Source organism: Carex rostrata, chromosome 6, assembly GCF_964058835.1.
Source record: "Carex rostrata chromosome 6, lpCarRost1.2, whole genome shotgun sequence".
In the NCBI taxonomy this organism is placed as follows: Eukaryota; Viridiplantae; Streptophyta; class Magnoliopsida; order Poales; family Cyperaceae; genus Carex; species Carex rostrata.
This window is the reverse complement of record NC_135923.1, coordinates 10817987-10962165: the sequence shown is the minus strand read 5'-3', so window position 1 is coordinate 10962165 and position 144179 is coordinate 10817987. Positions and strand designations below refer to the sequence as shown.

Genomic DNA, 144179 nt, shown 5'->3' with positions numbered 1-144179 from the left:
TTTAAAACTCCACTATATTGACCGTGCATTTCGAGTAATTAGCATAATTTAAATTAAAGGCTTTGAATTAATTTTAGGGCATGCAAAAATGATTTAAACTCAAAACATTATATTAATAAAAAATGTAGTTTATAATAGGAAAAGTAAAAGAGAGGGAGGAGGGTTGGGGAGAGGAGAAAGAAAACGAGGTTATATATTTAAGGTCGACAAGAATAGTTTGCTAAAAAATTTTAGAAGGACAAAATTGTTGACTTAAATTTTAAAACTAAAGAGTATTTTGTAAAATTGCCTGCTCTATCAATAATACAGTACGAACTTTTATGCAAAAATAGGAGAAAATATAAATTATTGTGTGACTGGAAAAAAGTCATAAAGAAGTACCTTATTTTCAGGATAAACCTCCTTGTACCATGACGGCCGATCTCGTAGATCAATGGCAACTAATTTGATCTTTTCTTGCAGCCCCTGTTTCAAATTTAGAAAGAAGAAAAGTTAAAACATAGAAAATGATGTAATACAATTAAAATTTGAAGTTTAATTGAGACATAATTTTTTCCATTAAAGTTTCTCTTTATAGAATGTCAATGATGGAGAACCGCGAATTTAGTACGGTGACACAAGACATTATCTATCTACGGAGAAACACATGTTAAATTTTCGAAAATAGCATCTAAAAAATGCTGAACATATCAGAACTAAATTAGAAGTACCTTGTAGTTCCTGGTGATCCAGATGCGTTGCGCGTATGGGCATACGTATGCTAAATACAACCTTCATATCATATCAAGCATCCAAAAATAAAGTCAACGGGAAAGACCCAATGAAAGAAAGATACGAACAAGAGAGCATGAATATTAAACCAATTCTCAAGTATTACTAATCTATTACAGGGTAATAAATAAGTCCATGCAACGGAGACTAATCATAGAATTGACAAGATTGAATGAATTTGAGGAAATAAATTACCTAGTGGTGCCATCAAAGAAAGAAGGCGGCGGAGATGTAGCGTTAAGAGAGGGAGGAAGTATTTCCTTCATAAAGCTATATAAAACAGAGTTCAACTTTTAAGAGGAATTGACTTCTTTTTCTTAAAGTGGAACGAGGTCTTTTTATGAAGAATAAGAAGAAATGTGAGATTCTACCTAGCAGGAAAGACAAATGGCACGAGAGAAATGTGCGAACCAAAACAGAGGACGACACCTTAACATACTACAATTTGGAGTAGAACTAGGGTATTATTAAGTTCACTAAGTTTCTCAGTGAACTAAATCATAAAACTTGTCAAATCAGATTCAAATAACAAATTCAAACCGTTAAAACCTGTCCACCTTACAAATAATGCATCTACATGTGAAAATTTTAAACATTTGAATTAATTTACTGTAAAATCAAGCGGTCAAAATTAGAATTAATAAATTAATTTTAATGCATTTATTTTTTGAACATTTTTTAACCACTTGACTTTATGCAAAATTAATTTATTTTACATATAGATGCATCACTCATAAAATAGACGGATTTCAACGGTTCTAATTCATCGTTTAAAACTGATTCGATCAATTGGTGAACTTAAGAACACCCTAGTTCTACTCCTACAATTTGAATTCCTTTTTATATTGTCATTATCAAAACATATATTGATTGTACCTCTTTTGAAAGTGTCATCCGTGAACTGACAACGACGCGACACAGTAATTGTCGTCCAACATGGACCCATCTCTCCCGATCATTCGGAATGAAGATCTCTATATTCAATCAAAATGCACGCAGCGCACGGAGCTAAGATAAACTGAGGCCGTCTTTGCCTCATTTTTTTTTATTGTGGTTAGTAGCTAGCTAACTCTATGCAGCGAATGAACCTCGTTCTGCTATTTATAGTATTGACTCGCTACATAGTTTCACGCGCGTCACTGGAGTGCAAAATGTGGCTCCGATTCCAGAATCCAAGTAAAACCAAATACAAATAATAGAGCCGCTACATGCCGGGTCCGGATCCCCTAGAGTAACTTCGTTTTTGAGTTCACACGTGTCCAGTATCTATGGGGTCAGTATTATTTGAAGGGTCCGGATCCTTTAAAAATTCATGTTAGAGCATCTTGGACGATCTTGATCAAAACTCAAAAATTGAGTTACTTCATGACATCCGAATTCCTACACGCCTACTGGCCTACCGGAAGGTAGGAGGGTTCCATCATTCTTGGTGATAGCATAAATTGTTGGAACCGAATCTCCTGCCCCGGGTGCAGGAAATTTCTGCTCCCAGAGTCACTGTGAGATGGGACCAGTTACTGTTAAAGAGTTTAATTACTGTTACTGTTTTTCAATTTGGGCCCACCCACAGTGACTCTGGGGGCAGACGATTCGATCCCTAAATTGTTTTGATTTATACTATGATTCCATTCAATTATTCATCTGCATCAATTATAAAATCATAGGTCCCCCCAATCATATATAACATCATTTTCAATAGTTAAGTATGTGCAATATTGTAAATAATATTATATATGATCTTTCTATTTTCCAATGTTTGGTTGGTACTGTTGGTAACACAGCGGGTGGACATTGATTAGAAAACGAAAAGAAAAAGAAAGGCAGAAAGAATATGAAAATGAAGATTTTCATAGTAGGTTGGATGTCTATTAAACTTACTTTATGTTTGATAGGCTTCAGGACCATTCGATCCTCTTTAAGATATGTATCTTCAGTTTTAATATTTGTGCATGCTCGCATTAATTATTGTGCACACAGATTTTGAAGTGAATCAGACATTTATAGAGTCCATTGAATCCAAAAGTAAATCTAATAGACATTGGACCTACTCCTTTCTCGAAAATGAAAGAACATCGAAAGCACGCATGAATGCATTTGGCAGGTAAAATGGAGCCGCATTGTTGCTACATTTTTAACTCGTTTACATAAAATATTGTATTATTATATTGAAATGTTAATAAATATTGTAAGGATCCTGATAACAATCCCTGCAAAAAACCCCGCACAAACTGTCAAAAATATCATGGGGGGACCGCTCAGTCATTAATAAGCGTTTTGTAAACTGTTAGTATTTAACTTGAAACATCAAAATATTTATCTTGAATTTGTAAAGTATTAATCCATATGCAATGATCTGTATTTATGAAAGAATAAATCAATCCATCAATTGTCCCCGCACAAAATTTCATTTTTTTTTAATCATCCTCGCATAACTGGGGACCATTAAATAAAACAATTCCCTCATAAATACTTGTCAGTTATCCCAGCACAAAATTATGTTAAATACTTCTCAAGCATAATGATAAATACTTTATGTTACATGGATAAATAATTCTCAGACATAATTGCAATTTTCAGTAAAGCATATGTACGCCAAAGACAATGATAAATACTTCTCAGATATAATGATAAATACTTGTCAGAACAATAATAAATACTTTCTTGAACTTGTCAATAAGTAATGTTTAATCAAATCAAAGTATTATCATGTCAGGGACAATGATAAATAATTTCTTGAACATCAATAAATAGATAAATAATTATTAGTGGGGATTGTTATTAGAGGACATCATAATTAATGTGGGGACTGTTATTAGAGGACAATATAATTAATGCGGGGACTGTTATTAAAGGATAGTAATTAATGCGGGGATAAATGAAAATTCTTAGCGGAATTAATGGGGGGATAAAAGACAGTTAAGGAAGTTAATTTGGAGAAAGAGAGTGGGGGGATAGGGGTGAGGGGAATGATATAATTATTCATATTGTAATACATTATTCGCTGTATTTATTAACATTACAATATAATTTAATAACTCTTATCAAATAGTAATTTAAAATATCAAAATCTTAATTAAAAGACGTAATTTTATTTAACTTCATCAGGGCATAAATTACCACCCATTTTATACATAAAAATTATCTCAAAATTAAATGTTAAATATTTGATAATTAGATTTTGTTTTGTAGTTCTAAGAGTTTGAGAGAAAAATGAATGGTTTGTATTTCACTGAATTGTACCTTTACAAGTATATATGTTTCTATCTCCTTTTATGGAGAATTACAATGTAATAAAACTGCAGCCTAACATGGTCATTTTCAGAGAAGAATACATTGATGCTAAATTTGTTGCAGCAAAGGCAGTACAGGAGATGTCTCTTTGGAAAAAATGCTGTTAATTAAGTCTGAGGTGTTTCTACGTGCATGGCACTGTAGCTCTGTGGCCATTAGCTTTTTGGAATCGGCTTGTATATTTTATGTTTTTTTTTTAGGCGGTATTTAATCATGTTTTGTTGTAACAAACTTTTTCAAGATCGCCCAAAATACGAAATCCTAGAAGTTAGGAAGAGTGATGGAACAGAGCATGCACCACTACTACAAAAATGGTCATTGTACACTACACATTGTACACGAATTTGATAATTTTACCTAAAAATCGTGGATAAATTGTAATTGTTTGGAAGCCTGAAATATCTGTGGGATCTCTACACGGATGTTTATTAAAGAATAAGTGTAGAAAGCCTTGAGAGAGCTACACGGACGTTTATTAGGAACTGTACACGGATTATTATTTAAATAACAGTGTAGAAAGCCTTGAGAGAGCTACACGGATATTTATTAAAGAACCGTGTAGAAAGGTAAGAATTGTACACGGATGTTTGTTTAAATAGCAGTGTAGAAAGCTTGAGAGAGCAACACGGACGTTTAATAAAGAGCCGTGTAGAAAGGTGAAAATTGTTCACGGTTTTTTGTTTAAATAACATTATAGAAAGCCTTGAGAGAGCTACACGGATTTTTTACTTAAAAATCCGTGTAGAAAGGTTATTTTAGGGTTTTTGTTATATAAAAGACCTTCTCCTTCCAGCAGCGCCGTTTTGATCAATTAATACTCTCTCTCTCTCTCCTTCCAGCAGTGTCATTTTGATTTCTGTGCACAAGGAGCTAGGATCTGAGATCTTTGAAGTTAATTTGTATTTCTCCTCTCTATCTTGCTAAGCTTAGTCATGTGTGTGTATATATATATATATATATATATATATATATATATATATATATATATATATAGAGAGAGAGAGAGAGAGAGAGAGAGAGATGGGCTATGGTGCATTGCAATGCATAGGCCATGGTGTGCATTGCAATGCATAGGCCATGGTGTGCATTGGACCATAAATCACCGATTCAAAGTCCAAATGACCGATCCAAACCGTTCATCTTGTTCTCCATATTAATATGTACTTGGAGATCAAATTTTACATTTTTTGGAATTTTTTTACTATTTATTAAGCCACTTTGAAAATCGCTGATCCAACGGTGGCTTCTGATTTTACTGTTCCAAACAGTCACCGTTGGATCAGCGATTTTCAAAGTGGCTTAATAAATAGTAAAACAATTCCAAAAAATGTAAAATTTGGTCTCCAAGCACATATTAATATGGAGAACAAGATGAACGGTTTGGATCGGTCATTTGGACTGATCATCACGTGATTTATGGTCCAATGCACACCATGGCCTATGCATTGCAATGCACCATAGCCCATCTCTTATATATATATATATATATTTCTCTTTTCTGTTACTGGCTTATTATTGCTTATTTAGGTCAATTATTAATTAATGCATGCATGCTTGATTTGTTAAGATAATGTAAATAATTAGTGTAATGTGGACCATTTTTTGAAAGTGAGAAGTAAAGAGAACGCCTAAGGTCTCCATCATCAGATCTGAGGAAAACCGTTGAAGATCAGTACTAACGCTTCCGCCTAAAGATGTCTGCACTTCAGAACTGTAAGATTTAAATTACTTTGCTATTTTATTTTGAATTTACGGATTCTGGATTGCTTGTGTTTTTTTAATTGCAAAACACGTCATGAATTATTAAGACTATCATTTGGTATCAGAGCCATCGTAAATTCATATAAGATGCAATAATTTTTTTTTTTACAAAATTGATTTTCAATGGTTCGTATAAAAGCTAGAAAGATTCAACTAATTTTATATATAAATATTTTCTTATAATTTTGGATGAAAATTTTAAAGGAGAATTTTTATTCCCTATTATGTATGCACATATATGTTAATCAATGGATTCTTATTGGAGATGCAATATGTTGGAGACCTTTAACCAAGAGGCATCATGTCATGGATCACATGGGAGCTCCTTTTTTGGTATGTTGGATCTAATACGCCTTAGTTTGTATGAAATTTCGGTCCAAACTAGATCATAACCAAGAGTTTTGGCAATTTGAGCCCAACTTGCCGAATTTTGGGCCAAAGCTTGATCATGTGGTTACTAAGTGGTAAGGATATAACTTTTATACAAACATTGTATTGGATCCTAAGGAGTATATGTTATGTTTTATCACATGAGATTGCATGTACAAAAGGCTTTGTGTATATATATGCTGCATGAATTGTAATCTTCTACCTTTTCTTGTTACTAACTAATACCAAATTATAATTGTAGTATGGACCAAAGCAAAAGTGTTACACCAAGGAGCAGATCGACGATGTCAGATGTATGTGGACAAGACGGTTTCAATTTAAATTTTGTAATGCTCAATATGGATTTGTATAATTTTGTATATTTTAGTGTACATAAATTATTTATACTGTTGTATAGTTTTGGAATTATGAGTTTAAAAGACCTCTGTTTAATGTTTCTCTGTTTTGGAATTCTAATTTTAAATGGCTAACAAAATTGGAAGCTAGCCGCCAAAAAAAAAAATGGGAAAAAAATGACAATTCTACACGGACATTTAACTAAAGTCCGTGTAGAAAGGTATTTAAACATTAAAAAAAATTAGAAAAAAAAAAATAATTCTACACGGACATTTAACTAAAGTCCGTGTAGAAAGGTATTTAAACATAAAAAAAAAAATAAGAGAGCTACACGGACATTTAGCTAAATATCCGTGTAGAAAGAGTAATCGTACACGGACATTTAGCTAAATGTCCGTGTAGAAAGAGTAATCATACACGGCTGTTTATGTAATAATCCGTGTAGCTCGGTTATTTTGAGAGCGACGCTGGCAAGCGTTTGTACACGGTTGTTTATGTAATAATCCGTGTAGCTCTCGATAATCGCACACGGGTAAATATCCGTGTGTAAATATTCAAAGATTTCTACACCCTCACAGTCCACACGGCAGGAAATCCGTGTAGCTCTCCTGTTTATGTCCGTGTACAATCACTTATTCTGTAGTAGTGCACCAAATGTCTTTCTAATACTTCTCTTTTCTTATTAAGGGTCTGTTCGGCAGCAAGCGTTCCTATGTTATTCTAGGGAAAAATGAATTTATCCATATTTGTTCCCTTCAACTGTTCGGAGGCCCCAATTTCAATTCCTATTCCCTCAATCATATGGATTATCTTCCTATTTTCTAACACATCAGAGCTAGGAAAAAAACATCTACTCGGACCTCTGTTATTCTTCCCAAATGACGAGTTTGTGAAAAATTGAGAAACAAACTACACAGCGTGAAAAAAATATTATTTGTATTTCTTAAATAAAAAAAAAATATACTCGGACCTAAATTAAACTAATTTCATATAGCCATTTTTGTTTAAACAAGCACAATTTAATATTAATTAATTAAAAGAGGTATTATACTAATTAATACTTGTATAATTAATTAAACTGAATTAACTTGTACAATCAAGCACTCAATTAAACAAATACAATTTAATAATACAAAGATTTAAAATTAATTAAACAAGCACAATTTAATAATACAAGAAATTATTAAACATGCATAATTAAACTACCAACACTTAATTTTAATAGTACAAGAAATTATTGCAAGCATAATTAAACAAGCATAATTTAATAATACAAGAAGTTATTACAAGCATAATTAAACAAGCATAATTAAACTAGCAACACTTAATGTCACACCCCAAATCCACTGGGTCTGACAGCCTGCCGCGTGTATAAATCAAACGTCGCATATACACGCAAGGCAGTGGATCTTTTATATGCATTACCAATATCCTCACTCGCTGCGTCCGTAAAATAAACCTGAAAATAATCGGGAGGGTGGGGGTGAGAATAAATTCTCAGTGCGAATTTGCCACATTTGAATTATTGGACTTGCAATCAAACTCTATATTCAATAATGAAACCCAAACAACAACAATGCAAACAGTTATATAAGAAAACATAAATAACAGAATGCCACTACTCGACAACAGTTAATCAACCTGAAACACAGTTTACGGAATTTCCAAGATGAATCTCAAACACAACATATATTTTGGCTTAACTCGATTCATAACTCAGTTCATTAGGGCTTGTAGCAATTACAGATGTTCTTTCGAGCTGAACCATTATCAAACCCACATCTGTAGGGTTACTGACACCTACAGATGGCCAACCGCTGGACCCTTTATCTGACACCCATCTGTAATCACTTGGCTTAACCGTTTATTAAGGTCTGGTTCGAATCACATAAAGAAAATCCACTTTAGAATCGTTTTCAATATTCGTCATATTCAATCGACCGTTCAAATGCATTAACACGTAGGAAAATGCCACCGAGCCATAGACGTTACACATGTCACCCACGACCTCAAATCACATCTCATAACATATCTCATATCATCACATAATCACCCTCCCTCGTCCCAACCGGTACTGGGAATATCGAGGGCCGTTCACCTAAGGCCATTTAGGATCCTGGGAATCCAAGTCAGCATACCCGACTTGGCAAATTAATTGGATCCAAGTGCTTAACTTCGTAAATCCATTCACACACATATCAATTCCACTCGTGGTGACTTTAAATCAAAATCAGATCACAATAGATCGACATAACCTATAACCATACCAGTATGCAAATCATTCAATTCAGATCAATTCGAGTTTAATTTGATTGGGCTATGCAAATGCTCTACGCAATTCAGTGATGCAATCAATGATATTCAACATGACAAACGAAAACACAGTTTAATTCCTGAAAATAAAGTATCAAACAAGTCCAAGAATCCCGCACCTTATTATGACGAGCGTACCGCTTAATTTAAAGATCAGGCGTCTCAAATTGCCTCGCGAAATCTGGCTCGACTGAGCCTACACCTATATTATACGATTACTTCGTTTAGTTCGGTTACATTCTCAAAACTTAAATTCCAAAAGCCGTCTTTCAATTCGTCAATCCTTTTATACCTTTCGGCTCATTTATAATTATTTCAATTCAAGTCCAATTTACTAAGGCCCAAAACAATCAATCCTTTCAATTCGATTCAAGTATATCCCAACCGCAAAGTCACGGCTATCATTCATATAAATTCACATCTTTTTCATATTGGTCCTCAATTAATATAATTTCACACATTGGTGTCTACTTTGCAATTATACCGCTTTACTTTAAACATTTGCAATTCGATCCTAGTAGTTTTTAAAATCATCACATCTACTTACTTTAATTAAAGGACCAAATTTTAGCAAAGGTTTAAGCCTCTAATTAAAAATTCACAATTTACTCCAATTCCATTATTTTAATTCTCAAAGCCGAAACCCAATTCTATTTACACATACACATCATGTCATATTCATTTCAATATTTTAGCCCCTTTAATTCATACAAATCACCATGGTCATACATTTACAATTCCGACCCTTAATAAAAATCATTTGCAACATAGTCCCTTATACTTAATTTATTCTAGAAATTCGATCGAGTCGGGAAAATCAACAACCCGTACTTCGATAATTAGTCAATTCACATCCTACGACATTAATCAATTCATCAATACATAATTCACGAATTTTAGAAATTAACCGAAGGAGAAAAATGTCGGAAGAAATTGATCGGGTCCGAGGGTTTCGTCTCGCCTTGCGGCCACCTCACTCGAGCACTATCAAGCATCATAATAGCACCAATCAAGCACCGAGACAGCACCAATCAAGCACCAGTGCAGCCCCAAACCACACCATCACGGCACCAAGCAAAAATCCACATTTCTAGGGTTTCCGAACTCGAAACTCAACGGCAATCGAACCCACGAGAGAGAGAGGTCAGTCGGGAGAGGGGTCCACGGTTTAGGGAGAGGAAGGGTTTTCTGGTGGGGCCGCGGGTCAGGGAGCATGGGCACGGGTTAGGGTTTTGACGGGTGGGGGAGAGAGGCGGGAAAAGAGAGAGAGAGGGGGCGGGTGGTGGTGGGGCTCACGGGTAGAGAAAGAGGAGAGAGCGGGGTGCGGGGCTGGTGGCGGGCTCGCCGGCGACGGGAGGGGAAGAGGGGGCGGAGCCCCTCTTGGTTTGGCGTAGAAGAGAAACAGAGAGGGGGGGGGGGGCTGTTTCTGTCACGGTTTGGGAAGGAGAGGAGAGAAAGAGAGAAGGGAGGGGTGGGGGTGTTAAATGGTATGCTTTAAGATTCGTGCTGGATGAGATGAAAGGTGGATATAATTCCAGCATTTAAATTACACTATTAAGATCCGTGTTAGATTAAATCCAAAGGTCCAAACAATTCAGAATTTAAACATTGTTTCTTTTAAATGGGTTTTAATTCTGTTTCTTTTATAAATTCGAGTCGAAGTTTCATAATATTTTGTAACTATATTTGTACATATAATTCGTATATTTATTTCTCAATTTAAGATTCGAATAATTTGATTTTCCTTTTATATAATTATATATATATTAAATTTTTGAATTCGAATAAATCGATATCGGATAGTATCTATGTCTATATATATATAATATCAAATCAAGTCCTCAACATTCTCAAATAAATGAAATTGGTAACTTTTATATAATTTATCTCGTACGAATTATTTCGTATAATTATACTCTTATTTTGGAATTTAATTTAATTATTTATTTACACGAATCTAATTAAATCAATTTCTTCTTTCCTAAAACTTAAAAAGAATTGTAACGAATTTTCTAAGTTTCTAATTTACCGAATAATTATAATTTTATTCCTAGTGCTATATTTTATTTTATTTCTAATCTCTAAATTTTATTATACATATTTTCATACATTATTAATATTACGAAATTTTAGTTTCGTTTTAGTCGGTCAGAAATTTTCTGAACGATCGTTAAGTTAATTAAACTTTTTATTTAAGCTAATTGATTGATTTATCAATTTAATCAAGTTTTAAAATTTCCGAATGTAACACTTAATTTTAATAGATTAAGCTAATTTTAGGTTAAGTTCCTATTTAGACGTCTAACATAATCATCCCATATAAGCCTAGCAATTTCATCTCTTTTTTCATTCCCTGCCTGACGTTGATTGTTAAGTCTTTCAACATCTTCGTCGTAAACTTCATCTCCATCTGGTACATCCACAATATCATCTAGATCAATTTCCAAATTAGCGTTCGCAGTCCAAGCAGCATCGCCATTATGATATACAATAAAATTGTGTATAATGCATACTGCTTGAACTATATCCGCTTGTTTATCAATTGCGTGATATGTTGCAACCTTTAAAATGGGAAACCGCATTTTTAAAATACCAATAAGTTTTTCAATATGATTTCTAAGTTGTGCATGACGGAGATTAAAGAGCTCTTTAAAATACCAATCAGTGATTAGTATTAATACACTTAATATAGTTTAATATTATTATTATATCTTCTATAAAAGAAAAACAAACAAACATCCTAACAAATTTTCCATGCTTTTGCTGAACACCTACATTTACAAATTTCCTATAGGTTAAATAACTTTGGTTTTGACAAATTGAAATTCTCATTCCCACAAAAGTTCCATGCTACCGAACAGGCCATACTTTATTAGATTCAAGCGTACAAATTTTATGGCGCATTGGACTACTCCAGTGTCCATCGGATCCAAAAATAATACGTTTGATAGGAATCAGATCTACAGTGCTTTGTTCTTATTGAGGTAGGTTGGAGTGTAGAACTAAGTCATTATTCTCTTTTTAAGATGGAATTTAAAGTTTCAAATGAAACTGGGGAGCAATAGAGAAGAATCTTCTTCACTTGTCGACCAGTCTGGTAGGTATTATGGATTATGGATTATATATATATATATATATAGAGAGAGAGAGATGGGCTACGGTGAGTTGCGAAGTAAAGCGACTATTTTACTTCACGCTCATATTTTGCGATTTTTAAGTTCAAAACGTCGATCCGAACCATTCATCTTGTTCTCCATATTGAAATGTGCTTGAAGACCAAATTTTACATTTTTTTGGAATTTTTTTACTATTTATTAAGCAATTTTGAAAATCGCTGATCTGATGGTCCAAATTTTTTTACTGTTCACAACAAAACAACAATTTTAAAAAATGCTTAATAAATAGTAAAAAAATTCCAAAAAATGTAAAATTTGGTCTCCAAGCACATTTCAATATGGATTAAACATCTAACGGTTCGGATCGGTCGTTTGGACTTTCAAAATAAAAATACGGCGTGAAATAGAAACGCGTTTTACTTCGCAACTCACCGTAGCCCACCTATATATATATATATATATATATATATATAAGAATATGCTAATATGCTATGCGTAGCATAGAGGGTCTCCATGCAACGGCTCAATATTCGACTTTCAAAATCCTAACGGTCGATCCGAACCGTTCATCTTGTTCTCCATATTAGTATGTGTTCGGAGATCAAATTTTATATTTTTTGGAATTTTTTTACTATTTTTTTAGATTTATTGAAAATCGCTATTTTCAGCAAATCTGGACCATAAAAAAAAAGCAATTTTCAATAAATCTAAAAAAATAGTAAAAATATTCCAAAAAATGTAAAATTTGGTCTCCAAACACATATTAATATGGAGAACAAGATGAACTGTTCGGATCGACCGTTAGAATTTTGAAAAGTCAAATATTAAGTCGTTGCACTGAGGCTCTCTATGGTACGCGTAGCATGCTAGCTAGCAGGTTCCCTATATATATATATATATATATATATATATATATATAGAGTTAGGCTGGGGTGCTATGGATAGCATAGTGGCCTCTATGCTATGGCTCAATATTTGAGTTTTTAAAATCCAAACGGTCGATCCGAACCGTTCATCTTATTGTCCATATTAATATCTGCTTGGAGACCAAATTTTATATTTTTCTGAATTTTTTTACTATTTATTAAGTATTTTACAAAATTGTTGATCCAACGGTGGCTGCACAAAACAGTAAAACTGTTGGATTAGCAATTTTCAAAGTGGCTTAATAAATAGTAAAAAAATTTAGAAAATTATAAAATTTGGTCTCCAAGTAGATATTAATATGGAGAATAAGATGAACGGTTCGGATCGACCGTTTGGATTTTGAAAACTCGAATATTGAGCCGTAGCATAGAGGCCACTATGCTATCCATAGCACCCCAGCCTAACTCTATATATATATATATATATATATATAGAGAGAGAGAGAGAGAGAGAGAGAGAGAGAGAGAGAGAGAAGAGAGGGGTTGGCTATTCTACTTCCATAAGCATATGTAGGCATATGATTATAACTTGTTTTTACGTTTTCAATGTCAAAATGGTCGATATGAAGCGCTCAACATGTTTTATATGTTAATATGTGCTTGGAGACCAAATTTTATATTTTTTGGAATTTTTTTACTATTTTTTCAGAATTTTTCAAAACAGTCATAAAAAATGTTAAAAAAAAATATATGAAAAACTCTGAAAAAATAGTAAAAAAAAATATCCAAAAAATGTAAAATTTGGTCTCCAAACACATATTAATATGGAGAACATGTTGAGCGCTTCTGATCAACCATTTGGACATTGAAAACGAAAAAATATGTTATAAGCATATGCTCTCATATGCTTGTGGAAGTAGAATAGCCAACTTCTTTCTCTCTCTCTATATATAATAATAATAATAATAATTACAAGAATGAGACAATATTTGCGAGGGTAAAAAGTGACTATCCGCAAGGGTATACCGACATAAATGTGTTTTTTTATTAGTAATAGTAGTATTCGCAACGGTATACAGACAATATCTCTTGCGGATATTGTTCTATTCTTGTAGTTGAGTTATTATGACACTTCAATGTGCAATATTTAAAAAAAAAAGTCATTTCGCGGTAATTTTATCGCATATGATTAAATATTATGAAATTCTTGAACTTAATTAAACTGGGGTTTTAGGATATGCAACATTTCATTGCGTATGACCATATATTTTTAAATTTTGAAACTCAAACTCAGGGCATGCTCGTAATGGTTGCAAATCCATGAGAATTAACTTCAGACTCTTTTTTTTTTTTTTTTGAAGTTAGAGATTCTAGACTCAATGGTAATAAATTTCATCGAATATTGTTCAGGTTTTCTTTTTTTTCTAGCATGAGATTTGAGTGTTTTTTTTCATTTTTATGATCATCTTTTAGAAACCTACGGAAAAAAAACAGATAAAGCCAAAAAAAAAAATTTCTCATGCCTCTCGCTTCATCTTTCTCATCAATATTTTCCAAATAAAAGAATGCTAAATGCATTAAAGTGTTCAACGTTGGATAAATTGTACTTGTTTATACTTATACTTGCATTTGAATCTCATAGAAATCACTATGATATCAAATTACTTGAATTAATTTTCTAATAAATAAAAGAATACTTTCAGTTATAAAAAATCATAATGATTTTCGCCATTATTTTAATATCATTTATAACAAGTATTTCAAAATGAAAAATACAGTTCTCATGTAATATTTTTCTAAAACTAAAATTCCTCATAACTATTTTAACTGTATAATCAAATATTTATTTTAATATATTATCATGACAATAATTTGCCTTTAATCTAGCGACAAAGGTACATGACTTCTATGTAAGAGGTCATGAGTTTAAAATCTATAAAGTGAAAAAATCTTTAATATTAATACATAGGAATTTGAATGTGTTGAGTGGCTTAACTCCAACTCATATTTCAAAAAAATATTCTCATGATTATTTTTGGAAATATTCAAGAGTATGGATTTTCATAAATTAATTTACCATATTTGAAAAATATCGTCTGGCACAATTCTGTAACAGTTGAACAAATATTTTTAAAATGTTCAGAAGGTTATTTCAATGTAATTCCATGGCGTGTGATTAAAAATCTTGAAATTCTGATACTAATACCTGGAGTCTTAAAATGTTTAATTAGATCGTCGTTTTGGCACGATCCAATATATTTTATTTGACCAAATATCATAAAATTTTATAACTTAAATATGGAGTCTTAATTACATATGATGCCCGCTCACTGATCACTCAGACGATCATTTTGATGGCATTCCATCCTGTATGGTTAAATATCTTGAAATTATGAAATTAGGAGATTCAAACGGTCATTTATCGCGATTTTTTTGTACAAATTAAACAGGAAGGTTTTTATTTATTTATTTTTTTATTTTTTATCTTGATAGTTGTGAAAAAAAAACTCTGTTAATTTGCTTTAATACTTTTAGTATGGTTGGTATGTTCAATCAAAGGATACGAGATCTCTTGAGCTTATCAGCGCGCCAAGATTGTTCATCCCATCATGGTGATGTGTCAGAGAATTTTGATCTATATTTATCATGAGGAGAGTTCAAATGCCTTCATTTTTTGCGTTTCCACTATACCTCTATTTTTAAAACTTTAATAACTCTAAATTTAAAACTTAAAAGTCAAAATAAAACCGTTAGATGTGATTTATGTTATTTTATCTAGGAGCTCATAAAAAATTATCACATTCTAATTTTGTTTTTATGTGAATCAATAAGTAGAAAAATTAACGTCTAGAAATTATCCACATTACTATGTTTTTTATAAGCTATTGATGATAACCAAAATAAAATTGAAATGTCATAATTTTTTACACGTGCATAGATAAAATGATGTAGATCACATCCAACGTTTTATTTTGAATTTTAAGTTTTAAATTTTGAATTATTAAAGTTTTTAAAAATGGAAGTATGATGAAGACACAAAAAAAAATATAGGTATTTGAACCATCCTCATTTATCATTTATCTATTTTACACCAAAATATTTCTTCAAATTTTGCAACAGCGTTCAAATGTGGCACAACCTGCTGTTTTGTTGTTATTCCTTACCAAAATGCCTCCAATTTATTATTACCCGTAAGGATTATAAAGAAATTAAGAATAAATAACTACATGCAAACTAAAGCTATTGAGAGAAAAATGGACATAGTGACGACTAGAGGTTGAATAAAACCCGTTAAGGGTATACCCGCCCGTACCCGCCAGCTAGGGTACCCGTGCCCGAGCCCGGGTATGGGTCGGGTACTCGGGTACGCGGGTACGGCCAAAAACCGGACCGGACCCGTTATTTTAGACCAATACCCGAGTTTACCCTACCCGAGTTAACCCGTACCCGACTACCCGAGTACCCATACCCGTATACCCGAGTACTGTTCATCACAGTTCAAAATTCAAAAAATTTAATTTTTCCCCCCCAAACCGGTGCCATCCCATCCGGACCCGACCGGCGGGACCCACCCGGACCGGACCGGACCGACCGGATGGGACGGTTTTTTTTTTTTTTTTTCTTTTTTGTTTCTGTTTCTGTTTACTGTTTTTTGTTTCTGTTACTGTTACTGTTATTCTTTAAAAATTAAAAATTTAAATTTTATCCCTCCAACCAAAATTTCTTTAAATACCCCTCTTCCTCCCTTCATTTTTACATCTCCATCTCAATTCTCATTCTCTCATTCTCTTATTCTCTTAATCTAAATTTCTATAATTCTCAAATTTTAAATTTATTGTTAAAAAAATATATAGTTGTACATTTAATTCCTTCTACAAATAAGCAAACGGAATTACGAAGGTATCGAAATTACGAAGTTCGGGACCTTCCGCAAGATTTTTCCGCGAGATTTAAAGGTTATATTTATTTCATGTTAGATTAATTTATTTTTGTAGAGTAAATTTAGTTTATGTAGATTTATTGGATGTTAAGTAATTAGATATTTAGATTTGTTAGATTTATTTTATGTTAGATTTGTTAAGTAATTAGATTTATTAGATTTATTGAATATGTTAGATTTATTTAGTTTATGTTAGATTTGTTAGATGTAAAGTAATTAAATTTGTTTCTGTTTTTTAATTTCTGTTTTTTTGTTTCTGTTTTTTAATTTCTGTTTTTTAATTTCTGTTTTTTAGATTTATTTTTGAAAATGTTAGATTTATTTTGAATAGGTTAGATTTATTTTCTGTTTTTTAATTTCTGTTTTTTTGTTTCTGTTTTTTCATTTCTGTTTTTTTGTTTCTGTTTTTCAATTTCTGTTTTTTAATTTCTGTTTTTTAGATTTCTGTTTTTTAGATTTATTTTTGTAAATGTTAGATTTATTTTGAATAGGTTAGATTTATTTTTGAAAATGTTACATTTATTTTGAATAGGTTAGATTTAATTTCTGTTTTTCAATTTCTGTTTTTTTGTTTCTGTTTTTTTATTTGTGTTTTTCATTTGTGTTTTTTAATTTCTGTTTTTTAGATTTATTCTTGTAAATGTTAGATTTATTTTGAATAGGTTAGATTTATTTTTGAAAATGTTAGATTTATTTTCAATAGGTTAGATTTATTTTTGTAAATGTTAGATTTATTTTGAATAGGTTAGATTTATTTTTGTAAATGTTAGATTTATTTTTGAAAATGTTAGATTTATTTTGAATAGGTTAGATTTATTTTATGTTTTTTAATTTCTGTTTTTTAATTTCTGTTTTTTTTGTTTCTGTTTTTTAATTTCTGTTTTTTTTTGTTTCTGTTTTTTAATTTCTGTTTTTTTAGTTCTGTTTTTTAATTTCTGTTTTTTAATTTCTGTTTTGTAGATTTATTTTTGTAAATGTTAGATTTATTTTGAATAGGTTAGATTTATTTTTGAAAATGTTAGATTTATTTTGAATAGGTTAGATTTATTTTTGTAAATGTTAGATTTATTTTGAATAGGTTAGATTTATTTTTGAAAATGTTAGATTTATTTTGAATAGGTTAGATTTATTTTTGTAAATGTTAGATTTATTTTGAATAGGTTAGATTTATTTTTGTAAATGTTAGATTTATTTTTGAAAATGTTAGATTTATTTTGAATAGGTTAGATTTATTTTCTGTTTTTTAATTTCTGTTTTTTAATTTCTGTTTTTTTGTTTTTGTTTTTAAATTTCTGTTTTTTTGTTTCTGTTTTTTAATTTCTGTTTTTTTAGTTCTGTTTTTTAATTTCTGTTTTTTAATTTCTGTTTTTTAGATTTCTGTTTTTTAATTTCTGTTTTTTTAGTTCTGTTTTTTTAGTTCTGTTTTTTTATTTCTGTTTTTTTAGTTCTGTTTTTTTAGTTCTGTTTTTTAATTTCTGTTTTTTTATTTCTGTTGTTTAGATTTCTGTTTTTTAGATTTCTGTTTTTTAATTTCTGTTTTTTTAGTTCTGTTTTTTTATTTCTGTTTTTGAATTTCTGTTTTTTTATTTCTGTTTTTTAATTTCTTTTTTTTAATTTCTGTTTTTTACTTTCTGTTTTTTTGTTTCTGTTTTTTAATTTCTGTTATTTTATTTCTATTATTTTATTTCTGTTTTTTAATTTCTGTTTTGTAGATTTATTTTTGAAAATGTTAGATTTATTTTGAATAGGTTAGATTTATTTTTGTAAATGTTAGATTTATTTTGAATAGGTTAGATTTATTTTTGTAAATGTTAGATTTATTTTTGAAAATTTTAGATTTATTTTGAATAGGTTAGATTTATTTTCTGTTTTTTAATTTCTGCTTTTTAATTTCTGTTTTTTTGTTTCTGTTTTTTAATTTCTGTTTTTTTGTTTCTGTTTTTTAATTTCTGTTTTTTTAGTTCTGTTTGTTAATTTCTGTTTTTTAATTTCTGTTTTTTAGATTTCTGTTTTTTAATTTCTGTTTTTTTAGTTCTGTTTTTTTAGTTCTGTTTTTTTATTTCTGTTTTTTTAGTTCTGTTTTTTAGTTCTGTTTTTTTATTTCTGTTTTTTTAGTTCTGTTTTTTAATTTCGGTTTTTTAATTTCTGTTTTTTAATTTCTGTTTTTTAGATTTCTGTTTTTTAATTTCTGTTTTTTTAGTTCTGTTTTTTTATTTCTGTTTTTTAATTTCTGTTTTTTTATTTCTGTTTTTGAATTTCTGTTTTTGAATTTCTGTTTTTTTGTTTCTATTTTTTGAATAGGTTTAAAATATGACAACTCCTCCTCGGGACGGGGAAGAAGATTTTGCCTCGAGATTGTCGGCCTCATTTTTTGGCCCCGATATGCCACGATCTCATTATCCACAAAATTATCCACCTAATTATCTTGATAGTTCTTCCTCCCAAATGCCACCACCTAATTATCCACAAAATTATGCACATAATTATCCACAAAATTATGCACATAATTATCCACAAAATTATCAAAGAAGGGACCAAATGCTAGATTTAAATTATCAACAACCCCCACAAATGAGTGCACCGCCACCGTATTATACTTCAAACGATCCAAACATATTCATTCCACAAAAATCACTTCAACCGACACCACCGTATACATATGGAGGCATGGGCTCTTCTGTAGCATCGAGTCAATTCACTGACACTGCCCCTTCGACAGCTGAACCTGAAATTCAAGAAGAAGTTGTCGCTCCTTCGACAAGTAGACCCCCAGAAGCACCAACAGAAAAGAAGACTAAAAGAGAAAGAGCTCCTCCCGAATACAATCAACCGTGGGCGAGATTTTATGAGATTACCAAAGATGAAAGAGGTATTATGAAATATCTAGATTGTCTGGTAAAAAATTGCAATAGACATTTTGAGTATAAAGGAGGTAGTGGTATGAGCAGCTTTAAAAGACATTCCGAAATGCATGAAAAAAAGCATGAGGAACCAAGTGCAGATGCTCAACCGAAAATAATCCAAACCCTTATTAACGCGGATGGTACCAGAACCAACCCAAAATTCGATGAATCAAAAATGCTTAGTGAATTGGCTCGGTACATTATCCACAAAGAACAACCAATAAGTATGGGTAGTTGCATGAGTTTTTTCCGGTTATGCATTCGGGGGTTAGGCCAACCAATGTACAAGAGGATGCATCATAAAAAGATGGTTGGTGAAATAAAAAAAACAGTTTCTCTCTAAGAAAGATGACCTCAAAGCTCTATTTGCATACCAAAATAATAAGGTCTCGATTACATCCGATATATGGACTGCCGGTAAACATGGACTTGGGTACTCTTGTGTTACCGGGCATTGGATCGATGATCATTGGTTATTACAAAAAAGGATATTAAGTTTTGGAGTGCTAGATTCCCCGCACACTGCAAATGTAATTTTCAAATACATTATTTCCGTTTTAGAAGAATATAACCTTAAGAGGGATATGACTAACAAGGTTTTTTCTATCTCATTCGATAATGCGAGCAACAACATAGCTTCCATTGAGATTTTTAAACGGTACTAAACCCGATCATGAATGGTGAAATGTTTCACCAAAAGCGCTGACTTTAGAAGACATGCTTCGGGCCTGTACTTTGAGCTTTCGAGGGTCTTGGTTCGATCATTTACATTTGGTTGAGTTTGCTTATAACAATAGTTACCATTCGAGCATTGGAATGCCACCGTTAGAAGCGCTGACCGGTGAGACTTGTCGTACACCATTGTGGTGGGGTCCGACGGGTATTCATCCGTCCACAGGACCAGAAATGATTCAAGAAGCAGCGGAGAAAACTCAGGTTATACTGAACCGACTTAAATCAGCTCAGGATCGACAGAAAAGATACGCGGATGTACATCGGAGACCGTTAGAATTTCAAGAAGGTGATCATGTGTGGCTTCGAGTATCTCCAGTTAGAGGAGTACATCGGTTTGGTGTATCCGGCAAGCTAAGTCCAAGGTATATCGGGCCATTTCAGATTCAAAATCGAGTGGGACTTGTAGCTTATGAACTTGCATTGCCTCCAGCTTTGGACCGGGTTCATCCGGTGTTTCATGTATCACAGCTCCGAAAATATATACGAGATCCATCTCACTGTATTGACCATTCTGACCTATATCTAGACGAGAACTTGGCTTATAAAGAAGAACCAATGCGAATTCTGGACAGAAAATAGCAAAAACTAAGAAACCGAACGATTGGACTTGTTTTAGTACAATGGGGACGACACTCAGAAAAAGAGGCAACGTGGGAACTTGAAACGAAAATTCGCGAACAATATCCTGAGTTATTCGACAGTTCAGGTACGTAGTTACGTTCAAAGGATTGAACATTGTTTTTAAGTGAGGGAGAAATGTAACATTGTGAATTTTATAAAAATAAACTTTCAAAATGTTAAACTAAATATAGGTTTAAAAATTCTAAATTTTCTGATGCTTTACAGGATTTTATTTTGATTGATTGGTTAAGCATAAAAATCATTTTTATTATAGAGTGAATATTATAATATGAATAATTAAATTAACTAAATTTCAAATTTAATTTTTGCAATTTTCCCGAATCATGCAAAACTGGGAAGTTATAAACTTTGAATATTTATTTTTAACACTATGTTATGGTATACATGCATTGATCAATTACAACTTTTAAGATTATATTCATTTATATGCTTACTGGGCCGTAGGCCTTATAGGAAATAAAATGTTAGCAGCTCAATTAAATAGAATAGAAAAATAAGCTTATACCTATCCTCTGAGATATTTCCTTTTTACTTCTACCACCGCTTTTTCACCGAATATCTCTGTCTCTCTCTCTCTCTAAAACCCTTGTTCTCATTTCTAAGCTCTTCTGTCGCTAGAGCTCAATTTCGCTAGGGTTTCTCTTTTGATTTCGTTTTTGCAATTGAAGCCGCTAGGTGTGGTAGTTCTGTTTCTTCCCCAATTGGTAATATAGCATAGTAAGTTTCATGCTCCTTGAGTTGATTCTCTAATTATTCTCTCAATTAATTAGAGTTTGGAAACCTTATTAATAGAAGAGCACAAGTGTTGAGTCACAGTTAGTTGAACCTATAAAGCTTGTTTCATGATTGTGTTGATTTGACTCAAATCTGAATTTGACAGTTAGTTTGGGTAATTATGCTATCTTTCTTTTATTTGTTACAATGCTAAATTGAAGTGTCAAATACCCTTTTCTTTGCTGTACCAATTTGGTACTGAAATGAAATTAGGGGAAAGTACGGTTTAAACCCTAGTATCGTACCAATATCTTATTGTACTAATTTTCTTACTAAAAATCTGGAGTTGGAAGTATTTAGTTATTAAATTTATACCTCTTGACACCGGTACCCTTCCGTACTAGTGTCTATACTAAGTTATAGTATATTTTAAAGTTTAAGGGTTGAACTTGCAAAATTACCTAATTTAGTGGATTGACCTTGTCAGAGGGACTGAAATGTTTAATGATGAAGTCACTAGCTGAATTGTGTATAAATAATTCAATAGACATGACTCGGGGGAAAAATTATAAGTGTGTTTAAAATGAAATGTACAAGGTCCAAATGAATTTTTGGAAAATCTAAATGCCACTGGATATAGGAAAATACTTATAGGAACTATATGTTAGGTTATAAAAAAAAATGATACCTGACAGCATACAAACTTTAATAAGAGAAAAGTTATATAGATTAGAAATGCAAATATGCATATGATTTATATATTGGAGCTTAGGGTTATATAATTAAGATTGTTTTTATTTTATTTTACTAACTCACCTATGCTATGTTAACATAGGCATAGATCCTATCGAGCACGACTTAGCGAGATCGTCTGAAGTTCTGAATCTAGTGATAGCTGATCCTCTACGCATCTTACGTGATAAGGTGCGGGGGTTCACGGGATTTGTCTTGAGGTTTATTTTACGAATTAAATTGGATCGTATAATCTGCATGTTGAATTTCTGATTGCATGCATCATTGATTTATTGCATACTTGATTGAATTAACTGCTTAAATGGATATGGTTTTGCATATTGGTATGGTTTATCGATTGATTGTTCCTTTGATTCTGATATGAACTGAAACCACAGTACTGAATTGATATTATTATATATATATATATATATATATATATATATATATATTGTTACTGCAAAGTCTAGAGTCGACGCTAGACTTTGACTCAGGAACCATATGCGCATTTGGGGAATGACCCCACTAACTCCAGTACCGGTTGGAAAGGGGATATTGTTATACTGTTATTACTGTGATCGTAGGAATACTGAACTGTGGTATACTGTACATTGTTAAACTGTTTTTGAACTGATAGGCTTTGCTTCTGATGGAATTACTGATTATTGGGAATTGTGATATCTTTAAATTGATATGGATGTCTTAATTGTGAACCAGAATTAATAGAGTTGTTAAGCCGAGGAAGATAGATTTAGATATCTGTTTTCTCTAACCTGACCCTATACTTATGCATTTAAGTCCAAATATCTTACATGATTCCGATTGGTGTTTTTTTTTTCAAAGGATGGTATTATTTAGAGATTCATTTGGAATTTCATTTCAAGTTACTGCATTTATGTTCGTAACTGATTATCGTATTTAATTCTGATATGGATTTCTTACAAATCCAGTAGCCCTGTATAAATTCTGCACCGAGAAACTGCGAATAAGTTTCTCACCCCTTTTCCCCTCGTGGGTTTTACAGGAAAGAAGGAGTAGACTACGGGATCGCGAGAGAGAGAGAGAGAAAGCAAGATAGGTATACTTATGCCTTGGTTAAATGATCATTTTTGTACTAGTTAAGTACTTGGATCATGTTTTTGTTGTATATAACCTTTTGGAAACCAGACTTGTGTAAATTATAATTATGTAGTACAACTTTAAATGTGTTAAGTAGGATGTGTAATAATTAAATTGTTCTTGTTTGCATGTTTTGGTTTATATAAAAAGGTGATCGAGTAAGGTTTTTGAGATGAAAAAAAAATCCATTCATTTCATCGTTCTTGCCTTGAGAATATATAGGAAATATATATTCTTGGCATAACTGCGCGCCCCTAGTTCCGGGGTGTGACAGATAATCTACGTTTAGACAGTACCAGGGTGGAGGCATACGTGGATTCGAAATTCGAAGAGATGTTTAACATATACAACTCAAGAATGAGTGCCAACCAAAACCCGTCTTCGTCCCATGCCACCCCTAGGTATGAATATAAATATACATGTATTTTTTAATCTTTATTATTTATAATATATACATTATTTGTCCACTAACTTTTTTAAATTTTTTAATAGTTTCACTTCCAGGAGCACTAGCAGTGGTGGTTTGTTAGCAGATTTTCAGTCGGAGATCGAACCACAAACAACAAGCAACAAGCGAGCTAGTGACCTATGTATCGATGATGAATGAAAGTGAACATGGACTTGACGTCATGGCATGGTGGAGGAGGCATCAAAGGGCCTTTCCAACACTGGCGATGATGGCCCGCAATGTATTTGCCGTGCCCGTGTCAACCGTCCCTTCCGAAAGTTGTTTCAGTTCGGCGAACAGGATCCTCTCCGATAAACGTAGTAAGTTGGGTCCACATGTCTTTGAAAGACTTGTGTGCTTGAAAGATTGGATTCAAGCTGAAGAGCGCAGGCAACATGTGCCTGAAGCATCATCATCCGAAGTCGACACTGAAGAAAGCGGTACCGAGGTGCAGCACCAGGCTAATTCGGATTCAGACGGTGCGGAAGAGAGCGAAGAATGGTATAGGAATGAGAACTTCTAGATAGGTAGTGTCGGTATAAATTTCTAACCTCTTTTAGTCTTTATTGTTATTTTTTAAATTATAAATTTCTAAATATTTCAATTAGTTTTTAAATTATTCATTTTAAAGAAGAATTACTAACAAAAAAAAAAGTTAGAACTCCGCCTATGTTATTTTACATAGCCGGTCCCAAGCCCGGAATAAAGGAGGAGGGTAACTTCTATTGTTTTAAAAATTTCGAGATATAAATAAATTATGAAACTATATAATTAGAACGAGAATTTAAAAATAAAATAAAATGACTCGTGTAAAGAAATAAATAAATACATTTGTACTTAGGCGACTAAATGTAACACCGTGAACTTTTAAAATTCAGATTGAATTAAAATAATAAGTGGTTAAATCGAATAATATATATATACGTATATATTAAATTAGTGACGTGGATGGTGAACAATAATTATACGATTAATTGTGTTAAGAAAGAGGAGCAATAGGTGTTATATAAATCATTTAATCAATATCGAATAAGTGGGGGGTTTATTTTGCAAAAAAATACCACTTACAAGTGGGGCCCCTTGTCATTCTTTTCTTCCCCTCCTTCCTTTCCTTTCCTGCGCCTCCACCCTTTCCTTTTCTTCTTCTTTTCCTTCGTTTCCGCCAAGAGAGAAAGAACGAGAGAGAGAGAGAGTGAGAGAGAGACACCCCGGTGACCGTTTTGCCCGAAAACCGAGATTTAAGAAGAGGAGCTCAAATCTCGCACATCCATCCGTTCCATTGGTAATTCCCGTTTCTATTTCTCTCTCATTTCTCGATTCCGTGTTTTTAGGGTTTCGGTGAAAACCCGTAGAATCGTACCAAATTGATTATTCCGTGCCTTTGTTGTTTATATAGTGTAAATTGACTGATTCCGTGTTCCAAAGTGCAACCAAATTCCAATTTACGGATTTTTTCCAAAAAAATTGATTTGAGGGTTTAAATTGTAAAAATGCCGGAATTTAATAAATTGACCTATGTATAGATCCTAACGAGCACGGCTAGCGGGATTGACGAGCTTACCGAGTCGCGAGATCGCGGACCCTCTACGTGCCCTACGTAACCAGGTGCGGGGGTTCACGGGATCTGTTTTGGGGTTTATTCGTAGAACTAAATAACGGTGCATATTATTATATTTATGTTGATTGCTTGATTTAAATAAACTGTGCATAGCATGTTGAATCTCTGATTGAAAGCATTTGTTGCCGCATTGCATTAATTGTGATATTAGTGTAATTGAATTGTATAACTGTTATGATTCTCATGTTGGTACGGTTTATCGATTGTTGATCTGTCGTTTTGAATAAGTGAGTGGAACCACAGTATGACTTGGATTGATTGTGTGAAGTGAACAGTGTATCATAGTGGAAAGTCTAGCTAGCTACTAGACTTTCATCCAGGACCCTTATGCGCATCTGGAGAATGGCCCTAGTGAACCCAGTATCGGTTGGGTAAGGGAAGTGCAGTGTAATTTTAGGTAGAGCTGTGGTTCAGTGGTTCAGTGATTCAGGGAAAGTGTCAGTGATTTCTTTTTGAGAAAAGTGATATTCTGTTGCATATTCGCGGAATATGCCCGTGTTTATTTTAAGTGATGAATTGATGAGATTGTATGACTTGAAACCAGAAAATAGAACTGTTAAGCCGGAGGTGATCGATAGTTGATATCTGTACCTCATAACCAGACTTATATATATTATATCTGTGAAACCAAATCTTTCTGGAAAATTCGTTGATTGATGTTGATGAGATGTGAATTGAAATCCGTTTGAATCTATTCCCGGTACATGTGCATTTATTATTACTGGTAAATGAATAAATAGATGCCCTATTGCTAGTGTATTTAGTTCTGGTGATGGATTTCGCACAAATCCAGTAGCCCTTTAAATTCCGCACTGAGAAAACGGATGACAGGTTTTCTCACCCCCTCCCCTCGGGGAATTTTTCCCTTTGAATTGATATGTGCAGGTAAACGCGAGTGAAGTGGGACTCGGGCTCGACACGTGAGTTTAGGCCGGGCTAATAGGTTATGCCAAACCCTTTTATGTCCATTTTGAATGTGTAGTTGAACCCGTAGTCGGTTATTTTGATGTATAGGTTATTATCGAACCGTATTATGTTATAAAACCCTAACGGTATGTTTTAAATAGTTGTTATGATTTAAATGTTGAAATTGCATTTTTAATGTCATTAAAAGGTCCAGTGAATGGGGAGTAATTGTTTAAGTATACGGGTGTCACACCCCGCGGCCACGGGCCGTAACAGTCCCCCGCCGTAAGCATACAACGCCGTGTATGCTTACAAGGCTACTCACATTTCAAACCAAACAACAAGCAATTCAAACAAGTTTCTAATATATATATCAGAGTACACAGTCTGGTCAGCATATAATACAACAAAAGTATCTCATCCGGATACCAACCACGAGGCCTACCCTAAATCTATACAACAAAAGATATCTAGGGTCATATACTGGTAAGCTACTAAGGCCTACTACTCTCGTGCCTCTCCGGAATCAGTCGCACCAATACCTGTAAAATAACGGGGAAGGTGGGGGTGAGAATAAATTCTCAGTGCGAATTTGCCACATTTGAATTATTGGACTTGCAATCAAACTCTATATTCAATAATGAAACCCAAACAACAACAATGCAAACAGTTATATAAGAAAACATAAATAACAGAATGCCACTACTCGACAACAGTTAATCAACCTGAAACACAGTTTACGGAATTTCCAAGATGAATCTCAAACACAACATATATTTTGGCTTAACTCGATTCCTAACTCAGTTCAGTAGGGCTTGTAGCAATTACAGATGTTCTTTCGAGCTGAACCTTTATCAAACCCACATCTGTAGGGTTACTGACACCTACAGATGGCCAACCGCTGGACCCTTTATCTGACACCCATCTGCAACCGCTTGGCTTAACAGTTTATTAAGGTCTGGTTCAAATCATGTAAAGAAAATCCACTTTAGAATCGTTTCCAATATTCGTCATATTCAATCGACCGTTCAAATGCATTAACACGTAGGAAAATGCTACCGAGCCATAGACGTTACACAAGTCACCCACGACCTCAAATCACATATCATAACATATCACATATCATCACATAATCACCCTCCCTCGTCCCAACCGGTACTGGGAATATCGAGGGCCGTTCACCTAAGGCCATTTAGGATCCTGGGAATCCAAGTCAGCATACAGCCCGACTTGGCAAATTCATTGGATCCAAGTGCTTAACTTCGTAAATCCATTCACATACATTCACATACACAGCTCGTGGTGACTTTCAATCAAAATCAGATCACAATAGATCAACATAACCTATAACCATACCAGCATGCAAATCATTCAATTCAGATCAATTCGAGTTTAATTTAATTGGGCTATGCAAATGCTCTACGCAATTCAGTGATGCAATCAATGATATTCAACATGACAAACGAAAACACAGTTTAATTCCTGAAAATAAAGTATCAAACAAGTCCAAGAATCCCGCACCTTAGTATGACGAGCGTACCGCTTAATTTAAGGATCGGACGTCTCGTATTGTCTCGCAAGTTCTTTCTCGACCGAGCCTACACCTATATTATACGTATACTTGGTTTAATTTGGATTCAGTGGTCCATACGTTTACTTAGGGTTTGTACAGTCCTAAATCAATTCTTATGTTTTGGTATCGATTCTTTTCGGTTCTTTCTTTCTTACCAAAATCTCACATAACGGTACACAATTCCATCTAGGCCCTCTAGCCTTATACTATTTCACTTTGGTAACCATCAATCACCGTTTCACTACTTTGGTTCTCGGATCAATTCGATTCACCGTTTGGTTAACCCTAATTTGGTCAAAACCTCAAATCAGCCGTTAAATGTTCTAAAAATTCACGATCAGGAGGCAACCCTACAGATTACAAGTCTAATTGGTCGGGTTAAACAAATCAAATCACGATTATGCCAACTTTCAATTTTGGCACGAAACCCTAGAAATCAGATTTCACAAATTGGAAGAAATCGGGAAAAAGATTGACAAACAAACTAGTAAGGAGTGTAGAGGAACTAGTCCTCGAGAAATTCGAACACAAATCTCGGGTTTAAAACGAGAATCTGAGAAATCGAGAAAATTCGAGGTTTCGAAAGCAAAAAGGAGAGAAAGAAATACCAAATAGAAGGGTTCGGAGAGATCCTCGGCTGCTTTCTCGGTTCCAGACTCGATTTCTCGCAACAATCGGGAGTCTGAAAGAAACGGAAACTCACGGGCTCTTTTCCTTCTCTCTTGGACGAAAATAACTTAAAAATGGGGAAATGATGAAGTGAGAGAGAGAGAGAAGGTTGGATTTGAGTTTTAGGGCAAAAATCACCCTGAGTGCGGATGCCCCCATCCGCACTGCGGGTGGCTTGACCCGCACTCGGGACTTAGAAAGTTTTCAGACCAAAATCAAGAAAATCCGAGCCTAGTGCGGATGAACCCCACCCGCACTGCGGATGGACTCTTACCCGCACTGCGGATGGACCCTTACCCGCACTGCGGATGGACCCCATCCGCACTCACTACTTAGCCGATTTTTGGACCAACACAGAATTTTAATGAGTGCGGATGCACCCCACCCGCACTGCGGATGGACCCTTACCCGCACTGCGGATGGACCCTTACCCGCACTGCGGATGGACCCCATCCGCACTGAGCCTATAATGTTCTGAAATCTCGAAATTTCGACGCGATTTCAATTCACAATTAACTTACTTATTTAGGGAAACCTTAATTAAGGTTTAAACTTCCATTTTATTAACACAATTAACTTGATTCTTTCTTTTAAATCATTTTAATTTAATTGTAAAAATTTCGTAACGTAACAACGGGGATTTGATCGGGTTTGAAAACGGGGTGAAATTCCACGAAAATGGGCAAAGGAATGAAAAACAGTACTCTTATTGCGGGCCGCAATGAGAGCCGACAGAGGGAAGTTCGCAGGCTGACTTCCAACCAGGTCATTGCGGGCCGCAATAACTTTATTGCGGGCCGCAATGAATGGAGGCAGAGGCTCCCTTCAGAGGCTGGGAAATTTGGAAATTGTTGCGGGCCGCAATAAATTCATTGCGGGCCGCAATGAATGGAGTCAGAGCCAGTTTGCAGAGGCTGGAAATTTTGGGAAGGATTGCGGGCCGCAACAGCCCTATTGCGGGCCGCAACAGCCCTATTGCGGGCCGCAATGGGTTCCCAAAAATACTGTTTTGGGTATAACTTAGCCAAATTAAATCGGTTTTGAACCAAACTTGTTTTAAATCAAATCATATGATAATTTGACTAATCTGGGCCGTCGGTTAAAGGATTTTTATGCCATTTGACTTCTTTGAAATCAAATTTTCCGGGCTCTATTGAGCGGTGCTTCGTAACCTCAGACAACGCTCGCAGGGGGCTGCCGCCCCCCTGCCACCCCCCGCATACTAATAGAATCAGGCCCACCCACATAAACATATATCAATATATATTTATATATCTGCATGAACAAAACCGCATTTTAAAACGAAACTGCACGACCCCCTGTCCCGGGGTGTGACACTAAACAAACAAATTTTGGCAAGAATAATTTATATATATAAGTTACAAATTTTAATTATTTAGGAATTATAAAGATGTGACTTGATAATTTTATGTATATATACACACACTATTTGATATTGAATTATTCATATTTTAAAAGTCGAATTATAAACACGTAATAACATTTAAACGACATTGTTAAAAAAAAAACAGCAAAAAAAAAAAACAAAAAAAAAACCAACAAAAAAACCGGCAAAAAAAAAAAAAGCAAAAAAACAAAAAAAAACATCAACAAAAAACCAACAAAAAAACCCAAAAAAAAACAGCAAAAAAAAAAAAAAAAAAACAAAAAACAAAAAAAAACCGGCAAAAAAAACAACAAAAAAAAACAACAAAAAAAAAAAAAAAAAAAAAAAAACCCGTACCCGCCTTACCCGTCAAGGGTACACGGGTAAGGGTATAGGGCGGGTAGGGTATGGTTTTTGAAAACTATACCCACCATACCCGTACCCGAATACCCTTCTACCCGAGTATACCCGTACCCGAGTCGGGTATACCCGGGGTACCCGTACCCGCCCGAGTATAAATACTCTACTAACGACACATCAACTCCACCAAAACAATTATTATGTTTTAACGGACTATTAATTAAAATAGATTATACGAAATTTTAGGAAAATTAGGAGAATACTAGCATCGTACTCGTGCGTTGCAACGGAAACAGATTATTTCATTATAAAATATAATAAAATGAAGAAGATCAAGCGTTTCATTATTTCATTATTTGCGTGACCTTTTTGAAAATCAACCGTTCAAATATGTGCTGCACAAATCTCAAAGCAATAATAATACTGATACGATACGGATACGGCGATACGGCAATTTTCAAAAATGAAGGATACGATACGACTATTAATATATATATATATATAGAGAGAGAGAGAGATAGGCTAATGTGCATTCGAATGTATATGGTCTGAAGTGCTTACGGTCCAAATTTGATTTTTCAAAATCCAAACGGTCGATCTGAACCGTTCATCTTGTTCTCCATATTAATATGTGCTTGGAGACCAAATTTTACATTTTTCTGAATTTTTTTACTATTTATTAAGCCACTTTGAAAATTGCTGATCCAACGGTGGCTGCACAAAACAGTAAAACCGTTGGATCAACGATTTTCAAAGTGGCTTAATAAATAGTAAAAAAATTCAGAAAAATGTAAAATTTGGTCTCCAAGCACATATTAATATGGAGAACAAGATGAACGGTTCAGATCGACCGTTTGGATTTTGAAAAATCAAATTTGGACCGTAAGCACTTCGGACCATATACATTCGAATGCACATTAGCCTATCTCTCTCTATATATATATATATATATAGAGAGAGAGAGAGAGAGAGAGAGAATGGCTAATATGAAAACGTTTGCACCAACCCTCCCAAGCAACCGATTCAGTTTCCGATTTTTAAAGTCCAAATGATAAATCTAAACCGTTAGATGTGTTCTACATATTAAAATCTGCTTGGAGACCAAATTTTATATTTTCTAGAATTTTTTTTACTATTTATTAAGCCACTTTGAAAATTGCTGATCCAACGGTGGCTTCTGATTTTACTGTTCCAAACAGCCACTGTTGGATCAGCGATTTTCAAAGTAGCTTAATAAATAGTAAAAAATTCCAAAAAATGTAAAATTTGGTCTCCAAGCAGATTTTAATATGTAGAACACATCTAACGGTTTAGATTTATCATTTGAACTTTAAAAATCGGAAACTGAATCGGTTGCACGGGAGGGTTGGTACAAACGTTTTGATATTAGCCATACTCTATATATATATAGAGAGAGAGAGATAGGCTAATATCAAAACGTTTGAACCACGCCTCCCGTGCAACCAAGTCATTTTCCGATTTTTAAAGTCCAAATGATAAATCTAAACCGTTAGATGTGTTCTCCATATTAAAATGTTCTTGGAGACCAAATTTTACATTTTTTGGAATTTTTTTACTATTTATCAAGCCACTTTGAAAATCGCTGATCCAACGGTGGCTTCTGATTTTACTGTTCCAAACAGCCACCGTTGGATCAGCGATTTTCAAAGTGGCTTAATAAATAGTAAAAAAATTTCAAAAAATATAAAATTTGGTCTCCAAGCACATTTTAATATGGAGAACACATCTAACGGTTTAGATTTATCATTTGGACTTTAAAAATCAGAAAATAACTTGGTTGCACGGGAGGCGTGGTGCAAACGTTTTGATATTAGCCTAATATGCTTTCGGTAGCACTTCGGCCGAAGTGCTACCGGTCCAAATTTGAAATTTTAAAATCCAAAAAGTCGATCTGAACCGTTCATCTTGTTCTCCATATTAATATGTGCTTGGAGACCAAATTTTATATTTTTCTGATTTTTTTTACTATATATTAAGTCACTTTGAAAATCGCTGATCCAACGGTGGCTTAACAAAACAGTGCTACTATTGGATCAGCGATTTTCAAAGTGGCTTAATAAATAGTAAAAAAATTCAGAAAAATGTAAAATTTGGTCTCCAAGCACATATTAATATGGAGAACAAGATGAACGGTTCAGATCGACTTTTTGGATTTTGAAATTTCAAATTTGGACCGGTAGCACTTCGGCCCAGTTGGGTTCTGTTGGTGCCAAAATTCTTACCACTGCACTAGAGTTCACATGTGTTATCTTGTAGATAAATATAGTGTTTAACTATTTTTCTCTATAAATTTGATTTAAATTATAATTATATAAATGAGGAGGGTTCAAATGCACCAAAATTTCTTGCTCCAAATTTTATCCAAATTATGAACCGTATATCTCAGTTTAGATCAACGCTTCAGATTCTAATCTCCTCCAACTCTTCATTTCCAAAAATATACGCTCATTCCTCTCCAGTAACCGAAACACTCCTAATCCCCTCCCTCTCTCCGTTTCCCACTTTCTCCCCCACAACCCCACCTGTCTCGACCCCGACGTCGAGCTTTCACCCCGTTTTTTCTCAAGATCTCTCTCTCTCTCTCTCTCACCCCTGTAGATCTAGCGCTCATTTTGGAGCCTCTGTGCCCCTCTCCTCTCTTCATTTCTGCAGCGATCCAGTGCTCAATTTGGAGCCTCCATGCCCCTCTTCTCGTTTTCTTTGCTTGGCCTCGAAGGACAAAATAGACATCTGTTTCCCTCTCCTCTCTCTGTCTCTCCGGCGACCCGATCACACTCCATCGATTTTGTGGTGAAATATATTTTTTCTAAATGCAAACATTTTTTGACTTATCATCTAGATGTGTTTCCTTTCTTTCTTGATAGAATTCGGTATACCCACTCTTCCTGTACCAGTAGCAGTTGTATCGACACCCTGTAGCAGAAACTGTACCAGCCAATATCGTACCAGTAGCAAGTGCATCTATACGCCCGTACCAGAACAATCTCAGTCGTGATGTATTAACAAGCCATATGTTTTCCATTAAAATTTTTCCATTCGAAACAGGTAATCGTGTAAAGAGCATCTCCTTCTGAGTTAGAAGAGACTAAGCCCGGCCAATAGATCGCGAGTAGAGTAATAGGAGAGGCGACGGAGGGGAGAACTATAGCTCCTATTAGATTGGATGCAGAAGTTCAGGCTCATATTGAAAAAACTGAAGAAAGTTAATAGTTTTTCAATTTTTTTGATGTAAACTCAGGATTTGTATTTTTTTTAGTTGAATAGAGCGTATCAAAGCACTGACAAATATAGGTCATACAAGCAATTTGTATTTTTTTTTAATTGTAAATTTTATTTTTAGTTATGTTGAGATTCATATAATTATCTTTTATAAGCATGATGATTGAATAAAGATTTTGGAAATGAAACCATCACTGTGCATCGATTGTGTCCTTATTGCAACTAATTAGTCTATTAGTTGCAATAAGTCGTTGCAACGAATAGAGGCAAAAGCGGTGTATGCACAGTGATGCAACTAAATATAAGTTGTGAAATGAAACCATCACTGTGCATCCAAATTTGATCTTTTGCAACGACTTATTGCAACTAATAGACTAATTAGTTGCATTAGATTAATTATATTGCTACTAAAATAATTAGTTGCGATAGAATATATTTATTGCAACGAAATAATACCAATTGCAACAAGTAAATTTGGTTGCCCGTCAAAAGATTATTGCAACCAATTTATCTTATTGCAACCACATGGGCTGGTAGCTAAGTCAAATACTTTGGATCACTTGGTCATATTTTAACTTTCATTGGGGGTAAAGATGCAAAAAGTCCTTTCGTCTTCCTCGCAAGTCGTGACTTTGTTCGTTCCAGACTATTTCTCTTCCATCACCTCCCTTCTCCTCCCTCCGCTCCACCTCCTTCCCACCGTACACACCCTCTCCTTCTCCTACTTCTCATTCGCTCATCTCCCAAAACTCTTCGCTCATCTCCCAAAACTCTGCTCTCATCCACACCATTTTTAACCAAATGAAACTCTACACATTCACGTGGTTTAAAGGCTACATTTCTACACACGGCCTGAACCGGCTACATTTCTATAGGGACAACGAATTGTGCTGCAAACCCGGCCGATTCAGGCCGGAACTGGCCCAGTCGGACCAGAATCGACTTTACCGATCCTATTTTGGACCTATCAATCCCCCCGCCTTCTTTGTCGACATCCAATATCGCCTTCAGGTAGCTGTTCACCCAATCGTTACCCGCCATATCTCGACTGAGAGAGTCTCGCCTGATCGATCAAGAAGAGTGAGATGAGAGATAAAAGAGGAAGGTGTTGCTGTGTGAGCTGTCCAGGAAAATCGAGCTGCTTCTTTTTCTCTCCTGCTCAACATAAACAAAACAGACTTCAGTTACAATGACAATTTTGTCTCACCGCCAGATCGGACTAATTCTTAATTTCAAGTATTTTTCCTTCATGCTTGTCCGTCCGATTAATTTTTAATTTACTTCTAATTTTTTTTTTAAACTAGTTATAGATTTATTCCTCCAATTTCACAAAACAATACTCCTGCGTGGTGACAATTAACAAACGAGTAAATAAATAATATTTATCATAATAGAAAGATTCTCATTATAAATTCAGAATGGCATAACATGGAAAAAACTTGAAGTTTTCCTTAAAATAATCATAGGTTTCTCGGAATAGATAAATATAGTACTAACTATAACAGATAAATTTTGCAAATAATATTATTGACAATAATTCCACTTTCAATATAAAAAATATCAAATTTAATTATTACTGTCTTTTTTTGGTTTTACCACTTGAACTTGACATATATCAAATTAAAAATTTTGAATTATTTATAAAAAAAATTTATACCACCGATCTATATTTTAATTTTTTAATGCTATGAATAAAAACGCAGAACAAACTTCTATATAGTTTCATGAAATTTAGACACACATAATACGTACTTATTAATAAATCAATGTTTTTGCTTAGAATTGACCGAGTTTAATCAAAATTTCAAGACCAAAAACCGCAAATTATTACCATATTACCCCAAAATATTTAAAACCAAGCATAATCAATTTTGTAAAGATAATACTTAATATATTTCACATCCTACTTAAAGGAAACCCAATATTTATCTTGATTTGTTCACATCCTACTTAATATATTTCTCAATTATCTAGAACCAAGCATAATTTGTTCACATCCTACTTAATATATTTAACATCCTACTTAAAATAAGCCAATATTTCTCATGATGCTTTGCAATAAGCAAAATTACAGTACTTCTAGTAAAAAACTCCAATATTTCTCAAAATTACAAAAAACACTCAATTAATTGCAAAATTGAATGCCAAGATACAAAAGTTCATATTCTAAAGCAATGCTATCCGGACCAATTGCAAATTTGAGAAATATTCAATGTTATAAAAAAATATTGTAATTAACTTTTGACTTGTTGATTGCAAAATGAAAAATAGAAAAGAAAATTCTCTCATGGTACAGCATTGAGCATTCAGAGCCTGCCATGAAGACATGAGAAACACTATACCCTAGATCGATCGAATTGAAATAAACTGGACTCTCAATTTCATCATTTAAGGCGTTATTTGCTTGACTGCATCTGCTGCCGCCTCAAGTCTAGCACACGAAACCTAAACACAAGTTTTGAAAGCCATTATCTTCAACTCGAAAAAAGAAACAAGAAAAGAAAAGCATACAAGAACGATGCCATGCCGGTATCAATACGGATACTGGTGTCACTTGAGGTTTAGCAAAAGCCCAAAACAAAATTGAAAATAAAAAAAGATCCAATTGTTGGTAATCTTTTGGTATTCGACTGCTGTACTAACAGGTGGTACTGTGGTTCTCATTTGCAACCGTCTAATACCTCAAACGAATCTCTTCAGTGACCATGTCTTTCACCTCGTCAGAAGTGGTAACAGGAAATGGTAAGGAACGGCTTAGAGGGTTCAGCACCTGAACATTCTCTAGTGCAACCTGCATTAAGTTTGGTCTGATTTTTGGGACCCATTCAGGTTCAAGTCAAGTGAGACCAGCATGATTAGGTTTCTAATATTGAAGTCATAACAAAAGCATCTTATAAGTAAAACACTTGATTCTATAGCTAGGTTTTACCAGAGGCTCACAAGCAATCCAATCAACAGGAAATTCATCTGAATGACCAACATCCACTTGATTGATCTGCTAAGATATAGAAAAACAGAAAAGTAAGATAAGAGATATGCTTAGACGCCCTCCCAAGCATCCTTTCCACCTGCACCGACTTTTTATTGTTCATTGACTGGCGTGTACCACAACTTATTTTCTGAAAATAAAAGAAAGAAAAAAAAAAAAGTAAAATTATGAGAGGTAACAGTAACAAATACTAAAAAAACAGTTGAACTCTCAGTAACAGTACTGATGCATCATACCCCACTGGTACAGGAGTCCGTATCCTCTGAGATATCTCAAATTTTCAGTTTACATAAAACTGGGCCATCTTTTTTACAATGCCTATTCGGAATGCAAATTCCTGGTACATTTATGGGTATGGTTGGCTCAAGGGTTTTCCATGGAACAGCAGCCAAGATTTCAGAAAATATGTACACACAGGTATCATACAGAATTGAATAATACTGGTACAATAAAAAGGTATACTGTAGAAATATGTACTTAAGTGTATCCTTCTCTGCCCCTATACAACCTCAGTATATCAAAAAAAAAGATTATGCTGTAGAAACTTAAATGTCAATCTGATTATGTTATGACATTCAGTTCCTATATTGCGCATGAGTGAAATAATTTCAATTCTTTGATTCTAACTACCAACATAAAACATTTTATTTATTTAATTTAAAGTGGTAGTAGATGCCTGACTATTACTAACAAATTAAGGCTCAATTTGATTAAATTGGACTTAACTAAACCATTATGATGAGAGAAACTAGACTTGACTGAACTATTATGTCAAGCCTCTGCACCGTCTCGTCCTCTACAGGGACAACCTCGTCACATCCTCTCTTGAGATAAATTCTGAATTGGATGATTATGAAAAAGCTATGCCCAAATGATTATGAAAAAAGTGACTATATTTTTAGTTGGATTGTAAATTGGCAAAACTATGCCCAAATGATTAAGCAAATGCTCATTATTTGGTATCAAGCAACTATAAGAGGAGCTGCCCATACCAGTGAAGTAAAAGCTACAGAAAGTTCAGTGCATATCTTTTTAAGTAAATAACGGTTTAAGGTTGAGGGACTGTACCGATCTTGAAGAAGCGCATGAAAGGCGGTGGGGTGGGGCGCGCTTCAAAGATAGGTGCCAATTGGGAGAGGAAGAACAGGAACGGGAAGAGGCTTCGCGGGAGGGAACGGGAAAGGCAATTTCAGCTTGATCAATCTAGACGGCGGAGAAGATTCGATCATGAATCTGCCTTGGTGTTTCCGACGATCAGGTTTCTTCTCTCCCTTTGAGAGTATTTGAGAGGAGGGGAGGGTTTGGTGTTTGGCTTTCGTTAAAAATAAATTGAAGCAGACGACACACATATTAGGTAGAGAAAAAGATAACGGAGCTTTTGAGTCCAATAAGATTGAGCACCGTTCGATCTGTATTAATATATGTGCGCACGAAAATTGAACATTTACACACGGATATTGAAGTAGAGCGCACGCATCTTAATTTAGATCGAATGGTGTTAATTGTCATCGAACCAAACGACCATCCATATCTCCCTGCGTTCAGACAAAAAAAAAAGATAAAAAAAGGAGAGGAGACGGTTTTAGCAGGGAGGGCAGAGAATTGGAGATGTCCATTAGTAATTAGAACAACACATCATCTATCAAACGGTTCAGATTTGAAGTATGTATGGCCCTTTGATGTTTTAATATTCTGTCGGCTTGATGGATGAGTAAATAAAAATAAAATTTCACCAAATTTTGCTACAGGAAAATAAATTCAGTGCTCTTTAATTTCAACGGTTCTGATCGACCAATCGACGATGTGTTTACGTGTGCCTTCATTAACTCACAAAGCAAGAGTTTATGTTCTATGTAATATAAACTCTTGCTTTGTGAGTTAATGAAGGCGCATGTAAACATGTCGTCGATTGGTCGATCTGAACCGTTGAAATTAAAGAGTACTGAATTTATTTTCCTGTAGCGAAGTTTGGTGAAATTTTACTTTTATTTACCCATCCATCAAGCCGACGGAATATCGAAACATCGAAGGGCCATACACACTTCACATTGGATCGAAACTCAGACACAATCAAACTTCATAATTTTTATGTTGGTTATGTTCAATGTTTTTTCTTGATCATTTCATAATAAATTTGGAATCATTTTACTGCAGATCGACCGTCGATTGTTCATGTGAAAATGAATGGTTCACAAATATTTGTTAAATTTGAAGAGGCAAATAATGATGAAAGTTTATAAAATTGATAATTATAAGCATGATTTGGTCATAGAAAATGTAAATAATTTTAAAAGATTTTTTTGAATTTTTTTCATATCATTTTCTGTACATACATCAGATAAATGATAAATTTCAAGCTCCACACCGTCCGATAGGCAATGAACTGTCCTGATGTGTTTATTAAAAGTGTCTTTATTAGCAGAGCTATTTCTATTTGATGCAGTGCGCAACCTATCTAATTTAAATAACGTCCAATATATTTAACACACTGTTTGAAGCTAAAAATGCTCTGTTAAAATTTGTACTTCTCAAATTTTTTGTTCTCCCATTGCATCCAGAGAAGATTTAGACTCACATCCCTCCATTTTTTTTCATTTTCCCTCCTATTTTTTTTTCAGCAAATTCGATTTCCCTCGCATTTTTCCCAAATCCCGGCCTTCTCTATCAATTCCTTTAATCATGCCTTTCTCTCAGCCGCCTTCCCTCACAGACAAAGAACCCTAATCCTATCCCCTCCACAAAATAGGTCATCGGATTCCTCTCAAAACCTCCTCTTCTCTCAATCCGCACCTTCTCATCTCCTCCCGTATCCGACCAAGACACTGAAACCGCTCCTCGTTCACACCGCCTCCTCTCTACCTCTAGTCCTCTATTCGCCATGCATACACCGCTTTTGCCCTCTTCTCCCCTTGTCGAAACCTAACCCAAACCCTAATTTCATGATAAGTGCTTTTCCCTCTTGGCTGGAAATAATTACTTGCTCAGGTTGGTTTTCTTCCTCTCTTTCTCTTTTTGATATCCTTTGATTAGCTAATGAATTTAAATTTCTTTGTTTATCAGCTCGCCGAAATAGTTAACCAAGACAAGTTGTTATTTGATGAAATTATTGTAGAATTATTGACCAAGTAAAGGGGAAGAAAAGGGCGAATCAGGATTCATTCTCGATGGATTCCCGTAAATTCAGACAAGCTGTAAGTACTTTCAACTTCCTATCCTCGGTTTTTTCTAATAATTCAAAATACCAACTAACCTGACAGTTGGATGTTATTTGCTCAACATTTGAAAACTTTGGTCTATTTTTTTTGCTAAGTTAAATTAATTATTTATGAAATCCACATCCAAACCAGCACATGTTTAATTACATGATTGTTAAATTTTAGGTGGTCATGGAGAATGGAATTCTTCAACTCACCTTGGCGAAGCCCCAAGGCCATATCATTTCCAGTCCTATTTATATAGGGAAAAATATTTCCATGCTCAATTTATCAAGGATTAGAAGTAAAAAAAATGATGACTATTAATTGCAATTACTATGAGCATATTAGAAGAACATACTTTAAAATAAAAGTTGAAACAGAGAACCAGAAGCCAAAGTAAATTATTTTGGCACTAGACATTGAGGCTGGAGTGAAGTTTTTTTTTTTTTTTTTTAAATAGGACTGGAGGGAAGTTGATTATTTGATATTGCAGTAGTAGTAGACCAACCTGATGGTAGTTGGGTACTATTATACATGCAAATGAGATCATTTATTCAAGTTCTACTATTTCTTGTTTTCTATTATTTTTGTTCCTTAAGTTGGAAAGGGATGTGTCATAACTAGAAAAACAATATATCTAATATTGATTTCATGTATACATATAATCTCAATAACACATTGCTAGGATGCAACAATATCATATGATTTGGCTGAATATTATTCTCTTTGTTTTATTATTGCTCATGTGATGGCTTGATTTGCAGGGTAAGCTTGATTAGTCAAATAGTTTTGGAGCTCAACTCAATTGAGGTTGGTTGGCAAAAGTAGGGAAATGCAGATTTACTTGGACAAAAAAATAACCTTAAATTCTTGATTAAGTCATGCTTGCCTAATCACTACTGGTGTATTTTCTAATAATTAATTTTTGAACTGCTTGGTTTGTGTGGATGCTTCATAACCTGTTATGATTGAAGAGTGCATAATGATTTGGCTCAGTCATGCGGAGAATTGTGTCTTTGCTGTTGCCAACGAAGGTAGATTCTCATATTCAATATTTCTGTTCTACAATATCTTTAATCCATTGAAGTATGTACATGTTCCCAGGATCACCATGCCAAATATTGATGTCATATCAATCAGGTGTGGTACTGGAACTGGACCTGTAGTAGGCATTACAGGAAGTGTACAGGTTGGGTATCAGTACCTTATCATATTTTCTCAGACTTCTATTTTTCTATGCTTAGTGTCAAATTAACTGAAGCTCATTTCTAGTATTGGTTAGCCACATTAAAAACATCATTTTAAGTATTGGCGCAGAATCTCATTCAAATGGTATTGGTACAACTTAGTGTGTTCCTTTTAATGGTGCTATTTTCTTGGATACATAAAGAGCAATTCACCACATGTATGTATTTTTTAATGATTTCTATTGCATGGCCGAATTTGTGAGGTGTGTGGTGAAGTTGGACAGATCAACCCTGGTTGCATAACAGCTTCCGAGCACATGTATGTATTTCTTAATTCTCAATTTTCTCCTGGTTTCTCTTATCTGTATTAGTTTGATTAATCTAAAAACTAATTTTTTTAACCAACTAATCTCAAAATTAGAAAATAACTAAAGAACTACATAAAACTATTTGTTGTGAATATGGTATAAATTATCTTACTAATGCTATACCAGTATTTCAATTGAAATTCATACAATAATCAAATTTAGGCATCAATGATTTTGCCATCTCAATATGTTGTGTTTATCTAAATGTTCATACCAAGTTAAATTATTCCAATTTCAATTTAACTTCCTATATTTTTCTTTTCAACATAAACAAGAGATTATTGAGAATAATGACGTGACCATCCATCAAGCCAATTGCCTCCAATCGCTGTATTTTGGAATTCGACAAATGATGAAGGTGCTATATATTGTTCTTTATTTTTTATCCCTTAATCTCATGTAACAGAGAAGTACAGACTCATATAAAGAAGGAATGCTTGAAATGATATTTTTTATGCCTTTATTGCAGGCGCTTAATCGCATTAGCCTTCGGGTTGTGCTCGATGTGGACAATGATATGTACGTAAATGGGCATTTAAATGATTGCTCTGTTCTTGATAAGGTAGTAATTTTATTTTAGTTTAACTTGTTTCCTTGAGGACTTTCAGGTAATTGGGGTTGGGTTTGAAATTTGGACTGAAGCCTATTTTATATTCTTATTTATTTGTTCATTTTAATTTGTAATGTATTATTATTATTTTTAAACAATAAAAAATACTTTTATCTTGGTTTTCTAAACTCTTTGAGTCAACAAATGAATATTAAGGTAATTTTTGTTTGTTTTTGTATGGCAATCATTTTGTTTGTTCCCTTGTACCAGTTATTGTTTGGTTAGTAGTCAGTACCATAGCAGTGAGGCATTTGGTTCCCAAAGTATGCACTAAGCTTGTTAATACTTAATTTGGTCTTCAATGCTGAAATGAACTGTTACTCAAGGGCAGAGGCAGGATTTCGGACTATGGTGGTTAGTATGTACAGAAGTTACAAACTTTTGTTTTTGGAAAGGTATGGGGTCATTTGGTGTTGCTATCCATAAGGTTCGCACTTAGGATGAAGACATTGCCTTTAATTTCTGCACTACTGTCGAAAATATATATATTTCAGGTCTCTCGTCCCTATCTCTTTGTCACTCAGTTTTAGTTCATTCTCTGAATTTAATTAGTTTGCAGAAGGCAAATTTATCAAATTATATATATATTTTCAAGGTTGACATTGCTTGCAATTTGAGGGAAGCGGTTAGTAAATTATCTTTATAATTGATCTATATATTTTTGTTTCTATACATAAAAATACTTGAAATAATGATCATCTGGTATATTTGACAGATACAAGCCGTTAATGAGTTTTTAGGTGCTTTTGAGACCGAACAGAACGGCATGATTAAAGGTGAGGCAAACCACATATATATTAAGTGTTGTATATTAATGATTTCTCATCACTTCATATTATTTAGATTTTGCTGGGGCCTAATGGAATCCTTCCCTTTGTTTTTGTCTTTGTTTATAGAGAAACATCTGATGTCTTAACCTTCTTCATCATGCCTGTTATGGTTATAATTAACCTTCAATCAACCAATTAAATATCAAGGTCGTATATAAATTAGAGCCGACCTTGATACTTACCACATTAGTCGCGGGTATTTGTAAAGGTCTGAACCTGACCCTGAAGTTCTTGACTTAGCATATCAGTTTCATTAGACTTTCTGAACTAGTGCCAACTGATAGCAAAGTAAAAGGTTAGTTTAACCATTGTCCTTGCATAATGAATAATTGCTTTTTGTATGCATATGCAGGATTTCTTAGAGGAAATATATTAACTATCAATCTAGCTCAGCGGATTTAATTGGAAGTGATTCAATGAATAAGCTGTCAATTCTTTTCAATCTCTGTTGTATATTTAGAAGATTTGTTGGCCGAAGAGAAGAGCTTTACTAAGGAACAAGTTATTTTAATTTTAACTAGATATATAATGTCTTAATCTATTTTTGTCCTCTTTAGATGATAGTGTGGCCTCTTTTCTTTTGTTATTATCACTGAATTTGAATGATAGATATTAAATTTTATGAAAGTATTTTTTGTTAATTATTGTCTCTATTTATATTATAATTTCCAGAATATCAAATTATAATTAATGGAATAGTTAATTACAACGAATATATTAGAATTACGTTTGCATATAAATTTTGTTGCATTAGATTTTATTAATTGCAACCAAAATTTTGTTGCATTTGAATTATGTCTGCATATTAATTTTGTTGCATTAGATTTATAAATTGCAACTAAAATTTGGTTGCATTTAATTTACATATTGCAACTATATGTTTCGTTGCAATATATTATCTTATTGCTACCATTTTTCGGTTGCGACAAATGCGCAATAGCAACCATTTATTTGGTTGCAATAGATTATTGCTACGCATTTTATGCAACTAAAATTTGGTTGCAATAATTGGACAAGTTGCAACTATGGATTTCGTTGCGATATATTATTTTATTGCTACCCTTTTTTGGTTGCGAATACCATTTTATTGCTACCATTTTCTGTTGCGATAAATGCGCAAATAGCAACCATTTATTTGGTTGCAAACCTTATTGCCACGTCGGTATAGCAACCAAAATATGGTTGCAATAAACAAATTTTTATTGCAACCAAAGAGTTGGTTGTAAATCTATTGCTACCAAATCTATTGCAACGACCCGCAACCAATTATTTTGGTTGCAAAATCAATCTATTGCAACCAAATAATAGCTATTGCAACCAACTTTTTGGTTGCCCGAAGTGAATTTTGGTGTAGTGAGAATAACTATCCAAATTCCTGAACATTATTTTGCATAGTTATATTAATTATTTGTATAAATACAATGCTTCCAATCTGTATATATAAAAAGTACATAATTTGGTTTTTGATTGAACCCCAAATTGATTTGACTATTTTTCGATTAGTAAAAAAAGAAACTGAAATTTCGTAAAAAAAGAAATTGAAATTTTATTTGTTGGTGGTGCCTAGATTCTCAGAGGGTATCCTATTTCAAAATTTTCATGTGCACGTTGCACATAGTAGATTTAAAGAAATTTTTCAAGTGCTCTCGGAGGAAATTCCATTTGTTGATAAAATTAAGCATCTTGGCATTTAAAAAAAAAAGAGAGATATGATTAAATATCTTGATTGATATTTAAATTTCGTTAATCTTGTATTTTGAAGAAATTTAATTGGAACTTAAAGAAAGTAAATTACATCAGAGAAAGGAGATGGCGGCGGTGAGGGATCGACGGAGCTTCGAAGCTTGGCTGGTTCGGTGGTGGGCATGGCAGAGGGAGCAACTGCAGTGGCAATTTTGTTCATCGGAGAAAGAACTATGGTAACTTCATCTACGGGAGGAAATCAAAAGCAATCTCATTCAAATGGAGGGGACAAATAGGTTCCGATTTCCTGCCTAATTTGTTTACTGGAGAAAAAAGAAAATACTTGAGCGTGCTTTTTTGGAAATGAAAGAGTCGGAGGCAGATTAATTAGAATTTTTTGGAAATGAAAGAGTCGAAGGCAGATTAATTAGAATCTGAAGCGTTGATCTCAACTGAGATATACGGTCCATGATTTGGATCGAATTTGGAGCAAGAAATTTTGGTGCATTTGAACCCTCCTCATTTATATAATAATAATTTAAATCAAATTTATAGAGAAAAATAGTTAAACACTATATTTATCTACAAGATAACACATGTGAACTCTAGTGCAGTGGTAAGAATTTTGGCACCAACAGAACCCAACTGGGTTCGAATCTCGCCTTCAGCAGAAAAGTTCAGAGGCGCGGTCCACGGATGCGGTGCGCGGTCTACGGGTGCTGAGATCATATGCGGCGCGACCAGTGAATGCTTAAGTGTTGAAGCGCACAATTTGGAAAATTCAACTATGTGCGATCTGGAAATTCAACGGTTGAGCATCCTTCAGAAAAAAAAAACAGTAAATCAGGACCCTTGCAGGATCTAGACATTAAGCTCCTTAATAAGGAGGAGAGATATCTGAAGTAAAAATAAATTACAGCCATTGGACACTGCAACCAATGAACACTAGTGGAAAATATGGAATCAGGATCGGTTATATACGCATATTAGTATCGGAATATAACCGATCCTGATGAAGGCGATATTGATACTATCAGGATAGGTTTTTTATTTTTTAAACAACCGATCCAAATAGACACTTATCTGGATTGGTTATACCTAAGAACCGATCCTAATAGATACCAATCTGGATCGGTTCTTTCAAAAAACCGATCCAGATTAATATCTAGTAGGATCGGTTATTTGTAAACAACCGATCCAGATAGTAACTATTAGGATCAGTTGTTTACAAATAACCGATCCTAATGCTTATTTGGATTCACAAAATGTTGGTTCTGCATTAAAAAAAAATCAGGATTGGTTATTTGTAAACAACCGATCCTAATAGTTACTATCTGGATCAGTTGTTTACAAAGAACTGATCCTGATTTTTTTTATCTGGATCGGTTGTTTATAAATAACCGATTCTGATTTTTTTTTTATCTGGATCAGTTGTTTATAAATAACCGATCCTGATTTTTTTTTTAATCTGGATCGGTTGTTTATAAATAACCGATCCTGATTTTTTTTTTTTAAATGTAGAACCAATATTTTGTGAATCCAGATATAATGAATTATTGCATAATACGTAATAGTGAAAATAAGAAACATTAAATTTATTGCATTTCTAGATTCTAGTTATCTTTTCATTATAAAGCATTCTTGTTCTAAAATCAGAAGTTTGAATTTGTCACTAAACAAATAGATAATAAGTAATTAAATAGGTACATAGACATATACATAGAATGCAAAAATCTGAATATAGGATAAGATTTTATGCACTCACCAATGCCAAGATGTGTGTTGCAACTGGCATATATATATAGCGAGCAGTACTATTGTAAGGTTTTGTTCTCCCTACAAAAGAAGTATGAAAAAAATTTCAACTTTACCAAAATGAGTACATGTGAAGTTGATCCAAAATTTGCCTAAGGGCGTAATCTATCAAAAAAGAAAAAGAAAAAAAGAAGTTGATCCAAAGTATATATTTAACATTCATATATACCTATAAGTTGAGCAGTACCTGGTTCGCTTTTCGACCAAGGCTCATGAGAAAATTATCTGATTTAATGTCTCTTTGTAAATACCCTTTTGAGTGCATAAACTCTATTCTTGAAATCTGTCCAACAAAAGATTAAAAATGACAAAGTTCACTTATCATATTAATTTCTTTATTCTTGGTGCTCGGTGCTCGGGCCAAGTTGTCAGTGCTACTCGGCTTCTAGCGTCGTGCACAACCAACAGAGATGCAAAACCGTGGAGGGAGCTAGGAGATGTGCGGAGCCATCGTGCACAGCCAATACTAGAGGCGCGGAGCCCTAAGGTGAGCAGCGAAGGGAGTAAACCCTAAGGTGAGCGTGAACGGAGGAGATGCGCTAAGGTGAGTGGAAGGTTTTAACCAAAAAAAAAAGGTGAGTGGAAGGTATGCAAGATCATAAGGTGGTGAGCGGTGGAGGGAGTAAACCGTGAAGAGAGGGAGAGACAGAGACAGAGAGATAGATACACGGAGGAGTTGAGAGGTCCATTCTTTCTAATTTTCGCTGCGTACATGAGAACGAAGAATCGGCGCGAAATGAAAATTATAAGAATCCTAATACTATTAGGATCGGTTATTTTGAAATAACCGATCCAAATGCTTATTTGAATTCACAAAATGTTGGTTCTGCACTTAAAAAAAAAAAAGATCGGTTATTTACAAAGAACATATCCTAATAGTTACTATCTGGATCGGTTGTTTACAAAGAACCGATTCTGATTTTTTTTTTATTTGGATCAGTTGTTTATAAATAACCGATTCTTATTTTTTATTTTTTTATTTATTTTTATCTGGATCGGTTGTTTATCAATAACCGATCCTGATTTTTTTATTTTTTATTATTATCTGGATCGGTTATAAACTTATAATAACCTCCTTTAATTTCAATTGAACCTTTTGCTTTTGTATAAGGAAAATGTTGAAAAGTATACAAGTGACCAGCACGAATTTCTTATGTATACCAAGTTAGAAGAATGTAGTTCACAACATTTATAATAATAACATAATTGATGAAGAAGAACAATTTTTTAATCTAGCGGCTAAAAAAAGAAAAAAATATGTAAAAAATGACAAAATGTAGAAATTTAAATGAGATTTTTTTTTTTTATGAATATTAAATAGTTGAACATCCTCATCTCAATCGCTACTCAAATCATGATTGATGGAAAAGGTACGAGATGGAAATTGAAACAATGGTAGCGGTTGGTGGTATTAATAGGTGATTAATTACTGATTAGCGAAAAAAAGATCTATATTTTTTTTAATATTTCTTCAGTATAAAAAGAAATGATAAAAACCAAAAGAGAATAACGTTAAAGATTAGAGTAAGTAATCTTTGTTTAATTTACTAAAAAAATGAAAATTAAAGCATGATACACAATACGATTATTTACTAAATAAATTAGTTTATAGATCAAGTACCGGTGATAGCCTTAAAACAAAAAAAAAGCAAAAGATAAGCGTCCCTTGTTAGGCTTGTTTAGATATAGAGCCTGATTTTGAAAAGCTTTTATTAAATGATGCATTTTGTAATCAATTAGATGTTCGGTGTGACTTCTTCGAACTTGTCAACAACCACGACTTTAATCTCGAAACTAGAAAAAAACTAAAGAAAGTTTCGAATTTTGAAAAAAAATCTAGCACAATTAGTTTTTTTTTTTTTTCAAATAAAAAAGTCATCTTCCTTTATTGAATATAAAAAGTAATGAGCATTGAATAAAAAAAAAAAGTATCTGGATCGGTTGTTTATCAATAACCGATTCTGATTTTTTTATTTAAAATCTGGATCAGTTGTTTATAAATAACCGATCCTGATTTTTTTTTATCTAGATCTGTTGTTTCTGATAGTATCAGAATCGACTCTTTGTAAACAACCGATCCTGATACTATAAGGATCAATTCTTTGTAAACAACCGATCCTCATACTATAAGGATCAATTCTTTGTAAACAACCGATCCTAATGTAGTCACCATTAGGATTGGTTATTATAAAGAACCGATCCTAATGGTAACTACATTAGGATCGGTTCACTAAAAATGGCGATCCAAATAGTTTTTAGGATCGGTTTTAAAAAAAACCGATCCAGATAGGTATTAGTATCGGTGGTTTAATATAACCGATCCAAATAGGCCGATCCTAATTCTAGTTTTTCCACTAGTGGAAGGTGTATCGAAGACATCTCATAGTGTGGAATGGAGTCCTCTGACCTTATCTTACCTGCTGGTTATCATTTTCGTCTACCTTATAGTTATTATAATTTTTTTTTAAATATCATTAAACTCTGACCTTCATAATTATACAGTACTCAGAATACCGGAACTCCTCGTCCTCCTCCTCGTCATCGTCGTCGTCGTCCTCCTCCTCCTCCTCCTTCTTCTTCAATTTCTTCTTCTTCTTCTTCTTCTTCTTCTTCTTCTTCTTCTTCTTCTTCTTCTTCTTCTTCTTCTTCTTCTTCTTCTTCTTCTTCTTCTTCTTCTTCGTCGTCGTCTTCTTCTTCTTCTTCTTCTTCTTCTTCTTCTTCTTCTTCTTCTTCTTCTTCTTCTTCTTCTTCTTCTTCTTCTTCTTCTTCTTCAATTTCTTCTGCAGATTCTTCGGATCACACCCTAACAACTCCGATATCATCCTCTGCAGGTTTGGATGGTATGAGATGCCACCTATGAGGTCGCCATCGATACGTAAACCCCATAAGATGCTCACATCACCAAGGGTGACTGTCATCTCTCCATCCGGGAGATAAAATGTATGGGTCTCAGGTCGCTATCTCTCCGCTAGACCATACATCAGAGACTGATCGATCTTACTTTACGGCATCATTGCAAGCTGATACAACCCAAGGTTCAAGAGGTATCGCTGCATTTTTCTTTATGGGGAACGAACAAAATCTCAGACCTACGGTGCCTCACCGTAAGCATGACATCATCCTGTATTAATTATCAATTTGTTAGACTCAAATTGTGTCATTTTTTTAGTACTATTAACATTAAGTATAAAAATCACGAACCTCAAGAGATGCCAATGAGACGCGGTGCTTAACATGATGGGTCCATAGAAGAGGACTAAATGTGTCAGGATCATGCACACCATATGTAAAACCGGCCTGAGACGACGAACCTGCTCCAATCGGATCCTCAAATCCCCTACCAGTCATATCCTCATATGACGCCGGGCCCTCTCCAGTCGGATCCACCAAGGACGTGCCCGCTACAATCGGATCCACGGCATCTGGACCCGCTGCAGCCGGATCCGCTACAGGCGCAGCTCGTACTCTCCACCGTCTAGCCCTGGGCATACTACATTTAGAAAAAAAAATATATTAATTAATCACAATTTAAGAAATCAAAATTTATTCCAAATTTTAAACAATTTCTAAATATTTTCAACCAAATTCAAACTCTAATTCAACTGCAAATTCAAGCAATTAAAACCCTAAAATGATTAATTATTTATAATAAACTTCTAATTATATGATAGTAATACATTCAATAATTATACAATAACTATAGTATATTATATTATTATTATAATAATTATTTAATATGTGAGCAATATAACATATTAATTATATAATTGTATATTAATAATTATTACTAATAATAAGATACTAATTATATAATATTAATATATTAGTAACAACTATAATATTTTATAATATTATTATAATAATTATTTAATATATTAATAATATAACATATTAATTATATAACAACTAATATAACTAATATAACATATTAGCTAATATATCCCGACGAGGAGACACTTAAAATTTTTTCCTCTTTTGCTTATTTGCAAACTTCCAGTTTACTAGATTTATACAGGATACGCGTATGTACCACTTTTGCTAAAGGTCTGCAGCTCACATGCATTGTTTTAAATTTATCAAATCAACGTTTTATTTTTGTCAAATCACCACTCAAAAAAATACTAATACACATAAATTATATTATTATAATAATTATTTAATATATAATTATATAACGTAATAATTATATAATTTTATATTAATACTTTCAACTAATAAAAGGATATCAATTCTACAATTGAATTGAATAAATGATCTAAGAATAGAATAGGAACATAAACCGTAACCCTCAATTCGACCACAAACTCTAACCCTAAATTTTTAACCATAAATCCTAACCCTATTTTTTTATAACAACTAATATAACATATCATGTGTTGAGTTTGACACATCGAAATAACTAATATAACACACATATTTTTATTATCACATAAAAAATACATGATACAACTAACACTTAACATTACAATTACTAAATTAACAACATAAATCATCTTTCAATATATATGAAAAAAAAAGAATCTCACCCATTCATCTCACCACACTTAGAAAATATATATCCTAACCAATAGCCCTAACACATGAATTTTAATCGAATTTTAATTATAATCAATTACCAAATAATATTTTTTTTCGTTCAAAAACTCTAAACCTAAACCAATCATTAATCCAAACATTTTTTTTACTCAAAAACCCTAAAACAATCACAATCCTTACATTAATCCTAAAACAATCACAATCATAACATTTTTTTAATTACAATTATTAATTTAATCACAATCACAATCACATTCAATCGAATCGAATCGAATCAATTCGAATTAAATTCATAGCGCTTGTCTGCACACCTAGCAAACTTTATTTATACATTATTAATTAGATTTGAAAGAAGATGAAGTGAATTGTGTTTGATCCATAAAAACGGTCCTATCTTCTTAAGCAAGCTGGAAAATCACAGAACAAATATACAGTTAAAACAAATATTATGTCTAAAATTGTGAATAAGTATTTGATTATGTACATGTTATAATTTACCCCCAAGCGTTTCTTGGTAATAGTAAGAAGCTCATGAGGATCCCGCTTGGTTGCTGTGTAGGCCTCAATCTTGTTAAGCTCCTGATGTTGTATTTTTATATCAGACATTGTAAATTACATATTATAAATGAAAAATTGATCTCATTGACAGTAATCAATTTATGATATCACTTTAATTTGTTCTAACCTCCAACCATGAATTTAGCCTAGGCCTGCCCTTGATTATATCATAATTCTTCAAGTCACTCAAGAAAGTCAGTAACCTCTCAATAAAGGGTGCATATGCTACGTCCACCTACATACAATTGATCAATTGGTTTAAAGAAGTTAGAAGACAAAATTCAGAAAAATGAACATAGCAAGAGAAAGTATAAATCATTAGCTAAAAGAAAACAAAACTAACCAAACTAAAGTCAGGTCCAAGGAAGAATGGTCCATCTTCAAACTTTGACAGGGATTCTTCTAACTTATCCAAAGCAGCAACTGAACAAACCATCCAAGCAAACAATTAGTTCAGAATATGTGTATATTACAAAATATTACTCTCTCATACTGGCTGAAGAAACTAGCTGGTACAATACCAATCCAATTGCATTGCTGTGAGACATATCAGACCAGGCTAGGAATTGATAATGCCGGACCTGATTGGTACATAATCAATAGTATATTCCAACCAGGCTAGGAATTGGCACAATATGCAGCATGCACAAATATATAGATTTATATATGCAGTTCAATTGTATATATTAGAAAAGATGTTGGGCCGAGCTTGATCGGAAAATCAAGATTATGTTCAAGAACTTACACAGGCCCAACCCTATGGCCTCTCCCCCGTTGGAACATCTTCTAGGCGAGATCCAACGATCATTAGCAAACCTCTCCACCTTCCTCCTTCAATCGAACGACCCCAAACCATCCCAAACACCTTCTCTCTCCGTCCCATCAACTTCATCTCCCCAGGCGGCTACTCCACATTTCTCCTTGCAATCGAGTATTCCGCAGCTCAATCAAATCCCACATCACCTCGCCTTGACCAACCCCCATGGATCTTCTATGCCACATCGTCCATCCTTCACAGATATTCTGCGAGCCGATATCCTTTCCCAACCCGCCGTACGACGTCACCCAAAACCATTTTCTGTTGGCATCAAGAAACCGTCTCGTACCACAGATACGAATCTTGGCCCTAGTCGTTCCGTCTCCCTCAAGTTGGCCAAGCTTCGCTCACTCACCGACAAAGGAATCTTGGTATGTTACAGATGTGGCGACAAAGGCCATAGCACAACCGCCTGCCGTAACTCCCTTACCTGCTTCTCATGCAACCGCACGGGACACCGATCCAATACCCATACCCTTCTCCATCCCCCAAAACCACTTCAAAATCAACTCGACCCCCACAAAAACCCAATCCTCCCTTCTCCTCTTCTCCCTCCCCTATCCTTTCCTCCTAACTCCCTTCCGGTGCTCACAATGTTTCCAAAACCAATACTGACTCCACAACGCTTACAGGAAGCCAACATCCTCCCTCCCATGCGATATGAAGCTACCCAAGCCACCTCACAATTTCGCCACTCCCTCTCTCAGGGTGTCGTTCTGACAGACAACCGCCGACTCGGAGCCCAATATATCCAGATGCACCTTCATCGCCTATTTCCGGTGCCCAGATGGACATGGATTGCTCGTGAACTCCCAGATCACCAATTCCTCATAGCACCACCTGATTTGGACTGGCGTAGCAAAGTTCTCAGAGATCGTCAACTCATCCTAGGTGACATACCTTTCCCAGCTACAACCTATGACTTCAACAAATTCAATCAGGGTACCACGCTGAAAGCATTCTGGGTACAAGTTTATAACTTTCCTCATGATCTTTGGCGCAATCAACAGTTAAATCAGCTAGCCCGAGATTTAGGTGACATTCTTCTAGATTCTGATCCCCGATCCATAGAGCATACTAGTTTCCTTCTGACCCGAATCAAGATAGCCGTTCCAGATAAAGAAGTTATCCCGGCATGCAGAAATCTCATATTCACATATGGGAATGGGGAAACCAAAAACTACCTGATCTAAACGCTAGTGGAAGATGATGATCCAGTCCAGCCATGGGGCCACACAAGAAGTCAGCTTTTCAACCTGATCGGAAAACGTCCTCTTTCACCACCCCCACACCCATCCCCTCCGCGCAACCCAACTACCATCATCTCCAGTTTTCAACCTGTTAGACTATTTGCCAATAATGCCCCAGGCCCTTCTAAAGCCAATCCATCTATCCCAGCTTCCCTCCCTCATCCTAACACCGCTTCCACCTCTCACATTCAACCCCCACTTGAAATACCACAGCCTACTGTTGACATTCCAATACCCATTAACATCCCTAACCCAGAACCAGAACCAGTACCACTGGCACTTCCACTCCATCCTGCCCATTCAGCTCCACTTGAGGTACAACCAGAGGTGCCTCCTGAAGCTGCAGTAGTGGATGGCCCACCTCTGGCACCTCCTCCACTACCTGCCAACCCTGCCCAAATCAGAATACCAGTGGCAGACGGGCCAGCACTAGCAGTTGCGGTACCAGTACAGGCAAACCCTGCCCCTGCACTAGTGCCTCCCCCTGTTAACATACCAGCATAGCCACCAGTCTCCGAGGAGGCCAGACACGGCTTAAGGCTGAAGGCAAAAGAAGGCACAAGCATGACACGTGGTGGTCGTTCAGGAGCTAACTCAGGTAACACCATTGTGACATCTTTCCCTTACATTCACTTATCTGATTCTGAACTATTAGAATTGTATCGCATTAGTGGTTTTAATTTAGGAGCATCGGATAAGGATCAATTAGATAATGTCAAGAAATTACGAGCTCTATCCCATGATAGATTTCAATCCTCATTTGCTGACATTCTTTCCACTAAGTCATATGTCCCTCCTACTAACTCTATAGACCTAAGTCATTTACTTTGGGACTCACCTGTTGCTCAATCAGTTCTAAATGGTTAACATCCTTAGCTGGAATGCCCGTGGTTTAGGAGCCTCCTCTAAACGAAGACCCCTTAAGGACACATTAGCTTATCATCATATAGATATCGTAGGTATACAAGAGACTAAGAAAGATCTGTTCCCTTAAAGGTCACTCAAGGCCCTTAGTACCACCATCCACCATTGGATTACTAAACCCTCACAAGGTACCTCTGGTGGTATTCTCCTAGGAATAAATGATTCTAAATTTCACATCCTGAACTCTTGGATTATGTCCTTCTCCATAACAGTACACCTTAAAAACAAGAATGAAGACTTTGACTAGCTTTTAACTACTGTCTATGGTCCAGTCACTTCCAATTTACGTAATGACTTTCTATCTGAACTTCGATCCATCCAATCACTTGGTCCACCCTCCTGATTATTATTTGGTGATTTTAATCTCATTAGAAAAAGATCAGAAAAGCAAGGTTCATCCTTCAACAACTTACTTAGCAATAGATTTAACACTACAATTTCTGATCTCAACCTCATAGAACTTATCTTGACTGATAGAAAGTTTACATGGGCTAGATCCTTACAGTCCCAATCAAAGGCACTTTTAGACAGATTCCTTTCCACTACAGACTGGTCGATCCACTACCCTAACTCAATTGTCAATTCTTTACCTAGAATCTATTCTGACCACAATCCTATCCTTTTGCATACTGACTCCCTGTCTGTTTTTTCTAACAAAACAATTCGCTTTGAAAAATCTTGGATTTCACACGAAGGATTCTCAAATTTAATTCTTACTTGGTGGTCAGCTTACCAATTAGACCATGATGTAGGTAATTCCTGGAAATATAAACTTCAATTCTTAAGACAAAAGCTGAGGGGTTGGAATGCCAATATTCAAGGTGAGAAAAAGAGACAAAAAACCCAGCTTTTAGAACAACTAGAATATTTTGAATCCCACCATGATTCTAATACACTTACCCCTAATGACTACACCCAATGGAGGGATTGCCAAACCACATTATATAAGATATACCACGATGAGGAATTGTACTGGCAACAAAGAGCAAAACAGAACTGGTTCCTACAAGGAGACCTCAATACCAAATTCTTCCACCTGTCAGCTTCAATTAGGAAAAAGAAGAATACCATCCTATCTTTAGAAATTAACAATTCTCTTGAATATGACCCAGATACTCTCAAAAACCACGTTACCTCTTACTTTAAGGAAAATTTAGGTACATCTGACACTAGATCAATATCCCTACAGCCAAACCTTTGGTCTGATTCTGAAAAATTAACCTTAGAACAACAATCTTTTCTAGAACAACCATTCTCTATTGAGGAAATCAAATTAATTGTCTTTTCTTGTAACCCAAACAAAGCTCCAGGACCAGATGGTATACCATTTCTTTTTTGCCAGACCTATTGGGAATTAGTACAACATGATATCAACCTCTTATTCCAATCTTTTTACAATAGGACCTTAGATTCTTCCAAACTTAACTTGGCCTCTATATGTCTCATTCCAAAATCTGAGGATGTTTCTAGCATCAAAAATTACAGACCAATCAGTTTAATAAACTGTAGCTTTAAATTGATCACAAAACTCTTAACCAATAGATTAGCAAAGGTAATAGATCCTCTAATAGATGATTCTCAATCTGCATTTATCAAAGGGAGATTAATAGGAGACAACATAGTTTGTGCTCATGAGGTCCTACACAAAGTGAAACTCACAAAACAAAAGGGGATTCTTCTCAAACTAGACTTTGAGAAGGCCTTTGACAAAGTTAATTGGGATTTCCTCATTGAAATATTACAAGCCAGAGGCTTTGGATCTTTATTCATTAATTGGATACAAGATATTTTAAATAGTGGTAGAACATGCATATCTTTCAATGGTACCCAAGGTCCTTATTTCCCTTGCAAAAAAGGTCTTAGACAAGGTGACCCTCTCTCACCTCTCCTTTTTGACTTAGTAGCAGATGCTTTAAACAAACTTTTATCCAATGCCCAAACAGCTGGACTAATTTCAGGTTTAGGCCAATTCCACAATACACCCAATATCCTTAATCTACATTTTGCATATGACACCCTATTATTTCTTCAAGCCAACCCAACTATGGTGGAAAACCTCAAGTTCCTACTGTTAGGCTTTGAACTATTGTCAGGATTAAAAATAAATTTTAGTAAGAGTACACTAATACCCTTGAATATATCCCACTCTCTAGCTATCAATTTTGCTACCCAACTAGGTTGTTCTCTATCTACTCTTCCAATTACATACCTAGGAGTCCCTGTCCACTGGAAAAAATTAACTGCTGCTGATTGGCAACCTTTAGTTTCCAAAATAGATAAAAAAACTTCAGACATGGAAAGGAACCCTTCTTTCACTTGGAGGTCGGTTAACAATACTCAACTCAGTCCTAACAGCTATACATCTCTACTGGCTATCTGTTGGGGTTTTACAGTGCTAACCAAAAACCCGTTTAGGCTTAAGTTACGAAATGACCGTAGAACAAAGATTTCTACGGCCAACTTAAGCTCAGGATTAAACGGGGTATGTGAGGAAACTTTCCAAGGCGGTCCACCTTCAGTATTCATTTGGCATCAAAACCCAATTTAATCCTTTTACAGATCTACTCCATGATTGATTTCTAAAACTTTAATCTACTTACCAATTAAATAGATTAATATAACATATTTATACCTTGTTTCCAAATCACAGTTGGAATGCAGACCGAGCGAGTAGAGCCTCACCAGGGAAGGAATCGACTCGGAGTATCACACGCGTGATACCTCTATCGGTTATCCACCAGGACTAACCGGAGAGCAGTTTATTTCTTCTGCCAGAAATACCGTAAACCGCAGAATACTACAAAAACACTATTCACGGGAAAAAGATGAAAACCCGTAAACACGAATTTTTGGTTGCTCAGTTTCATCAATATGCAAAACTGACATACCGCGAAATTCGGTAAAACACTATTCATCGATCCCGTAAATATACCTCACAACAACTCGCAAGATTATACGTCAACTACGTATAACTTTCTTTTCTCAACCGAAACACTATTTGGGAGAGAAACCGAGAAAGAGAGAAAATACCGATCCGTTTCGACACGAACGGTATGAGTGAATTAGCGGTTTTTCTCTCTACATGCACCCCTATATTTATAGGCTTTTGAGGAGGTTCGCAAAAGACCGAAATACCCCTCAACATATGCTTATTTACAAGATATTCCATTGAATGGATAAGGATGACATGTCATGTGGATAGGATTGATGACGTGTCATCTGGATAGGATCGATGACGTGTCATGCGGATAAGGACGAATCTGAAAAGACCCGAATGCTCTCGGCCCGAATACAAATAATATTCGTATAATTATTCTGAATAATTATATATATATTTATATTTTATTTCTTGCGGTTGTTGTTTCGGTAATTTATACAACGTGTCCTGCACATTTATAAATTAACCGGTTAACTTTTATACAACGTGTCACACACGTTTATAAATTAACCAATGTTTTTGCTTGTTATTTTTACATAACATTTATAATTTAATTATAACACGTATAATTAATTATAACCATCTTACTATTGATCATAACCAATTTATAATCAATCACAATAAGATTCTCCGATTAACTCCTATATGGTGTGACCCAATAGGATCTGTGTTATGTTGGTAAATAGAGTTAAAACTGTTTTAACTTCTATAATCATGAGCGGCATCTGGCAACACATCATGACCATCCAATTACACAGATGATGATGTACAGTACAATATCACGATCCAGTAAACAATTTACTTGTGTCTGTTCTTCTGTCTCATAGCTATCAGATTAGTTTCAAGGTAGGTGTGTGTCATCCTTGTAAACTTAATCTTTTCTTGATCTTGAGCAGATTATCAAATATGATTACTCTTGTAATCATACCGCGCGCTGATAATCTTATTCTATCAAGGGGCCCAGTGATGCTATAGCTCGTATAGAGATACGAGGGACAATAGTACTTTTGGTAAACCATCACTACCTCAGCTAAGCCATGTATACCGAAGAGCTACCGTTATAACTGCATTTTACCGACGGCGTTTGATAACAATCACACATATACATTTCTTAGTAGGAAAGATGAATACCTCATACTTTAGAACTTAACACTGAATGAAAGCATTAATGACACGAACACAATTCCGTATAATGTTTCATTCGGGGTCTGTCAGATATCATGTTCCTGGAACATATATCTATGTGATTAAAATGACAACTCCTTGTCTATGGTCTGTAAAACTTGACCATCATTTAATCCACATACTAACCTTACAGCGGTAATTAGTGTTCCTGCTAATTACCTTGGTCAGTGACCTTTTAAGAGTATATATCATCTATATTATGGAGTTTCACAATTTCAGTCATGAACTCGAAATGATCCATAAATGCAATAATACTCAAGGCAACAAAATGATATTAATCATCCAATTCATGAACAAAGCTTTATATATAATCAATTATTGTATTATTGACTTCTAGATTATTACACTAACACTATCCATTTATAGATTACCAGTCCAAATTAAGAACAATATAGATAGAATAAGGAAAAAATTTCTCTGGTCTGGTTCTTCTACGTCCCATCGAAAGTATCACTTAATTAAATGGGACCAAGTATGTTTAGGTAAAGACCAAGGAGGTTTAGGTGTCCTCAACTTAGATAGAATGAATATTTCTTTATTAGCTAAATGGTACTTTAGATTTAAAGACCCAACTTCCTCAGGCAAATGGAAGGATATATTAATAGACAAATACAGTACCTCAGGTCTCACTATTTCCAGATGCTCTTCCTTTTGGTCAGGCATTATATCTATTAGACATATAGTTGACTTAGGTATAAATAGAGTTCTAGGTAATGGATAGGACACATTGTTCTGGCTAGACAGATGGTCAGGTGAATGTGCACTTTATTGTATTTACCCTAATCTTTTCCAAATTACATCTGACCCCCTTATCTCAGTTGCACAGGCCATCACTCCAAACAACCTTGCATTACAATTTACTAGGCAACTTACAGGAACCACCCTTACTGAATGGCAGTCATTAGTTTCATCTATACATTTTACAACTGTTTTTACCAATAGATCAGATTCTGATAGTATTTACTGGAGGTGGCTGTCCTCAGGGCAATTTTCAGTTCATTCATTGTATAAGTGGTTAGAATATAGGGGCATCAAGAACACTACTTATACCACCCTCTGGAAAACTAAAATACCCTTGAAAATCAAAATTTTTATGTGGCTTTTAAGAGAGGGCAAGATATTAACCAAAGATAACTTGACCAAAAGGGGTTGGGTGGGAGACCAAACTTGTCATTTTTGCAATTTACCAGAGACAATTGACCATTTATTTGTAACATGTCCTATAATATTTAGTTTATGGACCTGGATAGCTAGCCATAATAATTTTGTATTCAACTGTGAAACCTTAACTGATTTGTGGCTGCTAGATGCATGGATACCCCTAAAAGATAGATACCTAATTGAACTCGTTAGAGCAGCTACAATCTGGGTGGTATGGCTAGCACGTAACAAAGTTTGTTTCAATAATACCACAATCCCAACTTTAGCTTCTTTAGGTTCTCAAATAATTTCTATTACTACCTTTTGGTGCAAGTCCAACTTAGATGATTCATTTTTAAAATTATCTTTAATCCTTCCAATGGAAATTAATACTTTAATTCAGGCAGGCAGTATTATAATCCTCTCGGAGACCGATACCTCCACGGAGGAAAACAGCTCTTGGGATTCCGAGGAAGAACCCTATCTTGGGTTAGAGGATTCAGACCTCCGGGATTACCTTAGAGACAGAGAAGAATTGGATGCAGCAGATGCAGCCTATTTGCAATCCTCTAACCCAACTGCTTCTTCATCTCGTGCCAGCTCTTCTATAGCCAATTAGTTACCTCCATATTAGTTCTAATATCTAGACTTTGTTGAATGATGTATCTTTTGCTTTGTGTAATACTCTAAGTACCTGCTGTGCTCTGATTGCCTAACAATCAGAGTATTATTTTGTTGGTTAGATAATTAGTTTTATTTGGTTGGCTGTCTTGTAACAGTCCTAAGACATATTTTGTATGATCGAATTAGTTTCTAATGAAACTGGTGGTTTTTAAATCACTTTTATCAAAAATATATATATATATATATATATATGCAGTTCAATTTTGCAATTTTTACTATGTATTTTATATAAGCAAAAATAGTAGATTACACATTATAGATTAAATTGAAAATTCGTTATAATAGATGAAATAATTGAAGTTTCAGTTCAACACATATAAAAAAACTAAAGGGTGAAATATACAAACTCCAAACATGTATTACTTAGGTTAAAAAGGATTAATAAAAATAAAAATTGTCCGAAAATTGAAGAATATTGTTGCAGTGCGGGTTAATAATTTCAATTAATTAGAGGATGGACACAAAAAAAAAAAACATAAGTTGTGCAACATATGTTTCATATATGGTCCACATAACACCTCATATGGAACTGCACAACAGCATTCCGCATACCCATATATGTGGTCTGCTTATGTGGCTGCAAATTAAAATATACTCACTACTAACTGTATATTATTTTGAGCACATGCGACCAGCCACATACGCACATATATGCAGCCCACGAACCGCATTTTAAAACACTAATTCATATTGTGCAATAAAGTACGTACCAGCATCATCAGATATGTTCTCTCCTTTTGACAGTATTACTGAATACATAGTGTTGTTGAAGGAATCACTATAAGCAAGAAGCGCCTCTGCAAAAGTTTGTTTTGCTGGATCCTAATAACAAAAAAAACACAAATAAGTCTAGTAATTTAAAAATTAAGTTTCACTATATATTGAATAAACTACGGTTATTTTTTACATCAGGAAGCAATGCAGGGCCCTCAAAGTGAGCGTCAATGTACTTGATCAAATCCAAACTCTCTCCCTTTACTTCGTTGTTGTGCTCAAGCGAAGGTACCTATTAATAATCATTCAATGAATATCATTATTTCAATGATCCACAAGAAAAGTATATATTTTATGCAAAAAATGGAGAAACATAAATTATTGGTTAAACAGAGAAAGGTTATAAAAATATACTTTGTTTTCAGGATAAACCTTCTCCTTGTACCATGCCGGCCGATCTCCTAGATCAATGGCTATTAATTTGATTTTTTCCTGTAGTCCCTGTACTCCAGTTTAAGAAATAAACGAAGTCAGAACATGGAAAAATAAAATAATTTAATTTAAAGTGGAGAATTCAAATACCCCATCTATTTTTCATGCCTCGATTATTTCTTCAATTTTTAATCTATATCATAACAAAAATTTAAAAATCATAAACTACTTAAAATAAAGCCATTTGATATGATTTATATTACTTCCTCTGCATGTATGTACGTACATATACTGATATACATGCATCAACATACAAACAAAAATTATAGCATTTTGACTTTATTATTAATAACTAAAAAAAATTAATGTTCAGATCGAATTTATCTTTTACAATCTTTCAATACCACCAATCAAAACAAATTTAAGTTAAAACAGTATAGTTTTACATGTATGCATAGAAAAAGTGATATAAATTTATCACACCTGACAATTCTATTGTGATATTTGAATTTTAGATTTTGAGTTATAACTTCGTTGAAATTAAAATTTTCTCTATATGAAGTTACTAAGCGAAAAAAAATGGCCCAGCGATAGCAATTCGAAAGTGACCCAGCGAGAAACCCTAGTGCAACCGCCAGCTCCCTACCTTGCCATCCCCTAGTCCGCCCCTCAAATCCCTTCTAGGCCTCACCCTTGACACAGCAGTACTCCTCTCCTCTCTCTCAGCTCTACCTCTACCTCTACAAGCAGAGAGTAGAATGAGAGAGAGGGGAGGAACGCCAAGAGCATGATATCGTTGGAGCTTGGAGCGTAGAGTCTCTACCCACATCTCAATCAGAGTGCGTCGGTGAGCAGATCCAAACATCGTGGAGAGAGATGGGGATTAAGGTAATAGAGTCATTAAGAGTGTATACAAGTAGGATTATAATATTAGAGTAGTTTGGAGGGATTAGTGAGAATAAATGAGTAAATTTAAGAATTATGGTCATTTAACTCTTTTTTATCAATAAAATAGTTAGTAGGTAGTTAAAGTCACTAACCTTAAAAAAAACAAAATTTGTTGAAATTAAAGGCATAATGAAGACAAAAAAATGCAGAGGCATTTGAATCCTGGTCTAATTAAAATCAAGCTTAATTGCGATGGAACAAAAAATAATGAAGACACAAAAAAAAGCAGAGGCCTTCGATTCCTGGTCTAATTAAAATCAAGCGTAATTGTGATGGAACAGAAAAGGTACCTTGTAGTTCCTAGCAATCCAGGTGCGTTGTGCGTATGGGCTTAGGTATGATACATACAACCTTCATATCAAACATCACAAAAATAATGTCAATGGTAAGGTTTACCTGAAGATGAATTGAATTTTTGCGAACTAAAAGTCCAGAAATACAGGGTAACAATCTACTGTAAGTTGACCTACCATACAAGTTTTAAATATTCTTCTTTTTTTATTGACACACAAGTCGATCTACTCAACGCGGACTGATAGAAAAAAAACTTTGACAAAATTGAAGTTTATAAACAATTACCTAGTGGTGCCGTCAAAGAGAGAAGGTGGCGGAGATGTAGCGGTCAGAGAAGGCGGAAGCTCTTCCTTAACAGAACTACACACGATAGAATTATATGAGAAAATTTTCCATTAATTTGCAAAAATCTAGACTAAATCCATGAAGATAAATCGATAGATCAATATTTAGTACCTAAAACGGGGGAAAAAAAAACGATGCATAATTTCCAACTTAAGATCATAAGGGAATAATAAACCAATAAAAAAACGGGGAGGGGGTGGCGGGGCAACGAACTGATTAATTGCTAAAACAATTGGTTTTCAACACACAATATTCTAAGATAAAATAAGTTTGATCGCTGAAATGTTTTGAACGAATTCGAGATGATACCTAGCAGGAGCAACAGATGCCATGCGAAATGTGCGAATTGATATCCTTTGCTAAATCTTTTTTCAGTTGTAGGTGTCCGAGTAATGGAGACCTTGGTTTGATCAGCTGAACCTATATTAGTATCGCTATGAAGTATGAACTAGATTTTTCACGGTCTGGCTCCGATTCCAGAATCCAAGTAAAACCAAATACAAATAAAAGAGCCGCTGAATTTCGGGTCCGGATCCCCTAAAGTAACCTCGTTTTTGAGTTCACACGTGTCCAGTATCTATGGGGTCAGTACTATTTGAAGGGTCCGGATCCTTTAAAAATTAATGTTAGAGCATCTTGGACGATCTGGATCAAAACTCAAACATTGAGTTACTTCATGACATCCGAATTCCTACAAGCCTACTGGCCTACCGGAAGGTAGGAGGGGTTCCATCATTCTTGGTGATAGCATAAATTGTTTTGATTTATGCTACGATTCCATTCAATTATTCATCTGCATCAATTATAAAATCATAGGTCCCCGCAATCATATATAGCATCATTTTCAATAGTTAAGTATGTGCAATATTGTAAATAATATTATATATGATCTTTCTATTTTCCAATGTTGGTTGGTACTGTTGGTAACACAGCGGGTGGACATTGATTAGAAAACGAAAAGAAAAAGAAAGGCAGAAAGCATATGAAAATGAAGATTTCAGAGTAGGTTGGATGTCTATTGAACTTACTTTATGTTTGATAGGCTTCAGGACCATTCGATCCGCTTTAAAATATGTATCTTCAGTTTTAATATTTGTGCATGCTCGCATTAATTATTGTGCACACAGATTTTGAAGTGAATCAGACATTTATAGAGTCCATTGAATCCAAAAGTAAATCTAGTAGACATTGGACCTACTCCTTTCTCGAAAATGAAAGAACATCGAAAGCACGCATGAATGCATTTGGCAGGTAAAATGGAGCCGCATTGTTGCTACATTTTTAACCCGTTTACATAAAATATTGTATTATTATATTGAAATGTTAATAAATATTGTAAGGGTCCTGATAACAATCCCCGCACAAACTGTCAAAAATATCATGGGGGGACCGCTCAATCATTAATAAGCGTTTTGTAAAATGTTAGTATTTAACTTGAAACATCAAAATATTTATCTTGAATTTGTAAAGTATTAATCCCTATGCAATGATCTCTATTTATGAAAGAATAAATCAATCCATCAATTGTCCCCGCACAAAATTTCTTTTTTTTTTTAATCGTCCTCGCACAACTGGGGACCATTAAATAAAACAATTCCCTCATAAATACTTGTCAGTTATCCCAGCACAAAATTATGTTAAATACTTCTCAAGCATAATGATAAATACACTACTAGAATCTGGGTTTATTGCATGCGTAGGTCTAGTTTATTGCAAGGTAAGGATGGCCCTTGCAACAGAAATGACGTTTCTGGATTCCTCAAACTTGTTGCAAGGGTAGTCCCTTGCAACACCTATCGCATGCAAATGTGTGATGTGCAACCATGCAACTGTTTTCTACCTACCCTTGCAATTACGTTTTGGAAGTCAGATATTATAATTAATTGGAGGTCCTTGCAACAACTGAACCCCTTGCCCATGCAACTACTCAAATACATAGTGGATATTATATTTTATTAACCGGCCTTGCAACTACTTAACCCCATGCCCATGCAAATATTTTATCCCCTTGTTTATATTATATTTTAATGAAGCTCCTGTTTATATTATTTTCTCATGCAATTGCATAAGACTACCCTTGCAACTGTTTAGTTCCTGGAGACAGATTTGTTTCTGTTTATTTTCAATGAAAATTTTTATTATAAATCACAACAACATGAATAATATTAGTTTATAAGAATTCAATACTTTGATAACTTAAATTTTGGAAGTTAGAACAAACACTCATTAAATTTTTCTTTTTTCTCATCACCATGGAATATTATTCTAAATATATACCTATACATGGGCAACATAAATATTCAAGAGCACAAAATAACAGATATATATTCATAATAATTTGTTCAATATCACTTCAATACAAGAACTATCTTCTGACGAGATTGTAACATCCACCTATCCATGTAAAATAAATTAATAAATTAAACAAATAATTATATTGATATCTTCAACTTGAAAGTAGACAATTCTTATAAGAGTTAAACGAAAATTTGTAATTACTGGTACAACATTTTCAAAAAAAAATACAAGATGATTATTGTCTTATAACAGAAACAAATTTTTCCATTTTTGAAATTTTCTACGATTTATAATGAATTCTTAAAGTTTAGCTTTTGAAAATGCAAAAACAGGTACAATAGTGCTGCTGTTGCAGAACTTCCCTATACAGAAACCCCAAATTCAACTCAGTTACAAAATCCATAAAAATGTTAAATAAATCATGGTGAAAGATCTTAATATCCTGAGAATTTTGGTACCAAGAACACTCAATTTGGAGCTGTATTTTGTCTTGTACAAATTATGCAAAACTGTTTGTCAGAAAATAAAATCTGGTACAGAACTGATCTTGAGAAAAACTTAAGTTTGGCATAGCTCTAGGCAATACAATGAGTTGAAATTAATAGTGGGTGTAGATCATGACTTCCTGAAATTTTAGAAACAAAGAATATCTAATTTGGATCTATGGTTTGTTCTACACAAAAATAACAAAACAACATGTCAGAATGATCCAAACTGCACCTCACAAACTGAAAAGTGATGAAATAAATTGTTAAAAATATTGCAAAAAATAAGAAAACATGCACAAAGGTTGTATGAAGGTCTTTGGGTAAGTTGTGCATACATTTTTGTGATAAAATTATCAAATTGAGCATCAAGGAGACTACAAACTAACCCATAGTACATGTTGCTTTTGCGCTATGCATTGATATGAACTTAATATGAGTCTCACACTCAATCCAGTAGCATAGATGCAAATGTATTAGTTATTTATTCTTGAATTTTTTTTTAAAAGATATAAATAATCAACTATATCTTATTGCCTATTTTCTTAAAATGCCCTGCAATCAACAAAGAAATTGTTTGTTTTTTTCTAAAACATATCCGAAGATTGGATAGTGGATGAAGGAATACTCATGATTTATTTTGTAAAACATAGGCAGAACCAAATCCAACTCATGATATGGAAATGATATTTGTGAAAGATCTATTTGTCAAAGAATTTAGAGTTTTGTGAACTTCCCTCCCGAGTCCCATCTCTAAATCGATTGCCGACCTTGATAAGCAGTAAACTAACCCATCAGTGATCAATCATGGTTCCAATTGGTGAGCTGCGAATTGAAAATAGTTACTTAAATTAGAGAAGATAAAAAATAAATCATATTTTTTTTTGGATTTGTAGTCACTGGCACAAAAGGTTAAAAAATCAATAAATAATTTCCTAATGTCGCTTTGTAAAGCTGTCACCATTAGCTGTGGAATGAAAAGGTAGTTAGTTGTAACCTTATATGTGCAGGCATTTTAACAAAAACCTTGTATGCATGGCAAGATAAAAAAGATTCCAAAACCTATTTAATTGCAAATCTTTATTGTAACTATTCTTATCTTTAATTAATTGATGAAAGACATGTTGGAATAGAGTACAATAATCAATATGGCAAACAAAAATCTGAACTAATAACTTTGCTTTAGTCAGACAATTCATCAAACACCTTTCACGCAAGGTACATGTAGTCAGTTTCTAATCACAATTCATCAAGTACCTTTAACAATGTTGAAGTTATGACTTGAAGTCAGTTCTTATCACAAAAATTAGTTATGATACAAAGTTAGTCTTACAATTTGGAAAGAACATTGAAGAGTCCAAAGACACCCGTTTAAACTGATTGGAGATCACTACGCAATCGTTGGTGTGGAGAGACAATAGAAATAACACTAATCGTAGCGACACACTAGCACCGAATCTGATTGCCCCTCTCGACGGTCTCTCAATAGAATGGCAGTAGAAATAACACTAATCGTCGATAACACCATAAAAAATTGTTTGGCGGCTGCCAAAAATGTGGAGGGAAAATGTAGAGGGAAGTTACTGAAAGTACAGGAGTTTTAGAGGGAAATGAAAATTAGAGTTTTGGAGCGAAATGAAAAAAATTGGTTTGGAAATTTTGGAAGTTTTGGACCAAAATTGTGAATGGAGCGGGTTAGTCTTCTCCATGAAGGAAATGAAGGGAAAGAGATGAAATATATTTTATTGGGGTGGGATCCACTTGGAAGAGAGAGCAAATGAGAGAAAAAAGTGAGGCAAGGCCATACAACTATTTGTGTGGCTCGGTCTGACAGGCATCAGATGGCTCATATCTGTTATGAAATTAATGATTATTGTACAGAAAATAATATGAATAAATTCCTAAAAAAATCAATTCGGCATTTATACATATCCTTTGACCAGATAATGCTTGTAATTATGAATTTCATATAATTTCATCAGTATTTGCCATTTAAAATTGAGCCAATAATTATGGACCGTTCATTTTTGTATGATCAATCAATGGTGGATCTGCAATTAAATAATTTCAAATTAGTTTTTTAAATGATCAAGAGAAAACATTGAACGTAACCAACAAAAAAAATTTGAAGTTTCGATATGTGGAGGCTTCGATCCAATGCGAAGTATTTATAGCCCTACGATGTTTGTATATTCCGTTAGCTTGATAGATTAGTAAATGAACATAAAATTTCATCAAACTTCACTACAACGAAATGAATATGATATTCTTCAATTTGAACGGTTCCGACCGACCGTTGGACAATGTATACTTATGGGTCTTCATTAACTCACATTACAAGAGTTCATGTTCTATGTTGATACTTGAAGGGTGTGAGTTATTTGTGCAACAAGCATGGTATGCTGTGTAATTTTTTTTACAAATCATTCAGTAATTCACAAAACATGTTCTTCCATTTATTACCACATTAATTTAATTAATTTCGTTATAATTTGTTCCAAATAAATAAAATTTGTTCATAAAAATATAACTCATTCTTTAATGATGCCACGGTTCACTAAAAAAATACTAAATATCTAACCAAATCATATAATGTATAACTTTCAATTCTTACGTAAATTAAACCATATAAAGTTTTCAAATGAAATTAATTTCATTCCATAATTAAAAAAACAATTACAAATTACACCATATATAATTCCAATCATATTCAATTAATTGCAACAATAACTAAAAATTGCTCTATTAACGATTATACCATATATAATTCCAATCATATATTATTCCATTCCATAAAATTATACCATATATAATTCCAATCATATATAATTCCATTCCATAAAATTGCTCTGTTAATGATTGATCTCTAGAAATTTGATTTCCAGAAATTTGGTTTATGTCCCAGACAATTTTCATTTCCCTCCCACTTTGACCCCTTAGCAATTCGGATCCATAAAGTAATTCAAATTGTGAGTGCAGATTCGGACCATTCGATATTTTGTGGCACGAATATTAAAGAGATCTGTGCATTCACCTCGGACCAGATCCTAATCGGACAGTCCATATCTAAAGTCACAATTCAAGTTACTTTAGAGACATTGGACCCAGACAAAAAACCCTAGAACTTATCCCCTCTCCCGCAAATGACCCTCCCTGCCAGCCACCTTGTTATTTCAATTTTATTTGTTCACCCCAGAAGTGCTACCCTCTCAAAGTGGCTCGTTTTACGCCTCTCTCTCTCTCATAAGTGCTACCCTCTCAAAACCCGATCAAATCGATCTCTAGACCATCCTCAAAACCCGATCAAATCGATCTCTAGACCATCCTCAGACCTTTCGCTCTTAGGCTTAAGAACCTAGCTTCTGGCTCTTTTCTCTGGCGCGATTCAGGTCTAGAGGAAGGTTAGATCGAACATCCAGTCGGGTACAGTGTGAACCAACTGATTTTTTCCAAATCAGGTAACAAGGTAGTAATTAATTTGGAAATTACTAGTTTTATAGTTTCTGGTTTAATTCGGGTAACCCTAAAATTTTCACCTCAAACTTGTTATTTCGAAATTGAACTGTCAATAGCTTATCAAAGCATGTTGATGCTCGTTTAAGTGTTGCCTTGCTTGTTTGTTCGAATTTTGTGTTATGGGAACAAAGAGAGAAGGTTAATTGGATAGTTCTTGTTAAATATAGCAGTAAGGTTGAGGTTTTAACACTTATTGGATAGTTCTTGTTAAATTAGAACTCGCAAATTGGTGATTTTTTAACTACAAAATTTATTTTTAATTATTATGCAGGACATCAGCATTGGGTCTGGGATTGTATTTTCTCAGTTGATGGTGCTTAAATTATTTGATCACAGGTAAGTTTTTCCAGAAAGAGAAGGCTGTAATTCCAGTTGATGGTGCTTAAATTATTTGATCACAGGTAAGTTTTTCAGTTGACGGTGCTTAAAAGGGTATCATGACACCCCTATTACAGCCCATGCCTGTAATTCCATTGGACCGTCAATTAGGCTCAATATGTGCCACATTTACTCCTGGTTATCAAAATGGATACATTTGTTTTCGTTTACTGTGACACCAACATTAATTAAGAGTCTTTCTAATAATAAAAGTCAACATAAAAAAAGTTGCAATAATATTAATAATAGTGTACATCTCTATAATTTATAAGAATAATAAATTATTTTTCAAGTTAAAGTAAAATTATAAATGTGTTATTAATTGAATTTGTATGATTCTAAAGGACTTTTGGGCATTTGCACCAACCATTTATTGAATTATAATAAAAATTACAACTATCAGAGGAGCACGACTGCCATATATGTTGGTAAATTACTCTCATTTCTTAGATATATTTTAACTTTGCTGAAGGATTACTATGGTGGTTTTTGCAATAAAAAATTATGCTGCCAGTAAAACTTGTGTTGTTCACAAAGTCAAATAGTATGAATAACTATTATGTGAACTTCCTCTATTAGATAGATATTATTTGCTTCTAGAATTCAGTTCTTGGCTAGAGGTTTCATTATATTGTAGCAAATAGAATAGAAATATATACTTAATCAGACTAGCTATAATGGAGGGTTCCAATGCCACAAAGTTAATAGTCACCAACTAATTTTTTTTTATTTCAAATTTTAAAATCCAATTGTCTAATTCAAACTGTTGATCTTGTAAATAATGAACTTGAAAAATCATAAAATTTTACGAGCACACATCTCTCATGAAAATGAACAAGATCAATGGTTTGGATTTGATATTTAAAATTTCAAACTTTGAAATATAAATAAAAATATTGTGGCATTTTGTGACGCCAATAATTTGTGGCATTGGAACCCTCATTTTTATGTGTGGTGCTTACACAACCTTTTTTTTATAGTTGCTCCAATATGCTATGCTCATCTGGCTGCGACCTAGGTGGGTCAATTCATGAAGTTTGATGATTATCAGTCTGACACATCCTCAAGCCAAGATGGCCACTCTGGGGGTGGTGCACCTGTGCCGGAGTTGCCTCGCCTCCATGAGAAGGTAAAGAGCTCATTTTCTTTTGCTAAGTTAACATAATAGTCTAAGAAGGTGAGGAGGCCTTCATTAGAAGGTGATGAGCTCCATGTTATTTTGCCAAGGAATAGTCTGACTGTCTGTGGTGTATATGAGGCTCTTGAGGCCTCCATTAGAAGGTGAGGAGCTCCATGTTATTTTGCCAAGGAATAGTCTCTCTGTCTATGGTGTACATAAGGCTCTTCAAGCCATGATAAGTTATGGCTGTTTTTATGATGAATATTAGTACTTACTATTGTTTTGTTGTGGTCCCTGGTAGGGATTCGTCTTAATTTATGTGATAACTTTGTGTTAGCAGTGCTTGGTAGATTATCTTTGTTATTTTCTGTGTACTTGGTTATTTGTTAGCTGTGCTTGGTAGATTATCTTTGTTATTTTCTGTGTACTTGGTTGGTTGTTAGCTGTGCTTGGTAGATCATGTACTTAGTTATTGTTGATTTTCTTTATTTTTATTTTATATGAATGACCCAAGGACCATTGTTTTCAAAATTTGTAATCTTGGCATATTTTTAGGGTCAAACACTAAAGTTTTCATTTGCTTTTATTATTGACTAATACATAATTAGTCAATCAATTTTTAAATTAATCACATTTAAAAAAAGTGATTAAAACAGATTTTCAATCCTCACGGCGTAGCGTGGGCACTTGACTAGTTTTCCTAAAAAAAACAAATATTTTCCTGAAGATAAATGGTGCTAAGTGCAGCTATCAGTACATGTATATTAACTATGTTGATATTTTAATTCTTTTATATGAATCTAATTGTTTGCTTCATTTTCAAATGAAGGTCGCCTAGTGGTTGAATTATTACTTGTAGTAGTAATATTATTCCCACTTACAAGGAAGAGTTATGAACCCTCAAAGAGGCCTCTGACAGAAAAAGGTCTTATTTTTACAATGTCTTCTATTTTCATAAAAGAATAAAATTGAAATGCATGCTACTATATAGGAACAAAACACTGTATGAAATGCTAAACAACACACTTCAGCATAATATGTAAAAGGAAAAAAATTAGGTACACCTATTTATGACCTTCAAGTGTCCCTAAAGGCCATAAGTTAGAGCCCTAAATTTCACCATAAGTCTCTAAAGGCCCCCATGCTGTTAAATATATCATGTGTTTCTTGAATAGTTCTCTCCATTAGGTCTGAAGCCACATGAAAACAAAATTATGTTTAATATGTACTATTTTTGTACTTGCATGTTTCATTGTATAAATAAATTTCAGAACTTAATACAAGTCATTCTTCACATTTAGGGTGATGCGGTTGGATATTGCCTTGCCATTGTGAAGAGCAGTAGTCTCAGTATAATTGGGGGTAAGTTCAATTTCCTATATTCTTTTTGTTTTATTTTTTATCTTTGACTGATTATGGTTAAAGTGAAGTGATAATAGGCCCTTACAGTAATTATGTGCTATATTTCTCTCCTGTAAAGCAATAATTGTTGGTTTTGCTCAGTCAGGAAATTAGGTGTGGCCAATTCATGCTCTTATTTCAACAATTGCTTGTACAAAGTTAGATAAATATTTGATCAATTATGTATCTGAAGCACAAATGATCCAACAACAATAAGCACCAACCATTGAAACAAGAGTAAGCAAGCAAATTTGTTATTTACAAGAAATTTGTTGAGGTTAGTAAATTTAATAGTTTTCTTATGTAATGGTTGTTAAAATTCATATTTATTATGTGCAAAGTTTCAGATGAAAACTCAAGTGAAGTACAAGAGCAATAAAGTGCTTTTGTTGCCATGAATTCGACTGTGGAAATTAACTCAATATCAGTGCATGAAAATATGAAAATATAGAAGTTACAAGTACTTGCAGTATAGTACTTTTGTTTTACTATTTTTAAAATTCTGATACAATGTAAGATGATTATACTATGTTGGTCAATGCTTATTAGTTGCTTTCTATATATTTTTGAATGTGTTTTACGTAAATCTTGATTAATGGGAAACTGAAAATTGTAAAACAGCACTGAGCTAGTACCAGATTGGTACAGGAAGGGTGGATTGTAGAATTGGAGCATGCTAATTTGCATCCATTTCCTGTTAATATATTCTTTGGTACATCCATGCAAATAGTAATTACTGTGCATGCAAAAAATGCAAATCATATCCTTGAAAAATAATCATCCATGCAATAATCTAATCATCTTCTCATGCTAATAGTTAGGTGGGACCCACGTTCCCTTGCCTTGCAAATAGTAAGGTGGGACCAACATGTGTTAGCCTTGCAATAGTCAGGTGGGACCAACATGAGTTAGCCTTGCATATAGTCAGGTGGGACCCACGAGTGTTAGCCTTGCAAATACTAGAAACAGGGTCAACTGTGAAAGTATTAGCATGCGTAGTGATTGCAAGGCCAGGCGCTTGCAACAAGTCAGAAAATAGTTGTTGCAAGGGTGTCCTTGCAAATACTTAGTAGTTGTAAGGAACGTAGTTGCAAGGTTATTGTTGCAAGGGTAAGCGCATGCAACAAGCATTTTCGGGCTTGTTGCAAGGCTAGGCGCTTGCAACAAGCCACTTTCTGATGCATGCAATAAAATCGGATTCTAGTAGTGATACTTTATGTTACATGGATAAATGTTTTATGTTACATGGATAAATAATTCTCAGACATAATTGTAATTTTCAGTAAAACATATGTACGCCAAAGACAATGATAAATACTTGTCAGAACAATAATAAATACTTTCTTGAACTTGTCAATAAGTAATGTTTAATCAAATCAAAGTATTATCATGTCAGAGACAATGATAAATAATTTCTTGAACATCAATAAACAGATAAATAATTATTAGTGGGGATTGTTATTAGAGGACATCATAATTAATGCGGGGACTGTTATTAGAGGACAATATAATTAATGCGGGGACTGTTATTAAAGGATAGTAATTAATGCGGGGATAAATAGAAATTCTTAGCGGAATTAATGGGGGGGGGGGAGGGATAAAAGGCAGTTAAGGAAGTTAATTTGGAGAAAGAGAGTGGGGATAGGGGTGAGGAGAATGATATAATTATTCATATTGTAATACATTATTCGCTGTATTTATTAACATTACAATATACTTTAATAACTCTTATCAAATAGTAATTTAAAATATCAAAATCTTAATTAAAAGACGTAATTTTATTTAACTTCATCAGGGCATAAATTACCACCCATTTTATACATAAAAATTATCTCAAAATTAAATGTTAAATATTTGATAATTAGATTTTGTTTTGTAGTTCTAAGAGTTTGAGAGAAAAATGAATGGTTTGTATTTCACTGAATTGTACCTTTACAAGTATGTTTCTATGATTCTATCTCCTTTTATAGAGAATTACAATGTAATAAAACTGCAGCCTAACATGGTCATTTTCAGAGAAGAATACATTGATGCTAAATTTGTTGCAGCAAAGGCAGTACAAGAGATGTCTCTTTGGAAAAAATACTGTTAAGTCTGAGGTGTTTCTACGTGCATGGCATTGTAGCTCTGTGGCCATTAGCTTTTTGGAATCGGCTTGTATATTTTTTTTTTTTAGGCGGTATTAATTTAATCATGTTTTGTTGTAACAAACTTTTTCAAGATGGCCCAAATACGAAATCCTAGAAGTTAGGAAGAGTGATGGGACAGATCTAGACATGCACCAAATGTCTTTCTAATACTTCTTTTTTCTTTAATCAAAAAAAAAAATACTTCTTTTTTCTTATTGAATAAATAAATACAGAGGAGGGTTCAAATGCCTCCATGTTTTTGTGCCTCCATCTCTCTCCATTATTTTCAAAGTTCAAACAGTCGATCTGAACCGCTCAACCTAACCTCCATACTAAAATATGTTTGGAGACCAAATTTTATATTTTTAGGAATTTTTTTACTATTTTTTTAGATAGGTACAAAATCAGTAAATCTGAACCATCTAAAAACAGTATTTTTGTACCTATTTAAAAAAATAGTAAAAAAATTCCTAAAAATATAAAATTTGGTCTCCAAACATATTTTAGTATGGAGGTTAGGTTGATCGGTTCGGATCGACTGTTTGAACTTTGAAAATGATGGAGAGAGATGGAGGCACAAAAACATGGAGGCATTTGAACCCTCCTCATAAATATATAGGTTCAATGGGCATCAAACATACTTTTAGGTCCGGTGCACTGGAGCCGTCCGATACTATATTAGATTCAAGCGTACAAATTTTATGGCGCATTGGACTACTCCAGTGTCCATCGGATCCAAAAATAATACGTTTGATAGGAATCAGACCTACAGTGCTTTGTTCTTATTGAGGTAGGTTGGAGTGTAGTAGAACTAAGTCATTATTCTATTTTTAAGATGGAATTTAAAGTGTCAAATGAAACTGGGGAGCAATAGGAAGAATCTTCTTCACTTGTCGACCAGTCTGGTAGGTATTATGGATTATATATATACTAGTATCGTACCCGTGCATTGCGACGGGACATATTATAAAATTAAATTAAATATGAAAAGATTTTGTTATTAATATTCATACAGAATTAAAAAAAAATAAGACAAATAATAAATAACAGTAAAAAATGTATCCAAGTTAGGAGGCAACTCTTTAATTCTGCAGTGGTATAGATTAAATTTTAAAATTTGTAGGGACAAGCATGAAAATTTTCCATAAATCGAGGAACACACTAAAGCGAAAAGAAACCTTCTAGAATGGGTTCGTTGTTTATATATCCACTATTCCTTGTTTAAAATTATGTCACCAAGTAGTAATGACAAGATTATGAGTATAACAATAAGACAAATCTATTGATATAAGATGCTTTTTTTTTTCTTTTGAAAAAAGTAGCAAACCCATCAATTTTCATTTGCACAAAATCTATAACCAGTGTTCTTACAAATTACAAAACAAGATTAAGATAACTAAGATAATCTACATCCTACACTCCCACTGGAAGTCATGGTACCATATCCATGGACTACCCCTGATACCAAAATTTTGCACCATCCAAGTACCCAATAACATATCCAAAATATCCCCAAAATGTCCCCTAACACATGTCCAGCTAAAAGCTAGAAAAATATAAAAACAGCATAAGATATCCAATTACATGAAATTCATTTCAAACATTGAAATAGCAATGCAGTGCATTTTTTAAGGTCTTATATTTGGTATCCTCATCTAAATTGACTACATCCTGTATTATGTATCAGGTCTTTTCGTTCCCAAAAATCAATTACTTCTAAGCAATTGTCATTAGCTGTGGCACCAAGTGATATATATATATATAGAGAGAGAGAGAGAGAGAGATGGGCTATGGTGCATTGCAATTCATGAACCCTCTTATGCATTGCACTATAAATCATGAATTTAAAGTCCAAACGACCGATCCGAACCGTTCATCTTGTTCTTCATATTAATATGTGCTTGGGGACCAAATTTTACATTTTTTGAAATTTTTTTACTATTTATTAAGCAATTTTGAAAGTCGCTGATCTGATGGTCTAGAAAATTTTAATGTTTTTTACTGTTCACAGCAAAACAGCAATTTTCAAAAATGCTTAATAAATAGTAAAAAAATTCCAAAAAATGTAAAATTTGGTCTCCAAGCACATTTCAATATGGATTAAACATCTAACGGTTCGGATCGGTCATTTGGACTTTAAATCCGTGATTATAGTGCAATGCATAAGGGGGTTCATGCATTGCAATGCACCATAGCCCATCTCTCTCTCTCTCTCTCTCTCTCTCTCTATATATATATATATATCCACAATTTTGATTAAGCATCTTAGCTTACAATTTTCATGTCATTCTGGTCTTTATATGTGATACTTCCATATTTCATACGGGATTACACAACATAAAATCTAACTCATTGACTGTCTCACTGAATCTAAAACAGGGAAACCAAAGAGAAATCAAAAAGAAAAGAAATACAGAAGCGGTTTTTTTTATACCTTTTGGTCAGATTTAATTGCAATGCGGGTCCCATCATCTAGTGTCCCGTAGTAAACTGTGCTAAAAATGCCTCGTCCAAGCACGTTGGAGAGTTTCTTAGTTGCCCTTCTTATTTTTTCATGGAGAATGTTGTTGTATCCGCATCTGCTAGAGATGAATAATTGTTATGTAAAAATTAGACAAAATTCATCAACCCCTTTATAATTAAGCTCTGAGCAATTAACCAAAATTAAATTTTCTACTTAATTTGATAAATCTAAGAAAGATGGCAAGTAACCAGATGACTCTTCTCTAATGGAAAAGAGTCACTTTCTGATTATACAAAATTTTGCTCTAAAGTTGCAGTGGCAAATAGTCACATTCTTTTGGACCTGATGAAAGGTAAGTATTTAACTCACAAAGTTGCAGTGGAAACCATTCCAACCCCGAAAAAAGTTAAAAATAATCACCTCATCAGCTGTATACTCAGCCTCACTGAATCCATCAAGCTCGATTGTTGCACTGTGCCAAGTAAATATCTGATAAAAGAAGTGCACATACCCATCCCAATTGAAATTGAAATCAAAGGAAGCAATGAACTTGAAAATTCAAATAAGAATAAATTCCCGACAAGTTTAATTCTTTGGTAAGATTTGATAAAGCTTTAACTTGATCATTGATGTCCTCTGAGTTCTCCAATGCAGACAAATTTGCTAATAAACAAAAAATAAAAATAAAAACAAAATTTGTTCAAGACATTAGATAAAAGAAAAACATTGCATATAATCACAAAACATGAAAATAATTACCATTTATATAAAAGATGCCCAAATAATCCTTTTACTTCTCACACATCAAGACCCAGGCACAGTAGTTTGCCCATACTAAGGACATTATAAGAATTCAAGTACAATATATATTATCAATAATTTGATGTGTAAGTATATTACACTTCTGCATGACATTTTGATATATCATAGCTACTTATGAAATAATCTATTCACATTGAATTTAGCATTTAACACATTATTTATATAATTTAGGCATTCCAAATTTCAAGGAAGAGGTGTAAATTTTATCCAATAAAGAGCAATTACTGCTAGGTAAAGAGATGACCAGTAAAAGCAGATATCCTCTCGTGAATTTTTTTCCTTGCCATTCGCCATGTACTTAATACTCCACACTCCACGTACACTTGGAGGAAACAGCTTCAAGTCTCTTGTCTGATAATGCAAAATAAAGGATTACATAATCATCTTTTCATTAACTATAAACACAGTATATCTTTGGGACTTGGGGTTGTAGATAAATTACACTTCAACCTTTTTGTATTCTCTTAACCGCAAAAAATAATGAGGTGCAACTTGATAGCTTTGAGTGATATTGACAAAACTAATTAACTAAAGGCATATTAATAATACATTTTGTTTTTATTTTATTTTTCCTTACCTCCCAGCACCATAGGCAGGTATCAGATTCATCCTCTAATACATCAGCATCTGCTTTAGAAATAACATACAAAACTCTCTGCCCGAGAAAAAGTACAGAAGTTTTCACCGATGCCTAACTCATTCCTTCCTTCTCTTTCACCTTCTCATAAATCTCTCCAGATAATTTAGAGAAGAAAACAGCTCTCTCCTCCAACAAACCAGCAATTAATGTAAAATCCATGATTCCCAGTACGTAGGCTACCAGATTACCTGAAATTGAACAGGTGGTAAACAATTGATACCTCTCCATTGTTAATAATTCACCTGGGAATCAAAAGATTACTATCTACAAACTGAGCAATTCACCTCTCCATTGTTAACAATTATGACATGTAGAGTAAAACACTGTCCTGCATGGAAAAAGAAAGACAATGTGAGTAAAACATACTGAAAATGCATCATTTTGTTCTAAATTCGAAAGAAGGAAAATATCTTATTTCATTTTCTGAAAATTTCACCTTGACAATTCAAAATCTGAAAAATAAACAAATAATTATAGTAGAAAATAGGAGGGGGCGGGGGAAGAATCAAACCTTGATCCTAGATCCTCTTACGTGTAGTGAGAGGGAGATTGAGCGAGAAAGTTAACGATCTGAGATCCTTGACCTAGGGTTTGCTTGAGGAATAGAGGCGGGACGGCCTCTAAGACTGGCCTGTCGCTATCGGATTTGAACTCGCTCGACCGAGGGCTGCAGGGAGAGGAAGGCGTAGGGGCTTCTTCCGACCATGATTTAGGGTAGAGGCGAGACACCAACGGGGGCTGATCGGAGGTTTCTTTTTTTCATTGGGAAGAAGGGTCGGGGAGAGGATGGGCAGCAATTTCGCTGGGGAGAACAAATTTACGGATCAGCGAAATTTTTTGCAGATCTATGCAAAGATGTGTGACAAGATGTGTGATAATTCGTGTAGCGGGTCCAATTTAAACTAAATATAGACTTCTACACATATCAAGGATACATTTAATCAAAAAAGACAGATTAGTTCAATGAAGGGCTCAGATTCAAAACCGAATTTAGATTAATAAATCCCAGCCACACGACTTTCTGTCATCCATTTCGATTTAAGGTGCATAATATAGAGGAGAGATATATATAGAGGTTAGCTAAGATCAAAGTGGTAGTTCCTGAGCTTTGGTGCTACCAATTCGTTTTTCAATTTTTAAAGTTCAAAATGATGTCGATTCGAACCGTTCAAGTTGTTCTCCATATTAAATTGTGCTTGGAGACCAAATTTTACATTTTTCTGAATTTTTTTACTATTTATTAAGCCACTTTGAAAATCGTTGATCCAGTGGTGGCTTAACAAAACAGTAAAATCAGAAGCCACCGTTGGATCAGCGATTCTTGTAGTTGAGTTATTATGACACTTCAATGTGCAATATTTTAAAAAAAAAAAAGTCATTTCGCGGTAATTTTATCGCATATGATTAAAAATTGTGAAATTCTTGAACTTAATTAAACTGGGGTTTTAGGATGTGCAAGATTTCATTGCGTAACATGGGCGAGTCCTCTTGACGGGGTACCTGTCACACAAATAACTGGTGGGATGGAAGAGTCCTCTTGACGGGGCAGAGCAAGAAAAGATGGGACGTAACATGGGCGACAGGCTCATGGGCTCTATGGAAGGAAAGGAACAGAAGGACCTTCACCCAAAAAAGAAAGACTGAGGTGATTCTGATTAATGAGTCATCAACGGACATACATAATTGGCTATTATTCAGTTAGATGCAAGAACGCCAGGAGAGGCATGGACATTCTGGGAGTTGTTTTTTTTTTTTTTTTTTTTTTTTTTTTTTTTTAGCTGGGCTTTTTAATAAGTAAGAGGATTGTAAATAATTTTCCGGCTACATGGATTACTTGATCCTTGTAGCCACAATGTACGACTTTCTTAGTATCAATCTATCTTAGTGGATCATTATCCACTAACCCTCAAAAAAAAAAAAAGATTTCATTGCGTATGACCATATATTTTTAAATTTTGAAACTCAAACTCAGGGCATGCTCGTAATGGGTTGCAAATCCATGAGAATTAACTTCAGACTCTTTTTTTTTTTTTTTTTTTGAAGTTAAAGATTTAATTTAGACTCGATGGTAATAAATTTCATCGAATATTGTTCAGGTTTTCTTTTTTTTCTAGCATGAGATTTGATGAATTCCATATGCCTTGAAAACATTTGTACTGATATCATACGCACTTTGTACTTACCTAACATTTAATTGTATCGTTCAGAAAGTTCGTCTACACTCAAGATATAAAATAACAAGATTGAATGGCAAACATATTATTAAATTAAATTTTGTGTATTTTTACTCTCTTATGGCAATTTTTTGGACTATTTTCTCTTGCCTTTATAATTGTTATAATATCTGGGCTGTGGCTAATTTGCTGCCGGATTTTATTTATTTTGTGATGTCCAAACGACAAATCCAAATCGTTAGATGTTTAATCTATACTATAATCTACTTGGAGACCAAATTTTACATTTTTTGAAATTAAAACCGCTGATTTCAATGCTGCAGAAATTTACTGAAAACAGCTGTTTTCAAACTAGCTTAATAAATAGTAAAAAAATTCCAAAAATTGTAAAATTTGGTCTCCAAGTAGATTATAGTATAGATTAAACATCTAACGGTTTGGATTTGTTGTTTGGACATCACAAAATAAATAAAACCCGATAGCACCTCCGGCTAAAATGCTGCCGGCAGCAAATTAGCCGGACCCATAATATCTGTATCATCATCTTTATTTGTGCTGTTTATTCAAATACTTTGATATTATAAAACAAAATACAAGGAAAGGAGAAGCCAACAAGAATATGACAAACACAACACAACCATAAGCACAGCAACAGGTCGTCAGCCTCATACATAGCGCTTGTCTGCGCACCTAGCAAATTAACTTTATTTATAAATTATTAATTAGATTTGAAAGAAGATGAAGTGATTTGTGTTTGATCCATTAAGACGGTCCTTTCTTCTTAAGCAAGCTGGAAAATCACAGAACAAATATACAGTTAAAACAAATATTATGTCTAAAATTGTGAATAAGTATTTGATTAAGTAAATGTTATAATTTACCCCGAAACGCTTCTTGGCAATAGTAAGAAGCTCCTGAGGATCCCGCTTGGTTGCTGTGTAGGCCTCAATCTTGTTAAGCTCCTGATGTTGTATTTTTATATCAGACATTGTAAATTACAGATTATAAATGAAAAATTGATCTCATTGACAGTAATCAATTTATGATATCACTTTTGTTCTAACCTCCAACCATGAATTTAGCCTAGGCCTGCCCTTGGTTATATCATAATTCTTCAAGTCACTCAAGAAAATCTGTAACCTCTCAATAAAGGGTGCATATGCTACGTCCACCTACATATAATTGATTAATTGGTTTAAAGAAGTTAGAAGACAAAATTCAGAAAAATGAACATAGCAAGAGAAAGTATAAATCATTAGCTAAAAGAAAAGAAAACTAACCAAACTAAAGTCGGGTCCAAGGAAGAATGGTCCATCTTCAAACTTTGACAGGGATTCTTCTAACTTATCCAAAGCAGCCACTGAACAAACCATCCAAGCAAACAATAAGTTCAGAATATGTGTATATTACAAAATATTACTCTCTCATACTGGCTGGGGAAACCAGCTGGTACAATACCAATCCAATTGCATTGCTGTGAGACATATCAGACCAGGCTAGGAATTGATAATGCCGGACCTGATTGATACATAATCAATAGTATATTCCAACCAGGCTAGGAATTGGCACAATATGCAGCATGCACAAATATATAGATTTATATATGCAGTTCAATTTTGCAATTTTTACTATGTATTTTATATAAGAAAAAATAGTAGATTACACATTATAGATTAAATTGAAAATTCGTTATAATAGATGAAATAATTGAAGTTTCAGTTCAACACACACAAAAAAACTAAAGGGTGAAATATACAAACTCCAAACATGTATTACTTGGGTTAAAAAGGATTCATAAAAATAAAAATAAAAATTGTCAGAAAATTGAAGAATGTTGTTGTAGTGCGGATTAATAATTTCAATTAATTAGAGGATGGACACAAAAAAAAACATAAGTTGTGCAACATATGTTTCATATATGGTCCACATAACACCTCATATGGAACTGCACAACAGCATTCCGCATACCTGCATACCATATATGTGGTCTCTGCTTATGTGGCTACAAATTAAAATATACTTATTACTAACTGTATATTATTTTGAGCACATGCGACCAGCCACATACGCATATGCAGCCCATGAACCGCATTTTAAAACACTAATTCATATTGTGCAATAAAGTAAGTACCAGCATCAGATATGTTCTCTCCTTTTGACAGTAATATTGAATACAGAGCTTTGTTGAAGGAATCACTATAAGCAAGAAGCTCCTCTGCAAAAGTTTGTTTTGCTGGATCCTAATAACAGAAAAATCACAAATAAGTCTAGTGATTTAAAAATTAAGTTTCACTATATATTGAAAAAACTCAGGTTATTTTTTACATCAGGAAGCAATGCGGGGCCCTCAAAGTGAGCGTCAATGTACTTGATCAAATCCAAACTCTCTCCCTTTACTTCGTTGTTGTGCTCAAGGGAAGGTACCTATTAATAATCATTCAATTAATATATTACATTATTTCAATGATCCACACGAAAAAGTATACATTTTATGCAAAAAATGGAGAAACATAAATTATTGGTTAAACAGAGAAAGGTCATAAAAATATACTTTGTTTTCAGGATAAACCTTCTCCTTGTACCATGCCGGCCGATCTCCTAGATCAATGGCTACTAATTTGATTTTTTCCTGTAGTCCCTGTACTCCAGTTTAAGAAACAAACGAAGTCAGAACTTGGAAAAATAAAATAATTTAATTTAAAGTGGAGGATTCAAATACCCCATCTATTTTTCATGCCTCGATTATGTCTTCAATTTTTAATCTACCATAACTACTTAAAATGAAGCCATTTGATATGATTTATATTACTTCCTCTGCATGTATGTACGTACATATACTGATATACATGCATCAACATACAAACAAAAATTATAGCATTTTGACTTTAATATTAAGAACTAAAAAAAATTAATGTTCAGAATTTATCTTTTACAATCTTTCGATACCACCAATCAAAACAAATTTAAGTTAAAACGGTATAGTTTTACATGTATGCATAGAAAAAGTGATATAAATTTATCACACCTGACAATTCTATTGTGATATTTGAATTTTAGATTTTGAGTTATAACTTTGTTGAAATTAAAATTTTCTCTATACAAAGTTACTAAGTGAAAAAAATTGCCCAGCGATAGCAATTCGAAAGTGACCTAGCGAGAAACCCTAGTGCAACCGCCAGCCCCCTACCTTGCCATCCCCCAGTCCACCCCTCTCATCCCTTCTGGGCCTCACCCTTGACACAACAGTACCCGTCCCCTCTCTCTCGGCTCTACCTCTATGAGCGGAGAGTAGAATGAGAGAGAGGGGAGGGACCGGAACCAAGAGCGTGGTATCGTCGGAGCTTGGAGCGTAGAGTCTCTACCCCCATCTCAATCAGAGTGCGTCGGTGAGCAGATCCAATCGTCGTGGAGAGAGATGGGGATTAAGGTAATAGGGTCATTAAGAGCGTATACAAGTAGGATTATAATATTAGAGTAGTTTGGAGGGATTAGTGAGAATAAATGAGTAAATTTAAGAATTATGGTCATTTAACTCTTTTTTATCAATAAAATAGTTAGTAGGTAGTTAAAGTCACTAACCTTCAAAAAATAAAAAAATTTGTTGAAATTAAAGGCATAATGAAGACAAAAAAATGCAGAGGCATTTGAATCCTGGTCTAATTAAAATCAAGCTTAATTGCGATGGAACAAAAAATAATGAAGACACAAAAAAATGCAGAGGCATTTGAATCCTTCTCTAATTAAAATCAAGCTTAATTGCGATGGAACAAAAAAGGTACCTTGTAGTTCCTAGCAATCCAGGTGCGTTGTGCGTATGGGCATATGTATGCTACATACAGCCTTCATATCAAACATCACAAAAATAATGTCAATGGTAAGGTTTACCTGAAGAAGAATTGAATTTTTGCGAACTACAAGTCCAGAACTACAGGTAATTAATAGTCTACTGTAAGTTGACCTACCATACAAATTTTAAATATTCTTCTTTTTTTATTGACACACAAGTCTACTCAACGCGGACTGATAAAAGAAAACTTGACAAAATTGAAGTTTATAAACAATTACCTAGTGGTGCCGTCAAAGAGAGAAGGTGGCGGAGATGTAGCGGTAAGAGAAGGGGGAAGCTCTTCCTTAACAGAACTACACACGACAGAATTATATGAGAAAATTTTCCATTAATTTGCAAAAATCTAGACTAAATCCTTTAAGATAATCGATAGATCAAGATCAATATTTAGTACCTAAAACGGGGGGAAAAAAAACGATGGATAATTTCCAACTTAAGATCATAAGGGAATAATAAACCAATAAAAAAACGGGGAGGGGGCTGGCGGGGCAACAAATTGACTAATTGCTAAAACAATTGGTTTTCAACACACAATCTAAGATAAAAAAATAAAAAAATAAAAGTTTGATCACTGAAATGTTTTGAACGAATTCGAGATGATACCTAGCAGGAGCAACAGGTGCCATGCGAAATGTGCGAATTGATATCCTTTGCTAAATCTTTCAGTAGTAGGTATCCGAGGAATGGAGACCTTGGTTTGATCAGCTGAACCTATATATAGTATCGCTATCAACTCAATAATGATTTATATTCCCATTTTGATAATGATAATGATATCGCTCTCCGTGTGGAAAAAGAAGAGAGAGAGAGAGAGGAGAGAGACGCGACTGAAGAATGGCACCACACAGCACGCCGTCCAAAGAAGCGTCATCCGTGACGAGAGAAGTGCCTAGAAGATCGGAGCAATCCCGTTACCTAGGAAAACTTCTCTTCGGTTTCCTGAAATGGAGACTTCTGTAACAATAATAACGCGCGGATCCTACTCGCTCGCATAACTGGAACCACCATTTGTTTTGAGACTGGACGGAGATTATTTTAGTAGACGGCATTCAAGAAGTACTCATATTTTTGTGGCATGTAGCTAGCGAATTTCGTGCAGAGAGTAAGCTTTAATATATCATATCATCCTGACTTCCTGAGTACTGACGACTCAAAAGTTCGGAAAAGGTTTGGCGGATCAAAATTTATTATTCAGATATAAGTTAGAAATAATTTAGAATTATATATTGAGTCTAGATTAAATGAGGCAAATATTTATAATTTGAAATTTATAAATTATACACAATTTAAAATATTTGCATATTTCACTGAAAAGATCAGCTGATTGAAACAAATGTGTAATTATAGTGCCATATATTTTAACATAGAAGTGCTATAGCTAAAAGTAAAAAAAAAAAAACACTTGCAGATGCAATTAATTTATTTTATAAAAACAAAACTGTAAAAGGAAAACAAAACTGCATGGACCAAAATCTTTGGCCCATTTAGTATTAAAGTATTGAGTTGTAGAAGAAGGAAAAGAAACGACATGAAGGTTGCTGGAAAGTGTCTAATGTATTGAACAATTTATTTAGTCCCATCACTTAAAAACAAAAACAAAAAAATGAAGTGCAAAAATGCCTATATAAGAAGATGGGGAGTGAAAAAATTAAAAACAACTCAACTGCGGGGTATGGATGAGATATTGAATTTGGGTTTTGGTTTGTATCAGATACCCGATCCAAATTTTAATTGAAATATTTATATTGATTCAAAATATTAATTCGCGAATATTTCATAAAACTCGCAAATAATTTATAAAATCATGAATAATTTGGATTAGCGAATAATACACAGATTAATTCGTTAACAGTTCAAATCTGATTAATTCGTGAATAATTTACGAATAATTTACTAATTAATTACGAATCTGGTTACTATGCTTCATATTACTATATCAACTCGCTTCACAGACTGATACATAAGCGGAGACAGAGAACAGTAAGCTTTTGGTGCCCCACTGAAAAAAGAATCCGTAAGCAAACGGAAAACGAAAATCTAGTCGCCTGGGACTAGTAGCTAGGATGAATTGTATTTGCGAATGTAACCCATAATCGGTCTATGTTCATCGGCTAATTAAATTATGAAAGACGGGTAGATTGATGGCGGTTGGTGGATACCCTCCGTGAAATTTTTTTGACGCTTTGGCTGTAATCGTAACCAATTTATGCTATAATTCAACTAATTAAGTGTCAAAATCGGAAGTTCGGAACTATTTTTTTTATAGAGTTCCAACTGATTAGGTACGAAGTGATACTGTTCAATTTTTCATTTTTTGAAGTTGGCGGTCAGGTGCCCACCACCAACTTTAATGATGCATTCAAGTTCACAGTGAGAAGAAATCCAAATACGTGTCATGTGACAAGTTACGTCGTGATTTGAATCACGTGTTGTGGCGTAATTAATTTAGATTTATACTTTTTGTGCTGCAATTAAATTTGAAAGAATGATCACAGCACATTGATGTTTAAATATGACCAGTTACGTTTGATCACATTTAATTATTATTATTTTTTATAATTTAGATTAGTTTATTCAAGATTCACCATTTGATCGAGATATAACGGTCCTAATTAGACGTAAATTAAGTCATCGTATATCGTGTTGTCACCAAATCTTTTACGTGACTTGTCATCTCGTACTTTTAAAAAATAACCACGTCACACAAATAATCACAATACGAAATATACAAATCACAGCACGTGCAGTGTCGTGACTTATCCAGCAACATCCTGACTTTTTTAGATTTCTAATAGTGAGTATCGTATGTTGTAACAGCGAAGTCTTATTTTTTTTAAAAACAAATAATGTACATGTGTTTGACAATAAAAACGAAGAATTTTATTGTAGTATTTTTATTTGTAAAGAAGATTTTTAGTGCTCCAGAAATAATTTAAAAAAAGAAGTGTGCGTTAATATTAACGAAAAACCATTCTAAATAAATCTGTAATAAACATGGTCAATAAAAATTGAAATTGTTTTCTTAATTCAGAGAAAAAATAATTATTTCAGTAATTTTAAATCATACTTAATATATTAGGAGGAATTCACTTACAACATCTTATAACAATTCGGCTTTGCAATTTCTAAAGTCCAAACAATCGATCCAAACCGTTCAAAATGATATCTATATTAAAATGTGCTTGGAGATCAAATTTTACATATTTTTTATTTTTTTATTATTTACAAAACTGTTGTTTTCAGTGCTCCACAATTTTTAAAAATAACAGTTTTGTAAAATACTTAATAAATAGTAAAAAATTCAAAAAAAATATAAAATTTGATATGCAAACGCATTTTAATACAGAGATCGTGTTGAACGATTTGGATCGACTGTTTGGACATTAAAAATCACAAATCAAATTGCTATAAGGTATTATAAGTTACAAATGTTGTAAGTGGATCTTTCCTCATATATTAGATAACAACGGTACAACAAGTCAGCATTAACACACCACAGTGCAAAGTGCAAAAATGATACAGCGAAAAGTATAAAAACTAAAAAGAAGTTTGAAATTGTTTTTCTTAGTACAAAAATTTTGCAGCGATACAGCAAAGTGCAGAAACTAAAGAGTTGAAAAATATGAACTTCAATAAATTTAAATCAATTTAAAGGACACACAAATTAAAAATGATGAAAAAAAAAGTATTAATACACCACAGTACAAAGTTCAGACCATTTTTACACAAAAACGATTGTAAGAATTGAAATTACAATTATTAGATCAATAATTATAATTGTTTACAAATGAGATGAAGATGCTCTTATGTCTGTATCAATAAAGAGAGCTCAAATTCCTTAGTTTTGTGCGTATCATGTCCGCTGATGATTCATTTGAAACCTATGCCCACTGCGCATTTGCCCAACACCGTTCCTCCAACTTTTTTTTTTTTTAGTATTTTGAGACTCGAAATTCCTAGGAATCTTTTGACGATGGGGTTTAGATGCTTCTATCTCAATCAGAAAGAACTTGCCAATGGGTATCTGCTGGCTGCTGCCATTCCGAATGAAAAATTTGCAAACAAATTGATCTCATTTCACAAGTATTTCACTGGACACCAGCTCAAGCCCAACTATGTATTTTCTCATGAAACAAAAGCCCAACTATGAAGAATACAATAACATGCTCTTTTCTTCATGATTCATAGCCCAATTAATAGAGCAAAACTGCAAAAGCAAAACCCTCTCCTTTCCTATCGAAGCAATTCCTCCATCCTGCTAACAACTCTTCTCATGGATTCGCAGCAACCCGAAATCCGAGAAGACACTTCTAAAGAAACCCTAGACGCGCCACCTCCGACTACTGCTGCAAAACCGACTCCTCTCCCTTCAAACCCTAGTTCCGCCATGTCTACTGCCCCTCCTTCCTCCGATCCGAGTGTCGTGACCAACGACGAGACGAAGAACGAAGAAACAGTCGAGAAAGGAGAGCAGAAAGCGGCCGTTCCGCCCGTCTCCCCCTCGACCGGTTCAGTCACTGACCTGGAGAAGAAGATGCGCCGAGCCGAGCGGTTTGGAGTGGCGGTTGTGATGTCAGAGGAGGAGAAGCGCAATAACCGTGCTGAAAGGTACGCTCTTTCGATAGATTTGTTCCGTTCAGTGTGAATGAACTCCAGCAGTTTTAGCAATTCTGAAGCTGATATCTTGGTTCTCTTAATCATTGTAATATCTCAGAATTGAATTTGAAACGGTTTGTAGTTATGGACTTGTGGTTTAATCAGTTGTACAACTGGATGAAAATTTGTCATTGCTGAAAGAATCACTTTGGCCAGAATTTTAGAGACATTATTTGTATAATTAAAACTATTTCGCATGATCTGATTATATTTTCTGCCTTGTTCTCTGCACTTTACTCCTGAATACTTGTCATTAGGTTTGGTACAGGGACGCAAACAGTACGTAAAGGAGGCACTGGACAGGTGGAGGAACAACAGAAGAAAAAGGCACGTGCTGAGAGGTACATGATTCTTTTTCACATTAAAGGCCATATCGATCAAGTCTGATTTCTCTATATAGTGTTATCAGAATATGATGACATTGTAATTTCTTTTCTTTCCTTTTTAGATTTGGGCTTAGTACAAATGCAACAGTTGATGAGGAGGCTAAGAAGAAGGCTCGTTTAGAGAGATTTTCACCAGGATTGAAAGTTGATGCATCAGAAGAAGAGAAAAAGAAGGAGGCAAGGGCACTCAGGTCATTTTTCAACCTTTTATTATACTTGCCTCAAAAACCATCAGTTACTTGCAGATATTTATGTATTAGTGGTACTAAATTTTCAGGTTTGCTAAGAATTCTACTAGCCCGTCACAGCCAAGTACCAACGATAGCTCTGATCTTGTAAGTTCATAAGCATTTTGAAATGGTAGCATAAGCATCTCAAGGGATATTTTAAGATTATTTTGAACTGCAAACTCTAGATGTCGGTCTTTCAGTGTTCATAAATAAATATCTTTGTAAATTTATTTGCACCATTTGAATCAAGTCATTCCTTAAACTTTCCAAAAGAACTAAGCTAGTCCTTTAAACATCTCTCAAATTATCAATTTAGTCCTTCTGATAGTACTTCTAACTTGATTCTATTCACATAAGTTCAAGGACTAAACTTGTTATTATTGTTTAAAAGTTCAAAAACTGATTAGGTGCAAATGAAATTTTGGGGACCAGTTTGGTTTTTTGTTCAAAGTTGAAGGACTGACTTGTTTTAATTTGGGAATTAAATGACTAATTTGATGCAAGTATAGAATTTGTTTTCTATGGGGAACAACACCTAAAAAAATCATATTTTTTCTTCTTCTTTTTTTCCTTCTTTTCATTGATAGAACAAGGATGCAGCGAGTGTGGTTGGCACTGCATGATGGAATGGAAAGTTTCTAATTAGCTAGGTTTGTTAATTTTATTTATGAATTTTCAAAATCTGTCCTTGTTCGAAATTTTCTGTAATTTAGTTCCTTGTTATTTTTCTCATTTGTTCTTTTAAAAAAAATTTTGCAGGTTAAATTTTGCTTGCTATAACTATTTTTGGTGCTCATGGTTGCCCTTCTTCCAGTTGCTTTGGAGGGAGTCATTTTGATACACAAACCAGGGGCAGCATAATAGTTCTTGAATATCATAAATAATCTTTAAAGTTTCATGCAGTGTTTAATTAGTTCGTTGGCATTTTAATATTAAGCATTGCAGTTTAAGGTTGGTTTAAGTAAGTGGAGAGAAGAGGTATATTGCTAGAGCAAAGCCACAATAGAACATGACAGACTTGAAAAACTAAAACCAAATTGACTTAAAAATTTTACAATCCACCCAAACTTGTTATTTTACTACCGTCTTAAACCAGAATTTATGGATAAAAGTATCAACAAGCGGATTAATTTTTTTTATCGGTGCCCAAAGCTGAAACTGTTTCAAATGGTTTGATTTGTGTTTATTTTGGGTTTTTATGGTTGTATGGTTGTTTTGAGACTTTTTAAGGTCGTCAGTAACATATTTTAAGGTTTTGAGGTGGTCGAGCCAAATGTTTAGTTTATCAGCATAGATTGTAATACTCCAGAAATTTCGGTGGATTGAAGGATAAGGTGCAGAAATTTACACATAATAATCTTCTAAGCTCCAAATATAAGAGAAAATGTTGTGGCGTTGCTCTGGCTTTCTCTACTCTTGTAAATCATAACTGCTAGTTTATAAATCTGCAATGACATAAGGATGAAATGGAGATTGCATGAAACTTTAGGGATTGTTTATGTAAATTTAGCTTTTAACTGTTGTACTTGTAATTTTCAGTAGATTGTCCTTGTTCTGATATTTTGTGGTCAACTTTTGTTAATGGTAGTTGTAATACTTGGTATGTTACTTTGCATATTTTGGTAGCCTTGCTAATAGTATTAAATATCCTGATTGACATATTTGCACTATAATTGATGATGACGTGGATATTGAAACGGCTTATTTACTCTTAGTTCTTTGTTTGTTCTAGATGTAGGGGTGAAAACGGAGCGGATATGGAGTGGATAATGCTGATATTGTATCCGCATCCGTCGGATAATGAGCAAATACAAATACGGATATCGATAGTAAACGGATATCAAAATTCAAAATCAAATCTGCCTTAAACGGATACGGAATGGATAGTCCACGGATTCGAATACGATATTAATGGGTGGATAATTAAGATATATTAATTTAAAATGTTAAATATTAATATTAATGAATTTATAAGAGATGGGAGATAGTATATTCATATAATATATATATATATATATATTAAATAAAGGAATGGTAGCAAAAGATGTTGTGGTCCAATGTTTTGAAGCTTCGTCCTAAAACCTTGAGATGGGACTACATGGGTTCAAATTTCACTTATAGCAAATATTAATTTCAGATAATCCGGATATCCACTCCGTTTACGAATCTGTATCTTCTATGGATATCCGATAATTATCCGAATCTGTATTCGGGAATTATCTGAATTCAGATTATATACGAATACGGAGCGGATATCCGCCGAATAATCTGGCTTTGTTTTCACCCCTATCTAGATGTCTATACATTATTGTTGATATTTGATTATTTGTCAACCATACCTTATTAGTAGTCCATTAAGTATATTTATATATGGGAATATGCTAGCATGCTACGTGTAGCATAGAGGTCCTCCGTGCAATGGTTCAATATTTGACTTTTCAAAATCTTAACGGTCGATCCAAACCGTTCATCTTGTTCTCCATATTAATGTGTTTGGAGAACAAGATGAACGGTTCGGATCGACCGTTAAGATTTTGAAAAGTCAAATATTGAACCATTGCACGGAGGACCTCTATGCTACACGTAGTACCGTAGCAGGTTCCTTTATATATGAACCTTTTTGACAAACTATATGTACTGTTTGATGCATTTTTTATGTAATTACAAATTGGCAAGTCCTCACCCATTCAATATTCGTTTAAAAAGCGAAAAATCAAGCGTGTTTTGTAATATAAATACGGGATCCTTTAAATTTAAGTGTGCTTTATTTAAGTGTTCGATGATTTTTTTGGATGGTTCAGGAAGCAATAGTGAAATTTTAAAATGTATATGCTGCACATGCTGAATGTATGTTTTATAATAGTTGAGTGTGTCTATTTGGATAATCAATATGTTTAATAATTCCAGTTAATTGAAATCGACAAGTGTGTATTTGGTTATAGTTAAGTGTATATTTTGCACTATCAGAGTGTATTTTATGGCGTGCAAATCTGCCTTAAAAGTATTGAGAGTATGGTTATGGAGTAATCATCTGGACTGTTACGGAATTCTGTAGCTTTTCCACGGATCTTACTAGGATTTCATGTTTTCTTTTACAAAGGTGGTATTGAAGCGAGCAATGACCATATAATTTTAGACTTTATGCGCGGTTATCATTAAAAGATGCGAAAGGTTTTCATCTACATGATTTTTGTGTGACAGCCTTAATCAAAGCAGTTGAGCACATTTAAATGCTTGAAGATGAAAGAGGAAAAGAAAAACTAATGTCGTTTTTTCGCAACATGCATGTGACGAGAAACATACCTTCTGTTTGCTCTTGTAAAAAGTTATTGATTTAATTTCATTTTTGCAAGAACCAATTTTCAATGTTTTTTTTTTTCTCCTTTAGTTCTTTTGAGGGGAGAATTCAATTTAGGTTACATATGTCATTAGCTGTAATTTCCATTTAATAAACTGGTAAACTTTTCAGACTTGAGATTGAAAATTAAAAGAACTGAAGCAAGAAATCAAAACTTTTCTTATTGAAAATAACAGCAACTAAAGAAACATTGATAACACAAACGTAGCCAAGGAAAAGATAGCCATCAAAACCAAAGGCCAACTTTATGCAGCTATTTTCACACTATATATTTATCAGAAAATTACAATACTAACAACATTCAACCTAATATAATAAGGCCTCAAAATTCAGATCGCAGTGACCGGAGAACGTCTCTCAATAGAGTATTTAAGTTGCTCTCTGACCTGTCTTAGTGCAAATAAAACTGCATGCACATTATTCTCTTTCATTTCTGATTCGTCTCTGCAATCCTTTGTGCTTGTTACCGCTTTCGCTGGAACTATGGCCTCCTTGTTCTCTTCGGTTTTGATTACTTCTTCTTGTGATGCCTCTTGAATGGAAGTAGTAGAGACAGATGATTGCCTGAGTTAACCAGAAATGGATTAGCCAAATTAGACCCCAACATCATGGTATTGAATAAAGGGAGACAATTCTGGGTATAATTAGTAATTAAGCAAAGATTCTGGCTTAAAATTAAATTATTGGAATGTAAAGTGGTGTGGTATTTTCAGTTCTGCTTAAAAAGCAGTCCGGTCCCAGATAAGTGTACTTGTATCAATAATACAAATAAAATCAACAAAAAAAACCCTCTTTTGCAGTTTTGCTACATCTGATGTGCTAAAATGAAAGAAAATTAGAAATTTTGTAAATTTTTCACCCAAGTTTAACCTTTGAGCAAAATCTAATTCCTGTGTAGTCATACAGTCTGATAAATATGTCTGGAGAAATCTTTCTAGAACTTTACTTCTTATAACATTACTCAAATTTTATTAGCCCAGAAATTTAATACCTCATATCTGCATGAAATTCCTCTTCTGACCCGCAATTTTCGATCGATGGGTTCCCACAATTATCGTCCTTCACATGAGACAATTCTGAACCAATTGAACACCAGCTTTCATTTTCTGACCCAGTATGGCCATTTTTCTCCTCTTTCACCTCTTCAAACGAGCTACATTGCAAGGAATCGTTGTCTGTTTTAACAGAAATGGATCTTTTGTCATCAAATCCCTCAGTAGCTAAAGAGGAATATGAGGAGAAAGAACCACCAGAACTATCTGGTAAATCCAAAATCTTGAGAGATTCAAGCTTTTTCAGAGCATGCCTTAGCCTCTTTTCAGCTTTATTCCTGCTTTTTATCTCCTCACTTAGCCTCTTCTCCAGCTCATCCAACTGTATCAGTCAAACCCACATAAAAAATATGAAACAAGATAAGAAGAACTTTTGGAACCAACACTGTACTTGCCTATTTTAATAAGATCAACATACAGACATAAATAAACAGAAAGAAAAAAATTATAAATAAGAAAAGATGTAAAGAGCTAATAAGAGGTCCGCTACTAACCTTTTTGCCTATTACTTGAGTTACCTCCTTAGCTTCTTTAGATGCCACTCTCTCAGATTGTAATCTCCCCCTTAAGCACTCTACAGTTCTCAATTTCTCAGCATCATCATCTCTGAAAGAGTAAATAATTAAAAATATATTTAATTGTACCAGAAAAACGGAAATTATTAGTTGCAGTAAATTTATTCAATTGTACCTGCATTGATCGCCTGACACAACTGATTTCGATCCTTCTTGATCACTGCCACCTTTATGTCTAAACCCCACCCAAAAAATGAAAAACAAACGATAAATCAAAGATCAAGAGACAAGAGGAGTACAGATGTATCAAACAAAGAGCCAAAATACAGTTAGTACCTGCATTGGGTGTTTGATGGAGGGATTCCTTCGTTAGAAATTGGTATATAAGCTTGTTGATCAAAACTGCGGCGCGCTAAAGACATTATCCTCTCTGGTTGTGCTCCGAGAAACAGCATAGAGGAAAAGAGATCAGGAGAGATTAAAAAGGAAATGGAGTATTAAAAGCCAAGGAGGTGACTTTCTCTCTCCTGCTCTCTCAGTCTCTCTCTAGAGAGAGAATAAAATATGGTCTCTGTTTGTTTTATTTATTTCAGCAGATGAATTGTTACAATGTTACTGTCTCTAGGTCTTCCTCGTGCCTAGTATAATTTGAGGCCAGTTGTTTTTTTTAAATGGTAATAAAGAGCGTGTTGAATTATCATAATTACAAAATATTAATTAGTCGCGTCGGTGATTAATTCTCTGTGCCAGGTGTCACCGTCATGGGGCTTCACAAGTTCTACTATTCAGTTACCTGAATTCCCTACAATTATAATTCAAGTTTTTAACTATCTGTGAAATGTTATCCTTTGGCTTATAATATTACTATGACATGGCTGATTTAGGATTGATTAAAAAATTTAAAATTGAAAGACTGGCTTACAAAAATAATAATAATATAATATACCTTGTTTTCTGGATGTTTATGGCCTGGTGGGACCCGCGGCTAGGGTTTTAGAGAGGTGTTGGCTTCCTCTGGTTTTTACTGAACAAAGAAAAGTGTGGCGAGTCACTATCACACAGCCGAAATCTCTATTCTTTGACTTGGTTTAAGAAGGTTTAATGTTCTGTTGGACCCCACTGTCAGTTAAATATTACCCACAGATTAGATATCCAATCGGCCTTAAGGCATCCAGTATCTAATAGGAAAAGTTATTGTTCAGGCGAGGAGCAACACGTGACAGCAGTGTGTGTAACATTTGGCATTTCATGATTCATAGAGAGTTTGCCCAGTACCAGTAGAACTCCCGACCTTTTTTTTAAAATGCCCTCCAAATATACAAAAATGACAAAAATATTTTCGATTTTCAAAAATTTCAAAAATTGCCCTAAGTGCCTCACTGTGGGGCGGTCCACTTTTGTACCTGACCACTCCATAGTTGGACGGTTTGTTTTGATTTTTTTTTTTTTTTAGAAATACTTAGGGTATGTTTGGATGACACAGGAATAGCGCTAACTCAGAAATAGTTGCTATTCCTAGCGAGTTATTCTCACTATTTCATGTTTGGGTGAAAAAAATATTGTTCTCAACACAAGGAATAGCTCGGGTTAGTTGCTATTCTGCTATTCCATTGAAATGTTGGATTAGCGGCTATTCCAAATTTGTAGTTAGCGAGCTATTCCGAGCTATTCTTTGGTTTATTCAAACGCACCCTTAGTGTGTTATGGATTAATATTTTGGGCTTAAAGCCCATTAGAATTTAAGCCTTAATTAGATTTAAAAGTCCAAAACAATTCAATACATAATGGGCCGAGGGCATTTTGGTCTTTACACACCCTAGCCGACCTTACCAAGGGTATTTTGGTCATTTGGCAGCCACCATACATGGCTATAAATAAGGGTGGAGGGGTAGAGAGAAAATAACTAATTCCGAGATGTCGTGTCTGATCAATTTGAATATTTATTCTCTCTTTATTGTTTTTTCTCTCAAATAGTGTTTCGGTTAGAAAAAAAAAGTTATACATAATCCATGTATAATATTGCGAGTTGTTGAATAGTCTTTTTGCAAGATCCGTGAATAGTGTTTGCGAAGATTGCGGTATTTCTATTTTTGCATATTATTGTGAATCAGTATATATGCGGATCGTGAATAGTATTTTTTTCACCTCCCATGAATAGTATTTTTAAGAATACCGCGATTTCATTCTTTCTGGGAAAAGAAATAATCTCTCTTTGGTTAGTCCTGGTGGATAATCTATAGAGGTATCAGACGTCTCATGTTTCGAGACGAGTCAGATTTCATTCCAATTGGAATTGGAAACAAGATTTAAATGTTATATTAATTTATTTTAATTGTTAAATAAATTTAGTTTTAGAAATCAATCAAAGAGTAGATTCTTAAATAATTAAAAATGGTCTTGTCAAGGAAAGACTGAAAAAGGAACTTTCGGTGGTCTTTCCGACATACCTCTTTTAATTCTCGGCTTGAATTAGAAGTAAAATTTTTGTTTTACGGTTTTGTCGCAGCTTAAGCCTAATCAAAGGGTAGCATGAAAACCCTACAATAAGCTCTAAAGGAGTAGTAGTATAAGACATAAAAGGAGAAAAGGACAATTTGTGAGATTTTGTCATGAAATAATTATTACAAGGAGACAATTTATTTGAATTACATGGCAAATTTTTTGAGTGAAGTGAATACAAAGTAGTAGAATTTGATAATACTGCCTACTTGATTTAAAAGTGAGATAATCATTGATAAAATTAAGATTAATTTAAAGTAAGTATCGTCCTGTCGAATTTTGTAATGTTATGTTCTTAAATCTTAATTTTAACAAAGTACTCATTGAGAGGTAAAGTATAGGAGACTGCTTAAACATTATTACATGAGCACGAAATGTGGTTGTTGACTTTCTTCGCGTTTAACAAAAAAAGTAAGAAAGTATTATTATAGGAGCGTCGGTCGGATAATGATGGTACAGTACAGTACCCAAATTAAAGCGGCCGTTAATGATGGTTTTTGTTAGTCTAGCTTAGCTTGCACTCTAAGCCTTATACACAAATTGTATACCTGTACAATCATGGTATATATACACATTGTTGAGTGATCATGAATTCGAACATATTGGTTCATTCCTCATGTGACATGATGTTCTCCGCTCTTTACCACATTCTCCGGCACTTTTTATTTATTGCTTCTCAATGCTTACTTTATTGTTCTCATGAATTATTTGTCAGTTGTGTTTAATCAAACCATGTGCGCGCAAAAGGATATACTTAATTCAAGCAAATTGTTGGTTATCTTATAGAGTTCTTTGTTATTAATTTGGTTACAGACATAATAATTGTGGATCCGTTTGGAATGTACTGGGAATAATTCAAAAGCCAAGTACTGTGATTCATGAACTGCACCTCCACTACACTACACTAACGACTACTAATCACAGTGGCCAGTGGGATCCACACTTTTTTTAAAAAGGGAACTGCATTGCGTGATTCCAAATTTGGTTGCAACAACATGTGAATCTTTGAGCAAGGAGACAAGAGATGGGTTCACTCTTTGATTTCCGCGAGAATTACCACATCCAATACTTAGAAGAATAAAAAGTAATAAATTGTATTTGAAAGGGGGCGAAACGATTGAACGGTTGGAAATGCCTCACGTGAACCTCAGATGGGATGTAACATGTATGTGTTTACAACCTTAAAAAAAAAAATGTGTGTGCTTAATTACAATATTATTATTATTGAGTTTAAAATTTTATCATTAATTTATTTTATTTTATTATATGGTCTCATGTCATGTTCACTAAGTCAACAATTTTAACCGGTTATGACGATGACCCAGTTATTAAATATTCATTGAATAATAATTATTTTTTTATTAATTACAAGTGGGAGGCGTCTTCTTTACCACATTCCAATCAATTTATTTGACTTTGGTTTGGGCATGCTGTGACCAATCAAATAGTGTTTAAAAGTTATGTATTATTGAACATATTTTATAAATATAATGTGAACATACATGTCAGATGAAAGATATATAACGAGTAATTTAATAGTTCAGAGGTACAATAAAAAAAAAGAACGAAGAAAAAATACTTAACTAGTTATTTTCCAGATTGGACCTAAAAATAATTTGGAAAAAAAAATTCTGGTAACTATTCGTTTTCATCATCCTCAATCCACATTGTAATATGTCATCTTAAAGACTTTTCTTTTTATTATTTTATTTTTCCCGAGTTGTTTATATTACTAATTACACTTCGGTTTGGAGTGGTTTTAGCTAGTGCAATATGCACTAATCAAAATTGTAAGGAAAAAATGAAAGAAAAGGTTACCTTCGTAAAATTCTTCAAGGAAACACCAATAGTGATTGAGTGCTGAGTTTGCACTGTCATACTAAACTACAAGCATAACAAGGAAAACAAACTCATTAAGCTAAAACTTCCATAAAGGGTTTGGGCTCTTCGGGGCCGGTCAAGGAGCCAGGAAAAGGGTTTTTAAGCCCAAACTGAATTGTTTATGGTTTTAAGCAGGCCGTATCCAGCCCAATCTCGCTTGTCAACTCTTTCTTTTCTTTTTTCTTTTTGAGTAAAGATTGGAGGTCAAACAAATGATTTCTCTCATTCGAATTTCAAACTCATAATTTCTCACATAGAGACCACATGTATTTGTCATTAGACTAAACGCTCGTTCTTTTGTCAACCCTTCCTTATCTGAGAACTAATTTTATTCGTCTATGTTAATTTTTTTAAAGTAAAGGTTAAAGATTAAGTTTCAACTATTTAATAACTATTTATCTTTGTTTTAAATTTGCGACCTCTCTCGTATAGAAAGCGTTATTTTTACCACTAGACCAGAAACGGATTTTCATATATATTAATTTTGTTATCATTTGTTTAGCAATGAGCATGCGACAATAGTCATGTTGTTTATAAGTGTTATTTCTACTTGTACAAATTGGTAATTTGTAAAAATTAATTTTATTCACGCTTAGCTTAAGTAGGATGAAAGTTGTTGCAAAAAAATAATTTATATGCTATACGCTTAGCTTAATTTATAAAAACTAATATTATAATATTGAAAAATAATATTAGTAAGATTGCATATAGCATATGCTGCTAAGTAGGGGTGGCAAAAAAGCTCGTAGCTTGTGACTTGATCATGACTCGCTCGCTTGTTACTAGACTGAGCTGTTAACGAGTCAGCTCGCTACTAGTTCAGTTCAGAATAAACGAGTTCAAGTTGGGACCTAGCTCGCTCCCTAGCTCGGCTAGGCATCAATTTATGAATTTGTGTATATTTTATATTGTCTAACTCAGACCCAGCTCACCAATTCGCAAGCTAGTTCGGTTCAGCTCGTGACGATTTCAAACTGAAATTTCAGTTCGGACCTCTAAAATCAGCTCACTCCTGACCTAAACGAGCCAATTTGTGATGAATTCAAGCTAAGCCTAGCTCGATGCCACCCCTACTGCTAAGTGTTTCCAGATATTGTGTCTTCACGTCTTGCATAATTTTCAACAATGAAAAAACTGATAAGTTGGTACCAGAGGTTTTGTACCTTGACTGACACTTTGATTTCAATATGAAAATCGGTGGGGAGATACCTCACTATTATTAAAAAAAAGAATGATGTTAGCTGGAGCTGGAAGCGCCTGTTGTGGCTGGAGTTCGGGGGTCATTCATTAATGTATGGTACCAAGACCAGTATCAGTATAGCTTACTTTGAAGGATGTCTGCTGGTTGAGGGATCAAGTTGTGACTCTATTTATATCTTTCACTTGTTTGTTCCTAAAAACTTTATTTTAATTTTATAATAATTATTTTCAAATAAAAAAAAAGGTGAGTAGATCATTATTAGCAGCTTCAATGAAATCCAGTTTCTATTTTCTGATCTGACTATATGAGCATGTTATCTTCTTTCTTTACTTGATTGGACGCCTCAATATATATATTTTTTTCATTTTATGGTGCATATCGAGAAGAATTAAAATTCCAAATCCAACAGGCTCCGTATAAACATGAAGGAATCAAAGTTGCAATAAAGGTTGCAATAAACATGACAACGGGTTCCGTATATTTTTTTTGGAAGCATCTAATTGTCTACAACTAGTTGTCCACAGTTTTTCTACAAAAAAACTGTCATTTGACTTATGCGAATCTTGTACAATTCCAATTCCATACTGTAATCTCATATAACGAATCATATACAAAACACACTTTAAAATTCTAACATCCAGCAGGATCACTTTGTGTACTTGCAACTTGCACAAGTTGCCAAACTAACTGTACTTGCTATAGGACCACTTGGTGTACTTCTCTAACTTCAATTAATGACAGTTTTAAAACCTTCTAGAATATTTTAAAACCGGATCACTTCTCAAACTTGTAGTTTTTTCAATATAACCCCGAAAATTATGCAAAATTATTTTTTTTGCATCAATTTTTTTTTCCAAAATTAAAATTAATTTTTTTCTTCAATTATTAATATTTATATATACATCTATATCCTGAAAATTAATGTTGTAAATTTTAGGAGTATTTATTTTTGACTAAATCTTACACAAATGCTTTAAATTTATAAACCTAAAAATACAAAGTAGATTAATTGCAAGCGCACAATCTATCCTTGTAGTATTGAGGTATCGATCCAAAGACTAATGCAATTGTAACTTTTACTTAAACTAAATTAAAACTAAATAGATTGCAAATAATTAAAAAGGGGGAATTTTGTTGCAAATACTAAATGTGGGTTCAATACCCAAAGCAGTTGATTTATAACAAGAAGCTAAATTAAATGCAAGTAAAAATGTGATTTGTAAATCAAGATAACTAGGTCTAAAGGCTTTTGATCTACAATCACTTGGTCAATCTGTTACGTTACGAAATTTTTACAAATAAATTCAAATGAATTAAAAGCAAGAATCAAGCTAATTGTACTAATAAAATGGAAGTTTAAACCTTAATTAAGGTTCCCCTAAATAAGTAAGTTAAGTGTGAATCGAAACCGCGTCGAAATTTTGAGATTTTGAAATTTTATAGGCTCAGTGCGGATGGGATTGACCCGCAGTGCGGGTGGGTGCATCCGCACTCATGCAATTCTGTGTTGGTCTGAATTTTCTAAGTACTGAGTGCGGATGGATGGACCCGCAGTGCGGGTGGAAGGCATCCGCAGTTGGCTCAGACTTTTTCTGGAATTGTGTCTAAAATTGACTAAGTAGTGAGTGCGGGTGAGGGATCCGCAGTGCGGATGGGTGCAGCCGCACTCATGAATTTCTGTGTTAAACTTCCTGAAATCGGCTAAGTACTGGGTGCGGATGAGGTTGACCCGCAGTGCGGGTGGAGTTCATCCGCACTAGGCTCGGATTTTCTGAAATTTCTGTTGACAACTTTCCAAGTCTCGAGTGCGGGTCAAGCCACCCGCAGTGCGGATGGGTGCATCCGCATTCAGGGAAATTTTAACCCTAAAACTCAAATCCAACCTTCTCTCTCTCTCTCTCTTCACCATTCCCCATTTTCATGAGATTTTCGCCCAAATAGAAGAAAAAGAGTGTGAGAAGTTCCCGTTTCTTCCAGACTTCCGATTGTTGCGGGAAATCGAGTTTGGAACCGAGTAGGCAGCCGAGGATCTCTCTGAACCCTCTTATTTGGTATTTCTTTCTCTCATTCTTTCTTTCGAAACCTCGAATTTTCTCGATTTCTCAGATTCTCGTTTTAAACTCGAGATTTGTGTTCGAATTGCTCGAGGACTAGTTCTTCTACACTCCTTACTAGTTTGTTTGTCAATCTTTTTCCCGATTTCTTCCGATTTGTGAAATCTGATTTCTAGGGTTTCGTGCCAAAATTGAAAGTTGGCATAATCGTGATTTGATTTGTTTAACCCGACCAATTAGACTTGTAATCGGTAGGGTTGCCTCCTGATCGTGAATTTTTAGAACATTTAACGACTGATTTGAGGTTTTGACCAAATTAGGGTTAACCAATAGGTAAATTGAATTGATCCGAGAACCAAAGTAGTGAAACGGTGATTGATGGTTACCAAATTGAAATGGTATATGGCTAGAGGGCCTAGATGCAATTGTGCACCGTTCTATGAGATTTTTAATAAGAAAGAAGGAACCGAAGAGAATTGATTTGGGACTGTACAAACCCTAAGTAAACGTATAGACCACTGAACCCGAATTAAACCAAGTAAACGTATAATATAGGTGTAGGCTCGGTCGAGCAAGATATCGTGAGACAATTCGAGACGCCCGATCCTTAAATTAAGCGGTACGCTCGTCATACTAAGGTGCGGGATTCTTGGACTTGTTTGATACTTTATTTTCAGGAATTAAACTGTGTATTCGTTTGTCATGTTGAATATCATTGATTGCATCACTGAATTGTGTAGAGCATTTGCATAGCCCAATCAAATTAAACTCGAATTGATCTGAATAGAATGATTTGCATGCTGGTATGGTTATAGGTTATGTTGATCTATTGTGATCTGATCTTGATTGAAAGTCACCACGATTTGATTTGAAATGTATGTGAAATGTATGTGAATGTATGTGAATGGATTTACGAAGTTAAGCACTTGGATCCAATGAATTTGCCAAGTCGGGCTGTATGCTGACTTGGATTCCCAGGATCCTAAATGGCCTTAGGTGAACGGCCCTCGATATTCCCAGTACCGGTTGGGACGAAGGAGGGTGATTATGTTATGAGATGTGATTGGAAATCGTGGGTGACATGTGTAACGTCTATGGCTCGGTGGCATTCTCCTACGTGTTAATGCAGTTTGAAGGTCAATTGAACATTACGACTATTGGAAACGATTCTAAAAAAGGATTTTCTTTATGTGATTTGAAACTAGACCGTAATAAACTGTTAAGCCAAGCGATTGCAGATGGGTGTCAGATAAAGGGTCCAGCGGTTGGCCATCTGTAGGTGTCAGTAACCCTACAGATGTGGGTTTGATAATGGTTCAGCTCGAAAGAACATCTGTAATTGCTACAAGCCCTATTGAATTGAGTTATTGAATTGAGTTAAGCCAAAATATATGTTGTGTTTGAAATTCATCTTGGAAATTCCGTAAACTGTGTTTCAGGTTGATTAAACTGTTGTCGAGCATTGGCATTCTGTTATTTATGATTATATATATCTGTTTGAACTGTTATTGTTTGGGTTTCATTGTTGAATATAGAGTTTGATTGCAAGTCCAATAATTCAAATGTGGAAAAATTCGCACTGAGAATTTATTCTCACCCCCATCCTCCCGGTTATTTTACAGGTACTGGTGCGACTGATTCCGGAGAGGCACGAGAGTAGTAGGCCTTAGTAGCTTACCACTTAATAACATTAGATATGTTTTGTTGTATAGATTTAGGGTAGGCCTTATGGTTGGTATCCGGATGAGATACTTATGTTGTATTATATTCTGACCAGACTGTGTACTCTGATTTGTGTATCTATAAACTTAGTTTATATTATTATCTGTTGAATTGTTGAGTAAGATTTGAATAGCCTTGTAAGTATACACGGCGTTGTATGCTTACGGCGGGAGACTGTCGCATCCCGTGGCCGCGGGGTGTGACACAATCTATTTACTTTTGGAGTTCTCTAAATTCATGTGTCACACCCCGCGGCCACGGGTCGTAACAGTCCCCCGCCGTAAGCATACAACGCCGTGTATGCTTACAAGGCTACTCACATTTCAAACCAAACAACAAGCAATTCAAACAAGTTTCTAATATATATATCAGAGTACACAGTCTGGTCAGCATATAATACAACAAAAGTATCTCATCCGGATACCAACCACGAGGCCTACCCTAAATCTATACAACAAAAGATATCTAGGGTCATATACTGGTAAGCTACTAAGGCCTACTACTCTCGTGCCTCTCCGGAATCAGTCGCACCAATACCTGTAAAATAACGGGGAAGGTGGGGGTGAGAATAAATTCTCAGTGCGAATTTGCCACATTTGAATTATTGGACTTGCAATCAAACTCTATATTCAATAATGAAACCCAAACAACAACAATGCAAACAGTTATATAAGAAAACATAAATAACAGAATGCCACTACTCGACAACAGTTAATCAACCTCAAACACAGTTTACGGAATTTCCAAGATGAATCTCAAACACAACATATATTTTGGCTTAACTCGATTCCTAACTCAGTTCAGTAGGGCTTGTAGCAATTACAGATGTTCTTTCGAGCTGAACCTTTATCAAACCCACATCTGTAGGGTTACTGACACCTACAGATGGCCAACCGCTGGACCCTTTATCTGACACCTATCTGCACCCGCTTGGCTTAACAGTTTATTAAGGTCTGGTTCAAATCATGTAAAGAAAATCCACTTTAGAATCGTTTCCAATATTCGTCATATTCAATCGACCGTTCAAATGCATTAACACGTAGGAAAATGCTACCGAGCCATAGACGTTACACAAGTCAACCACGATTTCCAATCACACATCTCATAACATAATCACCCTCCCTCGTCCCAACCGGTACTGGGAATATCGAGGGCCGTTCACCTAAGGCCATTTAGGATCCTGGGAATCCAAGTCAGCATACAGCCCGACTTGGCAAATTAATTGGATCCAAGTGCTTAACTTCGTAAATCCATTCACACACATATCAATTCCACTCGTGGTGACTTTAAATCAAAATCAGATCACAATAGATCGACATAACCTATAACCATACCAGTATGCAAATCATTCAATTCAGATCAATTCGAGTTTAATTTGATTGGGCTATGCAAATGCTCTACGCAATTCAGTGATGAAATCAATGATATTCAACATGACAAACGAAAACACAGTTTAATTCCTGAAAATAAAGTATCAAACAAGTCCAAGAATCCCGCACCTTATTATGACGAGCGTACCGCTTAGCTTAAGGATCGGACGTCTCGTATTGTCTAGCAAGTTCTTGCTCGACCGAGCCTACACCTATATTATACGTTTACTTGGTTTAATTCGGGTTCAGTGGTCCATACGTTTACTTAGGGTTGGTACAGTCCCAAATCAATTCTTTTCGGTTCCTTCTTTCTTACCAAAATCCTCTAAAACTACACAAAATCTCATCTAGGTCCTCTGGACCATACAACTCTCCATTTGGTGACCATCAATCACCGTTTCACTACTTTGGTTCTCGGTTCATTTCAATTTACCATTTGGTTAACCCTAATTTGGTCAAAACCTCAAATCAGCCGTTAAATGTTCTAAAAATTCACGATCAGGAGGCAACCCTACCGATTACAAGTCTAATTGGTCGGGTTAAGCAAATCAAATCACGATTATGCCAACTTTCAATTTTGGAACGAAACCCTAGAAATCAGATTTCATAAATCGGAAGAAATCGGGAAAAAGATTGGCAAACAAACTAGTAAGGAGTGTAGAGGAACTAGTCCTCGAGCAATTCGAACACAAATCTCGGGTTTAAAACGAGAATCTGAGAAATCGAGAAAATTCGAGGTTTCGAAAGTAAAAAGGAGAGAAAGAAATACCAAATAGAAGGGTTCTGAGAGATCCTCGGCTGCTTTCTCGGTTCCAAACTCGATTTCTCGCAACAATCGGGAGTCTGGAAGAAACGGAAACTCACGGGATCTTTTCCTTCTCTCTTAACCGAAAATAACTTAGAAATGGGGATAATGGTGAAGTGAGAGAGAGAGAAGGTTTAATTTGGGTTTTAGGGTTAAAATTACCCTGAATGCGGATTAGCCAATCCGCACTGCGGGTTACCTAATCCGCACTCGAGACTTAGTCGGTTGTCAGCCGAATCCAGGAAAAGTCCGAGCCTACTGCGGATGAACCTGATCCGCACTGCGGTTCACCCTCATCCGCACTCACTACTTAGCCGATTTCAGGAAAATTCAGTGCAATACAGAAATTCATGAGTGCGGCTAAACTCATCCGCACTGCGGATCCCTCACCCGCACTCACTACTTAGTCATTTTTTTGGCAAAATTCCAGAAAAAGCCTGAGCCACTGCGGATGGCTTCCACCCGCACTGCGGTCAACCTAATCCGCACTGGGGCTATAAAATTCCGAAATCTCGAAATTTCGACGCGGTTTCAATTCACAATTAACTTACTTATTTAGGGGAACCTTAATTAAGGTTTAAACTTCCATTTTATTAACATGATTTATCGATTCTTTCTTTTAAATCATTCGAATTTAATTGTAAAAATTTCATAACGTAACATCATGTCATGTTCTTGATGAGATTTCTAGTTCCTACAATACCTTTCATAATTCATGGTTCCATGTTAATGTACCTCTTAATTAGGGCTCTCATCCACCTAATTGGGTTATTTAATAGGAAACATCTACTACTATTACTTGGTATCATATTTGGTTCTATAGTTCCGGGAGTAGATTGGGAATCCACCTCTATCTACCATCCTAAGATTATTTGTATACAATGAAATGATATCTTTTTCATCATACACCCTAAATGCTAAAGTACTGTCACTACCCTAACAAGGTTCAATTATTAAATCACAAATCATGCATGACTCACAAATATATAAAATAAAACCAAAAAATCAAGACAAAACAATCATCATTAAGAGAACATCAAAGTAAATAAACTAACACAAGTTCATGCTACAACCTAAGCCCTTAGAGAGTAAATTAGCCTCTCATGGGTGCAACAACAACAACATCCATGATAGAAAACAAAGAATCCATGCAAGTAAAATCAAGAAAATAACAAGAGAAATAGAATACACCAATTCTCAAGTTATGCCCCAGTTCTTCCTTGCAAGCTCCTCGAGATCCGCCAAGTTCTTCAATCCTCTGCGTCTTTGATTCACTTGAGAAATGAGATGGATGGAGATGGTGATTAGGGTTTTGGGGTAGAAAATGGTGGTATCAAAGATGGATTCCCTAAAGGGGCGATGATCTTCCTCCTGTTGCCTCCCCCTCATTTATAACTATTTTGTGACTTAGGGAAGAAGCAACCAATGATGGAAAGTGAATCAATCAAGATCTCATGAGATATGGTAATAAATATCAGCTGATGGCTTTCTAAAATGATTCATGTGACTTGGACATTACAAATTCTGATTTCTAACCTTCCTAGAATTGTAGATTCCGTTGTCCTCCAGCAAGTTTTTATTTGCCCAAAACTGAATTCGTATGACCAAGATATGGCCAAAATACAAAAAGATGTCGAAAGCTGGAATTTTCTCATTTGGATTGTGCGGCCAAGGATGCAAACAAGGGTGGCCGCACGGATTTCCACGCTGTGTGCTGTGCGAGTTGGCCAGGCCGCACTATAGGTTGCACAGAGCCTCTGACTGGGCTGTAAACTGAACTTCAAATGGGCATAACTCCTTATCCATAGCTCCATTTTCAGTGTTCTACCACTTTTCGGAAAGTTTGTGAAAATATCTATAATTTGTTTCATTTCCTATAATTTAAATAGACTTTGGCAGTAACTTGAATTTTGATATAATTCTAGACTAAATTAACTAAATTAAACTAAATGCATGGAAATTGGTCAAGTTATCAATACAAAACCCTAAGTAAAAGTGTACCTAATTTACGCTCATCAATTAACACTACACATACGGTAAAACATACATATGCAAACCACAGAACTTCAATACTGTAAATTTTTCAAATGTAAACTATAAAACTAACTGATGCAAATTATAAAACTATAAATCTGAAACTTAAAACACTATAAAACTGAGATAAACACACTACAAACTTCAATATTATAAATTTAAAAGATATAAACAATAAAACTAACAGAAACAAACTATAAAACATCAATACATCAACTATTCACAACCACATTGCTAATCATTAGTAACTGTTAACAAGCATAAAATGACACTATTGAAAACATCATTGTTCAACAGTAGCAAAAACAAACAATAACATTCTAAACACAAATTCATACATTCCACACAAGTATACTATTCAACATACAAAAACTTTTACTTCATAATCATTTGTTTAGTATTATTTGGATGAGCTAGAAGTCTCATCACTAGAACAATGCGTTCTTTAGAAATATCATCATGCAATATAACAAAACAAATAAGGTAATAAAACTGTGAATTATATCCTGTAAAACACTTTACATCATGAAAAATTGTAAAGTATATCTTGTAAAATTGTGAATTATATACTGTAAACCTTTAAACATCAATAATAATAGATTTTATAAAATGATGCACATATCATGTAAAACTATGAACTATATCCAGTAAAATACTATGTTGGTCCCAAAGGCACTTAGAGGGTGTGAATAGGGTATTTTTAAACTTTTACTCTAAGTTATAAGTCCCTAGTATGTCTTAGAGTTATTCTCGGCGGAAACTCGAATAACTTGGTCCTAAACTAAAATATAAGATAATAAAATAAAGAGTAGAGTTTAGAGACACTTGACACAAGAGTTATTTACGTAGTTTGGCACTAATGCCTACGTCTCTAGGCCAGCGACCTTCAAGATAACGTGTCTTTCTTTACCCAATGAGAAAGGAGTACAAGGTGGAACTGGTGAGCCGTTACAATCTTCTGGGAAGTCATACGGCCCGAGCACGGAATCGGCTCACGAGCATTAAAGCCTCAAAGATAACAAAAAGAGCAACTAAGACTCAGAAGTAAAAGGTTGATCTCGCAGATTCACTCTGAGAGTTGTTGTATTGGTTGAATAAGATTGAGATTGATTGTGAGTAATGAAGTTTAAATGCACAAGCAACAACGATTTTCTTTAGATCTGAAAATACGAAATATTGAAGTTAGGGGTGGCTAGAGGCGCATTCCAAATTTTGGTATAGCTTTTATTTATAAAGAGCTAATAAAAATGAGATAATTTGTCTCGACTGTTACAACGGTAGGTCAACTTACGCTGGTTTGGACTGACAGGAACCAGAACGGTAGATTTTGTGTATAACGGTCCTTGACTGTTATAACGGTTCCCATAACAAAAATCCTCGCCAGGTGATGGTTCCAATCGATTTAAACCGTCACACGCCGATAGATGATTTATTTATTCCGTTACAACAGTTCTTGGACCATTGTAACGGTAAGCCTCACTTAGTTCATTCTCAAGCTTATTTTACTAATTTTACAAATTGATTATCATAATCTTGAGATGATGCTTCTGTTATCCAATGTCTTGTGCTTCATGATTACATCCTTCATGTTGTATAGCAGTTTATTAATTCATCATTTATGTGTAATTATTGAATATTCTGTTATCATGAGCCTGCACAATATCTCAAGAAGGAAAACTGTAAAATGCAATTTATATGTTTTGCAAATCTAGTCAAATAGACAAGTAGATTATGACACAAGTCAACATACTCTACATAACCTCTAAACATGTTTCATATATCCTATAAAATAACTGTATAGATCATTTAAATCTATTTGAAAAATACTGAAAATTTAAATCAATATTAGAAATAATTGTAAATTTTTTGTAAAACTATTTCAAGAATCCTGTACAACTAGTGCAAGAATCTTATAAAACAATTATAAGAATTATGTAAAACAACTGCATCAACTGGAATACTAACTCAACAAGATGCATGAATTGATCTAGATATATAAATAAAGATATGAAAACTATTGCATAGATCTTGTAATTAAACTATTGCATAATAAAGATTAATTAAGATCACAACGAAATATGATCCTCGGTTTAAGTCATATAACATGTAAAAGAACGATCTAAATAGATGTAAATAGAAGGAAACAAATAGATGTAAAAGAACGATCTAAACAGGTCTAAATAAAAAGAAACAACTAGAAGAAACAACATACCTTATATGATCGGACGTTGTAATAGTGTTGGAGAGGTGGTGCGGAGGAGAGGGAAGTGGTCTCCGGCGAATATTGTAAAACAATAAGATTAATACTCCATATTACCTCCAGATCGGCTCCTTTTATTTTCTCCATATCGCCTCTCCATCATCTCTTTCCTCCATATTTCCACAAGATGAATACTGTAAAATCACAAGATGCATATTGTAAAATCACAAGGTGAATGCTGTAAAATGACAAGATCAATACTCTAGATCGCCTCGCTTTCATCTCTCCTCCATGTCGTCTCTCTCAGATCGTCTCTTTATATCTCCTCCATATCGTCTCTCTCTCATCTCTCTCGTCCAGATTGTCACAAGATGAATAGCGTAAACCATAAGATGCATATTGTAAAATCACAAGGTGAATACTTTAAAACAATCCGAATATGCTCCAAATTGCCTCTGCCCTCATCTCTCTCTCTTCCAAATCACCTCTCTTAGATCGTCTCTTCCTATCTCCGTGGTTAAGAGCAGTAGTTGGGCCAACAATTGTTGCAGATTTCAATGGCTCGTGCGGCTTGAAAGGATGCACATGATGTGAGGAATAGATGGAGAAGAGGAAGAAGTGGAGAAGGGACGGAGGGACGGAGATGAAAGGCGGAGGCAGACGGAGAGAAAGTAATGTGAGATGAGGAGTTCTCTATCTGAAAAAGATTTTGTTTTTTGTGTGGGTGAGAGAAAGAAAGAAATATGAGAAAATGAGAGAGAATATGAAAAATAAAAAAAGTTACTTAAAATACTGTTATGAAGCTTTATTTAAATATTTGTGAAAAAAGTGTGAACAAAAGATTGGTGGATATAAATATTTTCTCTATTTTTTTTTCCAGTGAATTGAATGACCATCACTTTACATTATACTGAAACAATAACAAATTTCATGGGGATTATTTACAGTAGCTTTATATTACCCAGTAATAGACTCCAGAGCATAAATAATTACGTATGCATAATAATGCAGTGGATTGGTCGGAATTTTTTAGTTACCATCTTAATATTTTAAGTTTTAGTCTTACCAACGATATTTTCAAAATTTGAATTCAACATTCCATCAGGGTTCGTGGAACTCAAGGATTCTGCGCAAAATTAAATATGCGTGGAAGTGTTTTTTTTTTTTTTTTAAATGATTAATTCTACATTATAATTGATATATTGTATAAACTACTGGCATCATATTCATATTTTGCAATAAAACATTGGTGTATTGTTTTCAAACTTTAAACGGTTTTATCGTTGAGTAGGAAATTTTAATTTGAATGTTTGACCACAATTCGGAAAACTCGTGAAGAGACAAAGGGTGTGGTGTCTTGGTCTATCGTCCGAGGAAGCCAACGCAATCATAATTGCCAAAAAAAAAATTGTTTTGAGCCTCAAAACATCAGTTGAAGTTTTTGATCCTCAATAATTATATCATTTTCGTTTATTTCAGCAAGAAACGCCTGTTAATATTTATCAGGATATATAATTTGATAATAACTAACATTTTAAAATTAAGTACTAATATTTGAATTTTTTTTCCTATTTATTTCTATCATTCTATAGTGCGTTAATTAACTATACGAGGCTGTGTGAAACTCTATTTTTTTTTTTTTTTTTAAAACATCCACGCAGCCTGAACTGCTTGGATGTCATTGGTTCTGTGCAGTCTGAGGTTGCATGGAAGGTAGAAATGGAACTTCCAAAAGGTCGGTGCAAGATTAAAATATTAAGATGGTAATTAAAAATATTTCAGTGGAGGGTTTAATTTTTGTATTTTTTGTAAAATATTTACTTAATTGCATGCGCAAAAATTATATTAATATTTTGTAAAATAAATAACAAATTATGCTGATTTTGTTAATAAAACTGAATATATTATGTGTTGTTAAATTAGAAAATATTTTGAAAAATGTGCCGAAAAAGGATTCAAGAATATGTTACGGATATTTGGATGAAATTCTAAGAAATAGATATGTACATAAATTATAGATATTTTGATTTTTAGAGCATCTACATGACTACATCTCATTTGCAAGATTTATATAAAAAAAAAACATCTCATTTCCAAGAGAATTATAAAAGCTAATATGATAATTATAATCGTAATTGCAGTAATGCGGAATAATTTATAATTTAGTAATCTTACAGAATTAATAATATCGAATGCTACACCATCTTACAATTAGTTTGGAATTTACTATTAAAATAATTTATAAATTTGCTAAAAAAATTGAATGAAATTAATTATAAATATAAAAATTATATAACACTATTAATTAAAAAATAATTACTAAACTTATCGGGGTAGGCATTATTAACACCACAAATTTTCATATCAACACAACATTTTCAAAAAAATTAAATATATAGACAAATTTAACCCTATTTAAATATCTTTTCAATTATCATATCTTTTCATAATGTAATAAATGTTGTGATCATTTTTTAGTGATTTGATTTCCATAATTGCCTACATTAATGTTCCCAATTTAATCAAGTTCTGAGCTTGAAGATCTTCAAATTTAATATCCTCTTTGTTTATTAGAATCCGATGTCAAGATCATGAAACAAATAAGTTATTTTGAACTATATATGTATAATGATTATAACAAATAAATGCAGATAATTATTAAGGTTCTAATAACATAAAATGCCTTTGTAATTAAATATTAAATTAATCGATTTGATATTATAGTGCATAGCTTCTATTCCTATACATACAAATATATAAACACTGGACATGCTTATATACGTTACAACGAATGAAATATAAAAAATAATTTCAAATTAATAATTATATCTCTTAGATGAAACTATGTAACAGAACATTAACAATTGAGTTAATATCATAGCAAAACCTCCTCGTCTAAAAATATACTAAATTAGTTCCTCGTAATTTTAATTACGATTTCAATTTATTATTCAGTTAGAATCATCTAGTTTATTACGATGAACAATTACATGAACTTAGAATCATCTAGTTTATTATTCAGTTTTCTATTATCTTATACCCCCATTGTAATCTAATTATAAATAATAATTGAATGCAATTTCTTATTAATAATAATTTAATTTACATAATTACTGAATTTAAATCAAAAGTATTCGAATATTATTTATAATTAAATTAATATAATTACCGAATTTAAATCAAAAAATCATAATGGCAAATCATGCAAATACTATCTGAATTAAGGAATATGCTTAAGATTGTTGGGGTAAGTTTTCAGAAAATTTAAATAGTTAGATAAATTAATAAATCAAATAAATCAAACTGAAAACAATGTTACTTGGATTTTAAATAAATTGTCAATAAAATTTGTGGAGCAGGGTAGTATAAATCGATATATACAATGTGGTTAGATTTTTATAACATAATTAAATCTTTTATTGTTGTATTTTTTCTAAATCTTAAGATGCAATAAAAACAAATAATGAAAACAACAAACTACTTCCTACTTTTATAAATCTAACTTTTAATGAAAGAAAATCATACTAGTATATGAGAGATAAATAGATGTCAAACAAAATAACATATTTTATAAATATATTAATATTTTTTAAGGAAAGAAAGTCTATGATAAGATACGAGAGAGAATCAATTTATAAAGGAAATATTTGATGGAGAATGAAATTATCTATATAGTAAGGTATTTAAATAATATAATAATGTTGTGTTATTAAAAAAAATTTATTAATATCATCACCCAACTTATTGAAGTGACAAGAAAATCAACTTTTATAATCACATGATGAAAAATTGGATACATTATAACTTCCAAATATTCATTTCATAGGAACCAACTTTCCAAAACTCGCATTGTTTTTCGCTTGAATAATTATATCATTCCTCTCACCCTTGTCTCTCCATTTATCCCCCCACTCTCTCTTTCCAAATCAACTTCCTTAACTGTCTTTTATCCTCCCATTAGTTCCGCTAAGAATTTATATTAATCCCCGCATTAATTATTGTCCTTTAATAACAATTTCCGCATTAATTATACTGTCATTTTAATAACAATCATCGCATGAATTATACTGTCATTTAATAACAATCCCCGCATTAATTATACTGTTATTAAATAACAATCCCCGCTAACAATTATTTATTTGTTTATTGATGTTCAATAAAGTATTTACCAATGGTTTAAATAGCGTTTATCGCGAAATAGCGTACGGGTTAAAAAAATTGCGCTATGCTCAAATAGCGGCGCTATAGCGCGGAATAGCGCGCTATAGCGGCGCTATTTGGGCATAGCGCCATAGCTTTTTTGGTCGAAAAACGCTATAGCGCGCTATTTAAAACACTGGTATTTACCATTATTCTGACAAGTATTTATCATTATGTCTTAGAAGTATTTATCATTGTCCCTGACATGATAATACTTTGATTTGATTAAACATTACCTATTGACAAGTTCAAGAACAAAGTTCAAGAAAGTATTTATTATTGTTCTGACAAGTATTTATCATTATATTTGAGAAGTATTTATCATTGTCTTTGACGTACATATGTTTTACTGAAAATTGCAATTATGTCTGAGAAGTATTTATCCATGTAACATAAAGTATTTATCATTGCTTCTGAGAAATATTTATCGTTGTCTTTGACATACATATATTTTACTAAAAATTACAATTTAAAATTAATAAAAATTGATAACAATCACTTATTAAAAAAAATAACGTTATATGATTTAAATTATTTATATGAAAAATATACATTAAACTTCCGTTGGGCCGATTATTATATATGAATTCATATAAAACCATAACAGATTTCAATTCATGCAACATATATACATATTGTCTTTTGTACACATGCAATCCCATGTGATAAAACATAACATATACTCCTCAGGATCCAATACAATGTTTGTATAGAAGTTATGTTTTTACTACTTAGTAACCATGTAATCAAGCTTTGGCACAACTCATGTTGCCAAAACGCTTGATTATGATATAGTTTGGACCGAAATTTCATACATACCTAGTTGTATTAGATCCAACATATCAAAAAAGGAGTGTGCATGTGATCCATGACATGATGCCTCTTGGTTAAAGGTCTCCAACAAAATTGCATCTCCAATAGAAAAAATACAAGATCAACATATATGTGCATACATACATAAGAAAATTATAATGTTCATGCATACATACATAATAGAGAATAAAAATTCTCAGTTAAAATTTTCGTCCAAAATTATAAGAAAATGTTTATACAGAAGAAAATTGCAATTATGTTTGAGAAATATTTATTAATGTAACATAAAGTATTTATCATCACGCTTGAGAAATATTTATCACTGATGGTTTACTAAAAGTTGCAGTTATGTCTGAGAAGTATTTATCCATGTAACATAAAATATTTATTATCATGCTTGAGAAGTATTTATCATTAATGGTTTACTAAAAGTTACAGTTATGTCTGAGAAGTATTTATCCATGTAACATAAAATATTTATCCATGTAATATAAAATATTTATCATTATGTCTGAGAAATATTTATCATTGGATGAGGGGATTGTTTATTTAATGGTCTCCAGTTGTGCGGGGACAATCCAAAAAAAAAAGAAATTTTTTGCGGGGATAACTGACAAGTATTTATGAGGGGATTGTTTATTTAATGATCCCCAGTTGTGCGGAGATGATTAAAAAAAAAAGAAATTTTGTGCAGGGACAATTGATGGATTGATTTATTCTTTTATAAATAGAGATCATTGCATAGGGATTAATACTTTGCAAATTCAAGATAAATACTTTGATATTTTAAGTTAAATACTAACAGTTACGAAATACTTATTAATAACTGAGCGGTTCTCTCATTATTATTTTGACAATTTGTGCAGAATTTTTTGGGGAATATTGTTATGAGGATCTTTTTCGTTTATCATAGAAGAGCGGGTAGTTCACACAGTCACGCTCCGAGTCCATATCCTCCGTGGTAACACAAAATTTCTGTTTAAATATAGACTGTTCGATTGGAAACCGGACCAATCCGATTCAAGGTGAAATGCAAGGTGTCTCTTCACTATTCGTGCGGTTTCCAATCAGACGGCCCAGATCTAACCAGAAATATTCTGGTGAAATGAATTCCACGCTCCAGATTTTTACGAAAAAGCCCTCGTCTACCGAAATATCTCAGACCTAGGGTTTTGCTTCTTCATAAGCCGCAAACGCAGAGAGAAAGTCATCGCTCGCATTTTCCGACATCGAAAGTCGATTTAAAGGTATCTTTCTCTCCTCCCAGTTTTAATTTGTTTCCGTGTAATCACTTGATAGATTCTGATTTTTCTTGTTTCTCCTATAATTTCGTGATTACAAGTGTTGACCGTCGAGGCAGATCTACTTTTTGTGTTGTGGTACTGTTACTTTTTTTATTAATCTTCTTAATGAATTTGTATAATAATGTCCCGTGTTTGTTGAATTAGTTAATTTTATCAGGCATTTAATTTTTATTGATAATACTGCAGATCTTAGATCTGTGCTATCTAGCTATTGTAGTCTTCAACTGTGTGTAAAAGAATACAATATTTTATTTAATCAAATGCGAATTTGATTAATTGCTTGGCGAGTTGTCAAGGAGGTTTTACTATCAGAACATCTGATGATCTAACTTTTTCTAAACTAATGCTTCAGAAGGATGATTGCCTTAATTTGACCTTTTTTTACTGTTGGTTTGTAAAAGGCCTATTATATTACCTAATTTTGACCTTTTGATATTTCTGGAGTACAGAAAGTTAAGAAATGTCGGATGGAGAAGAATACCGAGTCTTTATTGGGAATCTTTCTTGGAATACAACAGATCGAAGTCTAGAGGATGCTTTTGGCAAATTTGGCAAAATTGCAGATGCAAAGGTATCATACAGTGATCCCCTCTTTCATAATATAGATCAGCATTCTTGTATTAAGCTGCAAAAACTTCTGGATAGGTATCCTTTATCTTCTTTTAATTATGAACTGTATTTTTTAGCCTAAATACCATTGCAGCACAGCTATAACTGTCAGCCTGAATCTATATCTGTTTACTGGTGTTATAATTATTAATGTGACCTCATTTAGCATAGCCTAAATTTGTTGTTGGACGCTAGAGGCCTAGAGCAATGCTATGTGCTTACTACTTACCTGTTAAGAATTCTTGTTGTTAACATCTTATAATAACAAATAATATCTATGCCTTTATGCTACTTCGTTTGAATTCTATGTTGAATTGATTGTCATTTTGTGTACCTATAATCTATCTCAATGAAAAGCTTACCAGTGTGCACAGAGTTTTACAGGGAAAAGGCTGCAAAAAAAATTTGATACAGCAGTCCATCTTCTAACTGGATCATAACCTGGTACCAAAATTCGTTCCATGTTAACATAATGATTTATTTGTTTTCTCAGGTTGTAAATGACAAATATTCAGGCCGGTCCCGAGGTTTTGGATTTGTTACATTTGACGAAAAGGAAGCCATGGAGGAAGCAATAGAGAAAATGAATGGCATGGACTTAGACGGCCGTGCCATAACTGTTGACCGGGCCCAGCCAGGTGGTGGTGGAGGCGGGGGTGGCGGTGGCGGAAGAGACCGTGATTATGACCGTGGGGACCGTCGTGACCGTGGTGGGTCCCGTAGTTATGGCGGCGGCGGCGGCGGCGGTGGAGGTGGTAGAAGCGGAGGTGGTGGTGGTGGTGGTGATTGTTTCAAGTGCGGTAAACCAGGCCACTTTGCGCGAGAGTGCCCTTCTGGTGATGGCGGCGACAGATACGGTGGAGATAGGTAAGTGATTATTTTTTGGTGTTAGGGTTTGTTCAGATTTTCTACTGGGAAAAAAGGGTTTTTTTTTGTTTGAAGCAAATTTTGTGCTTGATTGTTGAACGCTGACAGCAAATTTACAGAAATTAATCCTTTAAAAAGTAAAATCCAATTCAGTTATACATCAGTTCGCATTTCCAATTTTATAAGAAATGTAATGAAAAGTCTACAAATATTGATATAGAAAAAGGTCAATATGTTTGCAACCTTGTATTTCTTCCATTCACTGAGTGAATTATCTTTGATTCTAAATAAATGCTGGTGTTCTTGACAAAATGTTATTTAGGTATGGAGGTGGTGGTGGTGGTGGTGGAAGGTATGGACCAGACCGTAATGGTGGGGACCGCTACTCTGGCCGTAGCAGGGATGGTGGTGGGCCCCGCAGTGGTGGTGGTGGTGGCCGCGATCGCTCCGCCCCATATGGGCGGCCCAGATAAGAACCTGGGCTTGTATCAGTTTGATGTGATGAAACCCTCATTTCATCAATAATGAATCAAGGTATGAAAAATGTTAGTTATTTATGGATGTGACGGTACTGGTATTATTTAATTTCTAGTGTGTTAAAACAATGTTTAGTTAAATCTAGTGTGTGATGATTTGGTTACTTAAATGTTTGCTTTTTTGTTCTGTATGCAGCCAAGGTGCTTGTTCACCAAGGCCTTTGTATGTGTGGTACTCTTGATACTAGTTCTCTCTGGATTTTGGTGCAAAATGCGAAATGTTGCTCTCTTGTAAAAAAATGTTCCTTTAGTTTGCTCGCGGCTGTGCGCTTTTCCTTTATGTGATCCTTTGTATGGTGTTTCTGTTACGTTTCGGCTCTCTGCAATTCATGTGTACTGGTGCAATCTCTGGTCCTTAGTTTGTTGGTCTTCTCGGGGCAACTTGGGTACACAATTGCTTTTTGTTTAAGGAAGCGGCTGGGCAACTGAGCTTCTCATGTGCGACTCAGATTTGTGATTCATTAGTAAGAGATGTAGATTCGTTAATGCTCGTTTTATGAAATGTTAAGCATAGCTCGTCATGGGAGATGAAGCGGGTAATATTAGATCATCTTTTTCCTTGTCATTATTTTTAATTAGGATATTTAGTATTGATTGGTTTTTTGTCATTTTGGCAGGAGGCTGGTATATTTGGCCTGTTAACATATTGTCCTTAGAAAAATATACACTTCACCAAATGAGTTTATTCTTGCTCCATTGGTTTAAATTGGAGAGATGTTTGCCTTTTACAAGCCTTGATGCCACTTTTGGGAGGTTTCTCCATTCATTTATTCAAATCCTCTTTCATCAAATGGTCCATTTGGTCCCTGATTTTGTTGTTCTGTATCGACCTCGAGTTGTTGATTTGAGACTTGTAGCGTGGAATCCGAATTGCTTAGGCTAAAAGAAATTTAACAAGTATAGAGTTTTACTCCGAAGGGTTATGAGAAAGAGGTGCCCCCCCTCCCCACCCACCCCCTCAAGGTGAGTATGAATCCTCTGAGGTAACTCAAATTTTCAGGTTGAATCTGGACCATCTGTCTGGGCCCTTTTTATTATTGTGCCAAAGCAGATTTGGATGGTCCGGATCCAAAGTCAAAATTTGAGTGTCTCAGATGTTATGAATTCCCTCAAGGTCTAGTAGGCTACAACCCTTTTACAAATTAAATTGTGTAGTTTTAGGCTACTGTTTTTCTGTTGTGTTTGTGATTTTTAACTTAAATTATTATTTTATAGTTTGTTTTGTTAGAACAAAAATGCAAAAATAATCTTCAGATAGGATTTTTGTTTTAGGTTTTTTTTTTTTTCATAACTCAAATTTTGAGTTTGGATCTGGACTGACCGGTCAGAATCAGGTTCAACCTGGCCTGAGGTGGAATGCATGGGGCCCTTTTAATATTTGGGCCAAAGCAGATTGGATGGTCCAGACTCAAAATTTGAGTTAATGAATTCCCTCAAGGTCTTAGTAGGCATCACATTTTTTTTAATCTGAAATTCTGAATTACAATTTGACCCTTTATTACAAATTAAATTGTGTAGTTTTAGGCTACTGTTGTTCTGTTGTGTGTTTCTGATTTTAACAACTCAATTTTTGAGTTTGGATCCGAACAGTCTGATCAGAATCCGGGCCAAGCAGGGGGCTTTTGTGCCAAAACAGATTGGACGGACCAGATCCAAACTCAAAATTTGAGTTACCTCAGGTCTATTAAATATGTCATTTTTTTCTAATCTGAAATTCTTTATCACAATTTTGACCCTTTATTACAAATTAAATTGTATAGTTTTAGGCTACTTTTGTTCCGTTGTGTTTCTGATTTTAACTTCAAATTATTACTATTTTATAGTTTGTTTCTTAGTTTCTGATTTTAACTTCAAATTATTACAAAAAATAATCATGCATGTCTTTTGTTTTATTTATTTTTTATTAATGGAACAGGGGTCAAAGCCCTTGTTTCTAATTCAACTATTGTTTTAGTTTATTTTTTTAACAATGGAACAGGAGTTAAAGCCCATGTTTGTAATTTCGACTTTTGTTTTAGTTTGCTCTTACCGTTCTCACATGATATTTGATTTTGTGCTTCAACTGAGTATACAATTTAGCCTGTTTTATGTTCTCATTATTTTAGCCCGTAGTTGTAATATGCAATATATATATACTGGGTTGTACCAGATCATGGTTTGTATTTTGTACTGGTAATTTGACTGCTGTACTGGGTTTGCATTCTATGTTTCGAGTATGCAATTTATATCATCAAAACTCACTTTCTTTTGCAGTCAAAAGGTTATTTGTTGTGTCGATAGCTCTTTAAACATGTCATGCTTATCTATTGTCTAAATCAAAATTTAATCTTGAAGTCGTGATGTAGATTGTAAATTCATGGATTTTTCCTTTGCAGTAAATATATTAGGCCAACACAAAATAATAATCTAGTGGTGCTAATTTGGTACTGTTATTGCTCTTCTGGCATACTGTTTATATTTGGTAATACAGAGAAAGCAATATATTTGAGGAAATAAAAGTGGATTAGCAAAATAAAGTGCCAGTTCCAGCCAATATTATTGTATTATTGTTGCTCTGCATTGACTGGCTAACTATTCGTTTTTGCCATTTTGTACTGTCTCCAAAATTAGGTGTGTTTATTCAAACATATGGGTTCGATTTTTGCATTTCAAAATTTTCAATTAAATTATTGCTATTTCTTCATTTACCTTCCATTGCCAATATATGATTAACAAATTGACACAAATACCTTCCAGTTTCCAAAGTAAAAGTTTGGTACAGCACTCAACAATCATGGACATTTCATGCATCTGTGAAGGCACTTCTTTCTTAAAAATATAAATTCATAACATAAATCAATCCGTAATATTGCATCAACAATGAAATTAGCATCAAATTAGCTTTCAAATATCATCATTCTTACAAAACAAATTCAACAAAATAGCTAAAATTAAAACATAACCCTAAATTATAACCTAACCCTAAAGATCATCATCATTACTAAAAATCTAACATTCAAATATCAACACTACTTGCATATCATTACAATTAAAACAACAGTCATCACAAAGACATTTAAAGCAACAAGAAATTTAATCTTCTTCGCTAATTTAATAAGGCGAGAGTTGTGTTTCTTCGATTCTCCCATCTCAATATCATATCGAGCTTCATTTCTACGAACGTTTGATACCACATGCTCAACAACACTCTGCTGTGTCACAATTCCTAATTCGCGAAGATATTTCTCATACTCATCCTCCCACATGAAGAAGTTGCAACTACTAGTCCACTGCAATTATGTATATATTTCAACTATTAGGAATAAAAAAAGGCAAATTGAATAAGAAACCAGTATATCCTTATTCACATGCATCAGAAAAGGAACACATACCGGAGTATTTTTTGGGCACTTGTAAAACACTTTGTTTGGATTCGATGGAGTTAAACTCAGAAGCTTATTCAATTTATGGCCACAGTTGGGGCACGACACCATTGGCAACAGAGAGGAGCAACTTGGCTGGGCAGAAGTCGTGGAGATATTCGAGGAGGTTGCGCTATTCTCCACAAGTGGCCGATGGCGATGCATGGTGGAAGATGGCTCGATGTAAGGGATAGTCGCACAGTTCAGAATGTGCTTGAGTGAATCTATAAATTCAAAATGTACTATTAGACCTATATTTCCATATCACTTCATTCAAGATCCTTTCATTGTGATTGAGTGAATCTATAACATGAATTAGATGTCAGCCAGACTCCCTATCTAGCTTTTTCAAAACTTTATATTATACCAGTTCTATGTAGGTAGCAGCCAGATGATACTGGAATATAGGAGCTTAAGTTATTTCAAAAAATGAGGCTAATTCCAGTATATGCATAGATGACAGACCCATCTATGCAATTTAGCTTAGCCCCATCTATGACAGACCAATTTAGCTTAAGCTTCCAATTAAGATCCATATATGCAATCACCCCCTAGTTATTCAAAAATTGTACAAATTACCCCAAATAGTGAAATAGTGACTGAAATAAGATTGAATCCAACCCTTAATCTCACATCAATTTGCCCTTTGTAAGACTATCCATAAGGTAACCGTAGCCAAACCAGAAAAGCAATAACAATACCAAATTAGCACCACTAGATTTGTACAACCTAATGGTTCATATTTTTATTAGATTAATAACAGTACCAAATTAATTGGAAGACTATCACTGGTACACACTTTCTCTATTAATTGTAAGACTATCCATAATGGTTCACATTTGTAAGACTATCACTGGTACATACCAAATAACTCCGGGCTTGGTGAGAAAAGAACCACCGCTTCTCCGCTTTCGGTTTCGCACCAGGGCCTTGGTGACTTGGTGAGCCGCGATTCTGGTGAGCCGCGATTACTGCATCTTCGATCGCGACTTGAGACTCCTCTTCTTTAGCGCACTGTGTGAGTCACTAAACTCTCCGCCTCCTTCTCGCTAGTTTAGCCTACCGATGGAAGAAGAAGAGTTAACGGGATCTGTTTAGCTTCCGAGCACCAAGAAGAGAGGCGAACAAAACTTGAAGGGATATAAGGCCTAGATTTCAATTAGATCTGTTCAATTGAAAACTTGAAGGGTAATATTGGAAATACTAAAATACAGTTTTTTATACACTAATTTTCAGAATAATTTAAATCAAAAATCTGAATTTAGGGTATAATGGTGGCAATTAACTTAATTTAACAACTTTGGGGTGGCAAATAAATAATTTCAAGTTTTGAGGTGGCAAATAACTAATTTTCAAGTTTTGGAGTGGCAAATAAATTTTTTTCCCATTTTAAAATCATAGGGTGGCTTAGCACCCCCGATCTATACATAAATCTTCCCCTGGTAACCAAGAAGTTGAGACCAACCAAAATCCTGAAATTGAAAACCAAGGTGAGCAACCCGAAAATGCTATTGAGAATGATATCTCAGATCCAAATCAAGTCCCACCTCAACAAGAGTTGAGAAGATCAAACCGTGAACGAAGACTAAGTTCAAGATACTCTTCAAATGAGTATGTCTTGCTTACAGATAATGATGAACCTGAAGATTATGAAGAAGCCATGTGTTATGAGCACAAAAGTGAGTGGATTGAGGCTATGCAAGATGAGATGAAATCATTACATGAGAACTCCACTTTTGATTTGGTAGAGTTACCAAATGGTAAAAAGGTGCTTAAAAACAAGTGGGTGTTTCGGGTTAAATCTGAAGCAACAAGTTCAAAGCCGAGGTACAAGGCTAAGCTAGTTATTAAGGGTTTTGATCAAAAGAAAGTCATTGACTTTGATGAGATATTCTCACCTGTGGTCAAAATGTCCTCTATTTGGGTTGTACTCAGATTGGCTGCTAGTTTGAATTTGGAGATTGAGCAGCTTGATGTGAAAACTGCATTTCTCCATGATAAATTGGAGGAGGAGCTCTACATGGAGCAACCTGAGGGGTTTATTGAAAAAGGTAAAGAGGACATGGTATGCAAATTGAGGAGGAGCCTTTATGGCTTAAAACAAGCGTCACAAAACTGGTATAAAAGATTTGAATCTTTTATGTGTGACAACAATTTTAGCAAGACCACTTCTGACAATTGCGTTTTCATGAAAATGTACTCTAGTGGTAATTTCATCATTCTTTTATTTTATGTTGATGACATGTTGATTGTAAGGAATGATGCAAATGAGATTAGAGCTTTGAAAGAGAAGCTTGGGAATGAATTTGCAATGAAGGATTTGGGTCCAGTAAAGCAAATTATTGGCATAAAGATCACTAGAGACCGCAAAAGATGCAAACTTTGGTTGTCACAAGAAAGGTATTTGGAGAAGGTGCTTGAATGGTTTAATATGAGCAAGTGCAAGTAGGGTTCTACTTCGCTTGAAAGTCACCTCAAGCTGACACTTAATGATTGTCCGAAGGATGAAAAGGAAAAAGAAGAAATAAAGAAGGTGCCGTATGCATCTTTGGTTGGGTCCTTGATGTACGCAATGGTGTGTACAAGACCTGATATTGCTCATGCCGTTGGTGTTATAAGTCGTTTTCTTTCTAATCCTGGCAAAGTTCATTGGAATGTTGTGAAATGGATTCTTAGGTCCATTCACGGTACCACTGGTTATTGTCTCTGTTACGGGGCTAAGGAACCAGTTTTGGAAGCATACAGTGATACTGATTGGGCCGGAGATGTTAACTCGAGGAAGTTAACATCCGGTTATTTGGTTAATTTTGTGAATGGTGTTGTCTCGTGGCAATCAAGACTACAAAAGTGTGTTGCACTTTCCACAACCGAAGCTGAATACATCGCAATTACAGAAGCATGCAAAGAACTATTGTGGATGAAGAAGTTCTTTCATGAGTTGTGCATTCAGCAAGAAAGGTATGTGTTATTTTGTGATAGTCAAAGTGCAATTCATTTGAGCAAGAATCCTACATTCCATTCCAGGTCTAAGCATATTGAGATACGTTATCATTGGATACGTCATGTGCTTGAGAAGAAAGAATTGTTGTTGGAGAAGGTCTATACAAACGAGAATGGATCTGACATGTTCACAAAGTCCTTACCGCCTTTGAAGCTTGAAGCTTGTCGTGACAAGGTGGGTCTGGTTAAGGGCTCTACCTAAATGGTAGGTTGGAGCATGACACGGTGTTTATGAGATCAAGGAGGAGCATTGCCTTCAAAGAGGAGATTGTTGAGTTGAAGGCAATATGGGCCTCGGCCCATTAAGCCAATTAATTTTGGCAGAGGTAATTCCCGTCAGAATAAAATAGAACGAGACAGAGAGAGAGAAGGCAAGAGCCGCACATTCAGAGCCATTTTTGTGTCTGAGCCGATCTCTTCCAGAGTCTTCTGTCTGTTGCCTCTTCACTAAGCCATATAGGATTTTGCTCTCTTCTTCTTGAAATTTGTAAGAGAGTGTGTGAGAGAGTGCTATTGAGAGTTCTAATCTCTTGTACTTGTAAGACTCCTTTGATTTAATAGATTTGTGCCGTGTGCTCCCGTGATTTTTTTTTCCGAAAGGATTTCCACGTAAAATCTTGTGTCTTCTCTTATTTCTTGTGCTTGCTTGCTTGTTGTCTTGGTTTCTTGTGTGGCTCTCTATTTCTCCATTTATTTGTGATTTGGTGTATGCACACAAGGTGTTTGAGAAAATTACTCTTAGAACCATTTGTGTGGTACAACCTTGGTATTTACCTCTCATCCCCAACAATTTACTCCTCAACTAGGCCCTACACAACACTAGTAGCGAAAAGACATGTTTGCACATGTTATGGATCTCATTTGCATTCTCGGCCTTTTGCAATGTCCAACACTTAGGTTGTGCTCCAGTATCGGAGGTGAAACCTTATTAAAGGGAAGGGGACATGACGAAAAAGTTTGAATGTAGATGTTCGTAGAGTGTGTCAAAAAATTTTTAGGAAGTAATTTGTTTTCTTTTTACAATTATATATTTTTTTTGTAGAGGATGTAATGTTAGCAAATTATATTATGCGATATGATTTTGTTAGATATTGTGAAAACTTAATTTAGAAATTAGCTGGTAAATTATTTTGTTTAATTAATGCGTTTCAGGCTTTCAGCAATGACTTTGTTCAATTTGTTTAAATTGTGCTTTATTTAATTTATGCAAGGGCTTAAAGTGTGTTTTGTTCAATTAATGCATTTAAACATGATTTGAATTTGTCTTTTGCTGTTTTCGTTGGTTGTCGAATGAGCGCGCAAGCTACAAAGTTCTTGTCTAATGCTCAAGGTGCCAGCTGCAGCTAATGGGAAAAAAAAAAGATGGAGGCGAGGCATATATATATATTTTTTTCCATGGGTAAGGAGGTGCAAAAACCAACAAGTAGGGAAGTAGGGGTATCAAATATCAATGACATTCTTTTATTCTTTTATCCAATTTGTACTTTATTTAATAAGACGGTATATATATAATAGTTAAATTTATAATTTTATAAAAATAATAATGGTTCTACATTCCTACTTTGCAATTGCAATTGCAACTGCAATGTGGTTATAATTCATTTGCAAGTGGAATAGAGATAGGGGTGAAAATGGAGTGGATACGGATCAGATAGTGGTAAAATTATGTTCATATCTTTTTTCCGGATACAGTTACAGAGCAGATATTAGATGGATATGAATTTGAATTGGATTAGATATCTATTAAAATAATATAAAAAATATTAAAAAAAATACTAAAGTTCATAATATTTATCTAATTATAATGGTGAATAACATAATGTTTTCATAATATATATTAAAATATATGGTATATATGATATATCTACTATTCAAATACATATAATTGAAGCATAAAACCATATCAGTATCCTTATCTATGCAGATATTCAGATATCAAATATCCACATTTAATTTTTCAAATACGGATTAGATATTATCCATACCATTTTCACCTCTAGATGGATATGATGTTATAAACATAATAAGTTACATAAACTGAGCAGCAAGTCGTACCCAATGTAGCGTCAACAACTGTTTTCTCTGATTTTGAATTATTTTCTTAAATATAATCAAATTTATTATTTTTAAGAAAAAAACCACTATTGATTTGGATTTTAGAAAAAATAACTAAAGGCACAAAGATGTTTGCTCCACCAATCCGCTAAATCAGTGGGGCCATTTTAAGACCCATCTATACAATCTGCTCACAGAAATTAATAGCAAATGGTTTCACTAATCATGCGGTGAAACAAATATGTTTGTGTCTCCACCGATTTTGTGGATCAGTGAAACTGTTTTTTATAAAAACCAAATCAATAATGTTTCTTCTGTTAAAATATTTAAAATTGGTTCTATTATTTTTTTTTCCTGATTTTGTATTTCTCCGTGATATTTCATCAAAATGTATATTATAAAAAAGTCGTCTATAAGAAATATAAAAACGAAGAGACACCTTCAAATCTATCAGACGTTGAGAATCTGAATATCTCTCGTTTGAAAATTTGTAATTGTTAATGTAATAAAAATATGATAAGGAGCAAAGAGCATCCGATAATAACGCAACTCTTTGTTATCCAAACTGATGCTATATAATTTATCATTGAATAGCTTTTTTTTCTACTACAACCACTTTAGAAAATAGAGGTTTTCTCTCTCACTCATAAACCTATAAATTTATATTTGTTAGATAAAAATGAAATCATTAGAATTAGTCTTTAATTCAGTGACAAAGTCACATAATATTTATATGAAAAATTATGAGTTCAAAATCCGAATAAAAAAATCTTTTATTATAATGATATATTTATAAAAAGTTTGTAATCAGATTTTAAACTCATAATCTCCCGTACGTATAATTTTAGTTCTAATATGTTCAATTTAATAAAGTACAGTCCAGGTGTGGAGCACCATGTTTTCCGGATGACAAAACGTTACAAAGTGAAAGGGATCACATAGTAAAAAGATAATTTCTTACTAGAGTAGTAAATTTTATCAGTCGAGGCATAAATTAATAAATAAAGATCTCCTAATAAGAGATCGTTGGGTCAAATATTTTCTAAATTAAAAATGTTTGACATGTTGTGGTGATAAGTAATACAACGTGTTATAATAACACCCGTACTCGAATAAAACGGTTCACATTAAATAAATCGGAACATGTCCATTGACAAAATGATATCATCATTCCAAACAGTCTTTTTCTCTTGCAACCGAGTTTTGACTGATCAAAGCTGAAAAAGGAAACAACGAAGACTTAGAGAGAAGATAAACGTGAATGAACTCAAATCGGAAGAACCAGAGTTTTATCGGAACGACTTCTTCTCCTCTCAAACAAGAAAATAATTCGCGTCTGAGCTTTCTTCAGCGATCGGACATTCGGACGAGGAGAGCGAAGGCGACACGAATTGAAGGGGCGAAGTTTGCGTAGAGAAATCTCACAAAAATAGGAGAAGTTTGGTGAGAATCGAGTCGCCTGAGGTTCAGTTTTGTAAATAGTGTTTTGTGCGAATTCTAGTGTAATATATGAGTTCTCATTTGTAGATTTTGATCTTTCAGCTAAAGTCGATTAATTCCATGGAGTATATGCAAACTAAGGTTCTCTCTAATAAAGTGACTAACTTATGCCAAGGCAATAAAATTACAAAAATGTGAGTTTTTTTTTTTTTTTTTTCATTTTTATTATAGATGACTTCAGATCTGCTTAATATCAATTTTTATTATCTCTTTTGTTTATTTCTTTTTATTTTTCAGTCCAAACCATAGAATAAAGACTTTTGCCTTCCCTGTGAAAGATAGTTCAATCAAATTGGTTTTGCACCAAAATGCCTTGTCTGCCCCTCAAAATTTGATTTATCGACCACAGAGGAAGCATGATATTGCTACAAGTGCTCTTTCATCTGCTGAACCATGTGTAATTGACAAATTCAACCCTGACGAAGTACATTCGATTACCAAACAAGAAAGAATTGGGGTTTTATTGTTGAATCTCGGTGGACCCGAAACCCTCAATGATGTTCAACCTTTTTTATACAACCTATTTGCAGATCCGGTACGTTGATTTCCTTCTCATTTCTTGTGCTTTTCAATAATAAATGCTATTGCTATTTGGATAGAAAGTGGGATTTAGTGCATAAGTTTTGATTAGGTAATATCTAAATTTCTATGGAATTAGGTAACTTTCTAAATTGTGAACACTTATGAGAGAGAGACTTTGGTAGTAGCTATATATTATGTAATCTTAGTGCATGCAGCCATGTTGATTGTCTAATCCATCAATTACTAATACAATATTGGTTACTTGTTAAGGGGGCTTATATGCATGGCCCTTAGTATTACTTTTTCAATTTATATGTACAGGATATTATAAGGCTACCGAGATTATTCAAATTTCTTCAGAAACCATTGGCACAGTTAATATCTGTATTAAGAGCTCCAAAGAGTAAAGAAGCTTATGCTTCTATTGGTGGTGGTTCCCCCTTGCTCAGAATTACAAATGAACAGGTACATTAATAATATTAACTTAATGTAAGTTTTTGTTTTTTTGAAAGTGGGTCCCCCTTTTATAACTTAATGTAAGTTTTAAAAGGGTTCATATTCTACTAATAATATTAACTAGTGTGATCCTTCCTTTTTCTCAAACTTCTTGGTGAGGGTTCATATTCTACTAAATTAAATCATGTATATTTTCAGGCTGAGGCTATGAAGGAAGCCCTTGAAGAGAAGAAATTGCATGCAAAGATATATGTTGGAATGCGATATTGGCATCCCTTCACCGAGGAGGCAATTAATCAGGTTTCGCAAACTAATTTTTCTTCATTTCTTCTATTAATTAAAATATTATTGTGCTAAAACACGGGGATTCTTTTTTTTCCTTCTTTTTGAGTTTTTTTTTTAATTTAGTTGCACTTGTAATTTAGTTGCACTTGTATACAAGATGAAAACATATTTTTAATGTGGTGGCAGATTAAAAAAGATCATATTTCAAAGCTTGTTGTACTCCCGCTTTATCCCCAATTCTCCATTTCCACAAGTGGGTCAAGCATTAGTGTCCTCAATAACATTTTCAGGTACTTTCTTTTAAGTTATTGCATTAATTAACTAATTAATTTATGTAAAAATATCATCTTAAACATCTCCCTCCAAATCTCCATATATGTACTTCAGCAAATACTCTATATATGAGGGGGCACATGTGCAAATATTCACTTATTTTTTATCTCCAGATAATTTAGCAAAAGGAAAAATGGTCAGATTCTTCATGGAATTGAAATTTTGTTATATCTGAGGAGCATATATGCACTTATTTCTGAGGGGGCATATAGATGTACTTGAGCAAATACTCTATATCTGAGGGGCATATATGCAAATATTCACTTATTTTTTATCTCCACAAAATTTAGCAAAATGAAATATGGTAAGATTCTTCATAGAATTGAAGTATCATTATATTTACAGGGAAGATGGATATTTTGAAGGGTTGCCGATTTCTATTATTGAATCATGGTATCAGCGAGATGGTTATATTAAATCTATGGCTGACCTTATACAAAAGGAGTTACTGAGCTTTTTGAATTCTGAGGAGGTAATTGATTTTTAATTATTCTCTATACTCCAGGGCAATTAGGAAATGAGTGAGTTTATGGTACTTTGCAAAGCGCACATCAATCCATACTTGGGGTGTTCAAACGGTCGGTTCGGTTGAAACCGAACTAAATTTGTCAAACCAAACTTTTTTTCGGTTTTCATAAACAGAACCGAACCATTTAAATCTATCAACCGATTAAGAACAGAACCAAACAAACCGAACTATAATTCGGTTTGTTCGGTTGAACCGAAATAATTCATAATAAGAAAAAAAAGCTAAATTTCTTGAAATTTTTTTTAAACTGCTCCAATTTATCTACTCAGTACCTTGATCTCTCCTTCTTTGATCAATCAAACTTAAAGAGCTGTCAAATTCAAAGCAAACCCTCCAATCCACACAAAATTAGAATTAAGAAAAGTATAAAGAGCACCTTAGCAGGAGTAGAGAAACAACCAGCCAAGGAAAGAGAGAGAGAGAGATCTTTGATTTTCAAAATAAAAGAGAGGGAGCGTTGTTTTTCAGAAAAAAAAAATAGAAGGGAGAGTGAGCGAAGGTGGGGGAGAAGGAGAAAGACGTGAACAAACAACGGAGCAGAGGGGTTTGGTTTAAAAAAAAGTAGGTTCGGTTCAGAGACAGAGAGTGGGAACCAGTTTGGATTACAAGTATGGGTTAGTTTAGTCGGTTCGGTTTTTTTGTTTTGAAAAATTCTAAACCAGGCCAATGAAACTAAACCAAAATAAGCCAAAAATTGAACCAAACCGATCCATTTAAACCGAAATTTTTCGGTTCGGTTGAAAACCAAACAAACCGAACCGTTTGAACACCCCTAATCCGTACTATGGATTCATATTTTTGGTTTCAAAGTCCAAACAGTCAATCCAAATCTTTCATTGTGATCATCATATGAAAATGTACTTGGAGATCAAATTTTACATTTTTTAGATTTTTTTTAATATATTTTTAAATAAGTAGAAAGCTACCTAATTTAAAAATTCTGGATCATCCAAAATTAGTGATTTTCAACCTACCTAAAAAATAGTAAAAACATTCTAAAAAAAAAGTAAAATCTGGTCTCCAACTACATTTCCTTACAGAGATCATGTTGAGCGGTTTAGATTGGCTGTATGAACTATGAAAACAGAGATATGAATCCAAAGTAAGGGCCAATCCGCGCTTTGCAAGGTACCATAGCCTCACTCTTAGGAAATTGATATGATCAGGTGGTAGTTCATTCTGGATTGTCAATCAGTCTCTGATTTGCCAACTTGTTTTGCATCACTTTAACCTAGTTACTCAACAGTGTGCCATGAACCGTTTTTTTGGCTCGACTTGCATGCCATATTAAATATCTAATTTAAATTTAATTTACCTAAATTGCTCAATTTACCAATTAATCTCTGATTTAACCTTGATTTATCCTCCTTTTGCAATTAAGATCCAAGAAGTCAAGGGTCTTGGCATTGTGCAATCTAGTACTGCAAATCCAGAATCAATCTATTGATATTTAATCTTTGGTATAGTGAAAGGAAGTTAGATTGAAATTTCTCTTTTTCCCCTTGAATTTTAGGTTATCATATTCTTCAGTGCACATGGTGTACCGCTAAGCTATGTAGAAGAAGCGGGAGATCCATACAAAGATCAAATGGAAGACTGTATCTCTCTTATTATGTGTGAACTGAGATCGAGAGGGGTTAAAAATAGCCATGTCCTAGCCTACCAGGTGAATATCTTTTGCCAATTTTTTTTTTTTGAGGGGCTTTCAATTTCAAATTCCAGGTCAAATTAATCAGGGTAAAATAGGTAAAGTTGTAAGCATGGGTATTGTGCAAAATGAAGGTAAAAGATACAAAATTAATCCAGAGGGGCAAGGGTGATGCTTTGCTTGAATTTGCTGAATTGAGGCTTGATCAACACTATAATCTAAAGTCAAATTGGTAGTTATTTTTTATGTAGTCTTGAGTTCAGAATTGTTATTGGCATATGTTGTCATTTGAGTGAGGCTACGGTACTATGCCTAGCGCACATCGGTCCGTACGATGAATCCATATCTCATTTTCAAACCGTCAATCCAAACCCCTCAATATGATCCCTATATGAAAATGTATTGGATGCCAAATTTTACATTTTTTTAAATTTTTTAGATAGGTGATCTAAAGATTCTGGATCATACGAAAATAATGATTTTCTATACAACAACAACAACCAACCCTTTAGTCCCAAACAAGTTGGGGTAGGCTATAGAATTGAAACCCAATCATAGGCACAAAGTCAAGGTAGGTAGGAATAAAATAATAATAGTAGTAGTAGTAGTAGTACTAATGGGAGATCATGTTGAACAGTTTGGATCGACTATTTGAACTTTGAAACGAAGTTATGTATCCATAGTACGGACCGATGTGCACTATGCACAGTACCATAGCCTCACTTTGGTCATTTGTTATATTTAGTTATTTGTGAATTTTTGTGATGGTGTTGTTGGGTGGGGAAAGAGGGGGGGGGGGGGGGGTCTTCAAGCAATTTTTTTTTTTTTTCAATGGGTGATATGATGCTTATGGAATTTATTGTGTATGATTGCGCTATTTTTCACTTACTTTTATAAACTGACAGAGCCGAGTGGGCCCAGTTCAATGGTTGAAGCCTTACACTGATGAAAAAATTGTTGAGCTAGGTCAAAAAGGTGTAAAAAGCCTCCTCGCTGTTCCCATAAGGTCCTAATTTGTTATCTTGATTTTTCCTTTCCTTTTATGTTACTTTTTCACAATGGTGGCTTAAGCAAAATTATATTCATAATTGATAACATGCTGGAGTGACGCTACGGTACTATGCTTAGCGCATATTGTTTCGTACCATGGATCAATATCTTTATTTTCAAAGTACAAACAATCGATTTGAACCATTCAACATGATCTCCATATGAATATATACTTGTAAATCAAATTTTACATTTTTTAGAATTTTTTTAGATAGGTTGATAATCCACTTGATCTAAAGATTCTAGACAAATTCAAAAGCAGTGATTTTCTACCTATCTAAAAAAATAGTAAAATAATTCTAAAAAATGTAAAAGTTAGTCTGGAAGTAGATTTTTCTTTGTAGATCAAATTTTACATTTTTTTAGAATGTTTTTACTTTTTTTTTAGATAGGTGGAAAATCACTTTATATAAAGATTCTAGACCATTCAGTGATTTTCTAGCTATCTAAAAAAATAGTAAACATAATAAAAAAATGTAAGAAATGTAAAATTTAGTTTGGAAGTAGATTTTTCTTTGTAGATCAAATTTTACATTTTTTTATAATGTTTTTACTTTTTTTTTAGATAGGTGGAAAATCACTTTTTTTTTAAATATAAGAATTGTAACAAAGAAAAATACTAAACATACTAAAACAATAGTAAAATAATTCTAAAAAATGTAAAAGTTAGTCTGGAAGTAGATTTTTCTTTGTAGATCAAATTTTACATATTTTTAGAATGTTTTTACTTTTTTTTAGATAGGTGGAAAATCACTTTATATAAAGATTCTAGACCATTTAGTGATTTTCTAGCTATCTAAAAAAATAGTAAACATACTAAAAAAATGTAAGAAATGTAAAATTTAGTTAGTAGATTTTAATATGGAGATTATGTTGAACTGTTCAAATCTACTATTTAGAATTTAAATACAAAAATATCATTCCATAGTATGTATCAATCTGCGTTATGCATATTATCATAGCATCACTCTAGCATGCTGTACAAAACTGACATCAATTTTCATAAATAATCAGTTTTGTGAGCGAGCACATTGAAACCCTAGAAGAGATCGACATGGAGTACAAAGAGCTAGCGCTTGAATCTGGTATCGAGAACTGGGGACGCGTACCAGCTCTAAACTGTACCAGTTCTTTCATCTCTGACCTTGCCAACCTCGTCATTGAAGCGCTGCCTACGGCTTCTGCAATTGCTCGTACCAGAGCCTAAGGGCAAAAAAAAAATTGCTCGTACCAGGAATAATAATAATTGTACTGATGACGGTGAGATGGATGCCACGCAGTATGCGGTAAAAATGCTATTTGGATCTGTTATCGCCTTTTTCTTACTTCTCTTTCCCAAGCTGGTCTCTTTATTCAAGAATTCCTTGTTTTGATTTTGGGAGGCTTTTCGTATGATAGAGAATTTTTTTTAGCAAAATATAGTTAAAAGATTAGATTTTTTGCTTGATGATCATATTTTTTACTAGCTCGATTTCAATATCATTTTGTTTGACTTGTTTAAGCTTGATCAAACTAATTTGATATGTAAATTACTCATTTACTTTGAGACCTACTAATTAATATAATGTAAAAATGTTCGCTAAAAAATATATATATATAACAAGATCAATATTGATAATTAAAAAAAGTGTCTAGAAAAGGAACTTAGTTTTAGTTATTTTATACTTAAGGTTTTAGATAATACAAAAATGTCACATTCCGGAAAATATCACCTTCGATGCGTCAACCTATGTCACCAACAAACAAACAAAAAAAAATCGAATCAGCTGCTAAGCTCGGTAGTCGGTAATAGATTATTTGACAACGTACTTCTATATAATTAGTCTAATCAGAATTGCTAAAATTTCAAACAAACTAATTTAGAAAAATATATAAAATTATTCATGCATATCTAATCAGTGATAACAACCGGATCAATATTTTATCTACAATTATTTATCTATATGTTTAAATTCCTTAACATGTGATTATTAGGAGTGAAAATGGATCGGATAGGGTAAAATCATATCTATATTAGTTTTTATTTTTTGGATACAGCTGCTGATCGGATATTGATGACGGATATTGATGGATATAGACAACTAATATATTTTTTGGATACAGCTGCCGATCGGATATTGATGGATATAGATACGGGTATAGATCGAATCAGATATTTATTAAAAATTATATATTATTAAAATATATCAAAATTTATAATATTTATCAAATTATAATAATGAATAAGTAATAACATATTTTTTAATAATTTATATTAAATTATTTGGTATATATTTGCCCTTAAAATATGGATAATTATTAAAAGCATAATTATATTCATATCATCCACATAGATATTCGGATATCATATATTCATATCTAATTTTTTCAAATACGGATTAGATATTATCCATTCCATTTTCACCCACTGAATACTCTTTTGTTTCCATTACTTCTTTTGAGTTTTGACAACAATCTCAATTTCAAAGACTCACTACGTTATATATTCATCGTTATTTTATTCTCGTCATTCAATAAAATAAATACCTAGAGCGACATCACTTGTTTTAAACGACTCGGCAAATATAAAAAATATATAATTTTTAGATAATACATTAAGGCGCAACCCAACTTCTAAATAACTCGATAAACTAGCTCCGTAATTTTTTTTAATGAAAATGTCCGGAGGCTATTACTAAAACAAGTTGTTGTATCAATATGCATACATATAAAACATAAAAACTGGTACGTATTCAAACTGCGTACTAGAACGCATTAAACTATTAATACACCTATCAATCCATACCAGTACGCCCATAAGTCTTTACCAGTACATAACTACTACAGCTAGACCCCTGTACCATAATTAAGAAAAAAAAATAGAAACAAAAAACTTGTACGTGTTGGTATTGAGCCATCAATCATCCTTGCTCTTAGCACAAACTAGCTAGTTGAAAATAGAAACGAGACTGAGATTTTTATTGAAGACAACCCATTTCTTATTTTGTTTAAAAAAAAAAAAGAAACAGAAAAAGAAGAGAAGTGAAAGGAGAAGAGGCCGGGAAAAATAAAGAGGAGACCAGAAGAAAAAAGAGAGGAAGGAGGACAAGACAGAGAAAAGAAGAGAAGGATGGAGAAATAGAAATAGATCACAACACCAATAACAAACATCGCAACAAAAGAAAAATAAAATTACCGAAGAGGCGGGACAGAAGAGCATCGAGGCACAATGAAGGAGCGGCGATCAAATTTGAACTCTAGGCGTAACTTTTCCGCTCGTTCTTCCATAATCAAAGAGGAAAAGAAAAATCCAAACTCTTAACAGAAGTGCCTACTCACAAAGCATGACAGCAAGGAGAGGCTGCAGAGATTGAGCGTCAAAGAGAGGTCAGAGTTACATTAAATTATGTCACATTACCAACTGTTTGGTTGTTTAATATGTACCGTTTGATTGTTAAATTATGTTAAATTCAAAGATTCACTGTGCTTTTGTTTTTGGTTAGATTTCTCAGGCTTAAATCGTCAAGTACAAATTATATCTGACCTACCAAGCCTATTCAACAACAGAAACCACAGAATCTGAACTCTGAACCGGGTTTGGGACTTGGAGGATAGCTCATGAATTTGTTAGCTAAGAACCCTAGTATAAAGAATGTTAATATGAATTGAATTTGTTCAGTGCTTGGCTAGCAGTATTTGCCAGTTTGCTCAGTTTCTGTGGTTATGATGCTAGTAGGATTTTGACATTGTATAGTCAGGATCTTTTAGTTTGAGCAATCTCATTGCACCATACTCAGAATAATGAGAAAATTATCAACATTGTACAGTCATCTCCAAATAAAACAAAAAAAAATTAGCACACCGAGTAAAAGTGTAAATTACATCCCAAAAACAACAACATTTCCAAGGATAAATAGTGAGTCCGAATCCTCTAGTTACTCCATGATATGGAGTGGTTAGATTATGCGATACGCACCGCATGATGCAATTCACAGAACAGTTCTAAAGGAACAGACACCTTTAAGATCCATACTTAACTGTCTAGTTTTGGACCGCTCCAGTAAGATATTCCACTCTGAACTCATAAATAGTATCTCAATCTGTATTATATTTGTTGGTAACAAGCACAAACTATAAAATGCTATAAGGTAAACTATAAGGCAATACTTGCTGGGAGCTAGAACCAAAAGGATGCACAAGAAAAATAAAAAATGAAAGAGAAGAAAAGCACACAGCCACCCACACAATTAAAAGTGTGAGAGAAAGGGTGTTATAATCTGTTTATAAAGCATCCCCAAGTCGCAAAGCCCTGTGTACCTGAGAGCACATAATTCAACTTGGGTCTCTGTGTAAAGAGTTGCAAGGCATCTTGCTTCAACAATTATTAGCCCGCCTCTAGTTTTGTGCATAAAGAATAGTTTCATGAGGCTTCTACTTGATAAGAACCTTCCATATCTTTTTCATATACACCACGAGCGACCACACCGCAAGACCCGCAGAAACATAAAGTAGTGTCACACCAGAGGCAACTAGAGTAGTTTGCCCAGTTAGACTACAAGGTTTCAACAAAAAAGCATTACAAAAAAATATCTGATGAAAAATTTGCTATTGAATAGATTAAGCTTAGATGGAATTACAACCTTGGGTCTCTAATAAGAAGTAGAATGGTTAATGCGGTCATTTGTGTAGCAGTCTTCCACTTTCCCAGATTGTTCACTGCTACAGCCTGATTTTGGTAAGCCAACAAAAAAATGAAATAAACAAAATGAGCATTCCAATGGAAAATTTTGAAACTTTTTCAAGAATCTAAGAACTAAAATGTTGAAAACAACCTCAAGAAGCTTTTTATCCTGAGAAGCAGCCCATTCTCTTACGGCCGACATTGTTATCTACGCAAATGAAAAAGTCATGATCCAAGGTTAGATGACAATACCGAATATAAGGAAATAAATAAAAAAATATCAAGAGCGGTACTAGAACGAAATGCACCAAGTAATCAGTTTAACATTATCATTCATATATTTTGAAGATGCAAGTATTGCAGAGAGAACTAACCTCTCTGCCAATTATAGCTATTGACGGCACTGGCAGAAGCCAAGGTACTGCAGCAAGTAGCGGCACTTCAAAAGGTCTTGTACATAGCAGTACAAGTGTAGCAGCTACCATAAGCTTTTTCAATGAGAGAACAGACATTCAGAGTTAAATTAGCACCAATTTTAAAAAATAATGAGAGAAGTATTTTGACCAGGAGTAACCAAATTACAGTAAACAACAAAGCAAGCTAACCTTATCGGCCACAGGATCGAGAAATGCACCAAATGCGGTCCCCAATTGCATCTAATATTAGAGAATGCAAAAAACATAGACATCACCCATTAGATGATATCAATTACAAATTGTATATATCTAAAGTTATATATTACATGAGAATTAAATAAATAAATATAAAATTGCAAACCTTACGGGCAATATAACCATCGAGCCAGTCTGTTATAGCCGCCAGTAGAAATATGCTGGTAGTGGCAGTCGTTCCCCATGGACCCTCCATGTAGAACGCTACACCAATTTATTTAAAGGGTTAAACTTTATTTCAGAGTAAAAGATATCAATATCAAAAATATCAATACCGTAGTACTTCACTAGTTTTATTCGATAGTAAGGTAGATTGCATTATTGTACATTAAGAAAATTATGATCCTTTCCAAAGATCAAATTACATTCAATTACTCACTGCTTATGAGAAGTGGAACAGCAGCTACTCTTCCAAGTGTCAGAACAGTAGGCAGAGTAAGCAAACGGGGTGGAGCTGTATTTTTATGACAGAACCCGTTAACCACTTCTCCTTCACCAACCCGGCTAACCGGATCCAAACCCGAATCCGCATCAGTTCCCATTGCCTCCGCTCTGTCGCCTGCTCCTTGGCGTTCACCCCGCTTCACTAGATTCGAATCGGAGCCAAAGCCAAAACCGAACCCGCCTTTAGTCGGACCCAGCGCTCGTACAGCGGGCATGGATCCACGGTTTATCCAGCCCGACCAATACGGCCTGTTTAAGGGAAAGAAGGAAGAACCTCCTCCTCCTCCGAGGCACGAGAGTGGAAGGTTGATGCGGGTGGGACCCAAGGTTTTGGTGGTTAGGTTTAGGTTTTGGTTGAAGAGGCGCGGTGGTTGGAGAAATGGGATCGAGGGGTGGTGAGGGAGAGATGCAACAGATTTAAGAAAAGGCGAAGGAACGGGTGGGGGCATCTGTTTCGTTTCTTTCAGCAAGATATTAATGGAAAATTTCGGTTTTAGATTTCTCGAAAAGGAGGAAACAAAAGGAAAATAAAAAAAATAGCTTAAGTTGCTGCGCGAGATACAGCATAGGTCATAGGAGGAGAGATTTGCGGATTTGGAGTTCAAAATGGGGATTAGTTGTAGTTGAGCGGGACCTGTTTGATGAAATGCCGGAAGCCTGGAACCTTGCTCGAATTCGTATCCTCTGAGATATCTCAAACTTTGCGTGACTTTATGTAATATCCCAACCGTTTAACTACGTTCTGCACGAATCTCAAAGCATACATAATACTGACCACCTACATCACCCCCGAATAGGCACCGGACACGTCGGTCACGCAAAAGTTGAGATATCTCAGAGGATACGCACTCTGCTCGAATTCCACCTTGCTCCGAGCAAATTTATTAATTATTTTTTTGAAAGTTTGACAGCGACAAATTTATTAATACAAGTGAATCTTATGAAACTTTTATTATATTTAAAGTGTCATGTCATCAGTAAAAACTAAAAAGTATTAAACTGGATGGGGTCCAATTTTGATCGGTACATGTATAAATCTGATCCTCTCTGCCTGTAACAATTTCGCTCGCCCGTTTCAATTATTATCCAATTCGTCCCTGGAACTTCAAAGTTCCAAGTTCCGTTTTAAACTTTTAAATTCCCATCCGGTTGTACTCGATTCGGCCCTGTTCGGCTGCACAGTGGGAATAGGAATAGGAACGGAAATAGAAAAAGTTCGAACTGAAATTTACCGTTCACGTGGGAAAAAAAAAATTTAGTCTGAGTTAATTTTTTTTTCCCACGTGAACAGTATTTTCGGGATTACATCCGAACAGGTCCTTCCTTTTCGTCAATTTTAATGAAAAACGTGGAAATTAACGTAGTTGATGCTTATTATGTGTCGTACACGGGTTCGTCTGGACGTATGAGAATAGAATATCGTAGAAATAATGGATTAACACTTGTGATAATATGAGTGGAATAATAAAATTCAAGCAATATTTATATTTTTCAAATATTATACTTCTCACATACTAACATGACTAAACCCTAACAAATGAGATGAGAGCAACGATGGGGCGAGAACGAGAGCGAGAACAAGAGTGGAGTGAAAGCGACGACGGGGTAAAGAAGGGAGGAGGCAGAGGTGAAAAAGAGTGTTGGAGTCTTGGAGAACGATAATTTCCATAAATGAAATATAATTATAGTTGAATGATGGGCGGGGAATATAAGATTGAAAATAGAGATATTTTTTCTATATTTTTACTCTTGTACCGTGCTGAACCGAATAAACTATTTTACCATTGCTTTATATATATATATATATCATAGTACTTGTAAAGGGGTATGTTTCGGATCACTTTAATACTGCACGTTGAATTACTAAATTTTGATTGTTCTTTAATTATGACACGAATTTCAAAAACGAATCCTTATGTCTAAACATAAACCGAATTTCAATTGCTTGGCTGAAAAAAAAATATAAGCTTTATATTTTGAAATTTAAAATTATATTTTTCAGACTTTTCAGATCGTTACAGCTATCAAAATGAATAAAGTGCGTAATACTTGCAAAATTTGGATCCTAGAATTATCATTTTTGGAGTCCGGGTATGTGTTGGATAAAGTGAGAATAGCTAGAATAGGAAGTTATTTGAGAATATATGCTATTTGGAATAACAATATGCATCCAAACAACATTTTTGCTATTCAGAATAGTGAGAATTGTTGTTATTCTCTATCTCTTGTAAATGTTGGAATAACTACTATTCGAAAGTGTGAAAAGATAGAGCAAAAAAAAGCTTCTCTCTCGGATTTCCACCAATACAGTTCCAAAATGACAAAATTGACATCACTTCAATTATCTCCACGTCATGACAATTTGTTTGAGACCCCATTTGCATACATTTCCTCTTAATTAGCACCTCGGTAACACTTTTTTTTTATCGGTTACAGTTTTTCACTATTCCAAATATGCAATCCAAACAACATTTTTATCAATCTGAATAGTACTATTTTTCATACTAATATGAAAATTACTATTTTTTTTCCTATTCGCATTTACTATTCTCAAATTTTACTATTCTAGCTATTCTAACTCTCATCCAAACGTATCCAAAATGATTCACAAGATTGATTTTTTAGAAAGGTTGTTCAGCTCATACCAATTTAATTGCAGATCAAAATTAAGCGTTAATTGTTAGTTTTTTATTTCGAATGAGAAGATTGAAAGTTAAGCTATTCAACAACAAATTATTTTTTTATTATATTTTGAACTTATAATCTTCTACATCATAAGTATTGGATTAGAATTTTTTTTTAGATTCAGTAGCATTTTATACTTGTGCCTATTTCGGAATTTAATTCACGGTTTAATAGAAGAAAATTGCACGTAAAAGAAAGCCCAAATTGATTTGCGTAAAAGAAAGAAAAAGATGTGGTCCAATTCACTATTACACTCAAATGAATCATTTATTCGCCAAAAGAAAAAAAAAGAGGTTAGCTACTAGAGATCTAAATATGTATCGTGCCATGACTAGTCACACCATGACTTGGATCACATAATGTGTCGTGGCCGAGTTAGATTTATACGTGCCGTGTCGTGACTAAATTTGGAAAGATGGTCATGACACGTGAATTGTCGCAATATGTTAGTTACACCGTGATATGCTCAAACGTGACCGGTCTCATTTGGTTACGTTTAACTATTTTTTTCATAATTTAGGTTAGTTTATTTAAGATTCATCATTTGATCAAAATCTAAATGGTCCTAATTACACGTGACCACGTGCTGTGCCGTGCCTTGACCAAATACTTTGCGTGATGTAACGTATCATGCCAAATTTTTGAAAGATTGTCACGTCACGGGACACGCGAGACACGACATGTAACTGACACTCGTATCCGATCATGTTAACTTTTTTAGACCCCAATCAGCTACTCCACTCTGATTCGTCAAAAAAAAAATTGTATTATTGTCAATATTTTGTGCTACTTCTGACTAAAATTCTAAATCCACATCTAATCACAGAACATATGTATTCGCCACTAGATCAAATACTGGTTCTTTTATTTATTTTTATAACACCCTATAATTTTGATATCCCTTCTGAAAAATATTTTAACCTAAATATTGAAAATTGTTTAATCTATAAAATTGGACCTACTCACAGTATTAAAAAAAAAATCAAACAGTAAAATTTCAAACTAAAAAAAAAAGAAAAAGAAAAAGAAAAAGAAAAAGAAGAAGAAGTGTTTCTATTGCCACGTGCCTCACCCTCAACCCCTTGCGTGGCTTCCAACCCGTGGCCCACTTCCCCTAATTAAAAGTCCTCTCTCTCATTTTCCATTCGGAAAGATCAATAAAGCGAATTACGTAAGAGAGAGAAAAGATGGGAAAAATTATACGTATGTCGGTATGTGGATTTTTTTTTTAAAATAGAATTACATGGAAATAATTTAATAGAACAAGTCCAGACTGTTGGAATTTTCGAAAACTAGCCTCCACCGATCCCTAGGATCGGTGGAGCAAAAAAAACACATCCTACACCGATCCCTAGGATCAGTGCAGCCCATTTATCACTCCACCGTTCTCTTGCCGCAGAATGTCACAGAAAATCAGAAAATCAAAACAAAATAGCCCTCCACCGATCCACAGGATCGGTGTAGGCTTCTTTTTCTTTTTCTTTTTTTTTAACAGAAATTTCTATTTTTTTGTATTAAAATATTAGAAATGTTGAATATATTTCTTTGAAAATAGATGAAATACAATATAATTTGATTTATTAGAAAGACTGCAACAAATAACCCGGATCAATATTTTTCAGGCCGGATTTTTCGCGGCTGTAAGAAAAATTAATATATTTCTTTATGTGTTATTGGAAAAAAATAAAAATGCTTAGATTCTGAGTTATTGATCCCGGTTCAAAAGTCACTTCTATGTAATCCAGAAAATATTGTGATCTTTCTAGGACATTTAATTTATAAAAAGTTGTATCTATTTTTGAAAAAACACAAAAACTTTAATTTATTTAATGATTGTTTTTCAAAAAGAATTCTCAAAATAGAAACAATTTTTTATTAATTAAATGTACTAGATGGATCACAATATTTTCTAGATTACCTAGAAGTGACTTTTGAACCGGGATCAATAACTCAGAATCTAAGCATTTTATTTTTTTCCAATAACACATAAAGAAATATATTAATTTTTCTTACAGCCGCGAAAAATCCGGCCTGAAAAATATTGATCCGGGTTATTTGTTGCAGTCTTTCTAATAAATCAAATCATATTGTATTTCATCT

The 144179-nt window shown here is 34.0% G+C and overlaps 8 protein-coding genes and 6 long non-coding RNA genes across 31 annotated transcripts in view; 6 read left to right on the top strand and 8 right to left on the bottom strand.

Annotated features, from left to right (window-relative positions):
• The window catches only part of LOC144555956 (protein IN2-1 homolog B-like), a 3151-nt gene extending 1975 nt beyond the window's left edge, over positions 1 to 1176 (bottom strand). Inside the window, exons 1-3 of one of the 3 annotated variants that reach the window (XR_013512163.1) lie at positions 967 to 1123; positions 711 to 771; positions 382 to 465 (exon numbers count right to left, since the gene is read on the bottom strand). Coding sequence is in view for 2 of the 3 variants with exons in the window: in XM_078304409.1 (XP_078160535.1) it covers positions 382 to 465; positions 711 to 771; positions 967 to 1037 (216 nt within the window). In the remaining variant the exon portion in view is untranslated. Of the gene's footprint in view, positions 1 to 381; positions 466 to 710; positions 772 to 966 lie in introns of all 3 variants that reach the window. The other 2 variants (XM_078304409.1, XM_078304410.1) reach the window with 2 other exon arrangements.
• A 19282-nt stretch (positions 1177 to 20458) lies between these two features.
• On the top strand, positions 20459 to 22703 carry LOC144555976 (uncharacterized). Its single transcript, XR_013512166.1, has 2 exons — positions 20459 to 21128; positions 22614 to 22703. It is a non-coding gene; the product is annotated as an uncharacterized LOC144555976 (long non-coding RNA).
• A 13204-nt stretch (positions 22704 to 35907) lies between these two features.
• Positions 35908 to 38138, bottom strand: LOC144555806 (uncharacterized). Of its 2 annotated transcripts, XR_013512124.1 has the most exons (4): positions 37888 to 38138; positions 36760 to 36949; positions 36512 to 36637; positions 35908 to 36275 (listed from the first exon to the last, which is right to left on the bottom strand). It is a non-coding gene; the product is annotated as an uncharacterized LOC144555806 (long non-coding RNA). The 2 variants fall into 2 exon arrangements; XR_013512123.1 differs by lacking the exon at positions 36512 to 36637.
• A 1285-nt stretch (positions 38139 to 39423) lies between these two features.
• LOC144555788 (uncharacterized) lies at positions 39424 to 43576 on the top strand. Of its 4 annotated transcripts, none has more exons than XR_013512118.1 (9): positions 39424 to 39804; positions 39880 to 40010; positions 40200 to 40826; positions 40991 to 41050; positions 41467 to 41522; positions 41847 to 41929; positions 42041 to 42133; positions 42897 to 42957; positions 43364 to 43576. It is a non-coding gene; the product is annotated as an uncharacterized LOC144555788 (long non-coding RNA). The 4 variants fall into 4 exon arrangements; XR_013512116.1 differs by having other exon boundaries at positions 42041 to 42806; XR_013512117.1 differs by having other exon boundaries at positions 39932 to 40010; positions 42041 to 42957.
• A 7518-nt stretch (positions 43577 to 51094) lies between these two features.
• On the bottom strand, positions 51095 to 85307 carry LOC144555951 (protein IN2-1 homolog B-like). Of its 3 annotated transcripts, none has more exons than XM_078304404.1 (10): positions 85152 to 85307; positions 84767 to 84841; positions 84481 to 84541; positions 83253 to 83339; positions 83027 to 83125; positions 82833 to 82941; positions 51947 to 52026; positions 51731 to 51838; positions 51544 to 51624; positions 51095 to 51452 (listed from the first exon to the last, which is right to left on the bottom strand). In XM_078304404.1, the coding sequence occupies exons 1-10, from the start codon at positions 85172 to 85174 to the stop codon at positions 51444 to 51446; spliced, it is 732 nt and encodes a 243-aa protein (XP_078160530.1). In that variant the 5' UTR covers positions 85175 to 85307; the 3' UTR covers positions 51095 to 51443. The 3 variants fall into 3 exon arrangements, with proteins under 3 accessions (XP_078160530.1, XP_078160529.1, XP_078160528.1); XM_078304403.1 differs by lacking the exons at positions 51544 to 51624; positions 51731 to 51838; positions 51947 to 52026 and adding exons at positions 81583 to 81663; positions 81766 to 81873; positions 81982 to 82061 and having other exon boundaries at positions 85152 to 85306; XM_078304402.1 differs by lacking the exons at positions 51095 to 51452; positions 51544 to 51624; positions 51731 to 51838; positions 51947 to 52026 and adding exons at positions 81322 to 81491; positions 81583 to 81663; positions 81766 to 81873; positions 81982 to 82061 and having other exon boundaries at positions 85152 to 85306.
• LOC144555954 (protein IN2-1 homolog B-like) lies at positions 61039 to 63685 on the bottom strand. Its single transcript, XM_078304408.1, has 6 exons — positions 63584 to 63685; positions 63215 to 63289; positions 62926 to 62986; positions 61670 to 61756; positions 61449 to 61547; positions 61039 to 61363 (listed from the first exon to the last, which is right to left on the bottom strand). Exons 1-6 carry the CDS (start codon positions 63604 to 63606, stop codon positions 61214 to 61216), a joined length of 495 nt encoding a protein of 164 aa, XP_078160534.1. The 5' UTR covers positions 63607 to 63685; the 3' UTR covers positions 61039 to 61213.
• LOC144555955 (uncharacterized) lies at positions 69227 to 73035 on the top strand. 4 transcript variants are annotated; one of them, XR_013512162.1, is made up of 6 exons: positions 69227 to 69515; positions 69845 to 69974; positions 70932 to 71080; positions 71901 to 71996; positions 72373 to 72433; positions 72820 to 73035. It is a non-coding gene; the product is annotated as an uncharacterized LOC144555955 (long non-coding RNA). The 4 variants fall into 4 exon arrangements; XR_013512159.1 differs by having other exon boundaries at positions 69845 to 70379; XR_013512160.1 differs by having other exon boundaries at positions 69845 to 70379; positions 72814 to 73035.
• On the bottom strand, positions 75919 to 79344 carry LOC144555045 (uncharacterized). 4 transcript variants are annotated; one of them, XR_013511947.1, is made up of 5 exons: positions 79039 to 79344; positions 78812 to 78855; positions 78465 to 78715; positions 78132 to 78238; positions 75919 to 77728 (listed from the first exon to the last, which is right to left on the bottom strand). It is a non-coding gene; the product is annotated as an uncharacterized LOC144555045 (long non-coding RNA). The 4 variants fall into 4 exon arrangements; XR_013511946.1 differs by having other exon boundaries at positions 75919 to 76147; positions 77036 to 78238; positions 79039 to 79341; XR_013511948.1 differs by having other exon boundaries at positions 75919 to 78238; positions 78812 to 78850.
• A 3468-nt stretch (positions 85308 to 88775) lies between the features above and the next one.
• Positions 88776 to 91530, top strand: MOS11 (Protein MODIFIER OF SNC1 11). 2 transcript variants are annotated; one of them, XM_078303907.1, is made up of 6 exons: positions 88778 to 89156; positions 89462 to 89545; positions 89653 to 89781; positions 89868 to 89925; positions 90408 to 90470; positions 90580 to 91530. In XM_078303907.1, exons 1-5 carry the CDS (start codon positions 88822 to 88824, stop codon positions 90441 to 90443), a joined length of 642 nt encoding a protein of 213 aa, XP_078160033.1. In that variant the 5' UTR covers positions 88778 to 88821; the 3' UTR covers positions 90444 to 90470; positions 90580 to 91530. The 2 variants fall into 2 exon arrangements, with proteins under 2 accessions (XP_078160034.1, XP_078160033.1); XM_078303908.1 differs by lacking the exons at positions 90408 to 90470; positions 90580 to 91530 and having other exon boundaries at positions 88776 to 89156; positions 89653 to 89765; positions 89869 to 89924.
• A 1784-nt stretch (positions 91531 to 93314) lies between these two features.
• LOC144555702 (uncharacterized) lies at positions 93315 to 95311 on the bottom strand. The gene is made up of 5 exons (XM_078304104.1): positions 95082 to 95311; positions 94921 to 94980; positions 94725 to 94836; positions 94170 to 94552; positions 93315 to 93742 (listed from the first exon to the last, which is right to left on the bottom strand). The coding sequence occupies exons 1-5, from the start codon at positions 95198 to 95200 to the stop codon at positions 93508 to 93510; spliced, it is 909 nt and encodes a 302-aa protein (XP_078160230.1). The 5' UTR covers positions 95201 to 95311; the 3' UTR covers positions 93315 to 93507.
• Positions 95312 to 116615: 21304 nt separating this feature from the next.
• LOC144555953 (glycine-rich RNA-binding protein RZ1A-like) lies at positions 116616 to 118950 on the top strand. 2 transcript variants are annotated; one of them, XM_078304406.1, is made up of 4 exons: positions 116616 to 116771; positions 117278 to 117399; positions 117931 to 118304; positions 118627 to 118950. In XM_078304406.1, exons 2-4 carry the CDS (start codon positions 117289 to 117291, stop codon positions 118775 to 118777), a joined length of 636 nt encoding a protein of 211 aa, XP_078160532.1. In that variant the 5' UTR covers positions 116616 to 116771; positions 117278 to 117288; the 3' UTR covers positions 118778 to 118950. The 2 variants fall into 2 exon arrangements, with proteins under 2 accessions (XP_078160532.1, XP_078160531.1); XM_078304405.1 differs by lacking the exon at positions 116616 to 116771 and having other exon boundaries at positions 117228 to 117399.
• Positions 118951 to 121705: 2755 nt separating this feature from the next.
• Positions 121706 to 123189, bottom strand: LOC144555784 (uncharacterized). Its single transcript, XR_013512112.1, has 2 exons — positions 123106 to 123189; positions 121706 to 122109 (listed from the first exon to the last, which is right to left on the bottom strand). It is a non-coding gene; the product is annotated as an uncharacterized LOC144555784 (long non-coding RNA).
• A 5321-nt stretch (positions 123190 to 128510) lies between these two features.
• LOC144555801 (ferrochelatase-1, chloroplastic-like) lies at positions 128511 to 135113 on the top strand. Of its 2 annotated transcripts, XM_078304228.1 has the most exons (11): positions 128511 to 128760; positions 128839 to 128930; positions 129034 to 129331; positions 129640 to 129783; positions 129973 to 130074; positions 130246 to 130349; positions 130738 to 130864; positions 132435 to 132587; positions 133475 to 133575; positions 134634 to 134819; positions 134854 to 135113. In XM_078304228.1, exons 2-11 carry the CDS (start codon positions 128857 to 128859, stop codon positions 134990 to 134992), a joined length of 1428 nt encoding a protein of 475 aa, XP_078160354.1. In that variant the 5' UTR covers positions 128511 to 128760; positions 128839 to 128856; the 3' UTR covers positions 134993 to 135113. The 2 variants fall into 2 exon arrangements, with proteins under 2 accessions (XP_078160354.1, XP_078160356.1); XM_078304230.1 differs by having other exon boundaries at positions 128512 to 128739; positions 134634 to 135067.
• Positions 135114 to 137674: 2561 nt separating this feature from the next.
• On the bottom strand, positions 137675 to 140044 carry LOC144555493 (CDP-diacylglycerol--glycerol-3-phosphate 3-phosphatidyltransferase 2-like). Its single transcript, XM_078303842.1, has 7 exons — positions 139330 to 140044; positions 139057 to 139154; positions 138885 to 138935; positions 138654 to 138767; positions 138431 to 138487; positions 138239 to 138324; positions 137675 to 138150 (listed from the first exon to the last, which is right to left on the bottom strand). Exons 1-7 carry the CDS (start codon positions 139841 to 139843, stop codon positions 138030 to 138032), a joined length of 1041 nt encoding a protein of 346 aa, XP_078159968.1. The 5' UTR covers positions 139844 to 140044; the 3' UTR covers positions 137675 to 138029.
• Between the last annotated feature and the right edge of the window lie 4135 nt (positions 140045 to 144179).

Bases quoted from the DNA above. Each gene is read 5' to 3' on its own strand.
- LOC144555954 (XM_078304408.1), bottom strand. From the start codon at position 63,606: ATGGCATCTGTTGCTCCTGCTAG. The intron at 62,987-63,214 runs GTAATTGTTTAT...TTTGATATGAAG, and splicing joins CTCTTTGACGGCACCACTAG to GTTGTATGTATCATACCTAA. The intron at 61,548-61,669 runs GTATATTTTTAT...GATTATTAATAG, and splicing joins AGGTTTATCCTGAAAACAAA to GTACCTTCGCTTGAGCACAA.
- LOC144555951 (XM_078304404.1), bottom strand. From the start codon at position 85,174: ATGGCACCTGTTGCTCCTGCTAG. The intron at 84,542-84,766 runs GTAATTGTTTAT...TTTGATATGAAG, and splicing joins CTCTTTGACGGCACCACTAG to GCTGTATGTAGCATACATAT. The intron at 51,839-51,946 runs GTTAGTTTTGTT...AATTGTATGTAG, and splicing joins TTGGACCTGACTTTAGTTTG to GTGGACGTAGCATATGCACC.
- MOS11 (XM_078303907.1), top strand. From the start codon at position 88,822: ATGGATTCGCAGCAACCCGAAATCCGAGAAGACACTTCTAAAGAAACC. The intron at 89,782-89,867 runs GTCATTTTTCAA...CTAAATTTTCAG, and splicing joins AAGGAGGCAAGGGCACTCAG to GTTTGCTAAGAATTCTACTA. The intron at 89,926-90,407 runs GTAAGTTCATAA...TTTCATTGATAG, and splicing joins CCAACGATAGCTCTGATCTT to AACAAGGATGCAGCGAGTGT.
- LOC144555702 (XM_078304104.1), bottom strand. From the start codon at position 95,200: ATGCTGTTTCTCGGAGCACAACCAGAGAGGATAATGTCTTTAGCGCGC. The intron at 94,837-94,920 runs GTACAATTGAAT...TTACTCTTTCAG, and splicing joins GTGTCAGGCGATCAATGCAG to AGATGATGATGCTGAGAAAT. The intron at 94,553-94,724 runs GTTAGTAGCGGA...TGACTGATACAG, and splicing joins CTCAAGTAATAGGCAAAAAG to TTGGATGAGCTGGAGAAGAG.
- LOC144555953 (XM_078304406.1), top strand. From the start codon at position 117,289: ATGTCGGATGGAGAAGAATACCGAGTCTTTATTGGGAATCTTTCTTGG. The intron at 117,400-117,930 runs GTATCATACAGT...TTGTTTTCTCAG, and splicing joins GCAAAATTGCAGATGCAAAG to GTTGTAAATGACAAATATTC. The intron at 118,305-118,626 runs GTAAGTGATTAT...AATGTTATTTAG, and splicing joins GACAGATACGGTGGAGATAG to GTATGGAGGTGGTGGTGGTG.
- LOC144555801 (XM_078304228.1), top strand. From the start codon at position 128,857: ATGGAGTATATGCAAACTAAGGTTCTCTCTAATAAAGTGACTAACTTA. The intron at 128,931-129,033 runs GTGAGTTTTTTT...TTTATTTTTCAG, and splicing joins GGCAATAAAATTACAAAAAT to TCCAAACCATAGAATAAAGA. The intron at 129,784-129,972 runs GTACATTAATAA...GTATATTTTCAG, and splicing joins TCAGAATTACAAATGAACAG to GCTGAGGCTATGAAGGAAGC.
- LOC144555493 (XM_078303842.1), bottom strand. From the start codon at position 139,843: ATGCCCCCACCCGTTCCTTCGCCTTTTCTTAAATCTGTTGCATCTCTC. The intron at 138,768-138,884 runs GTTAGCTTGCTT...TCATTGAAAAAG, and splicing joins TCGATCCTGTGGCCGATAAG to CTTATGGTAGCTGCTACACT. The intron at 138,488-138,653 runs GTTAGTTCTCTC...TCATTTGCGTAG, and splicing joins TAGCTATAATTGGCAGAGAG to ATAACAATGTCGGCCGTAAG.